Source organism: Lithobates pipiens, unplaced genomic scaffold, assembly GCF_037356315.1.
Source record: "Lithobates pipiens isolate NorthernLeopardFrog02 unplaced genomic scaffold, aLitPip1_a1.2 Scaffold_16, whole genome shotgun sequence".
Taxonomy (NCBI): Eukaryota; Metazoa; Chordata; class Amphibia; order Anura; family Ranidae; genus Lithobates; species Lithobates pipiens.
This window is the reverse complement of record NW_027507748.1, coordinates 20,113,649-20,257,827: the sequence shown is the minus strand read 5'-3', so window position 1 is coordinate 20,257,827 and position 144,179 is coordinate 20,113,649. Positions and strand designations below refer to the sequence as shown.

Genomic DNA, 144,179 nt, shown 5'->3' with positions numbered 1-144,179 from the left:
TATGACGGGAAGCATGGACATTACCTAAACCCAAATGTGAGAAAGGCCAAGATCAGGACTAAAGTTGTGAAAAGTCTGAAGAATTTTGGGGTACGGCGTTCGAAGAATTAACTAAGGAAACGAAGGTCAGGCCTCAAATTGAGGGAGCAGGATCAATACAGAAGACTCAAGAGAGTGCTGCAAAAAAGTAAGTAATTTGTCGTGCATTCCTATTATTACATTTGTGCTGCTCCATGTGCTTTTCTTTATTGTTGTACAGTTTAAAGTGGCAAGTTTCAGGTTTGTGGGCACAGTAATCATTCGTAGTAAACATCGTTCATTCGCTCACTAATACAATGTTTTTGGCAGATGCAGGTTAACTACATTTGGTCATGCCTATTTGTATTAAAAGGTTTAGTACATTGTTGTCTAGATGGGTTTTGTAACTAGAATGAAATGCAAACTTGATTCAGTGCAAGGAGAGGACACTCAGCAGCTGTTTACACATCTGGACGCAGGAGCATTAGTGTGGGACACCACGACACCCTTTTTAGGGTGTCCCACACAGGTTCTCCAGTGAATACTAGGGGTGTCTACATGTGTGATACGTTAACAAAAAAGGCAATTATTCCAGCTTTAGAAAGGGAAAAAATCATGTCTTCAGCTTTGAACTCAAAAACAGACAATTGTAAGACACTTCCAATCAATGTCTCATATTCCTATTTCTTTCCTCAAATATCTGTGTGCTAAGTATACCTTTATTTTATTCACATAGGAGAGAAAAGATTCGGGATGTCTGAGGTCACCAAGGACCCCCAACCTCCTAAAGAAGGGGATGTGGAGGAAGGTGAGGTTTATGAAGTGGGCGAAATAGTGACCACAACAGGTCAGTGTCTGAGACCACAGCTTCAGGTAATAGATGGATGCCTGCATATTTATAATACATGGTGTGTTTTTTTCATTTTAGGTGATGTGGATATTGTGGAAGAAGAAACACATTTTACACGTCCTCATCGGAGAGGTCATGGTGGGCAATCGGGATTTACAGAAGATCAAGGAAGACATCAATGATGTTGAAAAAAGACTCAAAAACATCATTAATGTTTTAGGTAGAATCGAAAACACACCAACATTTATCAAATTGTTTCTATTTTTCTAACTTTTCTCCAAAAATGTTTAAGCCAAATTTTGAAGATGCACACAATGTGTCAACATGTGCTATCTGCCATCACGGGATATCAATGTACGTGTTTTGTGGGTGCAACCCCTTCCTCGCCACTCAAGTAGATGAGAGGAAGGGGTTGCACCCCCGAAACACGTCCATTGATCCCCCATGAGGGGACATAGCACGTGTTGACATTAGGCATGGGATCAGGAGGGAAATCCCCATTTTGACTCTCAATTTCTGTGCATCTGTGCATGCCTTTCACAGGAGTGACATCATCCCATCTACAAGTTGAACTTTGTAAGTTCCTGAGTTGTGTATTGCATGGTTTAAAAAACATGCCTGTTTACCACATAAAAGGATATTTCTACTGTAAAAAAAAAATGTATTTTAAAAATATGTTGGTTTGTTCAAAAACCCTTTTCTAAACACACATGTGAATGTGCACAGAGTAAAGATTTTTGTACTCAACAATGTGTGACTTCAATGCTCAATAGCAGTTTTTTGCTTAAGTTGTTGTTTACAGTGACAATGGGGGTTATTTACTAAAGGGAAATCTACTTTGCACTACAAGTGCACTTTAAAGTGTACTTTTGCAGTGCACTTGTAGTGCAAAGTGGATTTTACTTTACTTTATCAATCGGGCCATTTTCGTAACTCCAAAAAATAAATTCATGGTGCGGAACATGATGAATATTTTAAGCATTAATGCATTACATACATTAACAACAAAAAACAAGGTGTGTGTGTAGTAGACTTACAACATAGTTAGCTGAAGAAGAGATTGCCACCTCATGTATCAAAGAAATTACGTTTGCACTATTGAAGGAAATGGGCAAAAAAAAAAACACATTGGATAACCTAGGAGACAGCTAAAAGAAACACAAGCAGTAAATCAAAGGAAATATAATTTAATTTTAAAATACAAATTTATTTAGGGTCACGGTTTGGCACCGGACCGTGATGGATGCATAGGAGGAAAGCTCCAGCATCTAAGGCTTCCGCACAAACGTTACATAAGCAGGGTGGCTTCTGATTGCGAGGGAGGAGATGACCGGGAGAAGCACTTCAACCACTCGCTCACAGGCAGACCCGAGCATACAACTTAGCCGGACTATTCCGGTGCTATTCAGGACCCAGCAGGCGGAGATGCAGGTTTCCACTCAGGCCTCAGAGGCGACCAGCCAGGGCAGTGCACTCAATCCCTCGGGGCAAGCGGGTGCTTCTATGCACTGCCCTCAGCCCTCACCACTTCTCAGTTTAGCAGATCTACAGCTGGGGCCCTGGACATTAAGACCGCACTCTCTGCAGCGATCTCAGATCTTAAGACAGGGATCAGAGCAGTGGCATCCAGACTGGAGCACATAGAAGCAGCTGCCATCTCACACGGAACAGCTATACAGCAAGCACAACAGATATCCAGCTCTCATGACCAGTTTATGGCAGATATGCAGTGTCATTTAGAGGGCTTAGATAACAGGGGGAGGGGGCACAATTTGAGATTTAGGGGGATCCTTGAGTCCGTGGAAGGCCCCCAGCTACAGAAAACAATATGGGCGATCTGTAACACTCTCTTGGGAAGACCCCCGGATGTACCAATAGAGATGGAGAAATGTCACAGGGCACTTAGACCCAAAGGCCATGACACTGAACCCCCAAGAGATGTAGTGTGCTGTCTGGTCAGTTTCAGTCAGAAGGAGGATATTTTGCGCCAAGCTCACAATCAAGGACAGATGCAACATGATGGTGCTCACATACAAATCTATCAAGATTTATCCGCTATCATACTTCAACACAGGCGAGAGGTCCACCCTCTTCTTAATGTCCTGAGGGAAAGGCATATCATATATCGCTGGAAGTTCCCCTTCTGCTTGACGGCGACTATTGGGAATCGAACAGCCTCACTACGCACATCGACGGAGCTACTGACTTTTTTGCGACATCCTGGGCATACCAAGAGTAACCGTGCCGGAGTGGTATAGTGAATTCATGCAACCATTATAACATTATAACTTTATGAACGTTGTCCACAAATATGACTGTGATGTTCTATATTTTACTGATATTGCTCCCTCTGCTAGCGGACATTCCAATGTATGCAAGTCTCAGAACTCACACATTAGCATGTGCCTCAATAGGCCTACAGAGGGGTGTGACACATTACTTTGTGCTTTCCAAGTGACTATATATGCTGGTAGCCTCTGTCTGAATAGGCCTGGGAGCAGCCGCCAGGTGGGGCAACAGAAAGCTTAAAACCTTATGAGTCAATATGAATGAACCTTGTAACCATGGTTATAAGTCTCGCAGGGAGGACAAAGATTTATTCCATGACTCTGGGCATCTGCATAGTTTACAGGAACTTAGCAGTAAATAGATCCAGAAAAGGAGCAAAGAGACTCCCTTACTGTCCAGGAGTGCATCTTGGTTGTTCGGGGGAACACCCGTGCATCGTGCACGGACTTTGTTCAGCTGTTTCTAATATGCCGAGGCCTAGGTGCTTCCTATGGTGGAGTGCCTTTGAGTGTGGAAGCCTTGAGTGACTGTAGCTGTAGGTGTAAACACTGGCTTCTCCCAACTGAGGGCACCTATATAGGTGGACCAAGCTAACAATGCCTCACAAGTTTTGAGCTAGTTATGTATGCAAAATGTAATTTACTAGCGTTGTGTGTATTTTAGTTAATATGGTCCCGGATTGCTGGAGACACACCTCTGCTGGGATATAGGTCTTTAGACTTCGAGTTCAGGATGCACTGGCATAAGCCTGTCTTGCTGAAGACTTCCTGGGGGGGGGGGGCAGGTCTCCCGGCAAATGAGACAGGTTGGTCCGATTTCAAGATTTCAAGCCTCCTCCCTCGCCTATGATACTGAGGGTTGGGGGGTTCATGACAGGAGCCTTTTCTTCCCCTCTTTCAAGGGAAGAGAGACGCTCTCAGCTCCCCTCTCATTCCAAAATTATAAGCCTTTCATAATATACATACTCTTGTGGCTGAATGGCTAGTTTGCTGACTTTGTTGGAAAGTTCTGTGTTAGATCTTTGTTCCTACCTCAGAGTGGCAGGTTCCCCTTTGAAATTATACGGCTCCCTTTCCCTTCCCCTCATCTCCCCTAACTCCCCTCAATTAGGTGGGCTAGCAGGCCTGTTCCCACTTCTGGTAGTTGATTTCCGAGTTCTCAGTACCATAGGAGAACCTCATGTTTTTTGGTGCTCACTCAGCTCTAAGCTAGGATAAGCTCTAGCCCCAGCCTCTCTTTTTCTCCCTCTCACCCATATTCGCCCCTCAAGTATCCCCCCAATTCAATTTTTTTATTTTATTTCCGTCTCCTCTTTTTTGCTCTCTCTCTCTCTCTCTCCCTCTCTCGGTTTCCCTTCCTCCCCCAGCAGCCCTCTTCATTCAAACACTCCACTGGATGTCTAACTCTAGGCAATCCCTCAGTACTAACCCTACAGAGTTGACCATGACAAACTCTTCAGTACATTCAGCTCCTCTCTCTCTTAAAGCATAAGAGCATAGAGCATAAGTCCTTTTTCTCCAGGAAACACACTTCAAGTCCAGGTCAGTCCCACGCTTGGCAAATGAGCAGTTCCCTGTGACTTATCATGCCACTTGTCCCGATTCAAACTCCAAGGGAGTTTCCATCTTGCTTTCCAAAGCCTTTTCCTTAAACATCGAAGACCAACTAATAGACCATGAGGGAAGATTTATTTTTCTGAAAGGTGTATGGAACAACAGGCCGCTGACTTTAGTGAATATATATTGCCCTAATACCAAACAGGTTGCTTTCATGAGAGAGGTCACGATGAAACTAACATTGTTCCAATCAGGTCTTCTAGTATTGGGGGGAGATTTAAATGTCCCCTTGGACCCCATGGTAGACACTTCCACAGGTACTTCCTCCCTTCCCTTTTCTGCCCTATGCCAAATCAAGATCCAATTGGCCTCTCTATCACTACATGACATGTGGAGGACCCTCTACCCCAAAGATTGCGGTTACTCTTTTCTTTTTCCTCTCCACATAACCGATATTTGAGATTGGATTATCTTTTTGTAACCCAACCAGACTTGACATATCTCCATAATACTACCATCGAGAGTATGGTATTGTCAGACAATCACAATGACGCTGGTATTCCCAGAAACAGCCACTACCACCAAGATGTGGAGATTGGATGCGTCCACTCTGGCAGATCCTGGCGATTTAGCTAACATAAAACAAGGGATCTGAGTCTTCTTTCTACACAATGATACTCCTAATGTCTCTCCCATGACAGAGTGGGAGGCACACAAATGTGTCATTAGAGGTCAGTTATTGGCCATTTCAGCAAGAAAGAAAAAGGAACACCAAGCTTTGGTACTGGTGCTATCCTCCAAGATATGCAAGTTAGAAACCCAACATAAATGTACTTTAGCAATCAAAGCATTGCAGGAATTGGTGGAAATGCACTCACTTTTATTGGATGAATTATTCAAGCGGGTAAGGCGTCGTAATATCCTGTCCCAAAAACTGTTTTATGAACAGGGCAACAAACCAGGTTACATAGTTACATAGTTATATAGTTACATAGTTAGTCGGGTTGAAAAAAGACACAAGTCCATCCAGTTCAACCACAAAAAAAAAAAATAATATCATACAATCCCATATACCCAATTCTATACCCACAGTTGATCCAGATGAAGGCAAAAAACCCCAATAGAGCATGATCCAATTTGCTAAAGCAGGGGAAAAATATTCCTTCCTGATTCCCCGAGAGGCATTCGGATTTTCCCTGGATCAACTTTACCTATAAATGTTAGTACCCAGTTATATTATGTACACATAGGAAATAATCCAGGCCTTTCTTAAAGCAATCTACTGAGCTGGCCAGAACCACCTCTGCAGGGAATCTATTCCACATTTTCACAGCTCTTACTGTGAAGAAACCTTTCCATATTTGGAGATGAAATCTCTTTTCCTCTAGACGTAAAGAGTGCCCCCTTGTCCTCTTTGTTGACTGTAAAGTGAATAACTCAACACCAAGTTCACTATATGGACTCCTTATATATTTGTACATGTTGATCATATCCCCGTTTAATCTCCTCTTATCAAGAGTGAATAAATTCAGTTTCTCTAATCTTTCCTCATAGCTGATCTTATCTTATCAGTTTGGTTGCCCTTCTCTGCATTTTCTTCAGTTCCCCAATATCCTTTTTGAGAACTGATACTCAAAACTGAACTTCATATTCCAGATGGGGTCTTACTATGGTAGACTATTTGACAGAGCCACTCAGCAAGGTAAGATAGCTTCCACAATACACCATATTGTAGACGCATCAGGCAGGATCCCTTATAAGAATGAAGACATTGCCAGGCAGTTCCAATGATTCTACAGTAAGTTATACAATCCCCATTCTGGAAACCTGGACTCTGCCTCATCCACCAAGTGAGCCACACTTATCCAAGACTTTTTACATAGCTTTAGTCCTGCTACCCTGTCAGAGGATGACTCTCAAGTCCTGGATGCCCCCTTGTCATCAGAGGAATTTGTGGAAGCATTAAAAACCACCAAACCAGGCAAGAGCCCAGGTCAAGACGGCTTTACGCCCCTTTATTATAAAACCTTTTCAGACATCCTAGCACCAGGTTTTCGCAAAGCTTTTAATTTGCTTTCCACCGCTTCCTGCGTATCAGAGAGGCTATTGGAAGCTTATGTTGCAGTAATCCCCAAAGAAGGGAAATATCTCACTAATGTAGCTAGCTATTGTCCGATCTCTCTTTTAAATGTAGACGTGAAGCTTTTTTTTTTTCCAAAATCTTGGCTTAGCTTTATCCTTAGCTTTATCCTACCATGTACCTGCCTGGGTTGGCCTAGACCAAGTGGGGTTTGTCCCTGGTAGAGAGGCCAGGGAAAACGCGATCAAAGTGATAAGCTTACATCACTGGCTTACATCCTCTCACCAGAAGGGCTTCTTCTTGGAAATGGACGCAGAGAAGGCATTCGACAGAGTGGCATGGGACGAAATCGACGTGGTATTGAGCTCAATAGGGCTTAAACCTCATATGCGGACCTTTATTATGTGCCTGTATGCCAACCCTAAAGAGAAGCTCAAAGTCAATGGCCACCTGTCGGACGCCTTTTCCATCCACAATGGAACTAGGCAGGGATGCCCCCTGTCTCCCTTACTATATATTCTCTCGCTTGAACCCCTCCTCCCCTGTATCTGGGGCAACCCAGACATTAAGGGCATACGGGTGCATGAACGGTAATTCAAGATTTTGGCTTTTGCAGATGATGTTCTCTTCTTTCTCACATCTCCACTAACTTCTCTACCCAATCTCTTGCAAATCCTTGACCAATTCCAAAAACTTTCAAACTTAAAAATTAACTATACCATATCTTTCGCACTGAATATCTCCTTATCCTTAGATTTGGTCAACCAATGCCAACTTAACTTTCCTGTTCAATGGAAGTTGGATGCAATTCAATACCTAGGTATCCAATTGCCTGCTGATCTATCACAACTGTATACTAGAAACTTTCTAACGGAATTACAGAAGATAAGGCATGATATCTAGAAGTGGGACACATCAAATATTTTGGTTTGGGCAATCATCCATCTTTAAAATGATAATTCTTCCACGTCTACTATATAAAATACAAACCATAGAGATTTGCCAATCTCCTTTTTTGGTACATACAAGTCCATATGTTGTTCCTTTCTGTGGTTGGGCTAAGTTACTACTGGCAAAAGTTGGTGGATGTATAGGCCTTCCTGATATACAGCGCTACTACTGGGCAGCACATCTAGCGCATATAGTTGACTGGAAACTACATAGCCAATGTAAAGTTTGGGTGTGCCTGGAGAATCTGGTCTTGGATTCCAAACTACGATACCTACTCTAGATTTCCAGGGAGCATATGTCTCCCTAAGCCTTGACATATCCACTTATCAGACCCACTCTCCACGCCTTTAGTAGGGCTTGTTTCAAGCACGCGGTCTCTGCAAAATTTTACCCCATTACCCCAGTCCAAAATAATCCAGATTTTCCCCGGGGTTTAGCAAGAGCATTTGTGAAGACAGAATTGCCAGAAATGCTAGTCAAACTTTTTTTCCATAGAGGTCGCTTCTTACATCAAACCGAACTGGCAAATCTTTCCAATATGGACTCGTTTCTGTTTTAACCCTATATCCAGCTAAAACTATTTTTAGATGATCCAGCACGTAGAGAAGGCTTTACCATGAACCCTACAGTATTGGAGTCTCTATGCTCAAGCTCATCCCCTCAGAAGCATGTTATTTTGGCACTTTATGCCTCATTATATGAGAAAACACCAACAATCTTACGCTTGGAACATGCTTATTGGGAATCGTGCTGGGAATAGCGATAGAGGAAGGTTGGGATCGGATCAATCTCTGTCTTCACAAAGGTTCCTTAAATGTTTCAGGACAGGAAAATGGCTATAAATTGAGAACACTCTGGTACAGAACCCCACACCTAATACATAAATTCTCACCTACTGTGCTGGAGCAATGCTGGTGATGTGGCAGGAAGATGGGCTCATTCTTCCCCATTTGGTGGAGCTGCTCGTCATTTCAACCTTTCTGGAATAAAGTACATGATGTGATAACAAAGGTGTCCTCTCTCCTGTTGGGGTATTCTCTGGCACAGTATCTTTTGCACCTATCTGAGATACCTAAAAAGCGATACTACAAATCGGTTGCGATTCACATGGTCAACGCAGCTAGGATGTGCGTACCAATTCATTGGTGGTCCGCATCTCCACCAATAACCAAATGGGTTCACCGGATTAACTGGATCACGGAGATGGAGGAGCTGATCTATATCTTGCTAGATAAAATCTCAAAATTTACTGCTACATGGGAAGCATGGACTTCCTTTAGAACTTCCCAGTTATACCAGGAACTCTCAAAAGATGCAACCTGAAGTTAAGCAGTGACCTCATAAAATCAAAACCTAAGGGTTAATCCAGTGTCACACTAGTGGCGAGACTCACATTACTGGTCCAATAAATAGGTGATGGAGAGGGCAGTTGGTGATAACCTCATCCCCTCTTCCTTGCACTCATATGCCTTTCCCCAGCTCTATTTAGTCCTGCCCCCCTCTCTCCCCTCTCCCCCCCTTTTTTTTTGTACTCTGAGAAGGTGGCTGGCGGTGGCTGGCCATTATCCCAAAAGCATTCTCCACCAATCTTCTGGCTCTGGCCAGCCGGTAGTTAAAAACGAACTGGTCCGGGGTGAGGGTACTCATGGGGAACAGCCACATCAGATGGCACTGAAAATCAGAAAGGCCTGAGAAGAGCGAGCTGAAAATCAGAAACGAGCTGACAAAAATGCACTGAAAATCAAATACGTACTATAAATAGCACGCACTGAAAACCAGATACAAACTGACTACACGCACTGAAAACCAGATATGAACCCACAAGCACAAACTGAAGATCAGTAACGATCTGAAAAGCACGAGGCTGAAAAGCGTGAATTGTCTCTCACCAAACTTCTACTAACACAAGATTAGCAGAAGGAGCCCAAAGGGTGGCGCACTGGCTATTGAACTTCCTCTTTATAGTACCATTGTACGTGTTGTACGTCAGCGCGTTCTTGACGATTGGAATTTCCGACAACATTTGTGCAACCATGTGTATGCAAGGCAAGCTTGAGTCAACATCCGTCGGAAATAAATCCCAGGATTTCATTGTAGGAATGTTCGATTGTGTGTATGCAGCATTATACAAGAATAAGAATACCAGGTTGTAACTCTGAACTTCTTAAATTGGGTAGAGGGACAGGACAGGGTTGTCCCCTCTCCCATCTCTTATTTGCACTAGCCATATAGCCCCTGGCCACAGCTATTCTAACGCACCCCAATATCAAAGGCTATGCTGCAGGTTATGGTACTTACAAATTAAGCATGCACGCAAATGACATGCTACTATTTCTCATAAAACCTAATATTGCATTACCTAATCTGCATCAAACCTTACGGTCTTTCACTCAAATTTTAAGATTAACAGTGCATATTTCTAAATCCACAGGTATGCCAATTAATATATCTTCTGAACAATTTAATTCACTTCGTAACTCTTTCCCTTGCATATGGTCAACTGAATCTCTCTCATATAGAGTTATTCACCCAACACCAGACATTAAGAACTTATTTGCCAAGAATGACCTCCTGTTAATACAAAAAACTAACAGGTTTGATCAAATTACAGAAGTCCTTTTACATTTCCTTTTTGGGTAGGATTACCACCATAAAAAAAGTCTATACTACCCAAATTATTGTATCTATACATAGCACCCCCCATTAGGATTAATAAATCAGTAATAACAAAATTTCAGTCGAAAATTAACAAATTTGTATGAGCAGACCCTCACCTTTGTTTCTCCAAATTGGTACTATATAAACAACAAAACAGAGGGGGCTTGGGATTACCAGTTCTATGGTTGTATTAATTGGCAGCCCGTTGGTCACAACTGGCTCAATGCCATGTACGAAAACCAAAAATTCCATGGATCAGGTTTGATAGTGGTTGAATCCTCCCCTTATCATTATCAGGTCTTCTCTGGAGTAAAAATATTCTGCTGCATACCATAGCAACAAGAAACCAGATGGTACAACAATCATACCAAATGTGGAAACTTTACAACAAAAAATTCAACATGTCCTCATCCACCCCCCCCCCCCCCCCCCCACAAGCCTCCTTTATGGGTGATCCTAAATTATCATTAGAGGAGCACAGATCCACATATTTATCATTGTAAACTATTAATAATTTAACCGATCTTTGTAAGTTTATAGAAAGTTCTAACTTTACTTCTTTCTCCCCTTTACTATGGAAGTACAAAATCCCCAAGAATGAACACTGTCAATTTCCACAGATTTGACAGTTTTTTAACTCACACTTCCAAACCTCAAATACAGACCCTCCTTCATTTTACGAAAAAATCTGTCCCTCTCTACAGAAGAATGGGAATCCTGTATTGAAAATCTTCACAAATGCACCAGATCCATTACAATTAAGGTGACCGCCACTAAAATATTTACTAGGTGGTATTATACACCTAACAAACTACACACAATTTTCCCTACGGTACCCCAAACATGCGTTAGATGTTGTAAATTACTCGGATCACTCTCCCACATATTCTGGGAATGTGATAAAGTCTCACAAATATGTAATCAATTAAGTAATTTTGCAACATCAGGTTCTCAGATAAATCTCACACTTCATAACTATCTATTATTCACTAAAATCGAAAGGACTGTCTATACCTCATATGAGACTGGTTCCTACCATATGTGTAGCCATTCATTGGAAATCTTCCTCAGTTCTGATAAATCAATTAAAAACAAGAATAAATTCCATTAACCAGATGGATGTAAATGTACTGTTCAGATAAGCACATAGTTGAATAGGAATGTTTGTTCTCATTCACATTTTTATATTTTTAGATTATTTTTTTTAGATTATTTATTTTTTCATCATATATATATATATATATATATATATATATATATATATATATATATATATTCTTTACACTATTGTACAGACACTTATTTGTACAAAACCCTTGATAGATTTTACATAATTACATCCAGTTCAACCATGAAAAAATAAATAAATTAAAATAAAAATCATACAATCCCCAATTCTATACCCACAATTGATCCAGAGGAAAGCAAAAAAAAAACAGCAGAGCATGGTTTTCAATAAATATATAACTGAATAACCTTTATATGTTATTTTTCTATAATTTAAACCTCTTGTTGTACCACAATTTAAGCTCAGTAAAAGTTGTAAACAACAACAAAAAAAAGAATATCGGATTTAATCCATATGCAAGCAAAATGGAAGTGTAACTCGCCCTTAATCTGGGCAATATGGTATTTTTCGGGACAAGGATAAAAGATGAAAATGCAAAGTTGAAAGGTTTAACGAAGAAAAGGTAAGATTTGCACATTACAGGAATTAAAGCACAAAAAAGAAACATCTGGGATAGATTAATGACGGTATTCCCAGTTGAGGCATTTTGTCACATCACTGCTACAACCAATAAGGTCCAAGGAAGATTTATTGCCTTTTGAGCATCTGTGTACATCACCGAATACAAGACATGGAATCTTCCAGATATATACGATACTTAGGGAAGGGACTGGATCAGAAATGCTGCCATACTTAGAAAAATGGGAAAATGAATTGCTAACATGGGTCAATGCATGAAGTGGGAAAAATAATGAAATCTCCATATTGTTGATGTAAAGTAGTGGGAACCATAGCCTATATATGATAGGAGTGCCCAAAAATAAAGAAATACTGGAGGGAGGTGCTGCAACAAATAAAAGATTACAAATATAGAAATACCTAAAGAACATTGGGTCTGTGTATTCCATCACATAAAAACCTCAATAAAACAATATTATAAAACATAGTGATTCCACATCCAATGAACACAGAAAAAGGCTTGATATGACAATATTGGCAAGAAATAGATCAAAGTGAGAGGAGAGGGATATGGGAGAGGGGAAGGGAAGAGGTATCAACTAATTATTAAAATGTTAATGATAATAGTTTTATATAATTCTTTGTATTTGGCATACTTGAAATCAATAAAGATATTGAAAAAACTGAAACCTGAAGTTGGCCCGTTATCTCAGTGGCCCATATAGTCTTAAATGCTGTTTCCAGGTTTCCAAAATTGAAATGATGAAAATAGATCTATTTCTTCACAAAGGTTGGTGCAGTCTCTTTTACGAGTGTTGCCACTGTTTCCACACCACTTCTATCAATTTCATGTCTTCTCTGCTCTTTAACAGATAGATTTAATCTTCTATCCTGTCCATATGTACATCCCCCTGCTATGTTTGACTGATAATTGACAACTGCTATGCTCATGGTAACTTTCTGATTCCATATACTTTTTAACTTGTCTATATAATTGGTGATTGATTCTTCCCTTCTCTTGCCTTTAGTGATTCAAAGAATCAATTACCTTTTATAACTTTCGCCTGTGTCTGGTCTGGTTTTCTGACCATTGTCTCCCCTCCCATTCAAGTGTCTCAAATCAGATCATAATTTGATTAATTGGCAAATGTTTGCCTTCTTCATCTACCTATTAGGGATGAGCTCGATGTTCAGGTCGAACATAAGTTTATGGCTTGGGGGACCAAGAGAGATAGCTTGATTTAGAGGCAAGTTATTCAGTTAGTGGCAGTGTATTTTAGTCAGTCTAGTATATATATATATATATATATATATATATATATATATAATACTCTGCATCCAGTGTAGCCTATATCTACAGTGCATTCCGTGATGTACTGCTGTTTCTACTACACTTCTGGTGGTGTACACAGTACACAATACAGCGCAGCCGCAAGGCAGTTGTTGCTACACTTTGCAGCCATAGTGCAGTTGCTGCTACTTTTCTGGTGGTGTACACAGTACACAAAACTGTGCAGCCGTAGTGCAGTTGCTGCTACACTTCTGGTGGTGTAAATGTTACACAATACATTGCAGCCATAGTGCAGTCGCTACTACTTTTTTGGTGGTGTACACAATACATTGCAGCTGTAGTACAGTTGCTACTACTTTTCTGGTAGTGTACACAGTGTAGTGTGGTGTTGCAAAACAAAATATACATCATGTCCGGAAGGCCACCAAAGAAAGGCAGATGCTCACAGGGCAATAAAAGAGGGCAAGCAGGCTCTGTGCCTACAGTCAACAGTGCTAGTCTTGGACATGGTGCATTCTCTGCAGGTGACTGTGGGGCACGCTTGTCCTTTTTTTTCTGCTGCTGGCCATGTTATTCAGCCAGAACATGCAGAAGAGTTGGTGGAGTGGATAACAAAGCCGTCCTCATCGTCCTCATCCTCTGTCACCCAGGCTCAGAGTAGTTTGCCTTCCTATGCAGCTGCCAAAGCGGCTTATTCCACCGGCTCCTTGTCCACACTAATTCCTTCCGTAGCCCCACTATAATGCATGGAGGAGTCCCCCGAACTATTCGACCACAGTGTTGGGTACATGCTGCTGGAGGATGTGCAGGAATTTAAAGGCTCAATGTTGATACACAGGTTGAGGAAGGGAGTAAGGTGAGCCCAGAGAGAGGGGGTGCCCAAGAAGGACAAGAAACTGGCAGTCATGTTCCCCCAGCTGTAGCATACTGCCAAGTTTGCTCCAGTGACGAGGAGGGAGGGGATGAAGAGGTCACTGACTCTACTTGGGTGACTGATAGAAGAGATGAGGAGGCACATCTCCAATGAGGCAGGATGCCTTCTATGAGGGAGCTTAAGGGCAGCCACCCCATTGCATCACACCACAGAGCTCAGCAGGTACAGGGCCCTGCTGACTCCCCACTGATTTTGAAAAGTTCCTTGGTGTGGGCTTTTTTTGACATATGTGCATCTGAAGCGGATCAAGCGTGGCCAAAACAGCAGCCACTTGGGCACCACATGCTTGACCAGACATATGATGACCTCCCAAGCAGTCCATTGGCAACAGCACTTGAAAGACCCACATCAAAGAAAAAGGTAGACTTCTCCTTGCTCCTCATCTGGTATCTCCAGTCCTCTCAAAAACCTGCAATGAGAGAAATTAAGATATGGCAATAGGTGTCCCAAGTACTTGCAGCCAATCTTCTAGCAGTACACCACCATCTGATTTTATCAGGCAAGTTTCCCTACCCCAGTTGCTAAACCGTAAAAAGAAATTTGGTCCCAGCCATCCACATGATCAGCGTCTGAATGCTAGCTTGGCCAAACTGCTTGACATAAATCAACAAGCTTCTTCAGACCTTGTGCCTTTTGTTTGTCATAATATTCCTTTGATGTTACTCTCCAAAGGTGGGGCAGTTGTCTGTAGAGATCAATAAACTGGGGAAGGAAATCAGGACAGGTGAATTTGTCCGCCATACCTATAAATTAAAAACAAAATTTGTTTATAACCTTGCAATGATATACATTTGGCAGGGAGATATATATAATTGAAATGCTCAGACAGCTGCCACTAATTTAAAGTCAGCTTTTGCTGCAATATTAAAGTACAGTAAAACCTTGGATTGCGAGCATAATTCATTCCAGAAACCTGCTTGTAATTCAAAGCACTTGTATATCAAAGCAAATTACTGCATAAGAAATAATGGAAACTCAAATGATTTGTTCCACAACCATTTATTCATAGGTCCTTCAGTTTATAGTCCATATAAAAAGATTATAGCAACCAGGTTGTGTATTCATAAGAATACAGCGTTTTGCACTATCTTTAACGTTTGGCCCCCTACACCATTTTTTCCGCCCAGATATTCATATATATCGGGGGTTGGAGACATAGTCAGTGGACCAATTTTATACATCGGTCGTTGATTCTGTTGACTCTTGGGCTCTTTTTGTGGTGAATTCAATTTTGACCCTGTCAAGTTGTTTGGCCGGGATGAGGAATACCTATGTCTTGCACAAGTGGGTTGATATAGAGTGGCTTCCCTGAGGAAGAAATTATATGCATTATTCGAAACGCGTTGGAAAGCCACTCTTTGTCGTTTTATACTTGCATAAACCGCATATTTTATTGTATAAACTGTTTGTATAATCATATAACTGTATATTTTTTAGTCTTTTTTGTATTAATAAATATATTTCTTATATATATATATATATATATATATATATATATATATATATATATATATAAAATCTTTATTGACATTGCCTTTAAAATCCCACCTGTTGAGGTATTGAATCATTATGAAAAGAGAAGAGAGGTGCCTTGGCATGTAAGAGAGCAGACGTGAGTGAGACAAGCTCCGTCTGACCCGCTCCACATAGCGCCATATGCAGCAGCATTCAGCCCTAGGACTCCAGCAAACCGCGATGCCAGAACGGAGGATGCAATCCCTGCAGGCCCGGAGGACCCCCGGCTCCAATCCAGCTCTCTGGAGGTTATTTCTCCGGCAGAGGCTGGCAGCGGGGGGGGCCGAATCCAAGATGGCACCGGGTGAGTGTATCCGGGCCACACACATGGCATCCCCGATCCCCTCACCGTGCCATCCACCTGCATATTCAACTCCTCACCGGACTCCCAGGGGAGCCCCTTCAGCAGCCCAGGCCGGCATGATGACAGGGGGAACCGAAGCAATGCCTCCAACAGGTCGCCTCATGGCTCCCATATAAACTCTGCCATTCTCCCCCCTCCAGCCTCCTGATCTCCACCTGCACACTCCCTGCCTGAGCACGGGGACTCACAGATAGCCCTAGGAGATGGGGACCTGTGGTCCCACGTCTTAGCCCTTCCCAATTGGGCTGAGCTAGAGGGCTTCATGGCCCGGATGGAGAAGGCCTTCAGGAAGGATATTGAATGAATGAATGAATAACTTGTATAGTGCCACATATGCAAACTAAATCGGGTTTTCAGAAGAGATGGGTTTTGAGCATCTTACTGAAGGCCAGATAGTTTTCCTCCGAGTGGATGTCTGCAGGTAGAGTGGTCTTTGGATTGCGAACCTTCATTTTCCTTTTAATTTGTAACGGGTCTTGGGGATGTGGAGGAGGTTCTGGTTAGTCGACCGGAGAGTGTGACGTGGGGTGTAGTGCTTTATTTTGTCACAGAGGTATTGCGGGGCTTTTCCTTGTGCGCATTTGTGAGCGAGACAGAGGGTCTTGAATGTAACTATATCCTTCACGGCTAGCCAAAGGAGGTTCCACGGGGATGAGGTGATTTATTCCCAGGGTTTTCTTCAGTTACCAGTCTGACTGCTGTATTCTGGATGGTTTGTAGACATGAATATTGAAGATCTGCAAGCAGACACAGCTCACATCGGGGGCAGAGTAGAGGCTTTAGAAGCAACAGTGGAAGACATCAACCCTACCTTACAGGCCCTACAGGCACGCTGCACAGTGCAGGATCAATGTATTGATTCTCTGCTTGACCAACTTGATGATGGAGAACAGGAGCTGAAGGGTCAATATTTGCATACAAGGTATACCAGAGGCCATTATCCCTACCCTTCAGGGGATATGCACACAGATCCTGGGTAAGGAGAGATATATTGAGCCCACGGGCTCTCAGACCCCCCTCCAATGATCCAGATAACAGATCTGGGACATTATTTGTAAGTTGCACAAGTATACCCTAAAGGAATGCATTATGTTCCATGTTTGGGGGGTCCGCCACGTGGACTTTGATGGAGCCAAGTTATCTCTATTCCCGGACTTGTCCAGATGTATGCTGATGCAACACAGGGCCCTTAAACCACTGCTAGAATCTCTGCAAGAAGCCCATCTGTTCTACCGCTGGGGATTTCCCTTCAGCCTCTCGGTCACTAAAGGGGGTCAACAAGTCACTCTACGGAACAAGTCGGACCTACCCCACTTCCTTTACCACCTCCACCTCCCTGTAGTGGACATACCTGATTGGCACACCTCCCCCGCTGTCCCAACACTGGCTTGTCTGGAGCCTTGGTGCCAGGCCCGTCGTAGACGCCGCAACAAACCTTGTGTTGATCCCATTGTCACCGCAGAGCAGGGACACTCCTCTTCCTCAGCTGCACATTGACTGTCTGTCCTAGTTTTAGATGACTCTGACTTTCTCATTTTCCCTTTTATTTTTGTTTTCAAAATTACTTTTTATAAAAGATTATTTTTTTATTTTTTTGGACTGTTTTTGCTGCTGGTGGTAATTTGAATGCACATCTGATTTACAGAACTCTCTTGCCTGATGTCTCCCCACTCACCCCTCATAGGGGAACTCCTGAGAGATATACTCCTCGACAGAGGGTGGCCACGGTGCGCGGATCACTTGAACCCTTTGGGGCTGGCAAGCCGAGAGGTGACCCCTGCACCGTTGGTGTTAGTGTTGATTGCTTGCCCACTGGGCACTATGTTCTTTGTTTGTTTTGCATTATTCATGTGTTGTCTCTCTTTTTCCCCTTTTTACTATATGGGTTATACTCACATGTTTTTTCTCGTCAGTACTTCAGGTTTATTGGGTCAATTTGCTGCAGGTCTCTCCTCATCATCCGTACGCCCATAGGGCGATGGTACCAGTGACCAATGATGGCTGATCTGAAAATCGTATCATACAATGTTCGTGGCTTAAACACTCTACCCAAATTCAGTAAGTTGTGGCTTGAGACAAAGAGACCAGGTGAACATATTTTACTCTTGCAAGAAACATTTCAGGACTGTCTCCATCCCCCTCCTCCCCCCACACATATGCATTAAATGGTATCTCAGCAATTCACCCCAAACTAAATCCGGTTGCGATACACAAAAATGTCCCTTTTATTGCCCTGGTCCGCTATGCGGATCCCAACGGCAGATTTGTCTTTTTGAAAGGCACTCTGATCGCAAGCTCAAACTCGTGGCGCTTTACGCTTTCAAATTCCAGACAACTAGAGTTTCTGGATAAGTTGTTACATACACTTTCCACTTTTCGTGAGGGGAGACTTGTGGTTGGGGGAGACATTAATGTCTGCCCTGATCCGCAGTTAGACACCTCTTTTGGTCGTTCCACACACTTGTTCGCCTTTCTCAAACGATTCCGTAAAACCCTGCAGGTTAATCATCTAGTCGATTGCTGGAGAGTGCTTCACGCCACCTTAAAAGACTTTAGCTATTTCTCCGCCATGCATAATGTATATACGCAGATAAATCTCCTTGATCTATCCGCGTTGATGCAAATTAGCGAGCAGCTTGACAGGCCTATAGCTGTAATGGAGATTGAAGCAGTCATTAAAGACATTCCGCAAGAAAAGAGTCCTGGCCTAGATGGGTTCACTCATGCATATTACCGCAAACTTTTGTCCCTCCTGTCTGATTGCATGTGCGTATACTTTAACAACCTGGCATCAGTCACTTCCCTTCTAAAGGAGGCATTGTTAGCACACATTGCTGTCCTCCCGAAGGAAGGGAAGGACCCATCCACCCCCAGCAGCTATAGGCCAATCTCGTTGTTGAACACTGACATCAAAATATTAGCAACGTTTTTGGCTAATCAATTTAAACCTGTTTTACCGATGGTAATTCACCCAGACCAAACTGGATTTATAATGGGGAGGGAGGCCAGGGATAACTCCAACCGAGCTATACAACTGATTCACTGGGCGAACCTGCAGCGGCCCGGCTCACCCTGTCTTCTGTTAACCACGGATGTTGAAAAAGCTTTTGACAGGGTGGACTGGGCCTATCTCCAGGTGGTGTTATGCAGATTGGGCATGGGGCATAACATGCTCAGATGGATAGGCTCCTTATATAGTTCCCCAGAAGCATAGGTTAAGGTAAATGGGGTGCTTTCTGACTCCTTCCCTATAGGAAATGGGACAAGACAGGGATGCCCCTTGTCTTCCCTAATATTTGCCCTCATCCTGGAATCCCTACTTAATATAGAACTGTCCAGTCCTAACATCAAGGGGCTCACGATAGGGATGACAGAACACAAACTTTCGGCATATGCTGATGACAATCTATTTTACGTCACAGACTCGCTGATCTCCCTTCCTAATATCATGGTGGAACTACGGAGATTCCATCTTTTGTCCAACTTTAAAATTCATTACAGTAAATCGGAGATCCCCCCTTGCTATCCCTCCAGCGATGTGATCCCAATTACAAGCATCTTTCTCCTTTATATGGCACTGTTCTTCCTTAAAATACTTAGGCATCTACCTTCCAACTATATATGCACAACTATATACGTGTAACTTTGCCCCCTTGTTTAACACGATTAAAGCTGATCTCTCGCAATAGGATCGTACATCTTTCTCATAGATGGGCCAAGTCAGCATCCTGAAAATTAATGTACTGCCGAGAATTCTTTTCTATCTTCAGATGGTCTTTCTTCTCAACCTTCCCGACTGGTTTCATTTGCTCAATTCTATCATGGTGGCAGAGGAGTGGATGGCGAAGTGCAAGGACGGCTATGATACATTTTATGCTATCTGGGCCACTTGGATACATTATACATCTAATATGATGCAGACACCATACACTGCCACCCCTGGACAGGAAGATTAGTGGCTGATGGTACTTCGTTTTTTAAAGGATGAGACCTACACACCTTGACCCCATAGGTTTCCAACAGTTGATGACCTGCACCTACTGCTGTCGTGCTGTTTGATCATTCTGTTCTTTGTTTCCAGGTAGGCCCGTTCCCCCTTTTCCCCCTTTTTCATACCATTTCACTTTGGGTTATGTCGAATGCAAAGCGTGAGGTGTTGTATCCTAAATATATGAGAACACAATCCTGATTTGATACAAGGATCAAAGTACTCACAAACCCCATTGTGGTTGGGGCATAATTTGATTAAGTCATATGAGGCTAGCTATCTGAATGTATCAGGGGTTCCTATGCGCAGGTAACCCATTGTCCTCCCTGATCCCCATATTTGCCCCTTGGGCATTTACTGTTTTTTTTTTGTTTGTTTCTTCCCTTTTTGATTTTTTTTCTCTGCTTTGTTGTATTCTGCTTTTCTCAAAGTGTGTTATTTTGAAAATATAAACTAAAGATTATATATAAAGTATATCTGTATTCTGAAGATTTTTTGGAGAGCTTGTCATGTTCACATACGTTTCCTCTAAACATTGTCCAAAAAACATGTTTTTGTTTTTTTTAAGATGTAGTTTAAAAAAACTTTGTTTTTACTCAATTTAAAATTGTGAACCATTTGCTTATGGTAAATTTCAGGTTCAATATACATTTTGACTTGTCTATATAATCAGTGGTTGATTCTTACTTCCTTTTGCCTTTAGTGACCAAAATAATCAATTACCTTTTATGAATTTAGCCTGTGCGTGTGGCTGGTCTGGTTTTCAGACCATCTCCCCTCCCATTCAGGTGTCTATCAGATCCTAATTTGATCAATTGGCAAGTTTCCCTGCTCCATCTCCCTATCAATTTAGAACAGCTGATGGGGAAACTGCAGACCGGGGACAATCACGGACACCTTGTCTCTTTCTGAGAGTCTCTTTTGTTAGTGTTGTTGCAGTGTAACACGGCATCTATCAATTTCTGATCATCTCTTCTCTGCTCTTTCACAGATAAATGTAGTCTGTTGCCTTATGCCCAATACACACAATGATAAAACCGTACAAAAAATAACCGATTTCGGATAGATCTTGCGATAATCTAATCAGTACACGGCTACACACACCTGGCTATGGCCAGTCATACAGAAATTATAAAAGGAACAAGACTGAAATCTTTTTTTTTGTTTCTGAACAGAATGAACGATAATCGTGTCAATAGTATGGTAATAGTACAAAGACATTAGATGGAATGGTAGTGTGCATGATAGGAAACAAATGAACAAACCGAAAAGAAAACATCAAAATGTAAACAAGGATCATGGCAAATAAAAAAAATCATCTTTTACATAGTAATTATAGTTGAGTGGACACCTGGATGTTCGGGTTTGACGGGTTCGGCCAAACTTCGGAAAAAAGTTTGAGTTCGGGACCCGAACTTGACCCCGAACCCGAAGGCCATTGAAGTCAATGGCGACCTGAACTTTTGAGGACTAAAATGGCTCTAAAAAAGTAATGGAAAGGGCTAGAGGGCTGCAAATGGCAAAAAAAAAACATTGTTAAGAGCATGGCAAGTGCTCTGCAAACAAATGTGGATAGGGAAATAACTTAAAATAACATAAAAGAAATAAATAAATAAAAATATATGCTGGAGGCCCCCTTCTCAGAAGAAGAGGTACAGGAAGGGATTAAGAACCTCAGAAACTCAACGGCACAATGCCACACATATGGTGGGAATACCCCAGAATACGCCCTTTCTGGAAAAAAAATTTCAATTTAATGGATAAGCTAGTGGGAAAATAAAATACTTTGAAATAAAAAAAAAAAAATGAGAATCTTGACCTAGGAGGACAAGGTCCATACGGAGTAGGAGGTTGAGGTGGCGGTGGATGTGGCAGTGTAGGTGGAAGCAGCGGTGGAGGAGGACGAGGTAGCCAACACTGGTTCAAAAATACAACAATGGCTGGCTAAGGCCGGTGGTGTGCCCGTGAGGGACCCTGTTACTATGTGCTACCATATGTCCACTTGAATGGTGGGGCTTGAACCTGCACTCAGTGCGCAGGCGCCGTTCATCTTCCGAAATTTTCGGAATCTCCTTGTCCTCGGGCCGGACACTATCTGATGGCCAGTTTTTGTCAGAACACCGGTATACATGTCTATTCTGCACATGGTATGGACAAGTCCTGTGGGATCCATGCCTGGTTCATTTTAATGAATGTGAGCTTGTCCATATTGGCTCTGGACAGGCGGCTGCGCTTGTCTGTGATAACGCCCCCTGCCGTGCTAAATACACGTTCAGATAATACACTGGCTGCAGGGCAGGCCAGCACCTCCAAGGCGTAAAGGGCAAGCTCAGGCCATGTGCCCAATTTGGAGACCCAGAAGTTGAAGGGGGCAGACCCGTCATTCAGTATGTGTAAGCGTGTGCACACATACTGCTCCACCATGTTGGTGAAATGCTGCCTCCTGCTAAGACGTTCCATTTCAGCTGGTGGTGCTGGTTCTTGTAGCATGCTGACAAAGCTTTTCCACATTTCAGCCATGCTAATCCTGCCTCCTGAGGTGCTGGCGGTGCCCCGGCTGCGTTGGCGACCTCTTCCTCCTTCTCTGCCTTCGCCTTGTGCTTCCACCTTACCCCCGCTGTCAGGTGGGAATGCCACCAGCAGCGCGTCTACCAGCGTGCACTTGTACTCACGCATCTTACGATCATGCTCCAGTGAGGAAATGAAGGATGGTACGTTGTCCTTGTAACAGGGATCCAACAGGGTGGCCACCCAGTAATCAGCACCAGTTAGAATGTGAGCAACTCGGCGGTCATTGAGGAGACACTGCAGCATGTAATCGCTCATGTGTGCCAGGCTGCCCAGAGGCAACAAAAAGCTGTCCTCTGTGGGAGGTGTATTGTCTGTGTCCTCTGTATCCCCCCAGTCACGCACCAGTGATGGCCATGAGCTGGTCTGGGTGCCACCCTGCTGTGAACATGGTTCCTCCTCCTCCATCTCCTCCTCCTCATCCTCCACCTCGTCATCCTCCAGAACTGTGCCCTTGCTGCCAGACAATTGTGTACCTGGTGTTTGTTGGTGCAGGAACCCACCCTCATAGCCACTTGTGAATGTCTGCCCTGAAAGCCTTGGAAATTATCCCTCTTCCTCCTCCTCCTCCTCCTCCTCCTGTGCCACATCCTCTTCCATCATCGCCCAAAGCGTTTTTTCAAGGAGGCATGAGAATGGCGTCATCAGCACTGGCCATGTTGGTGGAGTACTCGAAACATCGCAACAAGGCGCACAGGTCTCACATGGAGGCACAGTTATTGGTGGTGAAGTGGTGCTGTTCCGCAGAGTGACTCACGCGTGCATGCTGCAGCTGAATCTCCACTATCGCCTGCTGCTGCTCGCATAGTCTGGCCAGCATGTGCAAGGTGGAGTTCCACCTTGTGGGCACGTCACATATGAGGTGGTGAGCGGGAAGGCTGAAGTTACACTGCAGCGCTGATAGGTGAGCAGCAGCAGGGTAAGAACGCCGAAAGTGTGCACAGACGGCCCACACTTTCTGCAGCAGCTCTGGCATATCGAGGTAATTTTTAAGGAACCTCTGGACCACCAAGTTCAGCACATGCGCCAGGCAAGGGATGTGTGTCAAACTGGCTAGGCCCAGAGCTGCTATGAGATTTTGGCCATTATCGCACACCACCAGGCCAGGCTTGAGGCTTACTGCCACAACCACTTATCGGTATGTTGTTCCATGTCCCTCCACAACTCCTGCGCGGTGTGGGGTTTTTCCCCCAAACAGGAAAGTTTTAAAACTGCCTGCTGTCATTTACCCCTGGCCATGCTGAAGTTAGTGGTGGTGAAGGTGTTACGCTGACCGGATGAGGAGGCGGTAGAGGATGAGGAAGCAACAGCAACAGGAGTTAGCAACAGGAGGCAAACTGAAGTGCCCTGCAATCCTCAGTGGTGGAAGGACATGCGCCAAACTGCTATCCGCCTCAGGTCCAGCCGCCACTGCATTTACCCAGTGTGCTGTTAGGGAGATATAACATCCCCGACCGTGCTTACTGGTCCACGCATCTGTATTTAGGTGGACCTTGCCACAGATGGCGTTGCGCAGTGCACACCTGATTTTGTCCCCCACTTGGTTGTGCAGGGAAGGGATAGCTCACCTGGAAAAGTAGTGGCGGCTGGGCACGATGTACTGTGGGACAGCCAATGCCATCAGGCTTTTAAAACTCTGCGTCTCCACCAGACGGAATGACAGCATTTCAAAGGCGAGGAATTTTGAAATGCTGGCATTCAGGGCCAGGGATCGCAGGTGGGTAGGGGGGTACTTCCTCTTCCGCTCCAGTGTTTGGGAGATAGAGAGCTGAATGCTTCCACGGGACAATGTGGAGATAGTTGGTGACCCAGGTGGTAGTGTTGCTGGCAGATCCTCTGTTTGCAGGTTGGCAGGTGCCACTGTCACTACAGAGGTGGATGAAGAGGCCGAGACTGCAGCAGAAGAGGAAGCAGGAGGAGCCAGAGACCTTTCTTGGTTTTTGAGGTGTCTACTCCACTGCAGCTCGTGCTTTGCTCTTAGATGCCTGGTCATGCAGGTTGTGCTCAGGTTGAGAGCGTTTATGCCTCGCTTCAGACTCTGATTGCACAGCGTGCAAACCACTCGTGTCTTGTCATCAGCACATTGTCTGAAGAACTGCTACACTAGGGAACTACTTGGACCTGGCTTTGGTGTGCTCGGTCCCTTGCTGTGTTGGGCAGTAGCAGGCGTACTGTATAGGGGACGGACGCTCTGCTTTTGCACCCAGCTCCCTCTTCTGCTGTGTTGGTGGCTCTGTGTGACCACCGCCTCTTCCTCCGAACTACACTGGTAACCTGCATGACGTTGATTCCATGTGGGGTCCAGGACCTAATCGTCCTCCACATCATCTTCCACCCAGTCTTCACCCCTGCCCTCCTTGTCGGTCTGCACAATTGTGAAAGCAGCAGCAGTTGTCACCTGTGTTTCGTAATGTACTGCAATGGTTCTCCCATTTACTCATCATGAAACAAAAGTGGTTGGGCATTGGTGCACACAATCTCTTCCACTTCTGGGTCAGGGCTAGGTGGATGGCCCTGGGAAACCCTGCTAACAGAGTCATCAAAAAGTAGAAGAGACTGCTGCATGATTTGGGGCTCAGACTGTTTGGCTGATTTGCAAGGGGGTGATGTGAAATACTGATGGACATTGGCTGCAGGTGCCAACTCTGATCTTTCATCAGGAGACTGGGTGGGAGACAATGTCAAGGAACCGGAGGCACTGTCAGCAACCCAACCTACTATCGCCTGTACTTGTCCTGGCCTCATCATTCGTACAGCTGCATTAGGCCCGACCGAACACCGCTGCAGGCTCTGTTGCCTACTCGCACCTGAGGAAGGTGTTTCACTTTTGCATGTAGCTGGCACAGATCGACCACGTTCTCTCCCCGCAACAGGAGCTCCACCAGCAGCACCATGACTGGAGCCATGTCCCTTCTTTGACGTTCTCCTCATATTTTCCAAATTTAGAATCTTGCCCTAAATGGGTGTTTTTGTAATAGCAAATTACATCCAGAGTATGCAAACGGTGTATCTCAGAGCTACAGGAATGCCGAAAATGCTATTCAAAAAAATGTTTTTGCCCTAAATTATTATTTTTTGAATAGCACAATAGAAGAAAAATATATAAATTGTGTAACACACACCTCCACATATGCAGAAAATACTGCTGTTTTTTTTTGCACTAAATGGTTGTTTTTGCAATAGCAGAATGCACCCACAGTATGTACAGGGTGTATCTCACAGTAAAATATGCAGTGTTGGTTCACTGAGCTTGTAGATAAAAGTTATATTTTCTCTGGCACTGGGCTCATGGCAGTGTAAAAAGACTGTGCACTGCAACCCAACTAGGTAAATCTATGTAGATCGCTGAGTTATTAGAATAGATTTCTGAATCTGGACTCCTAGATAATTCTCTCTCCCTCAAAGCAGCAACAGGAACCTTGCCCTACACTGTCTATCTTTTCTCTCAGTGCAGTGTAAAACACAACTAAAGCAATGTAGATCACTGACTAATTAGAATAGATTTCAGAATCAGGACTCCTCTCCCTCACAGCAGCAGCATCAAGGAACCTTTCCCTACACTGTCTAAAGCAGAGTGACGTGCTGTGCTGTGCGCCTCTAGCTTAAATAGAGGCTAGGTCACATGCTGCACTGACCAATCACAGCCATGCCATTAGTAGGCATGGCTGTGATGGCTTCTAAGGGCGCACCAGTTAAACGAATGTTGATTAGCTGCTGCAGGGCTTTTTAAAATGCGCCATTACGTTGCGGAACACTGGACCCCAAACCCGAACATACAGTCAATTGTTCGGGTTCGAGGTCGGGACTCAGTTCGGGTTCGCTCAACCCTAATAGTAATGTGACCTTATATCAATTTTTCAAACAATTGCAATGGTAAACAAAGGAAAAAATAATCTTAGAATAATAATAATATGATATATAATATTATATTACTCATGTATTACTTAATATTTATCTTACTATTAGTACGTATATTAATATTATAGGAACTATTAATAATTTCTTCCTTGCAAATAGAGCTTTAATTTGGTAGTATGTAAGTAACACTGGTTTTGCTTTGTTGATAAACCCAATAAAAATTTATTTATAGTGTGTTCTAAAAGTAATTAAACAGAAAATATATATCCTTCACTGATGTGCGATGATATAGAAAATTTTTAAATAATGCATTTGGGTGGCAAATTTATGAATGCAGTCTATACACTGGGGGGCGAACCTCCTGGGGAATTCTAGGATGGAAAGTAGATGATAGGCTCAGCAATGCCAAGCTGCTGCTAACAAAGCAAACCGAATATTGGCATTAAAAAGGGAATCAACTCCAGAGATAAAAAGATAATTCTCCCGCTCTAAAAGACTCTGGTCTGGCCGCACCTGGAGTATTCTGTCCAGTTCTGGGCACCAGTCCTCAGGCAGGATGTACTGGAAATGGAGCGAGTACAAAGAAGGGCAACAACGCTAATAAAGGGTCTGGAGGATATTAGTTATGAGGAAAAGTTGCGAGCACTGAATCTATTCTCTCTGGAGAAGAGACGCTTGAGAGGGGATATGATTGAAATTTACAAATACCGTACTGGTGACCCCACAATAGGGATAAAACTTTTTTGTGGAAGGGAGTTTAACAAGACTCGTGTCCACTCATTAAAATTAGAAGAAAAGAGGTTTAACTTTAAACTACATAAAGGGTTCTTTAATGTAAAAGCAGCAAGGATGTGGAATTTCTCTTCCACAGGTGGTGGTCTCCGAGGGGAGCATCAATGGTTTCAAGAAACTATTAGATAAGCACCTGAACGACTGCAACATACAGGGGTATACAATGTAATACTGACATATAATCACACACATAGGTTGAACTTGATGGACTTGTGTCTTTTTTCAACCTCACCTACTATATGTGTCAGAGAACTCACATAGCTAACGCCCGTCTGTGCAGCAGTGACTAATTCCCATTCCGTTAATGCCAATGTGCATGCGCGGTGTCCCAGACAGAGACGAGTAAGTCCCAGAGTGAGCATGTGCACTGGCGCATCCATATGAGCGTGCCGTTAGTGCGCACTCGCTCACACACATGCGCATCCACCAATCCCGGGGCGCACAGTGCACTATATAAACAGAGACTTTGCCAGATGCCAGTGCTGGATCATCTTCAGCTTGTCCGTGTGTTCCTGATTGCTGTTCTTACCTGCTGACCTTGTTCCTGAAAACCCGGCTTCCTTGACTTCTCTCCTGGATCACCCCTGCCTGTTCATCTGCCTCTGCTCACGTTACAGACGTTTGCTTGGATTTACGGCTATGGCTCTGCTTCTTGATTGTGTACCTCACTGCCAGTCCATTGCCAACCTTTGCTTGTCCCTGACTATAATCCTGTCTCCTGATTGTGTACCTCGCTGCCAGCCAGTTGCCAACCTTTGCCTGTTCCTGACGCTGCAGTTGATCCTGAGTCTGTACTTACCTGCCTGGCTCTCGCTGAACAAACCTGGTGACCAGTTTCCACGCCTTCCTCAAAGAGGATCCTGTATCTCCAAACTTCAGCCTTCTGCCTGCAGGCACCTGCACCCTTTCGTTGCCCTAGCACTCCCTGTCTCCACTATCAGGGGTGTTCGGATCAGAATCATGCAAGAGGCCACTCTCAGCATTTCGGGCTCTGCTGTAAGGTAGGTGACAGTACAATCCAGCCACATGGAGCCCGGGGGGCCTCACCTTTGGAGGCTCTGTGCCAGCAGATTGCTGCCCTTACCCAGGCAGTCCAGGGCCTATAAGATGGCTATCACCACCTTGAGCAAAGAGTAGAGTCACTGTCCCCAAGCACCTCAACCCATCAGACAGCCTCAGCACCATTGCCTTCAGTTCCTGTGGCCTCAGCATCAGCACCCACAGTAGTGGTGCCACCCCCGGAGCCTCGAGTCCCCACTCCTGAGAGGTTTTCGGGGGATCATAGCAAGTTGCATGCCTTCAGAAATACCTGCCAGCTATACTTCCTGCTACAACCATGAACCTTCTGTTTGGAGACTATGCATACATGTGCCCAAACAAGATCCGTAAGTTTGACTCTTCTCCTCACAAACCTTGTGCTTTGCCTGTAACAAAATCTCCTCACATTGCTGTTCCTGTCTCACTACAGCTTCCAGAAGGGGCACTCCGGGTCCAGGCTATAATTGACTCTGGCACCTGCAGCTGCTTCATTGATCATGCCTTTGTCCTGTAACACAACATTCTATTAAAACCCAAGCAACAACGACTCTCCATACGGCTAGCTGATGTGTCAAACATCAAATCTGGGCCTATCACCCATGAAACCCAACCGCTGTCCACTAACATACCACCTGACCACCAAGAACTGTTATGCCTGGATGTCATCTCCTCAACATTGTTTTCGATCATTCCGGGGATGCCATGGCTGCAAGCCCATAACCCCCAAGTTAATTGGGTTACCGGCAACTTCCAGCCTACCTATTGTCTCCAGAATTGTCTCAAGACCTCCCACCATGTTGTCCCATGCTTAAAATCTGTATCTGAATCCCAAAACCTTGTCCCATCTGTAGACCTTGACTTCCTGGACGTGTTTGACAAACAGTAGGCAGATACTTTTCCCCTTATTGGGTTTATGACTGCCCAATCTAACTATTACAAGGGACACAAATTCCTTTTGGAAGGATCTTTCTTTTGTCGGAACCTGAACTCTTGGTCCTCAAAGAATATATTGATGAGAACCGCAAAAAGGGGTTTATTCGACACTCCTCTTCGCCAACTGGTGTGGGAATATTCTTCGTCGACAGGAAAGATCATTCCCTTTGCTCATATGTGGACTACAGGGATTTCAATAAAAAAAAGTCAAAAATCGTTACCCTCTCCCACTGATCCCAGAACTGTTCCAGAGACTCCGTTCAACATAAAATATTTACAAAGCTGGATTTACGGGGTGCCTACAATCAGTATCCGTGAGGGGGGATAAATGGAAGACAGCCTTCAGGACACGTTTTGGCCACTCTGAATACCTCATTATGCTATTCGGACTTTTTAATGCACCAGCCACTTTTCAACATTTCATAAACAATATCTTCAGAGACTTCCTAGACTTGTTCGTGATCGTCTACTTGGATGATTTTCAGCCTCTCTAGAATCACATCGTGATCCTGTGAAGCCAATTCTCCACAGACTGATGCCCTGTGCACATGATCGGACATTCCATCTGTTTTTTTTTTCATCCATCATCCTGGATGTTCACGGAAGCCGAAGTTTTATCTCCACCAGATACTATCCTGCAAGCTGGGAATTTTTTCTTAACTCAATCTGATTTTGTGTTGCAGATCCGCCAGGCATCCTCGAGAGCTTCCCTACCCCCAGATATGGACCTTCAAGAGAAAGATGGGCTTTTCTGGCAAGGGAATACAATTTTTGTACCCCAAGACCTGCGCACCACCATCCTACAGGTCTGCCACGACTATCCTTTGGCAGGTCATATTGGGGGTTACAAGATTATAGACTTGGTTCAAAGACACTTCTGGTCGTCCAATCTAGCAAAGGATTGTAGGAATTACATTAGTTCTTGCCTAACCTGCCTCAAGAATAAGAACAGTAAAAACAAAGCTTGGGGACTATTAAGACCATTGCCCATCCCTGAAAGACCATGGGATAAGATCGCAATGGACCTCATTGTCGAGCTTCCTCCCTCTGAAGGGTTTTTCGTCCATCTTTGTGGTGGTTAATCTCTAAAATGGCACATTTTATCCCCATGAAAGGGACTCTTTCAGCAACTGAGACTGCTAGGGTGTTCATTAAAGAAATCGTTAGGCTCCATGGAATTCACGGTGACATTGTTTCTGATCATGGAGTACAGTTCACATCTAAATTCTGGAAAGCACTATGTGAAGCACAGGGCATCAAACTTAGTTTTCCCTCAGCCTATCACCCCCAGACCAATGAGCAGACTGAACTAATAACCAAACGTTGGAGCAATATCTGCGTTGTTTTTCCTCTTTTACTCAGGAAGAATGGGCTTCATTACTGTGCCTGGCAGAGTTTGCATTCAATAACTCTACTCACTCTACCACGGATCAGTTACCATTCTTTTCCAATTACGGGTTACATCCCTCCTTTTTGCCAACGCTTGTACCAGACTCTCCTTTGCCAGCTGTCCAGTATAGACTAAATTTCTTTGTCACCATCAATCAGGTGCTTAGAGAAACCATCTCTAAGGCACAGGAAGATAATAAAATATTCTTCGATAAGAGAAGAAGGGGGAATTGGACTTAAAGGTTGGTGACCATGTATGGCTTTCGACAGTAAACTTGAAACTGGCATGCCCTTCAGAGAAACTGGAACCCAGTTACTTGGGATCCTTCCCAGTCAGGAGGAATATTAATCCGGTGGCCTATGAACTCGAACTTCCTGACTCATTTAGGATCCACCCTGTGTTTCATGCCTCCCTACTGAAGCCTGACGTGGCAAATCCCTTTCTGGATCGAGTAGTGGGACCCCCAGAAGCTATAATGGTGGATGGGGAGGAAGAATTCAAGATTGAAGCCATCCTGGATTGTAGGAAACGACAAGGGCAGAAACAGTACCTAATTAAATGGAGAGGTTTTGGGCCAGAGGAAAATTCCTGGCAACCTGAGACAAATCTCCATGCCCAGAGTCTGATACGGGCCTTTCATTGTTCCCATCCAGATAAAATCCAGATCCAGATAAAATGGCTCAAATGCACATGCGCGGTGTCCCAGACAGAAATGAGCGAGTCAAAGAGTGAGCATGTGCACTGGTGCATCCATACGTGCACGCGCAACCACCAATCCTATATAAACAGAGACTCTGCTTGATGCCAGTGCTGGATCATCTTCAGCTTGTCCGTGTGTTCCTGATTGCAGTTCTTACCTGCTGACCTTGTTCCTGAAAACCCGGCTTTCTTGACGTCTCTCCTGGATCACCCCTGCCTGTTCATCTGCCTCTGCTCATGTTACAGACCTTTGCTTGGATTTATGACTACGGCTCCGCTTTTTGATTGTGTACCTCGCTGCCAATCAGTCGCCAACCTCTGCCTGTCCCTGACTATAATCCTGTCTCCTGATTGTGTACCTCACTACCAGCCAGTTGCCAACCTTTGCCTGTTCCTGACGCTGCAGTTGATCCTAAGTCTGTACTTACCTGAATGGCTCCCACTGAACAAACCTGGTGACCAGTTTCCACGCCTTCTTCAGAGAGGTTCCTGTATCTCCAAGTTTCAGCCTTCTGCCTGCAGGCATCTGCACCCTTTCGTTGCCTTAGTACTCCCTGTCTCCACTACCAAGGGTGTTCGAATCGGAACCGTGCAAGAGGCCACCCTCAGTATTTCGGGCTCCGCTGTAAGGTAAGTGACAATAAGTAACTAACTATGAGGCTACACTAAGTAGCACTTGTAAATTGGCATTGATGGGCAGCACTGATGGATGGGTGGCTATGATCGGCAGCACTGATGAGGATGTCTTGACACTATTGTAGTAATTAGAGGTTTATCACACTGGTGTTCACTGTACATTTCAGTATAAACAAGAAGCCAAACCTATGTTAAACGTAAAAAAAAAAAAAAAAATCACACTGCCAGCAGAAATGCATGTGATGTGGTTGAGAACTATGTATATGGCTCGTAAAATTATATTACAAAAATGGATATCAAAATACCCGCCAAAGATAGATCAATGGGTTAGGGCAGGGGTGTCCAAACTTTTTTCAAAGAGGGCCAGATTTGATGAAGTGAACATACGTGAGGGCCGACCATTTTGCCTGACATTCTTTGAACCATTAAAATTTGGTCTAAGTGTGTTCGTTCGAACACTATACATGGCCCAACAAGAATTATTTTGCCTTTGTGACTGTGTGTGTTGAAGAGATGAGCTCGGGCGTGTTATTTGGATATACCATATTTATTGGCGAATAGCACGCACCTTCACTTTAAGAGGGAAGTTTCAGGAAAAAAAACTTAAAATTTTAAATAAAAAACTGTGAAGCAAAATAAGGGTCAGTGCCCATCTGCGTGCCCACCATTGCTGGGAATGCAGCCCCCACCATTGCCAGGATTTCACTCACCATTGCCAGGAATGCAGCCACCATTAGCCAGGATTTCACTCACTATTAGCCAGGAATGCAGCCACCATTGCCAGGATTTGATTCACTATTGCCAGGAATGCACCCACCATTGCCAGGAATGCAGCCACCATTAGCCAGGAATGCACCCACCATTAGCCAGGATTTCACTCACTATTAGCCAGGAATGCAGTCACCATTAGCCAGGATTTCACTCACTATTAGCCAGAAATGCAGTCACCATTGCCAGGATTTCACTCACTATTGCCAGGAAGGCACCCACCATTGCCAGGAATGCACCCACCATTAGCTAGGAATGCACCCACCATTAGCCAGGATTTAAATCACTATTAGCCAGGAATGCAGCCACCATTAGCCAGGATTTCACTCACTATTAGCCAGGAATGTACTCACCATTGCCATCAGTGCAACCTTGGAGGGGACATGGAGGTGGCAGGACGAGCGCCAAAGAACAGGAGAATCTCCTGTTTAGACAGCAGCCTCATTAAGAGAAAGTCCCGCCTCCTTTGATGGACAGAACAGTCGTCCAATGGCGGAGACGGGACTTCCTATTACAGAGGCTGCCGTGTAAACAGGAAATACTCCTGTGTGCACGGCGCTCGTACCTCCTCCCATCTCAGCCAGACTGAGACTATATATCTTTTGTGGCCCCGGCACTAGGAGATCGTCGGGGGCCACAAAAGATATATATGTTTAGATAACCAGGCGGGCCGTTCAAAACCGGGCCGCGATTGGCCTGCGGGCCGGACTTTGGACATGCCTGGGTTAGGGCAATTGATCAAAATCTAAGACATGAGAAATTGACATATAAACATAGGAGGAATTATTAAAAAAAATGTATTTGCCACTGGTGGCTAGCCTCCAATATAGTTGAACAAATCTCTCTGTCAAAAGAGGGAGACAAGTATATATATATATCCCATTAAGGAGTATTACTGAGACGAAAGGCCCTGAGTAAAGATTGAATCATAGTCTGATAGGTGCAAACACGGAAGTGTGTGGTTTCTTGTTTTGTTTTGTAGATGTGATAGGGTGGGGTTATTTGTGGGAAATGTTTTTATGTTTTGTATTATTGTTGTATTGTGAAAAAAAAAGCATTAAAAATTATATGAGTGAAAAAAAGTAGAATTTTTATTAGATCATAGTAAATCAATTATGCTAGAATGTATTAGTAGAAATAATTCCCAAAAATACAATTACAAGCAAAAATTCTCTCTGTGCAGCGTAAGATTTACATTGCCTTTCGGGTAACTTGATCACTCAATCCTGGAATCCAAGCTACAGATCGACCTCCCAGTAAAAGTGCAACCTCCAGGAAAACTACTGGTATTGCCCAGGTTATGGTTGAAGAACAGGAGCGACAGTATGGCAGCAGCACTGTACAAGGGAAAGTTAACATTGACAGCTGGCTCAATGGCTCTACCAAGTGGAAGGGCTGCAGCGGTGTCATATTCATTAAAATGTTAATTATCATATATTGGTTTTTATTTGTTTTCCATGTAATTGCCAAAAAGGCAGGCGCTCAAATGTAAAAAATGCTCAATGGAATAATTGTAACAGAAAGGTGAAACAACAATCATCTAGAGTTGAATGTAGTTATAGTCATGTGACCTTTGTGAATGTAACAAATGCTAAATGGATTGATATAAAACAGAGTTGCACTTAACTGAAATATACAGCTTCAAACATCTAATAATGAACAGTTCTTCTTATTAGAGAAGAGTGATATAAGAAGCAGAGTGATAGGTAGACAGTAGTTCCAAAAATCTTAAAGTTGAGATTTGTAGTACATATGCAGACTTCAAGACACAGTATAGTCCCCTTCAATCCCTTGTGCAATGAAAACCTCCACCCATGATAAAAAAATAGAAAAAAGAAAGAACTGCGCTAACCACAAATACCCAAATGTGAGTAGGGTATGTATATGTGCCAGACCCACGATATGGGTCTTAGTGTCTTAATATCTCCAAGACCACCTCCAAAGTATAATGAAAACCATATACAAATAGGTGCAATTTAAATGCAAAAACAAAACATAAATACGTGTCAAGAGTGTGAGTTCCCCAAACACAGTATGAGTAAATCAAACTCAGTGCATATACCTCTACAAATAAAAATTAAAAAATAGAATAGAATATGAAAAAAAAATTTTTGCAATTTTTTTACATAAATGAAATATCAAAAAAAAAATGTATATTTAAAGACACCCTATATAATGTCCATATAGTTATATGTCAAAAAAGATAATAATAAAATGTTCATATAGTAAACAAACACCAGTGAAGTAAAGCTTCAAGTGGAGTGCAACAGTGAAGGACAAACTTCAAACAGCTGAGTTATAGGTACACAAAATGAAATCTTCTCCAAAGATGTATTGTGCTTTTCCCAACACCGAATGAGTGAATTGGCTTCTTACCAGATCCAAGCGACCCCCCGTTACAGAGGGTCACCACAGGCGACAATAGTCAAAGAGTATCCGGATAGCGATTCCTCCTCAAGCGATCCTGGATCTTTCACGCGGTAGGGTTATGGCTGTTATTCCACATATCACTCCCAACTCAACGTGGTATCACATAGGGAAAAAACATAGGCTCCAGATAGTGTAAAACCAAAAGACTTTAATTTGCAAAAACGAACGTGTACACTTACATAAAAGACTTTAAAAGCAGGTTCAAAACAGAAGCGTGCACCGGCCGGATGCACGCCAACGCAAAGACCGACCCGTCCTTCCTGGTCCAAAAAGCACGAACACGACTGGGGCGACGTCGACACGTTCGCACGATGTCACCCCAGTCGTGTTCGTGCTTTTTGGACCAGGAAGGACGGGTCGGTCTTTGCGTTGGCGTGCATCCGGCCGGTGCACGCTTCTGTTTTGAACCTGCTTTTAAAGTCTTTTATGTAAGTGTACACGTTCGTTTTTGCAAATTAAAGTCTTTTGGTTTTACACTATCTGGAGCCTATGTTTTTTCCCTATGTGATACCACGTTGAGTTGGGAGTGATATGTGGAATAACAGCCATAACCCTACCGCGGGAAAGATCCAGGATCGCTTGAGGAGGAATCGCTATCCGGATACTCTTTGACTATTGTTGCCTGTGGTGACCCTCTGTAACGGGGGGTCGCTTGGATCTGGTAAGAAGCCAATTCACTCATTCGGTGTTGGGAAAAGCACAATACATCTTTGGAGAAGATTTCATTTTGTGTACCTATAACTCAGCTGTTTGAAGTTTGTCCTTCACTGCTGTACTCCACTTGAAGCTTTACTTCACTGGTGTTTGTTTACTATATGGACATTTTATTATTATCTTTTTTGACATATAACTATATGGACATTATATAGGGTGTCTTTAAATATAAATTTTTTTTTTTGATATTTCATTTATGTAAAAAAATTGCAAAAAATTTTTTTTCATATTCTATTCTATTTTTTAATTTTTATTTGTAGAGGTATATGCACTGAGTTTGATTTACTCATACTGTGTTTGGGGAACTCACACTCTTGACACGTATTTATGTTTTGTTTTTGCATTTAAATTGCACCTATTTGTATATGGTTTTCATTATACTTTGGAGGTGGTCTTGGAGATATTAAGACACTAAGACCCATATCGTGGGTCTGGCACATATACATACCCTACTCACATTTGGGTATTTGTGGTTAGCGCAGTTCTTTCTTTTTTCTATTTCTGTTTGGTGTATTCTTGGTGTACATTTTGAATTGCAGCTTCCGTTCAATACCATTTGTATTCCGTAGCGCAGTTTTTTCCCCTTTTTTTTCGCTTCTCATGATAAAAAAATGCCTGCTTACCAGATGCACTGGACCTTAGAAAAGGCCAATAAAGCTTGTGGCTCATTACCCCATCAGGGCCTTTAGGTTGCAATCCGACCAAAAATCTGTGGTCCTGCAGGCGATCTCTCTCACTCCTGATGTTAGGATGTTCCACTCTCAGTCCAGTTCCACTTGGTCTAAGTTCCAGCAGTTGCTGCAATATTAAAGTATAACTAAATGCTTAAAGTAGTTGTAAACTCTGTTACACCACTTGTACCTACATGTAAGACTATAATAAGGCTTATTTTCAGTGAAGGAAACGAACAAACAAAAACTGGATGAAACTGACAAAGACAAAAGGAGCTCCGCCTACTTCTGCAATCCGCTCCCAGCAAGCACCGTGCCACTGTCCGTGACAAGAGTGCCAGAGAGTGTGAGAGCGGCTGCGGCACTGTGTGACTGACTATGCAATACTCCTGATACTGTGCCAGGCGCCCAGAGCAGACTGTGTGAGTGTAGAGTGTTCACTCTATGATTGACTGCTGTACAGTAATTATGGTACATTACAGCAGGCCTGAGGCCTCCCCTCCCGTCACCATCCATCCTGTGCAACAGTGCACAGGCAGTACAGACCTCCTCTCACCACTGGAAGTGGCATCCAGAGTGCTGTGGGTTGCAGACCATCCCTCAGACCACCATACAGCACTGTGCAGCTTACAGGCCTATTCAGACCACCGTCCAGAGCACTGTGCATAGTGTATACAGGCTTCCTTCTCATCGTCCATGTCCAAACTATACTTGAAATGTCGGCTTCTGTGACGGTCCCTGGTAGAAAGAGAAGAGAAGATCCGTGGATGTATTTTACATTTGATCTTAAGGACAAGACCCTTTGCAAACCATGTGGAGCGACACTCGCTGGTAAAAATACAACAAAATTGAAGCGTCATTTGCGGGCAACTCATCCTGAAATTCATACAAAGGTAAGCACAGCAGCACTTAAAGTGGTTGTATACCCAAATTTTTAACTTTTACCTACAGGAAAGCCTATAATAAGAATACGGTACGGTTTAGGAGATATTCCCCTCGGTATGCGCCGCTGACTGCAGCGGCGCATGCGCACAAGGGGATTCTCGGCCTGAAAATCCGGCAGTGGGCGGCCGGCCGGAATGAAATCTCCCGCGCGCATGCGCGGGAGTGACGATATCGCGGCTCTGGCCACTCACAGCGCCGGAGCCGCAATACCCGGAAGAAACGCCGAGGGAGCATGTCAGCTCCCTTGGCGTGGATCGGGCCAGATGTCGGGGCCTCGTTCTAAGGTAAGTATTTCATAATGAGCTAGTATGCGGTGCATACTAGCTCATTATGCATTTTGCTTTGCAGGTTTAAAAAAATAAAATAAAAATTTGCGGGTTTACTACCGCTTTAACTCCACTTATGTTGGGAAAAGTCACATTGTGCATTGCAGGGATTTTTTTTGAACAAACTTTCTTGCAGTCAGATTTCATACCTTTTGTTATTCTGAAGTAAAAGCTGTTTGTTTGTCTGTCTATGTTGTGCACTTTAGTCACTGAATTTTAATGGGAGCGAGTGATTTGATTTCATAATATCTGGCGGCTGCTGCTGCCTGCTGCTTTCCCCAAATTGAAGTATCTCACCAAAATATATATAGAAAGATGTGGTCAGTGGTCACTGGGAGGGGCTAGGGCACTATCAATTTTGGCACAGCACGGGCACCTAAAGCCCTAAGGCCGGCACTGTAAAGGGCTAAATAAATGTTTATTAAATGTATCACATAACACAAAAAAGAGGAGTATAGGAACATAGAAATTGAAATTACAATTGTTAAAATCAGAATAACTTACATTTTTCCCCCTAATTCGACCCCACAGATACAGAAAACCCCAAATGGTGGACAAAGTCAAGCCAGTGACAGTGCACAACCACAGCATTCTATTCGCACTGCTCTTTTAGGTGCGTCAAAATATAAAATTGACTCTAATGCCGCGTACACACAATCAAATTGTCCGGCGTACGTAGTCCGTCGAAACGTTCTCAGCGTAAAGTCCGGCGGACTTATAAAGTATTTTTGCAGTCCAATATTTCCACCGGACTTGGGTTTCAGCGGACAATACGTTCGTCAGTATGCTAGTCCGGTGGACTAAGAATGACACATGCTCAGAAGCAAGTACGAAAAAGGAAGCTATTGGCTACTGGCTATTGAACTTCCTTTTTCTAGTCCCGTCGTACGTGCTGTGCGTCATCGCGCTAGCAAACGTCGGACTTTCTGTGTGTCCGTGTGTGGCCAAGTCCGTTTGGTAGAAAGTCTGCCGGACTATCCGCCGGATTGTTTGCCGGACTAAGTACGCCGGACAATTCGATCGTGTGTACGCGGCATTAGAAACAACATGCCAGGGAGGAGGCCATAGCAAGATGGATTGGGCGTACCAGATTACCAGTCAGAACGATTGAAGATGAGGACTTTGCTAGCATGATGGAGACAGTAGATAGGATGCTGACTGTTCCAAAGAAATCTAAAATAAGCAATCTGATTGACAAACAGTAAAAAACAAAAATTCAAAAAGAGACTGGCTGCTGCTTGGAGCGTATCTATTTGCACTGATTTGTGGACCAAAAAAGGACTTCAATTCTTGCTATAAGTGCATGCTACTTTTGTATTGAACAACATAAACCTGAACACATATTTTTGGCCCTAGAACAAGTAGTCCACCCACACACAGTCAATCAAATCATGTGTGGATATATATATATATATATATATATATATATATATATATATATATATATATAGCTCCACACACACACTATTATATAAACTACTAAATAACAAAAATGTATAAAATAAGGAGGTAAGTCACCTTGATATAGTTTCTCTGTAGCGCATCAATGAGAGCCTTTCAAGTTTCCGTTATAATTCTCCCCAGTGCTTGTGGTGAAATTCTTGTTGAGAATTTTAGATCCTGCAAACTTCTCCCAGTCGCCATATATCGAAGTGTTGCTATTAACCTCCGTTCCGGATTTATCTCCTGCTGCATATTTGTCATTTGTTTTTGAATGACTGGTGTCACAAGCTGCAGTAATGCTTGGAAGCATTCATTATTCATTCAGAGGTAGTTCCTGAAATCTTCAGGTTTATTCTCCTGTAACTCACGTAGCAGTGACATATGTGAATAGTTCTCTCGATTTTGCAGCTTTTGCTTTGACTATATGTTCTCAGTTTCTTCTGTTTTTTTTTTTTCTGGAAGTGCTTGGTCTTCCACGTACCAGTCCATTTTGAAAAAAAAAATAAAAAAAGTCATGTACAATGAAACTATCTATCATGAAAGAACCGACATATCTTTCACAACGAAAACTCCCGACACTTAGAACCCAAAGGCGTGGTAAGCATAGGGTCAAGTTATGACATCACTTCCAACTTGACACTGCGCAACGTGCCTATGCAAACAGGATGTTTGCTTTGGCAATTTTTGTATATATACGCTGGTGATTCAGTTTCAGACTCGCATACAACTTTGGATCATTGAACAGATCACTCGTGTAGTGGATCACTCAGATTGTCCAAGTGAATGCTCGTTCGGGTCTGCCGCGTGTGTTCGTTGGATTACGTATTGAGCATGCGTCAGTTGCTCCACCTCACTCTGATGACTCACACAGCAGTGTGTATGTGTGTAGGGCTTGTTGCCGACACATGAGGAAGATGGTACACGAAATAGCGGATGAGGAGAACGAAGGGGAGCCCATACCAAAGGCCAGAGGGACATGTGGGAGAAAGGTGAAGGCAACAGAAAATAAATGGACGATATGTATGCCTGATGGAGAAGCATGATTATGATGGCAAGCTCCAAAATTATGAGAGACCCAACAGCAGAAAAGACATAATCTTGGACAAGGTATTGAAATGCTTAAGAAAGAAGCATGGAGTAGAAAGATCAAAAGACCAACTCAGGAAAAGATGGTCAGATTCAAAACACCATGAGCAGGAACAAATGGAACAAATCCTTTGCACTCTTAGCCCTTGTACACACGGTCGGATTTTGTCCGACGGATTTTGTCCGATACTTGTGTTGCATACACACGGTCGGAAAAAGTTGTCTGAAAATCCGATCGTACGTAACGTGACAACGTTATTTCGTTACGATGGGACTATGTTCAGGCTAGTAGCCAATAGCTTTGGTGTAGGAATTTGATCTGAGCATGCGTGGCACTTTGTCCGATCTCAATTCTCTACACACAATCGGACAAAGTCCGATCGGATCATGTTGTTGGAAAGTTTTATAGCCCAGCTCTAAAACTTTGTCCATCGGATATTCCGTCGGAAACAGTCCGATGGAGCCCACACACGGTCGGATTATCCGACAACATGGTCCGATCAGACATTTTCCATCGGAATGTCTGACCGTGTGTACAAGGGCTTAAAACAGTAAGTATTTATTTTAGGGATATGCAATGTAAAAACAAAGGTTTGAAGCAATGTTATAGTGTCTTTGGATGTATGACATCTAAATTGTTGTGGAATTAAAAATGTCTCTTTTATTTCATTTTATTACAGGACAAAAATTAAAGGGGTTGTAAACCCTGCTGTTTTTTTCACCTTAATGCATCCTATGCATTGAAGTGAAAAAACATCTGCCAATTACCGGCCCCCCTAACCTGCAAAGTACCTCCTTGAAAAAATAAGAAAATGATGAGGACACAGAAGACAATAACTAAATCGAGTAGGTACCCTAGCATGTACAAACACAGTTGTATTTCACATCCCAAAATATATCAACACCCTTCTTTTTTTTTCTTTTTTTTAAAGGGAAGCACAAAAAGATAAGGACTACATTTTGGTGATGGTAAATCAAGCCTACAAAAACAAATAGGTGAACACACTGATGAGGACAACAGCTATACAAGGGTCTGGTGTTAAAGGTTTGTTTTTCATATCTGTGTCTATTAGACCATTGATATATGTCTGTTATTATAGTATTGCATTATACCATATAGGGATTGGGTGTAGGTTCCAGCAAATCAGGTTATTCTATTAAATCAGCATTCTAGGAAGTATTACCAGATTGGTAGGTGAGTATTCAGGGACTACAACTTCACATCGATGAAGCACTGCAGAGGCTTGAATTCAAACATTTGCGTAAGTTGGTAGCTGTAGAACATTGGTTTGTTCTAACCTGTCAATTTAGTGTAGTGTTCCTGCAGTTATGATGTCATTGATGAAAATAAACTTTGAAGAGCAGATTCTAGGAACTTTCACAGGACATTTTGTTTACTTATGCATTCAATCTGACTGTAAATAATGGTATATTTTGAAATGCAGATGCTTGAACAAAAGAACATGTGGAGATTCACGAAATGACCAGTTATGCCGCGTACACACGAGCGAATTGTCCGGCGTACTTAGTCCGCCGAAACGCATTTCACCGGACAATTCGATCGTATGTGGGCTTCAGCTGAGTTTTCCAGCGTAAGAAAGTATTTTTGCACTCCAATCTTTCCGCCGGACTTGGGTTTCAGCGGACAATACGTTCGTGAGTATGCTAGTCCGGCGGACTAAGAATGACGCATGCTCAGAAGCAAGTACGAAAAAGGAAGCTATTGGCTACTGGCTATTGAACTTCCTTTTTCTAGTCCCGTCGTACGTGCTATACGTCATCGCGCTAGCAAGCGCCGGACTTTCTGTGTGTCCGTGTGTGGCCAAGTCAGTTCGGTAGAAAGTCCGCCGGACTATCCGCCGGATTGTTTGCCAGACTAAGTACGCCAGACAATTCGCTCGTGTGTACGTGGCATTATAATAGCAGATCGGATATCTTGGAAGGGGATGCGTTGGAGGATTTGGATGCAGATAGTGTAGTGTAATAATACTTTCTTGTAAACAAATAAACACTGCGCAAAAAGGTATACAGAAAGGGAAGCTGCCAACACGCTAAAAGTGGAATTTCTTAGCTATAAAAACGTCAAAAATGTGAAGTGTAGGCGCTAAGCATATAGTACTGTGATAATCAAGGGAATTGGACCCAAAAACAAACAGAAAAACAAAACACATAAAATAATGAGTAATATGTGCAAAAAAACTGAAGTAAAACTCAAAAATATGAATGTAAATATGTGCTATTTAAAAAACTGACCCCAAATGTGAGGATAACTTCTTACAAAAAAAAACACAAGGAAGGAAAATTTACATACAATAAAGTCCATGCGTTAGTGAACGTGGATGTACGGAAAGAAGAAAAAATTGTGCAAACAAGTCCATGTAATACTGAACGTGTATGTGCAGATATGGATCCAAACTGATTGTAGTGAAGGCAACAAATCCTGATGTGGTATAACCATAGGCAATTTCACCGTCATGCAATTCCCACCACCTTATAAAGCAAAGGCTTACCAGAACAAAATGACCCAGATAGACATATGTCTAGGGGGTCAGAAATAGCTTAAAATTCCAACTACCGAGGTATTGGATACAGCAATCAATATTCCATGGATCTCAGGATAGATGATCTTTGCGATGAAATAGGCTATGTATGGTCACCGTTTTTCAGGGAGACAACTCCGGCATCAACTCGGACATAGGGGATGGAAGGATAAAGCCGAAATAGTGCAATAACGTTTTTTTTAAAAACTATTTTTTTTTTTATAAAAATGAAATATTACACTCACATTTCCATAATTCTAAATAGACATATCGCAAGAAGTAGGCAGTGGTAGAGTCTTCCCGGACGTATTTCGATTATCACAGTACTATATGCTTAGCGCCTACACTTCACATTTTTGACATAATAATACTTTCTTGTCAAAGAAATTTGGTATTGGTTTGATCCAGATTTGGATTGCCTTAATAAGCATTATCTGACTTTTACTTCCCAAATGTACACGTTATGAAAATGACACTAGTGCAGTTTTAAGATCACAGTTTTTTTGCACATGCATGGGAGTGACATGCATGGGAGTGACATTGACGAGGCTCACGAACCTGGAAGAAATGCTGGGGGAACATGTCGGGCCCATCACTGGTGACCGAGCGCCAATGTGGGGGCTTATTTCTGAGGTATTTCATAATGTGCTAGTATGGGATGCATACTAGCACATTATACATTTGTCTTACAGTTTGTTTTTTGTTTTTTTGGGGGGCGGGGGGTTCAGCGGTTTACAGCTTTAACCTTCTGTGGCAGAGTGTTGCAGAGTGTTGCCCTGCCAGGGTTTAGAAGCAGAATTAGAAGGAGGCTTAGAAGGAGGTTTTGACCCAGAATTCTCAACCAGATGGGTTGAGGGGCTCCAGGGAGCATGTAACATGAAGAGGAAACTGGCCTTTTAGTTTCCTCCTTTCTTAGAAAAGTCCACTTTGGGACCTGGAGCTCAGGGATTTCTGAGAGATCCGGGTGGGATGGAATCCCTAGTCCTGGGTCCTGATTTTGAGAACAGCCAGCATACTGATTGGTCAGGAGTGTGCTGGGCTTTTAGTAGTAACCTGACTATGGTTCTGGGCTCCACCCTAGCAGACAGCAAGTCTGAGTACCAGGAGTCAGGAGGGCTCCATGGGGGAGCCAGTGCAGCAAGAGGCTGCTAGCTGTGTGCACCAAGGTGGTCGGTGAAAAAGTCTGTATGAGACAGACAAGGGCCTGGAGGGTAAGGCCAGAGCTGCAGTGCTGCAAGTGAGAGCCAACTAGGCTGAATGAAGTTTTGTTGACAGAAAAAGGAATGCTGAAACCCCTGCGAGGGAAACCTATGTTTGTTTGCTGAACTTGTTTTTAATAAAAATGGGCAAACAAAGCCCTTAAAAAGAAGAACCAGCAAGTAGCGGTGTCCTTCACTTGATGCTAGATCTTTACACTTCCTATCCTAATATTTAGCAGACCTGACAAACCATTTAAAGGAGTTGTAAAGTTTAAATCTTTTTTACCTTAATGCATTCCTTGATATTTAGGTAAAAAAATGTTTAGGTGTCAGTATCGCTCCCTCATCCCCCTTTTACTTATCTGAGACCCCTTTTGATCCAGTGCCATGCATGTCAGCAGATCCTTTCTCCACCCTCACTTCTGGGTCTCACTGTCTCACTGGGGGACTGAGAGTCATTGGCTACCAGTGCTGTCTATCAAAGCCAGTGACGACAGATTGGGTGGCAGTGCCGAGTACCTCTGTCTGTGTCAATAGAGGCAGTAGAAGGACTCAGGTGTGAGCATGCATGTGTGCTCCCATGGGAAGCAGCTTCCCATGGGGGCATTAGACAGAGAGGAAGGGCCAGGAGTTATGGCAGGGTCCCCAAAAGAGGAGGTTCCTGGAAAAGCTCTGTGTAATTGCATTGCAAAGAGAAGGTAAGTATAGACAGGTTTGTTATTAAGAAAATAAAATTACCTTGAACAAAGCAGTAAAACATTTTTTATTTCAGCAGTTTTGAATAATGCATGTACACAAGCATATACAGTAAAACCTCGGATTGTGAGCATAATGTGTTCCAGAAACAAGTGTGTAATCCAAAGCACTTGTATATCAAAGCAAATTTCTCTATAAGAAATAATGGAAACTCAAATGATTTGTTCCACAATTATTTATTCATAAGTCCTTCAGTTTATAGACCATATAAAAAGATTATAGCAATGTGATAGGTTGTGTAACCATAAAATGTCCATCCACAAATGGAAACCTCCACAAGGGGATTAGAAACAAAATTCAGCAGGAGCTACAGAGTAAGAGAGGGCGCCTCTAAGTGTAGCAATATGTTGCTGAATGTTGTATCTTCATTAAATGTAACCATATTGCTACACTAAGCCCTTGTACACACGGTCTGAGGTTCCTTTTCATTAGATGTATATGCAAACATATATTACAGCCAAAAAGTGTACTAATTTTTGACAGCAGCAAATTACGATTCCAGTAAAATAATGAATGTACTCCAGCCTGCTTTGCCGAGCACTTTGTGTTGGTAGTCTCTAAAGTCCTTGGTCAAGAGATGCGAGTCCAGCAAGGCGCTCCTGCCCTTCCTCCCGGATATTTCTGCCAAGTCTCTCAGATTCCTGATCTGGTGCTGCAGCAACATACCAGTGTGCATGTTGATGTAGGCTGTTGTGTAGGACACAGCATGATAGAACTATAGTGTCTATCTTGTACATGGCCAGGTTAGTTGCAGTTTGGAAAATACAAAATCTGTTGGCCAGGATTTCGAATGCATTCTCCACCTCCCTACATGCACTGGACAACCTATACTTAAAGATCCTCTGATTCACTGATAGCCTCACGCATTCCTGTATCCATTGAGTGACTGCTAATGCCTTGTACACACAGTCGGATTTTCCGACCGAAAAGGACGGATCGGACCATGTTGTCGGAAAATCCAACCGCGTGTGGGCTTCATCTGACTTTTTCATTCGGAATTTCCAACCAACAAAGTTTGAGAGCAGGACCTCAAATTTTCCAACAACATGATCCAATCACGTCAATTCCGATCGTCTGTAGCCTAGTCCGACGAACAAAGTACCACGCATGCTCAGAATAAATTATGAGATGGAAGCGCTTGGTCAGGTAAAACTACCGCTCGTAATCGATATAGCACATTTGTCACGCTGCAATGTTAAAAATTGTTTAATGTAGCGCATTCTCTTTTTCTTTATAATGCTACAAGAATGAAGTTGCTCATATTCACACACACTTCTCCAAAACGTATTTCTTTATTCTTTTTCCTCATTTCATGAATAGAATATTTTTATTTGTCAGATCTCCCGAATCATTTTGGATTTTTATGTTTTAATTTTTTTTTTTTAATTTTGTGGTTGTTTTTTTTATTTAAAATCTCCTTTTTTTTTAATGTTGATCATCTTGGTCATCTTCGTAATTATTTTGGTGTGTTTTGTGTGGCAATTTACCACAACACCATTATTATCTTTTTATTTTATTGTTTTATTTTTTAATCTCGAGGAGGTTGTTTGGTGTTGGCGCCCCTTGTTAATTTTACTTTGTATTTTTGAAATGGACCTGCCTACTAAATAAACCGTCCTTTTTGAAGTAAAACACATAGGCAAGTATTTCTTTAACCAAAAAAACAAAAAAAAAACCTTTATTAGGTGTCATAATCAAATAAACAGGAAGGCAACGCTGGAGAAACTGATCAATTTGGCGAAGCCTTTGGCCCCCAGGGCAGACATCAATTATTTAAATGCAAAATTTGTGGCCTGAGGAGTCCATATCTAAAAGGGAGAACGGTCTGGTTCAAAAGTCCAAGAGATCAGGAAGAGCAGATGACAGCTATGTCCCCAGGCTCTGGTCATAAAAGAGCCTGCATCTTCTGTCAGACCACACTGAACCCAGGCCATCACTCTCTGGTCTTCCTTAGGCACTTCCCTCCAGGCTTCCTTCCAGGCTGTGGCTCTGCTCTTGTAGTTGTGTCAGGAGGTGGAGGTGGAGGGTGATGGTCGACCTCCCGGCTGCCACTTGCCACAGCCCCCTCCTGGCTGCCACTTGCCACAGCCCCCTCCTGGCTGAAGTCTTCCTGTGTATAAACACGGGACCTAGTTTTAGTTTTTTGGTCATCAATCACAACATTTTCAGCTCATGACTGTTGCAAATTGAATGTTAATAAATAGAACAGACTATCATTCTGAGCCCAGCATGTTTCATTCTTGTCCCAATCATTTTTGGTCACTACTGTCTATTGATATGTAAACCACTTTGTTAAATCAGAACTTACTGATCAATAATAACATCTAGTTAACATCATTAAATGTACGACAATAAATATGTTGAACAATGCTATACCTGTCTCAAACTGGGCCCCTCCACATGTTGCTGCCTGGAAGTCCCAGGTTGGACATTGGAAGCCTCAGCTGGAGGGGAGGAAGTCTTGAAGGAATATGGTAGAGTGGTGACCTGGGATCCCTTGGGTCTGCCAGAAAATCCAGCCTGTCATAGTACAACATCCTGGGGACATAAATGTCATCTGGATCTCCTAATCTCATGGACTCCCGGACCTTCTTGCTCACCCTCAGATATGTACTCCTCAGGGCACCAATTTTGGCCTTCACATAGGTCATGTCTGCCATGGGGACCATCGTCTTCACCAAAGCAAGCACTTTCTCCAGTGCTGCCTTCCTCTTTCTTAGGTCCTTATAAAAGGGGTTGTTCATCTGCCACAGAGCATATCAATGAATAGCCACAGAAAATGTGGTTCCTTGAAGGGATCCATGTCCTCTGCAAGACACAACACAAGACAAACCCTAATGTCAGGCTAAACTCTTCTAATCTTGTCCCAATATAACCCTGAATCTAGAACCTGAAACAATCAGTGCTTCAGTTACTCCTTTCTCCACTCACAGATCGTATGTACGACACACGCAAGTTACGTTTTATATACAGTGCGCATGCATGAAACTCCTCCCGCCCGCCCTTGACGTTCTTTCTAGTCTATTCCCCGCCCCTTCTCTTTCAGCGCAGTGGGGAGAGCACATGGCAGAGACACATCAGGTGTGCACTAATTATTCCAGTAACGAGGAGGAGGATGAGGAACGCCTGGAGCCAGAAACATCATGATCCCGGAGAAGATTTAAGGCCTCAAATATGTCTTTTGGAGAGCTGATGGAGATGGTAGACATATTGAAGAGGAACGACTATGATGGGAAGTATGGACCTGGCCCAAACCCAAATGTCAGAAAGGCCAAGATCATTACTAAAGTTGTGAAGAGTCTTCAGAAGAATTTTGGGGTACAATGATCCAAGGATCAACTGAGAAAACACTGGTCAGACCTGAAACTGAGGGAGCACGATCAGCACAGAAGGATCAAGCGAGTTCTTAAAAAAATAAGTAGTTTGTGTTCATATTGCTTGTGTTCTTCCCTGAAGAAGTCATGTGATCTTGACGAACACGCTTTGGAGAACGAGACACCGGAAGTGACGTTTTATGAGCCCGCCGCTCGTCTGTGTTTCTGCTTACTTTTACTATTTGAATGTGAGTACCCTGTTAATTATTTTAATAAAAGCCTAAAAAAACGTTATCACACTATCAAGCATCCCTCTTTGCCCTGTTCATGAGGTTCACCCACTTTATTGATGAGAAAGGTGAGGCCACATAGTTCGGAGAGTACTTTTTCAAAAAAATTGTGCAGAATGCAGCAGCAATATGATTGAATTTATATTCCGCCATGTGGATTGGAGTCAAAAATAGGTGGAACCGACTGGTCATTATCTCAAAAGTGTTCTCCACTAATCTTCTGGCTCTGGCCAGCCGGAAATTAAAACCCCTCTGGTCTGGGGTGAGGGTCCTCATCGGGAAAGGCCGCATCAGATGGTTTCCCAGAGCAAACGCTTCATCCGCGATGAAGACGAAGGGGAGTCTTTCCACATTCTCCTCTGGAGGTGGGAAGCCCAGACTGCCACTCTGGAGACGCCAATAGAACTCAGTCTGCGCGATCACTCCACCATCCGACATCCGCCCATTTTTCCCCACATCCACATACAGGAAGTCATATGTCGCTGACACCACCACCAACATCACAATGCCATTATACCCCTTGTAATTATAATAGCAGGACCCGAGTTGGGGGGTGGGACGATGTGGACATGTTTCCCATCGATTGCACCTCCACAATTGGGAAAGTCCAAATGAGTGGCAAAGTGGGAGGCCACAATCTGCCATTCCTGTGGTGTTGAAGGAAATTGTGGTGTCAAACAAGAAAAAAAAAAAAATAGTCATTTTGCCCACCAACATTGCAAGCAGATTACAAACAAACATTTTTGACCAAGATCAATATAACATTTTCGGAAATTAGTATTTAAAGCCAAAAGTATAAGGCCCCTTTATCAGATACCTTACCCCATCTGATGGCCCATTGCAAAAAATTAAGGGGTGGGGGGGTGCCTTGGACAGGTAACCCTCTCCACTTCATTGAGAGCTGAATGCATAAATAATGTGTGATACTTTGGCCAGCCCCTCCTTACTTACACTATTGGCAGCCCACTGAACAGGTAAGAAGTGTCATAAATAATACAAAAAAAAAAAAACACTGAACAAATGGAAGCACATTTTTACATTCTGCTATTTTATTTATTATTATTTTTTTTTAAGAAAATTTTTATTGAAGTTTATTGCAATTTTACATTCTGCTATTACCTATCAAGATAATAATAGGAGAAAAAAAACTTAAAACAGTAGCATTTGAAAGTATTGAGGCAGGCCCTTGCACTACATGCTTTGGTGAATTCATCCATAAATCTGAACAGAAAAAAGGTAGGTATAGTGTGTATTTAGTTTGGCAAAGTCAGCAGATAGAGGATTGCTATCAGCTGACCTAACAGTTGGGGAAGGGGATTTCCTAATCAGTTTGGCCCACCAAAAAAAAAAAAAACCCTCTGGCACTCTGCAAGAATTTAAGCACACACATAACATTTGTACACATTTTAGGGGGTGTTTAGGGGAAAACACTACTATGGAGCTGACAAAATACATTGCTAAATGACTAGGCTATAGGTGTATGGGCCCAGAAGAGCATGCTGGGGAGGATAGTGAAGGCAAATATGCATGAAGGACAAAAAAGGAACTTTAAAAGCTTCCAGCATGCATGAGGACAAAGGGGCACAGCATATCAATTAGAGCATATTGCAATCATGGTAATTAGGGAATGATGAAAGAAATACAATACATTAGCAAACATTAAATACATAGAATGCGATGTTAAAGGAGAAAACTTACCTTAATATAGTCCTTCTGCAGGACCTGTATGATGGCAGAACAGGTCTCTGGAATAATGATCCCCAGAGCCTGGGGGGAGATGCCTGTCGAGAACTTCAGGTCCTGAAGACTTCTCCCTGTCGCAAAGTAGCGCAACGTGGCGATGAGCCTCTACTCCGGAGTGATGGCTTGCCGCATGCAGGTATCCTGCCTGCTGATATAAGGGGACAGCAAAGCTAGCAGACGGTGAAAAATGGGGTCCGTCATACGGAGATAATTCCTGAAATCATCAGGATTATTCTCCCAGATCTCACGAAGCAAAGGCATGTGAGAGAACTGGTCACGCTGGCGCAACCAATTCTTGGTCCACAAACTCCTCCTCGCCCTGTTCATGGACCGGGCTTGTGTCATGGCTCAAAACGGTTGGCTGGTCAGAACGGACAACAGAAAGCACTGATAAACAGCAAGGCCTGAAACTAACTGAAAACCAGATACGAGCAGACAATAAGCACTGAAAATCAAAGCGTACTATATAAATATAGGCTGCAATGACAAACAAATGCGAACTGACTACACGCACTGATAAGCAGATATGCACCGACAAGCATAAACTGTAGAGCAGTAACGATCTGAAGCAGAAGTCTGAAAAGCGTGAATCGTCTCTCACCAAACTTCTACTAATACGCAAGAAACATGAGATCAGCAGAAGGAGCCCAAAGGGTGCTGCACGTGGTGGTGAACTTTCCTTTTATAGTCCTGTTGTACGCGCTTTACGCCACCATATTCTTGACTATCGTAAATTCCGACAACTTTGTCCGACCGCGTGTAGGCAACACCAGTTTCGGACAAAATCCATCAGAAAAAATCAGACGGATTTTGTGATCGGAATGTCCGACCGTGTGTACAAAGGCTTACACTCATTGTTCATGTGCAAAAAATTGCGAAAATCATCTGGGTTGTTTTTCTGAATTTCACGGATGAGTTGCATATGGGAGTACTTGGCATGGTTGAGAAGCCAATCCTTACTCCACGCTCTTGGCCTTGACACTTTCTTTGGGTTAAAGTGGTTGTATACCCCAGATTGTCACTTTTACCCATAAGTAAGCCTAGAATAAGGGTTACCTATAGGTATTGGAAATACCTCCTAAACGTGTGCCATTTAGGAGATATTTACCTTGAAGTGCGCCAATGTCATTGGCGCAAACGCTGTGAAGAAACTACGTAAAGACTGACGGCTCTGGCGCACTTGCGCAGGAGTGACGTCACATGACTCCTCACAGTCACAGAGTCGGAGTCCATGGCCCCGGAAGGAAGAGGGGCAAAGAGGGGTGAAGAGGAATGCTTCCTGCAGCAGGGATAGCACAGGCTTCATTTTCAGGTAAATGCCACATAATGGGCTAGCATGCGACGCATATTAGCCCATTATTCTTTTACTTTGCAGGGTTTGCAGGAAACAAAAGAGGGTTTACTTCCTCTTTAAGGACATTCTGGATAGCCATAACGTCAATCATAGCTACTGGATTGCTGGAATCTTCCATATTTACAGTTAAATGCCGGAAAGTTGCGCAGAACGGTTGAATAAACGAATAACCATGACCGGACACAAATATTCCAAATAGCTATGAACACTATGACTATGAGTGCTAAAGACGTGGCTAGAGGGATCACGCGCACATTACATAATTTCCCCTCACATGCTACAACGTGGTTACGCATACAGGAAGCTATTGTAGTATCATACGGGAAAATTTATATTGTTAGTACAATCTCCCAGTTGTGATATATTTTAAATTGGGCTACCAATCAAGAAAAAATGGACGGTAAGTCGTACTATTTTTGGATCGTGTGAAAGAGGCTTTATTCTTATTTGCTTCCCCGCTGATATGTTTGACTGATAACTGACACTAAATATTGGACAAAGGTACTAGTGCGCACAAACCTAACTAGCTATCTAATAATCACTCAAATACAGGAAGCCGCCGACATAGACAAAGTGATCTCTACACCTTTAAGATAAATAGTAAAAAAAGAGGGGGTAATGTGGCACTACCTAAAAGAATGTGAACTAAATACTCAATATAACAAAAAAATATAAAACAATCAAAATCAACCATTAATAAGTGCAACAAATTGATGAAAATACAATAAATCTCCACAGAATCAATGTGCAAATAAGCAATAGTGCAAATGAAAAAGTGCAAGAATAAGGTCAAATAAATTCCATAACCATAGGATGACCTTAATAATAGCTAATATTGCAATAAATTGCAAAGTGCAAACAATATATCCATCTAAAGAATAATATAAATGATGTGCAATTGAGTCCCAAAGTTCAAATTATATCCATGCAGTGCAAACGGAATGAAATCAAGTGACACTCCACCGATGATCACACTTCAGTGCTCAAAGTGCACCCCTTGTTTCCCCCAGCTTCTCACCTCTATGATAGATCACAAAGGACCAAATGACGCTATGTATACAATAGGCTGCAGTCTCACATCTCCTTCAGTCCATATATTTCAGGCCGCCAGAATTGTATGCATCATCACATAAGATAGCCCATATAGGAGAGGAAAGAAGAGGGGGGCTCCAATGTGTAGTAATCAATTAAAAACCATTTTATTAAAAATATCCACACTTACATGTAAATTCCAAAAATCGCGGGTACATCAACCAATACTTCCGGTCTCCGCTGCGACCAGAAGTGACGACAGACACCTGGCTTCTCCCTGACACGTTGTGTCACATAACACGTGACTTTTTCAAAGGGTCAAAGAGTCAGGTGTCCACTGGTGCTTATGACTGACACTGCAATGCTTATGGTAAACTTCTGATTTCATATAGTTTTTAATGTATCCATATAATGATTGATTCTTAACTCCTTTTGCGTTTAGGCCGTTTAGGTACACTGGTACAACATGACACTCGTACAACTGTAGATCCGACTTTGCCCTGTGACTTGAAGTCGGATATACGTCCAAATTCAATGAACGGGGATCCAACTTTGATCCCAACAATGCAGGCACTTTGTGTCTGGTATGAATCTTTAGGGGGAGCTCTACACCAAATAAAAATGTTTAAAACGTGGCAGGATTCCCCCTCCAAGACCATACCAGGCCCTTCAGTCTGGTATGGATTTAAATGGGGCACACTCCTGCCGCAAAAACGGCCTGGGGTCCCCCCCATAGATCCATACCATATCTGAGCACACAGCCTGGAAGGTCAGGAAATAGGAGGGGACGAGTGAGCACCCCCCTCCTGCCCACATGGACCATACTAGGCCATATGCCAACATGGGGGAGTGGGTGCTTTGGGGCAGGGGCCCTGCGCCCCCCACCCCAAAGCACCTTGTCCCCATGTTGATGAGAACTAGGGCCTCTTCCCAACAACCCTGGCTGTTGGTTGTCGGGGTCTACAGGCGGGGGGTTATATCGGAATCTAGAAGTCCCCTTTAACAAGGGGCCCCCAGATCCCCTACCCATTCACCTAAAAAAATTAGTGTCAAAAATAAACAGCGCACAGGTCTTTAAAGTATTTTATTAAGGCAGCTTCAGCGTCTCTTCAGATTTCTTCTTCTGCTGGTTCTCCTCCTTCTCCGGTTTTCTCCCTTTGTCTGCTGTTTTCTCCCTCTTCTGCTGGGTCTCCTGTCTCTGCTGTCTTCTCCCTCTTTTGCCGGGTCTTCTCGCTCTGTTCTTCTTCCAATGTTGACTTGACGCAATCTCAAGTTGTAATGCTGGGTCCGCCATGTGCAATTACTTATATTGGTATGAACATGGGGACAAAGTGCTTTGAAGTGGGGGGCACAGTGTCCCCCCATCCCAAAGCACCCACCCACCCCCCATGTTGAGGGCATGCAGCCTGGTATTGTTGTTCTTGTGCTGCATGCTCAGGTAAGGGTCTGCTATGGATTTTGGGGGGACCCCACACCGTTTTTTTCGGGGTTCCCCTAAAATCCATGCCAGACTGAAGGGGGTTCCTCTTCAAGATCATCAGAGCACAAGCCGCATGCTAAAGTCAGATCAGTTAAGACGGCAATATAATTGGTGATTGATTCTTACTTCCTTTTGCCTTTAGCGATCAAAAGAATAAATTACCTTCTATGACTTTGTCCTGTGTCTGTGGCTGGTTAGGTTTTCTGACCATCTTCCCTACCATTCAAGTGTGTCAAATCAGTTCCTAAGTTGATCAATTGGCAAAATGTTCCCTGCTCCATCTTCCTTTAAATTTAGAACATGGGGAAATCGCAGAAAGGGGACAGTCGCAGACACCATGTCTCTTTCCTGGGTTTCCCTTTTATGGGTTTTGTTGCAGTTTCAACACCACATCTATCAATTTCTGATGATGTCTTCTCTGCTCTTTCTGTTTAATACATTTTTATTGTTGAAAAAAGTGGCACTACAACTATAGCAAATCTATTTGTAATTATTTACTCTGCAAAGGGCTAACTACCCATACTAAAAAAATCACCATGTCATCATATCATGCACCAGATATTGACATAAAATGAATCCATTTTACAGTAATTCAGGGTTTTCTGTCAAGGCCATCTTTTCTGACATATTAGAGATATGTCAGAGATCTAGATAAAAGAAAAAAAGGAAAGCACGAGAGAGGAAAAAAATGGGAGGGAGGTATCCAATAGAGGAGAAAAGTCAGGCTTCCAAGTTGTCCGGACACCTGTCTGGTAGCTCAAGGTGTCTGACTCAAAGGATCGAACAACTATGGCTGTTCAGGAATGGGTGCTAATGTCCATTTAACTCATAGAGGAGGGAAATATAGATTTAAGAAATTGCACCCACAGGGTCCAAACCTCCCCAAAATTAGAATCATTTTCATGGCTGAAGCTACCCACTCTTCCATACCCATGGTCTAGTTCACTTCCGCTGCCAATTAACTTATTGTTGGTATTGCTGCAGATTTCCAATATCTAGGGGTCAGAGGTCTACCTGCCATCAGCAAAAATTGAAATATTTCCTTTTTGATAGATGTAATTTATCCCGGAATCAGGGAGAAAAGAGGAACTTCCGGTGTCTCTGGCCAGATCTTATTCATAATCAGATGACTTAAATTAAATGTAGCTGACCAGTATGGTTTTATTACTCGGTAGGATCACCACATGTGTAGATGTGTACCACTAGGCTTACCACATCTCCAACATTGGTCTGGTATGGCCAGGTTAATTTTGTTTATTAGAGCTGGGCAGTGATACCATCTGGTTAAGATTTTATAATTTCGCTCCTGCAAGTGGAAAGCTAAGGTTTATTTAAATGTGAGAAAAAATACTTTATCCCATTTCTCAGGAGCTAATTCGTTGCCTAGTTCTCGCTCCCAGCCTCGGGTATAAAAAGGGAAGTGCATGGGATAAGATAATTCCATATATTTTAGAAAGAGAATGTGTACATTTTTGATCAGAAAGACACTGCTCCTTAAACCTAGTCAGATCCACATAAAGGTACTCCTTGCCATCATAGAAATGACATAATTGAAGATATTTAAGCCAATCTCCTTGACAGCATAAGAGAAGGAGAGAGGGATTTCAGGCCCTTCGGAGTGAGCACATGTCAGATAAAAGATGGACATGGTGTCTACCAACAAAGAAAACCCTTATCTGACATCCCAGGGAAGAACCCCGGATAGGCCAGAATTGGGGTAAGAGGTCCCTGGGTGGGACGATATAATGTATATGTAGTAATGACCTTGTCCCAAACATATAGAAGTGAGAAAAATGGGAGCATTAACTGTGTAAGAGGGGGGGGGGGGTCTGTTGGAATCAACCATGAAAAAAACATCAATAGAACTTGCGCTAAGTCAGACTCGAGTGACCCACTGTTCGAGAGAACCAGGATAGAACCAGTCCAATATTCTACTAAGTATTGCTGCAGTATAATCTAGTTCCAAATGAGGCAAACCTGCTCCACTAGCATCCCGCCTCCTCATACCCAAGTCTAGCTGAAGATCTAGGCCAAATTAAAGTGAAGTTCCAACCACATGTTATATGTCAATATTTTAAAAAAATATATATAACAGAACATTGATATATAACACTTTCTTCCCCCAATGTCTGGTTTAATATAAAAAACAAACTTATATAATTTCTTCCTGGCCATTACCATATTGCTTGTGGGCGTGTGAAGTCCACAAGCATAATGTTCCGGGATACGGTGCAGCTGAGTGACCAGCATGCACCGCCCGTTCTCGCACATGCGCAGCATGACCGTATGGAAGCGCTGTAAACGTCCCACTTTGCCATCACAACAGGCAACTGAAGTGCCCGCCCCATTGTGATGGCAACAAAGCCCTTGGTGCTGCCCACTGACTCCTGGGAAATGATGACACACATGTCCCAGGAGCACTTGTGTTGAGGGAAATGACGTCAGGTGCCAAGGAGAGGAAGAGGCAGATTACAAGGCACCTCTTAGCAACAGCCAGTTAAGAGTAAGTAAAAAAAAAAAAATTGCTGATGAATACTGCAAAGTAAATTTTATGGGTAGAACTCCGCTTTAAGTAATATAGAGCATGCCGATCGAAAGAATAGGCGTCAAATCAGGATTGTTTGGAAGATGTAAAGTAATCTAGGTAGAATATCCATCTCGAAGAGGGACATCCGGGGCACTGCTGTATGGTAGACAGGAGGGTACAGTAATTTAACTCATACAATTTATGAAGTTGCAAGGATAGTTATACTCCTAGGTATTTGATAGAATGCTGCGCCCACTGGAATGGAACTTTATCTGTAATGGAATCTTGGGTGCCTACAGGAAGTGATATATCTAAGCAACATGATTTTGCTGCATTCATTTTGAAATGTCATAACTTGGTTCAGACTACTTTCAATTCCTTTAATAGAGACAAAAATGCTATTAGTGAGTTCATAATGTGAAGCAAGAGGTCATCTGCAAATAAACTAATGTTATATTTCATGCAGGCAATGTCCATGCCTTGTATTGAGTTTTTGGAATGCAGGGCTATTGCCAAGTGTTCCATTGATAGTATGTACAGAAGCGGTGAAAGGACATCCTGTTGGGTCCCGTTATATATATGGACAGGATCCAAAACTAGACCATTTCCCCTAATACGAGCTGTGGGGCAGGAGTAAAGAGCCATTATTTTTTGGCTGAAATCCGAGGGTAGGCCAATTTGTTCCAATGTTGCTTTCAAGAATGCCCAGTCTGCGTCAAATGAGAGAAGACAAGGAGGGATCTTTTGTGACTGGCAATGAGAGATTGTTCATTCACAGCTAAATTTAATTTGCTGCCTTGTCCATATGTACATCCCTCTGCTATATTTGTCTGATAATTGACACTGCTATGCTTATGGTAAATTTCTGAATTCTCACCTTTTTTTTACCTATATATGCAATTAATGATTGATTCCTACCTCCTTTTGCATTTAGTGATCAAAACAACCAATAACCTTTTTATGACTTTGGACTGTGTCTGTAGCTTATCTGGTTTAACCACTTGCCTACTGGGCATTGATACCCCCTTCTAAATCAGGCCAATTTTCAGCTTTCAGCGCTCTTACATTTTGAATAACAATTATTCAGTCATACAACATTGTACCCATATGAATTTTTTTTCCTATTTTCACACAAATAGAGCTTTCTTTTGATGGTAGTCAATCACCACTGGGCTTTTTTACTTTTGTACTATAAATAAAAAAAACAATAATAAAAAAAAAAAAAGCATTTTCTTTGTTTCTGTTATAAAATGTTGCAAATTAGTAATTTTTCTTAATAAAGTTTGACCACAACTTAGACTTCTATATTCCTTTGGTAAAAATAACCAAAATGAGTGTATATTATTTGGTCTTTGTGAAAGTTATAGAGTCTACAAGTTATGGTGCAAATCATTGAAAATTGATCACATCTGATGTACTGACAGTCTATATAATTTCTTGTCACACTAACAAGCCAAGAAAGAACAGATACACCCCCCCCCCCCCCCCCAATTACAAATTTTTTGGAAAGTGGACAATGCAAGACATTTAGTAAGTGGCATGGTGTGTTTTTGAAGTTGTAATTTTTTCCCACAATTCTTTGCAAGATGAATATTTTCATATTTACAGGTGATTTCTCTCACGTGGTATATGCAAACTTGCAACTATACCCCAAAATACATTCTGCTACTCCTTCTGAGTATGGCAATACCACATGAGTGAGACTTTTTCACAACCTGGCCACAAACAGAGGCCCAACATGCAGGGAGCACCTTCAGGCGTTCTAGGAGCATAATTTCCACATATCATTTCTTGACTACCTCTTACACTACTGAAGGCACTGGAGCACCAGGACAATGGAAATACCCACAAAATAACCCTATTTTGGAAAGCAAACACCCCAATGTATAGTCTATAAGGCATTAAGAGTCTTTTGAACATGTCATTTTTCCCCACAAGTTTTTGGTAAATGTGGAATTAAAATAAAACCATATTTTTTGTCCATTTAAAAAAAAAAAAAATTCTAACACACAGAATGTACATGCCAAAAATTACACCCCAAAGTACATTCTGCTACTTGCCCTGAGTATGGTGATACCACATGTGTGAGACCTTTCACAGCCTGGCCACATAGAGGTTCCCAATATGCAGGGAGCGCCATCACGTGTTCTAGGGACATAAATTACACATCTAATTTCTTGACTACCTATTACAATTTTGAAGGCCCCAGAGCACCAGGACAGTGAAAAAACGTCCACAAAATTACCCAATTTTTGGAAAGAAAACACCCCAATGTATATTTCTTCAGGCATAATGAGTCTTTTGAACATGTAATTTTTTTCCCCACAAGTTTTTGGAAAATGTTGAAAGAAAATCCAAAGGCATTTTTTTAATGCACTGATGTGCACTGATGAGCACTCACTGATGGGCACTGATATGCACTATTGGGTACTGATGAGCACTAATAGGGCACTGTATTGGCACTGAAGAACACTGAATAGCAGTGTAATGGCACTGGAATAGCATTGTAGTGGCACTGTAGGGCACTGATGAGCACTAAGGTGGTACTGATGAGCACTGTAGTGGCACTGATGGCACTGTAGTTTACATGTGTCCTAAACTGTTGCTCCCGGCCTCCTAGGTTATAGATGTAAGGAGAGATGATCTGGTCTCATTTCACCTCTATGGCTGACCGGGGGGAATCAACCTGACAGCTGCAACCATAGCCCCAGTAAACCACTTTAAACCCATAATGTGAATGTATGTTCTGGGGGTATAAGGTGGTTAAAATGGCACTCAACACTCCCGTTAGGATCTGTGTTCAACATTTACAAACTGGAGCTGAATGGTACTTGAAAAGCTTCAACATTGAGACTAGCAGACTCACCAGGGATTTCACATAAAGGAAGCAATACAAAGAGAACATGAGACTTACTCTTACCTGTACATGGTACAGTAACCGCATATCAGGAATATTAAGTGTTGGCTTAAATTTCCCTAGAAATCCACCAAGAAATTGAAATGTTAATTCTTCCACAAGCTCATCCCTCACAGCTTTTTGGAGCAGGTCCCCCGCCCTATTAGATTGTAAGCTCTTATGAGCAGGACCCTCTTATATTTGATTTTTATGCAACTGTTCTTTATATTGTAAACTACTGTGAAAACTATTGGTGCTATATAATAATAATGATAACAAAAATGCTAATAATAAAAATAATAGTCCCAATACTGAAGTATATAAACATTTCTAAATGAGTAAGCTTAATTTATACATTCAGTTTTCTGTGACGGTTTTCCTTGTGAAACTGACCACTGCATTCATCTACGAGTCTGTTGGGAGCTTCCATTTGAAGAGGATGGAATAAGCCTCACCACATTCCAGCTGCGCAGGACCAAGGAAGTAGTTTGTCTTCTTTAAGACTGATTATAACTCGATCATAATCTGAGACATTAAACCTGAGAGCGATTTCTTTCTGTTTTATTTTTTGTCACCTGTAAAAAAAAGTGATAAAAATATGCAATCTCTGAATCTTCATTAAAACAGAATATCCAATTTTACTTATTTAGAAGCATTGGTGTAGCCTCAGGAGACACAGAAGCAACATTGTACTGGGCGTATGTCTTGGGTTGCTCTAGTTTTAGCTCTTATTCTATAACACTTGACCTCATACTACTCATTGGCATAACTAACAGGTGTCAGGAAGAACCAGAGGAAGAAGACAATGGAGGGAGAAGAACCAGAGGAAGAAGACAAGGGAGGGAGAAGAACCAGAGGGAGAAGACATTATCTGAGAAAGAAGACACATTGGAGCTGCTTTAATAAAGGACTGTGTCAAAAAGCTGTGTACTGTTTTAATTTTTTTTTTACACTTTTTTGGGTGAATGAGTAGGGGTACAATGTACCCCATACTCATTCACATGGAGGGGGCAGATTTTTGGGCCCCCTTGTTAAAGGGGGCTTCCAGATTTTGATAAACCCCCTTCCCTCAGACCCTCACAACCACTGACCACGGTTGTCTGGAAGAGGCCCTTGTCCCCATCAAGAGCACGCCCTGCCCCAAAGCACCCACCGCCCATTATACACCTCATGCGAAATGTGCTCCCGAAGTCCAGGTGTATGTCGTACCTGTGTGAACTGGACCTATATGAGTAAACATCCCTGGGTGTACATTGGCAGGAGACTGATGGACAGCATAGAACACAGACAGACCACCTGTGTCTCCCAGGTATGTAATAACAGCCCTCTTCTTAGAAATGCTGATCAGTATGCCCATGTGAATGAGGCCTAGCTGTTTATGATACACAGTACTTAAACAAACCAAATGTCATTTAGTTAACTTTTATAACCACTTGCCCTCCTTAAGATTTACCCCCCTTTATGACTAGCCCATTTTTTTATTTTCATCACTGCTTTACTTTAACTGACATTTGCACGGTCGTGCAATGCTGTACATATATGAAATGTAAACCCTTTCCCCCCCACAGAGCTTTCATTTGGAAGTATTTGATCACCACTGTATTTTTTTTCTTTAGCACTATAAACAAACAAAAAAAAGACTGACAATTTTGAAAAGAGAACATATCAAATAAAAAAAAAGTTAAAAATCGAATTCCTTCATTAATTGCTTGCCGACTAGCCAGCCACCATCATTATACTGCGGCAGGTTGGCACGGCTGCGCAAATTGCTATAGGTGTACGGCGGCCGCTTTGAGAGCTATAGGGGGCACGCATGACACATGGAGCCAATGCACGTGGCTGACGGCCACGATGTCAGCCGGTGACCCACAATCACTCCTCCAGAGAGCCAGAATGGCGATCTGTCAATGTAAACAGACAGATCCCAGTTCTGACAGGGAAGTACAGCGTGATCGTCTGTTCCTGTTGATTCGGAACAGCGATCTCTCTCTACTCCGAGTCAGTCCCCTCCCCCCACAGTTAGAAACACCTCCCTTTTGCATACTTAACCACTTGAGCGCCCCCTAGTGTTAACCCTTTCCCTGCCAGTGACATTTATATAGTAATCAGTGGCTATTTTTAGCTCAATGGTCCCAAAAAAGTGTCAAAAGTGTCCGATCTGTCCGCCACAATGTTACAGACCCGCTAAAAATTGCAGATCACCACCATTACTAGTAAAAAAAAAAAAAAAAATTAAAATGACATAAATATATCCCCTATTTTGTAAACGCTAGAACTTTTGCATAAACCAATCTATATACAATTGTTGCAATTTAACAAAAATATGTAGAAGAATACATATTGGCCTAAACTGATTTTTTTTTTTTTGGGGGGGGGGTATTTATTAGAGCAAAAGGTAAAAACATTTTTTTTTTTTAATTGTCAATCTTTTTTTGTTTATAGTGCAAAAAATAAAAACCACAGAAGTGATCAAATACCACCAAAAGAAAGCTCTGTTTGTGGTAAAAAAAAATACATACATTTTGTTTGGGTACAACGTTGCACGACCACACAATTGATGGTTAAAGCGTCGCAATCCCAAATTGCAAAAAACGCCCTTTTTAGGAAGTAGGTAAATCCTTCCGGGGCTGAAGTGGTTAATTTAGGTCAATATGTATTTTGCTACATGTTTTTGGTAAAAAATAAAGTATTCACAGCGCTTCACTTTTTCCACATTTTGTTATGTTACAGCCTTATTTTGAATTAAATTAATTATTTTCCTCAAAATTCTACAGACAATACCCTATAATAATAATGTGAAAAGTTTGTTTGATAAGTAAAAAATGAAAACATCCCATGTATGTAAGTAGCACAGCCTTTGCCATGACACACAAAATTGAGCTCAGGTACATCCTTTTTCCACTGATCATCCTTCAGATGTTTCTAAAACTTGATTGGAGTCCACCTGTGGTAAATTCAGTTGACTGAACATGATTTGGAAAGGCACACACCTGTCTATATAAAGGTCCCACATTTAACAGTGCATGTCAGAGCACAAACCAAGCCATGAAGTCCAAGGAATGGAGAAATGAACAGTATGGTAGAGTGGCCATACGGAAGCCCCTCCTCAGTAAAAGGTACATGACAGCCCACCTAGAGTTTTCCAAAAGGCACCTGAAGGACTATCAGACCATGATAAACAAAATTCTCTGGTCTGATGAAACAAAGATTGAACTCTTTGGCCTGAATGGCAAGCGTCATGTCTGGAGGAAACCAGGCACCGCTCATCACCTGGACAATACCATCCCTATAGTGAAGCATGGTGGTGGCAGCATCATGCTGTGGGGATGTTTTTCAGCATCAGAGACTTGTCAGCAATGTACAGAGACATCCTTGTTGAAAACCTGCTCAAGAGCTCTCTGGACCTCAGCCTGGGGTGAAGGTTCATCTTCCAAAAGGATAACGACCCTAAGCACACAGCCAAGATACCAAAAGTGTGGCTATGGGACAACTCTGTGAATGTCCTTGAGTAGCCCAGCCAAAGCCCACACTTGATTGAACATCTCTGGAGAACATCTAAAGGAGCTTGAGAGGTCCTGCAAAGAAGAATGGGAGAAACTGCCCAAAGATAGGAGTGCCAAGCTTGTAGCATCATACTCAAAAAGACTTGGGGCTCTAATTGGTGGCAAAGGTGCTTTACCAAGGTATTGAGCAAACGCTGTGAATATTTATTTATGTGAATATAGATAGCTTAGGGTTATATGGATTGGGAGACTAGCTGCCACATACCAAAATACAGAAGTGAAACAAAGGGACTTTATAGGCAGTTGCAACCAGGTAATAAGAGTACATTGAAGTATAATCAATAAGTTTTAACCAAACATAATAAAATAGTAATTATAATCAACAAGAACAAAAAGGTAACCATACACACATAAAAACCAATATCTTATAGCTCATGATTTGGAACACACGGTTGGTCTCCTATGGTAGGAGGCCAAACCAGAGGAGAGTTCACAGGAAGATTCCCAACATGTTTCGGAATTGTCATAAACAGGTGTGACCAGAACCGTGTGAACTGCGACAAGGGACACCAAACATATATAAAGTAAATAATTAAGTTTATTAAAGATAAGTGATATAAATACACAAACACCTCCAATACTGAACAGTGAACAACAAACCAGACAGTGACCCACAAATAACAAATAACTATATACAATAGATGGGGAGTACCAGAATCATAAACATAGCCAGGCAAGGGGATCAGCAGAAGGGGGTAAGGAACAGGACAGGGAGAATGTGGACGGGATCAGGCTGCAGGACAGGGATACAGGGTAAGAGGAGGGATTGGATCAGGATCGGATTCACAGGTATACATGGTAACAGGATCAGGTTCACAGGTTAGCAGGTACAGGTCAGGGCGCAAGGAAGATACCAAGGCAAGTACACACACCTGCAATCAGCCTCAGGTGACGCCTGATCGCAGGGGATGATGTTGGCTACATACTGCCAGGAGACACCCGCTGGTGTACACTGGTACCGTAGCCCAAATGTCTAACAGTGCCACCAGCAGGTGAAACCTTTGACAATTCCAGCCTGTCAGGAGAAAACCGCTGGTGGACACCAGTACTACGACTCACAGAACCAACAGCACCACCAACAGGTGAAACCTTTCCTGACAGCCCCCCCCCCCCCCAAAGGAGCAACCTCCGGGTGCTCCAACTAGTTATAACAGTAAATAGTCCAAGGCAATAGGCTGGGCAGCAGGCAGAGGCAAATCAAGCTGGGCATGTAATAAGTCCATGGTATCAAACCGGACAATGGGCAGAGGTACATCAAGCTGGGCAGGGGGCACATCAAGATGGGCAGCAGGCACATCGAGCTGGGAAGGGAAGCAGGCACATCAAACTGGACAGGGGGCACATCAAACTGGGCAGCAGGCACATCAAACTGGGCCTTGAGCATCAGATCATCAAACCGGACAGTAGGCACTGAAACATCAGGCCGGGCAGTAGACTGGATGACAGGCTCTGGGTCGTCTGGCTGGGCAGCAGGCTATGGGTCATCTGGCTGGGCGGCAGGCTCCTGGGTCATCTGGCTGGGTGGCAGGCTCTGGGTTGTCTGGCTGGGAAGCAGGTTTGGGTCATCCAGCCAGACAGCAGACACTGAAACATCAGGCCGAGCAGCGAGCACCGTAACAGCAGGCTGGGTAATGGGCACCAGATCAACAAGCTGGGTAACAGGCCCCGGCCCAGTGGACTGGGTAATGGGCACCTGCGCAGCAAGCTGGATGCCAGGCACCGGCCAGCAAGCTGGATGACGGCACTGGCTCAACAGGCCAGGTGATGGGCACTGAAACTTCAGGCTGGGTAACGGGCACGAAACTTCAGGCTGGGTAACGGGCACAAAAATTCAGGCTGGGTAACGGGCAGGAAACTTCAGGCGGGGTAACGAGGAAACAAAACTTCAGGCTGGGTAACGGGCAGGAAACTTCAGGCTGGGTAACGGGCACAAAAATTCAGGCTGGGTAACGGGCACGAAACTTCAGGCTGGGCAACGAGGAAACAAAACTTCAGGCTGGGTAACGGCCATGAAACTTCAGGCTGAGCAGCAAATACTGGAGCATCAGGCTGGACAGCAGGCAGAAGGTTGGCAGGATTAGGTGAGTCATCAAGTTCAGGATCAGCTGACATGAAGGCAGACTAGAGTCAACCAGATGGCAAGGAGGCAAACTGGAGCAGATTGGCTGGCATGGAAGCAAGCTGGAGTGTCACAGCTGGTGCAGCAACAGGCTGAAGCAAGTAGGCTGGAGTGGAGGCAGATTGGGATAGTGGCAGGATCGAATGGGTTGGGAAAACGTCCGTTTATTTTTTGGTTTGGCCACTGAAGTTTTTTAGGTGACTGCAGGGCTGTAAGAAAGGGATGTAGCCAGAGAATGGCCAGACGGATATACTCCAAAAGCTGATCCCTGGCCCACTCTTTCAATACCAAACAACAATAATGGTTATCCTCCAATACCAGTGTGGTAAGGAGAACGACTGTTTTTGATTCTATCTTGGCGAAAGTAACAGAACCACAATGGCTCCTCTGTGAAGCCACTTCTGGTCAGAGATGGCCTTGGTATACTGTCATAAACAGGTGTGACCAGAACCATGTGAACTGCGACAGAGGACACCAAACGTATATAAAAGTGAATAATTAAGTTTATTAAAGATAAGTGATATAAATACACAAACACCTCCAATACTAAATAGTGAACAACAAACCAGACAGTGACCCACAAATAACTATATTCAATAGATGGGGAGTACCGGAATCATAAACATAGCCAGGCCGGGGTCATACACAGGAGATCAGCATAAGGGGGCAAGGAAAAGGACAGGACAGGGATCAGGCTGCAGGGCAGGGATGCAGGGTAACAGGAGGGATGGGATCAGGATCGGATTCACAGGTACACAGGGTAACAGGATCAGGTTCACAGGTTAGCAGGTAGAGATCAGGGCGCAAGGAAGATACCCAGGCAAGTGCATGAATGCTTGCCGAGTATTAAAGTGGTTGTAAACCCTGTACAACCACTTTTACCTACAGGTAAGCCTAGATTAAGGCTTACCTGTAGGTGCTCGAAATATGTGAAGGTTTAGGAGATGTTTACAATAATGGCGGGTGCCAATGTCTACGTCACCTGCGCTGTAGACAATGGCGCAGGCGCACTTTAGAAACGGTGATCATGCCATTTCTAAAGTAGGCTGTGCCGTGACTTCTGGCTCCCGCGTGCATGCGTGGGAGTGCCGTCATTGCGGCTCCGGCCAATCACAGCGCCAGTGCGATACCCAGAAGTAACACCCAGGAGAGATGTTGGCCGCCCGAGCGGTGTACGAGGATGGCTGTGGGGGCTTCGATCTGAGGTGAGTATTACATAATGAGCTAGTATGCTATGCATACTAGCTCATTATGCCTTTGTCTTGCAGGTGGTGTTTTTATTTTATTTTTGAAAAGTGGGTTTATAACCACTTTAATACACACACCTGCAATCAGCCTCAGGTGACGCCTGATCACAGGGGATGATGTTGGCTCCACACTGCCAGGAGACACCCGCTGGTGGACATTGGTACTGCGGCCCAAAGGTCTATCAGTGCCACCAGCAGGTGAAACCTTTGACAGTTACAGACTGTCAGGAGACACCCGCTGGTGGACACCATTACTATGACCCACAGCGCCACCAACAGGTGAAACCTTTCCTGACAGGAATATAACATAATTCCTTCTTTAGGGAAAGGTCAGAGCAAGATAAAATTTTGATGTATGGCTGTATCAAAGAGGATATGCATTAAAGGTCTTCTCTTGGGTGTGCCCCACCACATTAGACCCATAGACAAGGTAGTGGATGAAGGGATAAAAGATATATCACACAGTAAAAGAAAGGGCAAATGGAAACCAGATGTAGGATAAACCAGCACTAACGTCAGTTGCTACTCACAAGGATTGCATGACGGGAGACAATTATATGTGAGTGACCCTGCTGTGTGGCATGTTCTAGGTGAGTAGGGGAAAGATACACTATGAAAAGGTTTCTTCACAGTAAGAGCTGTGAAATTGTGAAATAGGCTCCCTCCAAAAGGGGTTCTGGCCAGCTCAGTAGATTGCTTTAACCACTTTCAGACCGGACCATTTTGCTGGCTTAAGACCAGACCACTTTTTGCGATTCAGCACTGCATTGCTTTAACTGACAATTGCGCGGTCGTGCGACGTGGCTCCCAAACAAAATTGATGTCCTTTTTTTCCCATAAATAGAGCTTTCTTTTGGTGGTATTTTATCACCCCTGCGGTTTTTATTTTTTGCGCTATAAACAAAAATAGAGTGACTTTTTTGAAAAAAAATGCATTATTTTTTACTTTTTGTTATAATAAATATACCCCAAAAATATATAAAAAAATATTTTACCTCAGTTTAGGCCGATACGTATTCTTCTACATATTTTTGGTAAAAAAAAATCGCAATAAGCAATTATTGATTGGTTTGCGCAAAAGTTATTATTAATATTTTTTTTTTTTTACTGGTAATGGCGGTAATCAGCGATTTTTATTGTGACTGCGACATTATGGCAGACACATCGGACATTTTTTACACATTTTTGGGACCATTGTCATTTATACAGCAATCAATGCTATACAAATGCATTGATTCCTGTGTAAATGACACTGGCAGTGAAGAGGTTAACCAGGGGGTGGCAGTGTAGGGGTTAAGTGTTCCTAGAGGCGTGTTACTAACTGTGGGGGGGCTGGGCTTTGTGTTAGTGAACACTGATCTCTGCTCCAATCACATGGAGCAGAGATCAGCGTCACTTGTTGCTAGGCAGAATGGGGAGATGCTGTTTACAGCGGCATCTCTCCGTTCAGCCTCCCCTTGAGACGATCGCGAGTATCCCCGCATTGATCGTGTCCGCAGGACCCGCGACCGGACTAACGGGGGTCCCGGCCAGCACGCGAGCATGCCACCGGTGTCGCGCACGCGATGGCAGGGCGGTATATTAAAATGGACGTACCTGTATGCCAATATGCCTGCCCGTGCCATTCTGCTGACGTACATCGGCGTGCGCCGGTCGGGAAGTGATTAAGAAAGATCTGGATTCTTTCCTAAATGTGCATAATATAACTGGGTACTAACATGTATACGTAAAGTTGATCTGGGGAATATCCGATTGCCTGTTGGGGGATCAGGAAGGAGTCTTTTCCCCGCTGGAGCAAATTGGAGCATGCTCTGCTGGGGTTGTTTGCCTTCCTCTGGGTCAACTGTGGGTGAAGGAATATTTATATGGGATTGTATGATTTTTATTTTTTTATTGGTTGAACTTGATGGACTTGTGTCTTTTTTTAACCTAACTATGTAACCGTGTGTTCCAGATCATGAGCTATAGGATATTGGTATTTTTGTCTGTACAGTTACTTTTTGTTCTTAAAATTTGTACTTGGTAATTGTAATCACTATTTTATTATTTTTGAATAAAACTTATTTTACTTCAATGTACTCTCATTACTTGGTTGACAACTGCCTATAAAGTCCCGACGGGGCTCTTTCCTTTGTTTCAATACTTTTGTACATGGGATTTTTTTGTTTTTTATTTTTAATAAATTTGCAAAGATTTCAAAGAAACTTCTTTAACGTTGTCATTATGGGGTATTGTTTGTACAATTTTGAGGAAAATAATGAATTTAATCCATTTTGGAATAAGGCTGTAACATAACAAAATGTGAAAAACGGAAATGCTGTGAATAGCGACTTATAGTGGGACAGCAATATTGCAGTGAACAATCTGACACTAACCGACACTTTTGACACTTTGCAGGAACCAGTGACACTAATACAGTGATCAGTGTTAAAAATATGCACTGTCACTGTACTAATGACACTGGCTGGGAAGGGGTTAAACATATCGGTCGATCAAAGGGATAAATGTGTGCCTAACCAATGTTTTTTGTGTTTACTGTGTGTTGTTTTTACTAAGGGAAGTGGTTGATTTCATTCCCTGAAACAAAATCCACCACATTCCTGTTGACAGAACAGAGCTCTGCCTTGTTTACATATTGTAGACAGAGCTCTGTTCTGTATCTCTCCTTGCCGATCCTTGGGTGCTGGCGGACATCCATTGGCTGGCACCCACTCATCATCTAGTGTTGTGTCTAATCACAGCAGAGCCAGTGCGCCTCCTACCAGGAAGTGATGGATCACACCTGCCCGTTCCACATTCTTAAAGCGGTTCTTCACCCTAAAGGGGAAGTTCCGCTAGTATTATCCCTCCCCCCCTCCGGTGCCACAATCGGCACCTTTCGGGGGGGGAGGGGGTGCAGTTACCTGGATAATCCAGGTATCTGCACCCACTTCCAGCCAGACCGCCGCATGGCACCGCCCACCCCTGCATGGCTCCCCCCCGTTGTGTTCTGGGAAACACACAGTTCCCAGAGACACAGCGGGGGACCATAAGAGAAGCGCAGCGCAACTCGCGCATGCGCAGTAGGGAACCGGGCAGTGAAGCCCTCATGCTTCACTTCCCGATTCCCTGACAGAGGATGGCGGCGGTGGCTGCAGCGAGACGAGCGATCGCTCGTTATCTGCCGCCGACATCGCTGGAACCTGGGACAGGTAAGTGTGATATTATTAAAAGTCAGCAGCTGCAATATTAGTAGCTGCTGGCTTTTAATATTTTTTTTTAGGTGCAGCTCCTCTTTAACCTAAATGGCCTTTCTTCTAATCTCATATTGCGGCCATGTAGCCTCTTCAGGGAGCATAGAGTAGAAGAGTTATTACAGTTATTGGAGTCACTGTGTATGTTCATTGTGATTTTATCCTATGTTAAGTGCCTATCCTCCAGAGTAAAGAACTGTAATCTATATAATCGAGACACAAAGCTGAGGTTCTCCACCCCTTAATAATTTTGTTGCCCTTTTCTGATTCTCCTAATTCAACAATGTCTATTCTGAGGATTGGTGACCAAAACTGAACTGCACATTCAAGATGAGGATGAACCAATGTTTATAAAGGAGTAGAATGATCCGTGTAATACAGAGAGAGGGGAAATATCACTCACCAGATATATGATCACAATCAGCGCTACCAATATTACTGGGACACTGAGACAAACCATGGGACGGTGCCTTACATATGAATAGGAATCTGTGAAAGAGAAAAAGTAACATACACACAATGTATAAATTTCATACACATATATTAAATATACAATGTATCAGTCTGTATGGTTGGTGGTCATGTGACATCTCACCTGTATGATCCTCCATCAGAAGAGCAGAGAAGAGACAACATGACACAATGTTACTATTCTGTGTCATCCTCCCACTATGACCCCCCAGAGCCCGGAGCACTTCAAGTTTGGGAGCCCCTCAACATAGAAATGTAATTTTATGACAAATAAAAAAAAAATCAACTAAAATGAGTGATAAACCGCATTTGTTCTAAAATGGTTGAAAAAAGGCATTGGTTAGAGTCAACTTCACTACTGAACTCGGTGAAAGACAAATAAGGAAGAAAGGTCCTCTACCTTCGGCCAATTTCATCTGATGTTCTGCTATGTCATTCTGGCCAAATTCCAATCCAGGGCAATGCCTGTCCAGAATTTGACCAATCTTGTAAATTTTGGGCTAAACTTTGAAACAAAGTTTTATGCTATTCAAAATCATGGAGCGTTGGATTCACCCCCTGAACCAATCAGGGTCAAGCTCTCTGTCTCTCTCTGTTTCTTACTGTGATAGGTCAATAATTTCACTCCTACAAGATGGGATCGGGGTGTTGTCTGGCACTTTCCAACATTTTTCGAACTTTTACCTAGTTACACCCACTGATCTCTCATAAACAAGGCAATACATTCCACAACACAGTCATATTAAAAAAACAACTAAAATTGTAAAATAATATAAGACATTGAAATGTAAAACATCTGAGAGAAGCCCTCATCCATTTCTTTGTCTGAAGTCCAGCTTAACTGCTCCGTATCCAGACACCCACAAATATTGTTTATTTTTTTGTTATTCTTTTTTAATAATAAAAATAATTTTAGAATTGTTACTTTTTTTTCTAAAAGAAATTGCCCATTTTGTCCCCTGATAAACCCTACACTGGAAAGGATGACCCCAAACTATAACACCCTAATACATGGAATACAACATGATCCCCCATAGTCACATTACCTTCTGTTTTCTGCAGTTTCCTGAATATGGGATCTAAGATGAGCTGGTATTCCCGGATCTCCTCACTGACCGGGTTTGTGATCCTGACCCGGAATCTCCTCTCGGCGTCGTCTCTCTGCACACTGGGGATAATCAGCGTCCTATTGTCATCTATCAGCCGGTATCTTTCAGGGATCGGCTCCCCGTCCACCTCCCAGGTCACAGCGCTCTCTTCTCCAGAGAACTGGACGCTCACAGCGACCTCCTCACCTAGCCGGCTACAGTTACTGGTGATGTTGGAGATGAGAACCGGATCTGGAATTTTCAGAAGAAGGACAGTCACTATCAGAAATCAATAGTAGGTCACCAATAAGGATGAGCTCAGACGTGTTCACACAGGCCATGTACAGAGCCCGCCAGAAGTCGGCACGGCATTGCGCTAATCACAGGCAGTGAGACATTTTTTTAACTTTAAGATGTTAAAAAAATCTTAGTCATATTATAATCTATTTAAAAATAAATCATTCTATGACTATGAACTTTTGGGGCGGTGCTGAACTTTGGATGGCCCACCCCTGGCCAGGATAGAGATGTGCAATACTCAGAAAAGAGGATTCTTATATAGTGTAAGACATTTATTTTAAGAGACAACAACAGGAAAACTCACATGCAGAGGCGGCTCTCTAATTAGGCAAATTAGGTGGCCGCCTTAGGCCTCGCGTTCACATGGGCCCTGCGGCAGCCTAATTTTCCTGATGTGTGTGTGGGAGTGGGAAGGAATGTCCCCTGGTCACTGTTCCCAAAGCTGGCAGGGTAAGTAGGCTGGGCTGACCGTAAAGTGTCCTTAATATGCAGCGCTGCAATATCAACAATGCCGCTGCTCTGACCTGTAGTCTCTCTCGTCCCTCTGCTTCCCAAGGCACTCCAGCGTCCCCTCTGTGTCCTCCTCCAGTGCTGTATGCAGACAAATAATGGAGGTGGAGGTGGAGGTGGAGCTGCCGGCCACTGCTGAATCTGCCAGGTGGAATGCATGCACATGCAGGAGTTCATTCTGACAGGTGTGTGGAGGGAGGTAAGTTGGCAGCTTTTTGGAAGAATGTATGTGAGACTTGTTTGCAGGAACTGAAAGAAAGAGGCTTGAGATGGGGGAGAGGGTGGTGAGGGCAGTGTCTGCAGCAGGCTGGGAGGCCAGTTCTGGTGCTGTGCAACTTTATTTACTCTATGCATGTCACTGCAAAGTGGCCTCTGCAGTGATGGAGCAATAAATTAGTGCTCATTCACACCATATACCACTTTATTACTATCTACACCCCTCTTATGTCATACTGCCCACCACCGTACACTCCATACCCCTCTCATATACATACTACCCAACGCTGTACACTCCGCACCCCTCTCATATACATAATACCCACCTCTGTACACTCCGCACCCCTCTCATATACATACTACCCCCCGCCGTACACTCCACATCCCTCTCATCTACATACTACCCACAGCCATACACTCCGCACCCCTCTCAAATACACACTACCTACCACCATACACGCTGCACCCCTCTCATATACATGTAGCGTCAGTATCCTTGCCTATTAAATTATATTAACATTTATAATGAAAGCCTATGGACGTTTCTATGGCTTAGTGTTTGGCGCCATCTAGCAGCCAAACACTGAAAGTGGACTTAAATGATTTTTGCTTTCACAAGCATTGAACTATTTACAAGAAGTGAATGTTATTTACATTGGAGAGTTGACCTTTTTACCTAGGATGCCGAGTGACCTATCCATGGACACCCTCTCTTGCACTGCATGCTGGGTAGGACATAAAAGGACCCCAAGCAGCCATCTTAGGTCTCTTGGGAACGTATGGCCTGCCTGTGAGGACTGGTGAGGAGGCCTCCTGGAGGAAGCGGCCTATTGTCCTGACAGTGCGCAACCCTGCTCGGTTGTGTGAGTGACCTGAAGTGCCAGAGACACAGTGATCGGATTGAGAAGATCCAGAGACACTCATTTGAACATCAGAAGACCAGGTCCACCTATCAGAATGGACTGACGGAGCCGGCTAACATAGAAGCAAGCTGCAAACACTGGACCACAGTTACCATACTGAGCTTCCGATCGAGTTGGTGAGTGGGTTGCGGCCCATAGTTTATTAACTTTTGCACTTAGTCAGACATATATACAGGCCTCGCTGGGATCCATAGTCTTATGGAGGAGGAATATAGCAACTGACACTAGGCAGGCATAGTTACTATCGCATCTCAAGTACTGTATTATAGTTACGGAAGCATCACTAGGATCATCCCTAACTCAACTTTGACCACTTTAACCATTGGAGCTCCTTTGTAATTATATTGTTTATAATTGTTATATCAAAAGTCATTATTCTGTCATTCTATAATGAGACCTCGACAACCAACGGCTAGGGTTGTGGGGAAGAGGCCCTTGTCCTCATCAACATGGGGATAAGGTGCTTCCCCAAAGCACCCTCTCATGTTGAGGGCACACGGCTTGGTACGGTTCAGGAAGGGGGGGGGGCGCTCACTTGTCCCCACCCCCTTTCCTGAGTGGCCGGGCTGCGTGTTCGGTTCAGGGTCTGCTATGGACTTTAGGGGGACCCCCACGTAGTTTTTTTTGGCGTAGGGGTTCCCCTTAAAATCCATACCAGACGACAGGGCTCGCGAGGTTCAATCTCGCCGAAGGAGGCGGCAACATTCACTTCCTTTGCTAGTCTACCTGGTCCCAGGTGGTAGATGTAATTGTGGTAACGCCACCCAAGTAATGGGAACGGCAAGTAACTGGGTTAAGTAACTCAGTTTATTTTAACACTCCGCACCCCTCTCTATACATACTACCTCCACCTTACACTCCGCACTCCTCTCTATACATACTACCCACCGCCATACACTCTGCACCCCTCTTTATACATACTACCCACCACCATACACTCCGCACCCCTCTCTATACATACTACCCATCGTCGTACACTCCGCACCCCTCTCTATACATACTCCCCACCGCCATACACTCCGTACCCCTCTCTATACATACTACCCACCATCGTACACTCCGCACCCCTCTCTATACATACTACCCACCATTGTACACTCCGCACTCCTCTCTATACATACTACCCACCGCCATACACTCTGCACCCCTCTTTATACATACTACCCACCACCATACACTCCGCACCCCTCTCTATACATACTACCCATCGTCGTACACTCCGCACCCCTCTCTATACATACTACCCACCGCCATACACTCCGTACCCCTTTCTATACATACTACCCACCATCGTACACTCCGCACCCCTCTCTATACATACTACCCACCGCTGTCCACTCCACCGTCCACACCCCTCTCATGTACATACTACCCACCACTGTACACTCCACACCCCTTTCATGTACATACTACCCACCTCCATAGATTACGCACCCCTCTCTTGCACATACTATGTGTCATCATACCCTCCACTTTTCTATCCTACACATGTTTACCACCATCATACAGTGCCACCATAATAACATCATGGGAAAGTAATGCCCTGGGGCCCCTACTAGGGAGACAGTGACATACACAGTGCACCACAGAAAACTGTGAGTGTGGCTAAATTAAGCACATATTGAGCATGGTTTTTACAATTGTTTTATCATTTTTTTTACATTTTTTTTTTAAATAGGTTTTTTGTTTCTATTATGAGATATTAGGGGTCTAAACAGACCCCTGAAGTCTTATTTTTGAGATAGAGAAAGGGACTGAGGAAACACATTCCCCAGTCCCTTTCACTGTAGCCTCAGCTGCATGCAGTTTATTATGCTTCATTTATGAATGAACACAGTGGGAGTTATTTACGAAAAAGGCAAATCCACTTTGCACTGCAAATGCACTTGTAAGTGCAGTCACTGTAAATCTAAGGGGTAGATCTGAAATGAGGGGAAGCTCTGCTGATTTTATCATCCAATCATGTGCAAGCTAAAATGCTGTTTTTTTTATTTTCCTTGCATACCCCCTCGGATCTAAAGCAACTTTACTTCCAGTACACTTGCAGTGCAAAGTGGATTTTCCTTTAGTAAATAACCCACAGTGAGTGATCAGTAACGATCACTTACTGTGTTTATTTAGAAAAGGAAGGGGCTGGTAAATTACATATTTATCAGCCCCTTTTCCCACCCTCCATCCTGAAGACTGAAGATCCCCCACAGCAGTCAGTGGGAGAGAAGAGGAGGGAAGCCGGAAGCACTGGGGGATGGGGGTGTTTGGTGTCCCGGGGTCCCACACCGTTATTTTTTATCGCTGGATGTATTTTTCATATTTCTGGGTGTGAATGGGGCCTCATGTCTATGTTTTGCCTTAGGCCTCACAAAGCCTAGAGCTGCCTCTGCTCACATAATATAGGGGAATACAGCATTATCGGACAATGAATAGTGCATAAAGAGCTTCAGTAAGAGAATAATAAAATTGGTGAATTTATTGACTATTCAGGATTGCACATACAGATACTGACTGGGGTTGATTTACTAAAGGCAAATAGGCTGTGCACTTTGCAAAGTTGCAGTTGCTCCAGAGCTTGGTAAATGAGCTTCATTTGGCAAAGAATACCCAATCACGTGCAAGAAAAATAAAAAATAAATGCATTTTCAAGGTATGTATGTACAAAAACTGTTACAGAGTAGCTTAACGTTATTATATACTGTATGTTTATAAGATAAAATAGATTAGCCCTTTCATGACTAAGCCTATTTCTGACATTTGTCGCTTGCAAGTTACAAAGTCTGTATTTTTTGCTAGAAAATTACTTAGAACCCCCAAACATTATATGTATATATATATATATATATATATATATATATATTTTTTTTTTTAGCAGAGAATCTGGAGAATAAAATGGCGATCATTGAAATACTTTATGTCACGTGGTATTTGCACAGTGGTCTTTCAAATGCAATTTTTTAGCAAAAAATACACTTTCATGAACAAAAAAAAAAAACTAAACAGTAAATTTAGCCCAATTTTTTTGTATAATGTGAAAGATGATGTTACCCCGAGTAAATAGATACCTAACATTTCATGCTTTGAAATTGCGCACACTCGTGGAATGGCGTCAAAATACGGTGCCTAAAAATAGGCGTACCTATCTCCATAAGTGCCTACCCCCAATTTTTTTACGGTTACCAGGTTACAGAGGAGGTCTAGTACTAAAATTATAGCTCTCGCTCTGCCAATCACGGCGATAACTCACATGTGTGATTTGAACACCGTTTACATATGCGGGCGCGACATACGTGTGCGTTTTCTTTGCTGCGCAAGCTTATGGGGACAGGAGAACTTCAAAAATTCAAATTTATTTTATTTATTTATTTATTTTTTACTTTAAAAATAAAATAAAAATGGGATTAATTTTATTGCTGTCACAAGGAATGTAAACATCTCTTGTGACAGTGATAGGTGGTGACGGGTACTCTTCATGGAGGGTTCACCGGTCTAAAAGACCAAATCCTTCCTTTAACCTTAAAACGGCGATTCTGAATACTGTCACTTTTTAAAAAACTAGAGCCATTGGTAGCCGAGTAAACCGGAAGTGATGTCGCTTCCATGTTTACAGAGAGAAGACTGGAACAAAGCCCTTTCCGGCTTTGTGCCAGCCTGTCTCTAGCCAGCAGAAGTGCTGGATCATGGACCGGTGGGACAGGATACTCAGTAAGAGATATGGAAGGCGGCGTGGGGGGGGGGGGGCAACCTGTTTGTAAACAAGGCATTTCCCTTTTCTGCCTAGTGACATGTCAGGGATCTGCTGTTCCCTGTGATCGGGAGCAGTGATCACTGACGTTTCACTGGTAGCTCCTCCTCCCCCTCCCAGTTATAATTACTCCCTAGGACACACTTAACCCCTTCAGCGCCCCCAGTGGTTAACCCCTTCACTGCCAGTGTAATTTTTACAGTAATCAGTGCATTTTTATAGCACTGACCGCTATATAAATGACAATGGTCCCAAAAATGTGTCAAAATTGTCCGACGTGTCTGCCATAATGTCACAGTCATGATAAAAAATCACAGATCACCGCTATTACTAGTAAAAAAAAATGCCATAAAACTATTCCCTATTTTGTAGACGCTGTAACAATCAATATACACTTCTTGTGATTTTTTTAACAAAAATATGTAGAAGAATACATATCGGCCTAAAATGATGAAAAAATGTGTGTTTTTTTTTTTTTTAATTGGGATATTTATTATAGCAAAAATAAAAAAATATTGTGTTTTTTTTTTTTTTTCAAAATTGTCAGTCTTTTTTTGTTTATAGCGCAAAAAATAAAAATCGCAGCGATGATGAAATACCACCAAAAGAAAGCTCTATTTGTGGGGGAAAAAAGGGCGTCGATTTTGTTTGGGTACAACATGACACGACCGCGCAATTGTCAGTTAAAGGGACGCAGTGCCAAATTGCAAAAAAGTGGCCTGGTCATTTGGCAGCCAAATGGTCGGGGCTAAAGCGGTTAAAATGATTATATATTACTACATACTATTCTTTCTTTCTCTTTCTTTTTTTCTTTCTTTCTGTAGTAAACTTTTTTTCTTTTTTTTTTTTTACACATGAAGTATATTAAAAACAACTAAAAACCTTTGCAGGGCCCAACACTCAATATATAAAGCTATACCTCATATTATTTTATTTATTACATGCATTTATATAGTGTATAGTATATAGACACTTTATAAATTGCCAGACATACTGTAAATTCACATCATTCCCTGTCACCGAGGAGCTAACAATCTACAAAAGCCAATTTAGATATCAGCCAATTAACCTTCCAGCACCTATTAGGAGCATGGGAGGAAACCCATCCAGAAGATGCAAACTCCATGCAGATAGTGTTCTGGACGAGATTTAATCCAAGGATCCCAGTGCTGCACAGTAGAAGTGCTAACCACTAAGCCATTGTGTTATTCCATTTGAAATAGATTTCAAACACAAAGTCTTCTCCCACAAAGAGAAGTGTGATGCAGTATATGAACTCTTACCCAGAACACGGATCTCTGTAGAGGACATTACATATCCCGGAGCACAGTAACACCAGATCTTATATACCCCGGAATCCTCCCTCCTGGCATGTGTCAGCTTCCAGCAGCCGCTCCCTGTGTGCAGTCGGAGTCTGGAGTCATGGGTTTTAGTGGTATTGTAATAACAGTGATTTTCCAGAAGTGTCCTATCCACCCCTCTGCATACTCTGAACAGCTCCAGGGTAACTTCTTCATTATCTTCAGGACACTTCATATTACAGTCAGTGATGTCTGATCCGCTCTGTACATACACCGTTCCTGATGACACCGGTATGATCATCATATACAGGAGACCTGGGAGGAGAAGACAGATAAAGAAATGTCAGCAGAACTTTCATAGTGTCCATAAACTCCAATTTCTGGTGTAATGAATATGAACAGAAGAACAATATAACAGATATAACAAAAATGAAGATCACATCAGAAAAATGATAAATGAAAAATAATAAAATGCACACATAGAATTAGAGGCGATATATGACAAGGACACAGTTATTGGTATCAATGCCACTTGAATGGTCATCTGATCTGCTGGTCACTGATGGGAGACTGGTGGACTCATAGGACCGGAGCAAATAAAAATGTGCACAGATGCATTATGGGAGATCGATGGACCTTTCAGTACAGGAAGACCTGATCCCAGGACCACAGCAGGTGTAATAAATGGACATTTCTATACAGACAAGGACGGTACGGCTTTACTAAGAAAGAATGGATCTACATGTCACATTCCAGACTAAATCCCCCAAATCAGGGGTAGTGGTGGAATGTAGATGATGCGCCATTATCTTCTTCCCAATCCAAGGGAAGCAAGAACAGAAACCAGAAGTGACAAAATCCTCATTCCTTTCCAATTCTTACTAGTTAGGGGAGGTCGGTGAATGCAGATCCTGGGTGGGGAGGTGGGATAGTGTGGTGGGTGTTGTATGTGTATAAAATACCCCTCCCCTCCCACCGCTACCACTGACAAATTATATACACTGATTGCAGTAAAAGTATTTAACCACTTCAGCCCCAGAAGATTTGGCTGCTCAAAGACCAGAGAACTTTTTACAATTTGGCACTGCGCTGCTTTAATTGGTAATTGCGCGGTCATGTAATGTTGTACCCAAACAAAATTTGTGTCCTTTTATTCCCCACAAATAGAGCTTTCTTTTAATGGCATTTGATTGCCTCTGCGATTGAATTTGTTTGCGATATAAACGGAAAAAAGACAAAAAAAAAAGATATTTTCTACTTTGTGTTATTAAAAAAAATCCAATAAACTCAATTTTAGTCATACATTTAGGCCAAAATGTATTCAGACACATGTCTTTGGTAAAAAAAAGTCAATAAGCGTATATTTATTGGTTTGCGCAAAAGTTATAGCGTCTACAAACTAGGGTACATTTTCTGGAATTTACGCAGCTTTTCGTTTATGACTGCCTATCTCATTTCTTGAGGTGCTAAAATGGCAGGGCAGTACAAACCCCCCCCCCCCCCCCCAAATGACCCCATTTTGGAAAATAGACACCCCAAGGAAATTTCTGAGAGGCATGTTGAGCAATTGAATATTTTTATTTTTTTGTCACAAGTGATTCCACATATAACTATGGCATGTGTGAGCAATATATCATTTAGTGACAACTTTGTGCAACAAAAAAAAAGTTTGTAATTTTCCCAAAACTTGTGGCAAAATATAAAATATTCCATGGACTTAACATGACTCTACAAGACCCTACAGATTAAAATGGTGAGTCTTGCAATTTTTTTTTGTTCACACAGTATTTGCGCAGCAATTTTTCAAATGCACCACTTTTTTTAACTCGACATGCTTTAAAGTTGCGCACAAACCTTTACAGAAGGGTAGGGATGAGCCGAACACTCCCCAGTTTGGTTCGCATCCAGAACATGCGAACAGGCAAAAACTTTGTTTGAACACGCGAACATCGTTAAAGTCTATGGGACACGAACATGAATAATCAAAAGTGTTCCTTTTAAAGGCTAATATGCATGGTATTGTCATAAAAAGTGTTTGGGGACCCGGGTCCTGTCCCAGGGGACATGTATCAATGCAAAAAAAGTTTTAAAATTGGCCGTTTTTTCGGGAGCAGTGATTTTAATAATGATTAATGTGAAACAATAAAAGTGTAATATTTGGGCGTGGCTTGGAGCCGGTCGAAGATGGACGCCTAATCCTAAATTCCCATTCCCTGAGGTCCAGCTCTCTTTCTACAGACACCCTCAACAATGCTCATTATGGGGAGCACAAAGCAGAACACCCCCGCGACCCACTCCCCGGAGCCAAAAGACCCAGCTGAGCCAACATATCCCAGACATATTCAGGGCATGACTGAGAGGATTCACGCTGGAGACGCAGGCCGCAGCACACGAGCCCCGCTCCTCGAATAGGTACACTCCCCACTCCAGAAGCCGCAGCCTGCAAGCTCCTCCTGACACGCAGGCATCACCCGCACTGAGTCTAGCTGACCTTCGTGCGGTGGCAGCAGACATCAAAAGTACACTGTCGGCGGCCATATCGGATCTCCGCTCAGACTTCCAAGCCATAATACTGCAGGTGGAGGAGGTTGAAGAGACACAAGCCCGCTATGACGATTCCCACTGTCAAGTGCAACACATCTTGGAATCCCACTCCATTCACCTCAGGGAAATCAACAGGCACATGGAGGACCTTGACAACTGCGGGAGACGTCGCAACTTGCGGGTAAGAGGCCTCCCTGAGACTATAGAACCTTCCCAGATTACCCACTCTGTCACAGCGCTTTTCAATGAGCTGCTGGAAAGACCCCCTGATTCACAGATTTGTTGTGCTTAGAGCCAGAGCGATAGTGTACAGATGGAAATTTCCTTTCTCCTTATCAGCTTCTGCTAATGGCCACACGGCAAACCTGAGAGTGCCTGGGGACTTGGAACACTTTTGCACCACTCTCCATATCTTGTGGATGTTGCGGACTGGTACAGTGACTTTCGCTTGCCCCCACTACACAGAGCCCTCTCTATGAAAGGTATCACTGAAGCGGGGAATTTCAGCATGGGACACCGCGATAGAGCTCACCCCTTGCCCTCGTCCCCACAAGCAGCAGGAAATCTGAGAAATGGCAGCCCCACAGCCTCTCCAGACCATCGCAAACCACGGCGCTCATGAGGAGATCAACTACCCCCTCATCATAAGCCGCCTAACATGACAGAGTTCCTCTCACCCTGCTTCACTATTCCCCTCTACCTAGCCGGAAAGTTATTTCCACCACACTTGGAACTGCAAGATGATGATACTGAGGATATCATCATCCTTCAGGACTGTTAGACTTAGCTCTAAGCTGATCTGTTGAATCATCCCACCAGAAAGCAGTGAAAAGTGAGTATGTTCCTCGTCGGGACGATTTGTAAACAAAGCTAGAATCATTATCCCGCGCCTTTTCTACTATCATCTAACCTCATAGAAATGTTCCCCATATCATCTCTAGCATGTTGATAAAGGGAATCAGAGACTGCGGTCTAGGCTGTCCTTTTAAACTCAGACCAGGTCAAGAGACAAGAGTGCTTACCTCTATGCTTGAACGTTACCGCAGCAGGAGCCATGCCCTTCAAGAAGAGTAATAAGAGACCTGATATAAACCTGATATAGTACAGATGGGGATAAAATATCAAACCCCCACATAGGTGTCTTATAGAGTAGTAGAGTGAAACTAAATCGATGATTTATGACTGTTCACTGCTATACCTAATACTATGCAATGTTATCATATCATAGTGATTTCTTCTGATAATTCTTAGGCCTCTTGATTACATGTGAAAGCTCTTCATGCTATAATTTCAATCATAAGGTGGTTGTCTACACTTTGAAGAGGGCGCCCTTAACGCACACCTTTATAATGATTCTGGTACCATCGGATATAAGATGACTTCCTAAATCAACAGTGGAGAAGTGAGAAGGATACCGCCACAGTTGAGGTATTCCTATGATAATGCCGCGTACACACGATCAGACTATCTGGTGGACTTGGTCCAGCGGACCAGAGTCCGCCGGACAATCCACCCGTGTGTGGGCTTCGGCTGACTTTTGTTTCCAAAAAGTCCGGCGGACTTAGAAAGTAGTTTTGACTCAAATTGTCTGGCAGACAATCCGGCCGTCTGTGTGCTAGTCCGCCAGACTTTTGAAATGAACGGACTTTCCCGCACATGGAGAAAAGTCCGTTCATTTTGAGCGCAGCTCCAGGTAGACGGGACTAGTGAAGGAAGTCAATGTCGCCGCCTTGGACGGCGAGATTGACACGTCGCTGGCCCCGTCACCTGTTATGGACTTAAAGGGGAAGCCTTACGCTGAAAAAACGTCCATATAAGACCCTTATCCAAGCACGCAACCCGGCCGGTCAGAAAAGAGGTTTGGACGAGCGAGCTCCCCCCCTCCTGAGCCGTACCAGGCTGCATGCCCTCAACATGGGGGGTGCTTTGGGGAAGGGGGGGCCCTGTGCCCCTCCACCCAAAAGCACCTTTTCCCCATGTTGATGTGGACAAGGCCCTCTTCGCGACAACCCTGGCCATTGGTTGTCGGGGGCTTTTGGGCAGGGGGCTTATCGGAATCCGGGAGCCCCCTTTAATAAGGGGGCCCCCAGATACCAGCCCCCTACCCTATGTGAATGAGTATGGGGTACAATGTACCCCTACCCATTCACCTGGTGAAAAAATTTTAAATAAAACACAACACAAGGTTTTAATATAATTTACTGCACAGCTTCAGGGGTCTTCTTCCGTCTTGGGGGGTCTTCTCGCCGGACTCCTCCGCTATCTTCTGCTCTTTTGCTAGCTCTTTTACTAGCGGAGGAGCCAGGCTTTCTTCTTCGTTGCCATCCGGGGGTCTTCTTCAGACTTCCGGGGTCTAGTCCCCCTCTTCGATTCTTCTTGCCGGGCCTCTGCTTTCTTCCTATAGCTCTTTTACTAGCGGTGGCCCGGTCTTCTGTCGCCGCCGCCTCTTCTTCCGACTTCGGGGGTCTTGTCTCCCTCTTTGGTTCTTCTTGATGGGCCTCCGCTCCTTCTTCCAGCTCTTTTACTAGCGGTGGCCCGGTCTTCTGTCATCGTCGCCGCCGCCACCTCCACCGCCTTCTCTTTTCTTCTTCTCTTCTTCTTCCTCTTCTTCCTTGAGATGTTGACTCAACGCTGTCTCTGGCCACAATGACAGGGACGCGTTGTGCGGCCACTTATATTAGGGACAATGGGTGAGGTCACCGGTTGATGTCCCTGCCCCTTGTGATGTCACAGTCCCAGCATTGTACCCCATACTCATTTACACAGGGTGGGGGGCCAGTATATGAGGGCCCCCGATGATCCCCCCGCCTGCAGACCCCCAACAACCAACAGCCAGGTTTGTCAGGAAGAGGGCCTTTATCCTCATCAACATGGGGACAAGGCGCTTTGGGGTGGGGGGGCCTGGTACGGCTCAGGAGGGGGGCGCTCGCTCGTCCTCACCCCCTTTCCTGACCGGCCAGGTTGCGTGCTCAGATAACGGTCTTATATGGACCTTGGGGGGGACCCCCATGCTGTTTTTTCAGCGTAGGGCTTCCGGTTTAAGTCCTTACCAGGTGACGGGGCCAGCGATGTGTCAATCTCGCCGCCAAAGGTGGCGACATTGACTTCCTTCGCTAGTCCCGGCTACCTGGAGCCGCGTTCAAAACGAACAGACTTTCCTCCATGTGTGGGCAAGTCCGTTCATTTCAAAAGTATGGCGGACCCCCGCCATAGTCCAGCGGACCTAGTCCGCCGGAAAAGTCCGGTTGTGTGTGGGCAGGTCCACTCGTTCGGAAAGTCCGGCGGACTAAGTCTGCCGGATAGTCTGATCGTGTGTAAGCGGCATTAGGGTGTGCTTGTTACTGCACATGTCATCATCCACCTGATGTCACGCTATCACATAATAGCCCTCTTCGGAACTGAACAGACGTTCACCTTTTAGCATATATGGTCAACAAGAGTTCATGGTGATGTTTATGTTAATGTTCTGGTTTCACCTAAGAATAATAATTTGGGTTTATACATGTTAAGTTTAGTTCTTTACGACCACGATACTAAATGTTGGTTATGGTGTATAGTTACTTGATCACCCTTTCGTAGGGATTAAACTAGGGCTGCAACTAACGATTATTTTCATAATCGATTAGTTGGCCGATTATTGTTTCGATGAATCGGTTAATAACCGTAAAAAAGAAAATTTGGAAATAGAATTCTTTCATTCAGCGAATGTACAAAGATTTTTCATCTGAATATTCTCACCTGAAAATTTATCCATGTGGCCAGCATAAGGCTCGGTACACACCTATGCAGTTTTTGCTTTTGATCTGTTTCTGCAGTACTTTTTGCGGTGCGTTTTGATTTTTGCACACGGAATTTTACTGCAATTTGCGTTCTTTGCATTTTTTTTGGGCAGATTAAAACACACAAATTGCTGCAAAAACACATTACATGCTTTTCTGCAGCTTCTCCATTGAAGTATATTGAACCAAAAAAAGCACAGTTTTGCGTTAAAAGTCCCTGACCCTTTCCAAATACACAGCGGCTGAAGCACAGATATGAACGTGTCCCATAGGAAACCATGTAAATGAACTGTAGTGCGTTTCTACAAAAAGCACCAACAAACATATAGACGTGAACCAGGCCTGAGACGTTTAGCAACATCATTGGGTTAAAAAGAGTAAAATTAGCCCTTTATAGTGCAAAAAAGCAGATAATCACTACTGGAAGGGGTTCATTTTTTTACTGTAGAACAGTGAAAGTAATATTTACAGTAGTGATTATATTTTTGTACTATAAAGGGCTCATTCTAGTTTTTTTTTAACCCCATTATGTTACTGGCCGATTAATCGATTATGAAAATAGTAATCGATTAATTTCATAATCGATTAATCGATTAGTTGTTTCAGCCCTAGATTAAACCAACCTATAACACAGCTCTTTGTATTGACCACCCCTAGAATCTAGACCCTTAGGGCAATAGAATCACTCCCGTAATTACAAATCCCTTTTAGCAATATCTCTAAACCAATTTGGGGGTCCCACTTCACTGCCCTACTTACTATGTTAATCCCAGACACAACCTCTAAGTGCAAACTCTGCCTTCTCTCGTCCCTATCATACTAGAGTTGCTCACCTAAAGGAAAAGACAAACCGGAAGTAAAAACGCACTTCTCCCTTTACTATCCAATACTCCCCATACTTTAAGCATTTCCTATACAAGCTATACTGACCTCCTGGGAACATGGGACCGCATTCCTCTTCAAACTGTAACCAATCACCCCCAACTGACCCCTGCTGGACCCTATTTTGTCGAGTAGGATCTGAAGTCTATACCCGACTCCAGTCACTATACACACTCCCCTTCACTCCCCCCTTTCCACACCCCCCAATTCTACATACCTCTAGGGGCCCTATCTCTCCCAGCAGCCTCCTTTTCTGTCCTCTCCTTCTGCTTCACCCCCTCCTCCCTCCACCCTCACCTCAGATCCCACTGTTGGCCTTCCCCCGCTGCCTCTCCCCGCTGCCTCCCCCCAGGCGATCTCCTCCTCAAGAAATGCCACCTAGCCTTCGCCATGTCCCCACTAGTGACCAAAACCACAAATCCTACCCTCAAGATTGTATCCTTAAATGTCAAAGGACTGAACATCCCAGAGAAGCACTCACGCCTACTATCCAGTATGAAAAGTATGAGAGCTGATGTGATCTTCCTACAGGAGAACCACTTCAGCTCCCTAGCGATACCAAAGTTATCCAACTATAACTACCCACACAGTTACCACGCAATGGCACCAAACTCCAAAACCAAAAGGGTCTCGATCCTCTTCTCCAAACATACGCCCTTCCAAGTAACCTATACACAAGTTGATGAACAAGAAAGATATATCTTCCTCAAAGGCACCTGGTACAATAAAACCATCACATTAGCCAACATATACAGCCCCAACACATCTCAAGTACCATTCTTCCGTGAAGTCACAACGCAACTAGCCACATTCCACATTTTAAAGTCCCCTTGGACCCACTTCTCGATACGTCTGCGGGAACCTCTCACCTACCATATAGGGCTTTTCGCCAAATAAAATTGACCCTACAAAACTCCTCCTTCATGACACCTGGCGTACACTCCATCCCAAAGAAAAAGATTTCACTTTCTTTTCAATCCCCCATGACAGATACTCGAGACTCGACTATCTATCCCTGACCCAACCAGACCTTTTCCAACTAACGAAGGTGACAATTGAGCTAATGACCCTATCAGATCATCACCCAGTCACGATCACACTGACTCTCCCCAAAAAAAATGGAACGCACTCAGATATGGAGATTGGATCCCACTATCCTGACCGACATAACACACACGACGGACATTCGTAAATGCCTTAACAATTACTTAAATGAAAACAACACACCCGATAAATCAAGCATGACTCAATGGGCTGACAATAAATGTGTGATAAAAGAAAAACAAGCGCAACTTAAAGCATTATTTGACAAACTCCAGACATTAGAGATCCTACACAAAAACACTTTAGCCGCCCATGTTCTTCACGAACTTATGGAAGTACGCACCCTAATACATGAGGAAATAGGCAAAAACATCAGGAAACGATTTATGCTTTCACAGAGATACTTCTATGAATTCGGAAACAAGAGCGGCCATCTACGTGCCCAGGCCCTACAATCCAAAAAGACCAAACGGGAGAAATATATTCGAAGAATAAAGACATTGAACAGGAGTTTGAATGCTTCTATACTAGGCTCTATAATATAGATGAATCAAACCCTTCCGCAAAACCCAAAGCGACCAGAACCCAGAAGATCAAAACATTCTTAGACAGATTTTGCCCCAAAATCCAATCTCTGGACATCTCCAAAGAACTTGACATCCTATCACTCAACTAGAATGGGACACGGCGCTTAAACAGACAAAAACCCGCAAAAGTCCAGGACCTGAAGGCCTGTCCTCAGTGTACTACAAGACTTTTGCAAAAACCTTAAGCACCCCCTTTAGGACAGCATTCAACTGCTTGTCTCACTCTAACACCCCTCTTAAACCCGAGATGCTGGAATCTCATATAGTAGTTATACCCAAAGATGACAAAGACCCAACACAAGCCGCAAACTATAGACCCATATCTCTACTTAACGTGGATATCAAAATTTTCTCCAAGATCTTGGCTAACAGGCTCCTACCACTATTCTTTTTATCCTTACCCTCTAAGTCTTTTTGTGCTGTATAAGACAGAATCCCGATATTTAAGGCATTAAAACTGCAAAGAAAGAATACAAACTTGCTGCATTCGCAGATGGCATTTTAATGTTCCTTACAAACCCACATACCACATTACCAGTATTGAGTAATGCTAAAAGAATTAAACCACTTTAATCTGATATCCAACCTTAAAATAAACTTTTCTAAATCATACGCCTTAAACGTTTCTCTCCCCCCAGACACAGTAGAACAATGTACAGCAAATTTCCCATTTCAATGGAAAGCAGATGCGATAACCTACTTGGGAATACAGCTCACTGCCAAACTGAAAGATCTATACTCTAAAAACTACCCAACCATTCTGAATAAATTGACTACAGACCTAAATAACTGGAACAAACCATTGTTCTCTTGGTTTAGCAGAGCTGCAATCCTGAAAATTAATGCCCCCCAAGAATTCTCTACATTTTTCAAACAGTACCAATACAACTCCCTCCAGCTTTCTTTAGATCATACAGAAGCCTGTGCACTAAATTTCTTTGGGGTACACAACGACCTAGAATTAGCTACACCCAGGTTTCCTTACCCAAGCAACTAGGGGGTATAGGTCTTCCAGACCTCCATAATTTCTCTAAAGCGACCCACTTGACCAGGATTTTAGATTGGAATATACATGCACCCAATAAAGGTTGGATGAGTCTAGAAGCATCCTTCACGAGCATACCTCTCAAATCTCTACCATGGATACAGAGCTCTCACTCTCATCAGGACGTTAGAACACACTCTCTTGCATCCACACTACAGTGCTTCTGTAAAATCTGTACGCAATCTTCCCTATCGTCCAGTCGATAAGATTGAACCCAGACTTTCCCCGAGGAATGCACGATAATTTTCTTCGGCAATTCTGGTCACAAGAACAAGTCCTTATGCATCACTTCTACAAAGTAAACTCCAAACAGCTACCCAACTGACCAAGACAACAAAAAAACCTCCTATTCCGGCCTGGAAATACCTATTGATATCGCAATATATCAAATCAATAGGGAAAAAGCATGACTGCGCACGACAATTAACATCCTTTAAGCAACTCTGTGAAGCAACAACACACAAACCCACCTCATATCTACCACTCACTCTCTCTTATTCCAAAATCACAAGCCCAACTCATTAAAAGCTTGTAAAGCCTGGGAAAAGGACCTAGATACAACCTTAACCCCAGAAGAATGGGGAACGATCTTTCTTAATATACACAAGGGCACCACTAATGTTTCAGCCCAAGAGAATGGGTATAAAATACAGTCCCGCTGGTAGTGCACACCAGCCTTACTCCATAAATTCTAATCCACGATAGGAGGAAGGACACTTGCTGGAGATGCCAAGAGGATAAAGGTACACTGATTCACATCTGGTGGTCGTGCCCCCGTATCCAAACCTTTTGGAAAGAAGTGCATCGGTTAACCTCGCACATCATGACACAAGAGTTAGCCTTTACCCCAGCCCAGCTCCTCGTGCACCACGCACCCACTCTATGAAGCTCATACCATAAATCCCTAATGATACATTTAATTAATGCAGCAAAACAATGTATCCCAATCCATTGGAAATCCAACATTACCCCCTCTATTAAGGAATGGTTTCATAGGATTAACAGAATAGCTGACATGGAAGAGCTGATCCACATCGCTAGAGATACACCGCAAAAATTTGGAATTAAATGGGCATGCTGGAAACACTTTCAGACCACCACAGAGAGTGATCAACTGAATGCGTAGCTCAGTTAAACCCAACACACAACAGAACATGCCGATCTGGGGCCTGAACGAGAGATGTAACCAGTCATTCCCTTGAGAGTCATCTGCCCGCTCAATGAACCTACAATTCATCTGCCTGATGATGATAACCTTCCCTAGACTAATATAGCCATTCACCCAGAGATCGCCTGCGGAGGGGGGAGGCGGACGGATACACCCAACATCCCCCCACACCCCTCCAGCTCTCTCCCCTTCTGTTTTTCCCTACCCCTTCACCACCCACTCTCACAGGGATACCCTATAAGTGGAGATATTACCTCTTTCCCCCCTCTATCCCCCCTTTTTTTTGTAGTCATTCTGTACCTATCTCAGGAGAAAACCAATGTCACATCTAGCATATTTGAGTGGAAAAACACCATCTAGGAACGGTGTTAGCACATCACCTAATATACACTCAGAAGGCAACCGTAACTGCCCTTCAGTGCTGAGTTCAATACCCCAAAGCGGGACCAAACGCAAACAACTCAGATCATCTGTGAGCAGTCTGAACATTTGGATACCTACATTGTTCCCGCAGGCCAAAACAACTATAACTTAAGCAACCACGTAGAAGTAAGGTCACCATGCATATGAGTATTGGACCATCTTAATTCTGGACATATGATCAGCGATGCCCAAGTACTGTCGGAAACATAGCATTAATCAGTGTTCAATTGCACACATCTTCTGTGCGATATGGATAGACCATAACCCATGTATACTGTCACTTTGTTAACGGTCATGCAATTATTATCTGAATGCTACATTTCCGTACAGTGTTCCATGCCAATTCACTGGTACTCCTTTATAATAAGTTTGAAACAAAGGTAGAGTAACATTAGCATATTCATTTGCAAGTACCAGAAATCAAGGTACAATAAACTTAACGCACTAGATCTGCCACATATCCTTTTGGGGCATACTTTGCCACAGTTAGAGCCCATATGGGGTGGCAAAGTGGGAGCAAACATCATCAGCCGACTTAGGTTTATAAAGCAGATTAGAACTACTTTGACAAAGTCTAATATGCTCAGACTGTCTGTGCCACTTGTACCTCTACCCCACTCCCCCTTTCCCCTCCTTGTCTTTCCCCCCTTATGACTTTCTACGAATGTTGTTGCCTTAACGGTATCTCTTGATATCCAGTTTGTACAAGTTATGTAACCAAGCACACCTCTCTTTGTTGAATATTTCTGTATATTTTTCTGATAATTTCAATAAAATGTTTTGACAAAACTGTGTTTAAGTGAAAAGTTTCATATTCCTTTAAATTTCGTGCCTGGGGGGTGTCTATAGTATGCCTGTAAAGGAGCGCATTTTTCCCGTGTTTAGAACAGTCTGACAGCAAAATGACATTTCTAAAGGAAAAAAAGTCATTTAAAACTACTCACAGCTATAATGAATTGTCGGTCCGACAATACACATAAAAGTTCATTGATAAAAATGCCATCGGATTTCCCCACAGGGGAACCCCAAACCAAAATGTTTTAAAAAAAATTGCGTGGGGTCCCCCTAAATTTCATACCGGGCCCTTCAGGTCTGGTATGGATATTAAGGGGAACCCCACACCAAAATTGTAAAAAAAGGCATGGGATCAACCAAAAATCCATACCAGACCCTTATCCGAGCACGCAACCTGGCAGGCCACAGGAAAAGAGGGGGGGACGAGAGAGTTCCCCCCTCCTGAAACTATACCAAGCCACATGCCCTCAACATTGGGAGGGTGCTTTGGGGTAGCCCCCCAAAGCACCTTGTCCCCATGTTGATGGGGAGAAGGGCCTCATCCCCACAACCCTTGCCCAGTAGTTGTGGGGGTCTGCGGGCGGGGGGCTTATCGGAATCTGGAAGCCCCCTTTAACAAGGGACCCCCAGATCCCAGCCCCCCCTGTATGAATTGGTAATGGGGTACAAATGTACCCCTACCATTTCACCAAAAAAGTGTCAAAAAGGTTAAAAAACACAAGAGACGATTTTTGACAAGTCCTTTATTAATTTCTTCTTCTCTGCTTTACGCTTCTTCTTCCATCTTCTTTTTTCTGGTCGTCCTTCTGTGTTCTTCTTCTTCCTCCATCTTCTTCTTCTCCATCTTCTTCCGCTCTTCTCATCCCGCATCTTCCTCCGGTTTCTCCTCCGCTTCATCCTCCGCATGATTCACCTCAGTGGGAGTCTTCCTCTGTGTGATGCTTCGGTTCTTCTGACACTTCTTATATAACAGAGGGCGGGGCTATCTGGTGACCCCACCCCCCCTCTGACCCAAGGGGACTTCACTATGGCTTTCCCCGTGTTATCAGAGGGGGGCAGGGTCACCCGTTTACGTAACACTACATTTACTGACATCACGGGGAAAGCCATAGGGAAGTCCATAGGCGTCAGAGGGGGACGTGGTCACCGCATGGCCCCGCCCTCCATTATATAAGATGTGTCAGAAGAACCGAAGTGTCACACAGTGAAAGACTTCCACTGAGGATGCAGCAGAGAATGAGGGAGATGTGGGACGAGAAGAGCGGAGGAAGAAGAAGATGGAGAAGAAGAAGATGGACGAAGAAGAAGCACACCTAAGGAAGACCAGAAGAAAGAAGATGGAAGAAGAATCGGAAAAGAAGAAGACTTGTCCAAAACTGTCTCTTGTGTTTTTTAACCTTTTTGACAATTTTTTGTGAAATGGTAGGGGTGCATTTGTACCCCATTACCAATTCACACGGGGGGCTGGGATATCGGGTCCCCTTGTTAAAGGGGGCTTCCAGATTCAGATAAGCCCCCCGCCCACAGACCCCACAACCACCGGGCAAGGGTTGTGAGAATGAGGCTCTTCTGGTGCTTTGGGGGGGCCGCTACCTCAAAGCACCCTCCCAATGTTGAGAGCATGTGGTCTGGTACGGTTCAGCAGGGAGGGGCGCTCTCTTGCCCCCCTCTTTTGCTGCAGCCTGGCAGGTTGCATGCTCGGATGAAAGGTCTGGTATGGATTTTGAGGGGGACAGTGTGGGAGTGTGGAAGTCCCCCTCAAAATCCATACCAGATCCTGAAGGGTCTGGTATGGATTTTGAGGGGGACCCCTTACACCATTTTTTTTTTTTTTTTGGCTCGGGGTTCCCCTTAATATCCATACCAGATCCATACCAGATCTGAAGGGCCTGGTATGGGATTTAGGGGGACCCCCACACATTTTTTTTTAACATTTTGGTTCGGGGTTCCCCTGTGGGGAAATCCCATGCCGTTTTTATCAATGAACTTTTATGTGTATTGTCGGACTGACAATTCATTATAGCCGCAAGTAGTTTTAAATTACTTTTTTTCTTTTAGAAATTTAATTTTGCTGTCAGACTAAACACAGGGAACATGCGCTTTACAGGCATATTATAGACAGCGGAGTCGCGGAGTGTCACAGCAGCATGTCTATCTTCACCACGAGTAGTTTTAAATTACTTTTTTTCCTTTAGAAATCTCATTTTGTGCAGGGACTGTTCTAAACACAGGGAAAATGTGCCAATTTACAGGCATACTATAGACAACCCCAGGTATGAAATTTAAAGGAATATTTCACCTTTATTGTTCCACTTTAAGCATTATTAAAATGACTGCTCCCGAAAAAATTGAAGTTTTTAAAACTTTTTTTGCATTGATATATGTCCCCTCGAGCAGGACCCGCATCCGCAAACACTTTTTATGACAATAACTTATTAACATATTAACCTTTAAAATTAGCACTTTTGATTTCTCTCATAGACTTTTAAAGGGTGTTCTGCGGCTTTCAAATTTGCCGGAAACACCCCAAATTGTTCGCTATTCGGCGAATGAGTGAACAGCCAATGTTTGAGTCTAACTCATGTTCAACCCAAACATAAAGCCCATCCCTACAGAGGAGGTCTAATGCTAAAATGACAGCCCTCGATCTGACCTTTATTGTGATACCTCACATGCATCATGCAATTGCTGTTTACATATGACACCAGACCAACGCTTGCGTTCGCCTTCGCGCATAAGCACAAGGGGGACAGGGGCGCTTTTTTTATTTCATTTTGTTTTTATATTTTATTTCCTTTCATTTTTTTATCATTTTTATTGTTATCTCAGGGAATGTAAATATCCCCTCTTTTTTGAAAAAATTGCAGACTAATAGACCCTCTCCTCTGCCCTCAAGACATCTGACCACACCAAGATCAGTGTGTTAAAATGCTTTCCCAATTTTCCAATGGAACTTGCTATATCAAGCGAAACAAAATGCTCATAGCTTCTGGTTTCTGACAATAGAGTTGATTGGAGCTATTCTGGTCTCTGGTGAGCTCTATGGTCAGAGGAGGGACATTCCCTCCCAGTGCTTGTAAAAGCAGTCTAGATGCTAATTAGCCCCTAGGATTGCTTTTACATGAAAGCCGACCTCTGGCTAAAACAAATGATACCAAGAAGATGCCTAAACCTGCAGGCATCATTCTGGTATAACCACTCAAAGTCCAGCAACAGATCATATGACATATATAACATATGCTGGTCCTTGTTGGGCATATCCGCCCCTAATGTTAGGAGGAAATCGTTCTTCCACCCCTGCCCCCATGCTTCGGCATATATGCTCTTTTTTTAACTGTGGTGTTGAAATCACCTCCTACAGCGCTGGAGTCACGGTTTTACATATCGTGAGAGCAAATGCTGTTGCTATCAGAATAAATAAACCTGCGCTGCAGCTGAATGGCATACCTGCTAAGCAAATGATGGTTAGCAATAAAGTAATATTACAGTATAACAGTAATGCCGCGTACACATGACCAAACTTTTTGACAGCAAAGGTCTGATGGAATGAGTCCGTCGGACAATTCGATCATGTGTGGGCTCCATCGGACCTTTGCTTGGCAAAAAAATAGAAATATAGAAATTATATTATATTATTATATATAGAATTTAGAAATAGAACATATTTTAAATTTTTCCACCGGAAATCCGCCGGTCCGAGAATTCCGTTTGTGTGTATGCTAGTCCGACGGACAAAAACCGACGCTAGGGCAGCTATTGGCTACTGGCTATGAACTTCCTTATTCTAGTCCGGTCGTACGTCATCGCGCTTGAATCCGTCGGACTTTGGTGTGATTGTGTGTGGCCAAGTCCGTTCATTCGGAAAGGCCGTTGGAACTCCGCTGAAGGTCCATCAGAAAGACCGTCGGACCTAGTCCCTCGAAAAGTCTGGTCGTGGGTACGTGGCATAAGACTACTTTCACGCTGGGCGCGCTGGCGGTAAAGCGGCGCTATATTTAGAGGCGCTTTACCATCGTTTTAGCTGCGCTTTTCGGCCGCTAGTGGGGCAGTTTTAACCCCCGCTAGTGGCCGAAAAAGGGTTAAAAATGCCCGCAAAGCGCTGCTGCAGCGGCGCTTTGCAGGTGGGTTTGGAGCGCTGCCCCATTGTTTTCAATGGGAAGGGGTGCTTTTAGAGCGGTAAATACACCGCTCCTACAGCACTCCAAAGACACGGCTTGCAGGACATTTTTCAGCATCCTGCAAGCGCACCGCTCCAGCGTGAAAGCCCTTGGGAGATTGGGATACATTTTTATGCCTGAAATCCCTAGTGTCGGGTCTGACACTTGAAAAATGTGAGTGTAAATTTAAAATGTTTTAAATAAAAGTGTTTTAAAAGCGGTATCACATTATTGGATCATTTCTCTTCCTTGCAGTGTATATATATATATATGGATATCACAGTATGATTCAATGGAGATGACCTGGTGTACTTGCTAAACGAATACCTCTGATTCGAGTACTGATTGCAAAAGGGTGCAGCTGCTGGTTTATAATTTGGATCTGGTGAATCAGTTTGGTACGGCTGGTGGTGGATCATGCACTGTTTTGGGTGAAACTGTCACAGTTTAATATGAATAGATAAGCCTTCACTGCACCTTTTCAGATTGATGTTTGAAGAACTGTTTTTATAGATGCTTTTTATTTTTATGATCAGTTTCACATTTTTTGATTATGCTTATGCATCTTATATTTTTTGGAATATATTTTTATGGACTTTATTTTTCACAAGACAATTGTGTTTGAATTTATATAAAATATGCCAAAGATAAAAACAAAGCAGTCATCTCAGCATTAACAGCAATTAGTAGAATAATAAAATACAATATTCAGTGCAATCAAGAAAACCATTAAAGACCTTGGAGAAATCAATCAACATACAAAAAATTATAAAAATCAACATAAAATCAATGTAATAGAAATGTAGTAGAGGTGTGCTCCGTAACCCTTAGCAACCAGGACTAGTTTTCTCATCTCGATACCATCACCAACACCTCATGCATGAATAATCCCCATTGGTAATGAACTCACCAGACACAGATGTAAAACGGACCTTGTTTTCCTAACCATTTTTCTATGGACGTTTAAGATTAGTTAACATGCTGCCATCTAGTGACCTTTTGTGGTAATTCATTTGTGTTCTCAAGTTATTTCCCCTTGTGTTAAGACATACTTCCTTTGTATGTAATGCTCCACACTTTTTCCAGTGTTTTGCACTTCCTGTGTTTTGTACTTCCTGTGTCATCAATGGAGTAACAAGCCTCATGTAGCAGGGCACATGTATTCTACATTGTAATCTACAGACAATATCATCTTTTGTCCACACAATACCGCAACCTGTTCATCTGTTTGTATCCTGTCATCTGCTATAATCTAATGATCAGAATAAAGCATCTGTGGATGAAAATAGGTATTGGTGAGTTCAAGCTATCTGATGAGGATTGTCATCAGTGATTTTAGGGCAGTACTAAACTGCATATTTTGATGATGGGGTGATTGGATTATTGGCTGCAATACTGAGAACTCTCACTAGATGTCAGTGTACTTTATACACATATATATGGTAATGACTCTGTTGTTTCTCAAAATAAGTTAGTCTTTCCTAAAGTGCTTGATACAATGTTGCAAGAGGCAGTTGCTGATATATATGCAGCTGTAAAACAGGATCATAGTAAATTATACAGAAGTAATGTAAAAATTCCATTTCACCTGTTTTTGAGGGAAATATGGGTAGAATAATTATTTCTCATGGAGTTTATGGGAGGAACATCATGTTAACTCCTGACAATGAACATATTTAACCCATTACTGATAATAGGCATATAATTATTTTTCTACATGGGGATTGTGAGTGGAATATTGTTTATAAATATACATAACAACATATTAAACCTATTTCCGATAAGAATATGCATATAATTATTTTTCTACATGGGGATTATGGAATATTGTAGTTAAACATACAGAGAAACATATTAAACCCATTTCTGAAAAGAACAGGCATATCATTATTTTTCTGCATGGGGATTATGGGTGGAAAATTGTTTATAAATATACATAGGAACCTATATAAAACAATTTTTGATAAGAATATACATATAATTATTTTTCTACATGGGGATTATGGGTGAACTATTGTTTACAAATATACATCAGAACTTATTTAACCCATTTCTGATAAGAATATGCATATAATTATTTTTCTACATGGGGATTATGGATGGGATATTGTTTATAAATATACATAGGAACCTATTTAACCCATTTCTGATAAGCATATGCATACAATTATTTTTCTACATGGGTATTATGGGTGAAATATTCTTTACAATTATGTATAGGAACCTATCTAACCCTTTTCTGATAAGAATATGCATATAATTATTTTCTACATAGGGATTATGGGTGGAATATTGTTTACAAATATACATAGGAACCTATTTAACCCATTTATGATAAGGCTATGCATATAATTATTTTTCTGCATCGGGTTTATAGGTGGAATATTGTTTACAAATATACATAGGAACCTATTTAACCCATTTATGATAAGAATATGCATATAATTATTTTTCTACAAAGGGATTGTGAGTGTAATATTGTATATAAATATACATAGGTAACTATTTAACTAATTTCTGATAAGAATAGGCATATCATTATTTTTCTACATGGGGATTATGGGTGGAATATTGTATATAAATATACATAGGAACCTATTTAACCCATTTGTGATAAGAATATGCATATAATTATTTTTCTACATGGGGATTATGCATGGAAAATTGTTTATAAATATACATAGCAACATATTAAACCTATTTCTGATAAGAATAGGCATATAATTATTTTTATACATGGTGATTATGGATGGAATATTGTTTATAAATATACATAACCCATAATCCCCATGTAGAAAAATAATTATATGCATATTCTTATCAGAAATGGGTTTAATAGGTTCCTATGTATATTTATAATCAATATTCCACCCATAATCCCCAAGTAGAAAAATAATTACATACATATTCATATCAGAAATAGGTTTAATATATTCCTATTTATGTTTAACTACAATATACAGTGGTGTGAAAAAGTGTTTGCCCCCTTCCTCATTTCCTGTTCCTTTGCATGTTTGTCACACTTAAGTGTTTCGGAACATCAAACCAATTTAAACAATAGTCAAGGACAACACAAGTAAACACAAAATGCAATTTGTAAATGAAGGTGTTTATTATTAAAGGTGAAAAAAAATCCAAACCATCATGGCCCTGTGTGAAAAATTGATTGCCCCCTAAACCTAATAACTGGTTGGGCCACCCTGAGCAGCAACAACTGCAACCAAGCGTTTGCGATAACGTGCAATGAGGCTTTTACAGCGTCCTGGAGGAATTTTGGCCCATTCATCTTTGCAGAATTGTCCTAATTCAGTTACATTAGAGGGTTTTCGAGCATGAACGGCCTTTTTAAGGTCATACCACAACATCTCAATAGGATTCAGGTCAGGACTTTGGCTAGGCCACTCCAAAGTCTTCATTTTGTTTTTCTTCAGCCTTTCGGTGGTGGACTTGCTGGTGTGTTTAGGATCATTGTCCTGCTGCAGAACCCAAGTTCGTTCCAGCTTGAGTACACGAACAGATGGTCGGACATTCTCCTTCAGGATCTCTTGGTAGACAGCAGAATTCATAGTTCCTTTTATCGCGGCAAGTCTTCCAGGTCCTGAAGCAGCAAAACAGCCCCAGACCATCACACTACCACCACCATATTTTACTGTTGGTATAATGTTCTTTTTATGAAATGCAGTGTTCCTTCTACGCCAGATATACTTGGACACACACCTTCCAAAGAGTTCCACTTTTGTCTCATCGGTCCACAGAATGTTGTCCCAAAAGTCTTGGGGATCATCAAGATGTGTTGTGGAGAAATTGAGAAGAGCTTTGATGTTCTTTTTGCTCAGCAGTGGTTTTCTCCTTGGAACTCTGCCATGCAGGCCATTTTTGCCCAGTCTTTTCCTGATGGTGGAGGCATGAACGCTGACCTTAACTGAGGCAAGTGAGGCCTGCAGTTCCTTGGACGTTGTTGTGGGGTCTTTTGTGACCTCTTGGATGAGTCGTCGCTGCGCTCTTGGGGTAATTTTGGGCGGCCGGCCACTCCTGGGAAGGTTCACCACTGTTCCATGTCTTCGCCATTTGTGGATAATGGCTCTCACTGTGGTTCGCTGGATTCCCAAAGCTTTGGAAATGGCTTTATAACCCTTTCCAGACTGATAGATCTCAATTACTTTCTTTCTCAATTGTTCCTGAATTTCTTTGGGTCTCGGCATGATGTGTAGCTTTTAAGGATCTTCTGGTGGACCTTACTGTGTCAAGCAGCTCCTATTTAAGTGATGCCTTGATTGTGAACAGGTGTGGCAATAATCAGGCCTGGGTGTGGCTAGAGAAATTGAACTCAGGTGTGGACAACCACAGTTATAGTATGTTTTAACAAGGGGGGCAATCACTTTTTCACACAGGGCCATGATGGTTTGGATTTTTTTTCACCTTTAATAATAAACACCTTCATTTACAAATTGCATTTTGTGTTTACTTGTGTTGTCCTTGACTATTGTTTAAATTGGTTTGATGTTCCGAAACACTTAAGTGTGACAAACATGCAAAGGAACAGGAAATGAGGAAGGGGGCAAACACTTTTTCACACCACTGTACCACCCATAATCCCCATGTAGAAAAATAATGATATGCATATTATTATCAGTAATGGGTTAAATATGTTCATTGTCAGGAGATAACATGATATCCCTCCCATAAACCCCATGAGAAATAATTATTCTACCCATATTCCCATCAAAAACAGGTGAAATTTAATCGTTACATTACTTCTGTATAATTTACTATGATCCTTTTGTATAGCTGCATATATATCAGCAAGTGAACAGTTAAACATTAGCAACTGCTTCTTGCAACATTGTATCAAGCACTGTAGGAAAGAATAACGTATATTGAGAAACAACTCATTACCATATATGAGTCATTACCATATATATGTGTATAAAGTACACAGAGAGTATTGCAGCCAATAATCCAATCATCCCATCATCCCAATATGTAGTTTAGTACATCCCGTGATTATATCTGCTTATACAGTCCAGGTATAGAGGTCTCACAAGGGATACAGTAGGTGACGCCGATATTGTGTTTCCAGCGTGATCCTGTCACGCTGGTTCCTGGCGACAGGCTTCTCTAACCAGCACGATCCTGTCGCGCTGGTTCTCATGGCGGCTGCAATAAGAAAATGTAATTTTCCTATAGTAGCGAGCGAGAGAGATCGACGATTATGTTGCCTCACTAATTAAACCTGCATGCCTTCAGGGGGCATACCAGGCCCGGTAGGTATTTTAAGGGGAATCCCCTATGCCGAAAAAAAGGTGTGGGGGTCCCTCAAAATCCATACCAGACCCCTATCTGAGCACGCAGCCCGGCTGGTCAGGAAAGGGGGTGGGGACGAGCAAGCGCCCCCCCTCCTGAGCCGTACCAGGCCGCGTGCCCTCAACATGGGCATCCCATCATCCCAATATGTAGTTTAGTACATCCCGTGATTATATCTGCTTATACAGTCCAGGTATAGAGGTCTCACAAGGGATACAGTAGGTGACGCCGATATTGTGTTTCCAGCGTGATCCTGTCACGCTGGTTCCTGGCGACAGGCTTCTCTAACCAGCACGATCCTGTCGCGCTGGTTCTCATGGCGGCTGCAATAAGAAAATGTAATTTTCCTATAGTAGCGAGCGAGAGAGATCGACGATTATGTTGCCTCACTAATTAAACCTGCATGCCTTCAGGGGGCATACCAGGCCCGGTAGGTATTTTAAGGGGAATCCCCTATGCCGAAAAAAAGGTGTGGGGGTCCCTCAAAATCCATACCAGACCCCTATCTGAGCACGCAGCCCGGCTGGTCAGGAAAGGGGGTGGGGACGAGCAAGCGCCCCCCCTCCTGAGCCGTACCAGGCCGCGTGCCCTCAACATGGGGGGGTGGGTGCTTTGGGGGAAGGGGGGCGCCCTGTGGCCCCCCACCCCAAAGCACCTTGTCCCCATGTTGAGGGCACCCATGCCGTTTTTTTTTTAAATTTGGCGTGGAGTTCCCCCTTAAGATTCATACCAAATACAGTGCCTGGTATTGGCGGGAATCCAATTTGGATCCCCGCCCCAGTGTGAACCCGGCCTCAATGTCAGCGATGCTTGTCGCTTATCGGGAAAGGAAATTAAATATTTTTCCTTTCCCGTTGCGAGCCGGCTCGGTGCTGGCTCCCGCAACGGGGCTCGCAGGGTGTCAATCTTGCTGATAAAAGCAGCTAGATTGACACAATATCACGGTCACCTACTGTAGATCACTTCACAACAATCAGAGTCAGAATAGCCAAAAGATGTATAGAATTCCCACAGCCTGCTGTGTATATGTGTGCGCCTGATCTGCAATCAAGCTCAGTGCCATTCGCCATCTTGTGAAGCACATGGTCTCACAAGTTTACTGCACCTCATGTTAATGTTAAAAACTGTTTCTCTACATTGAACTGTGTTACCCCATCTGTCTAAGCTGCTGTTCATCTTCTTAAAGAGTCAGTACCATTTCTTGCAAAAACTTGAAAAATGTCTAGACAAGACTCTGAGCACCCTTTTGTGGCTGAACCAACGCAGATTCATCATGCCTCTGAACCCACAGATGTATAGGGAGCAGATTCTGCAGATATTGCCAAACAGAGTGTACGACCCAAACATACAATAAAACCTACACAGAAACTCAGCAAGAACTATGAAACCACTAGAGATGAGTTCCCCAGCAATCTTTCAGACTTATGGGACAAAACTTCACACTGCATGTCAGTTTTGTCGCACTTGAATGATCAACCAGCTGAACTAAGAGACTCTATAGATCGCTTATCTGCCGCGTACGAACGCTACCAGCGGCTATTTGCAAAATACACAGTTTTCTTTTAGGACTGTAATATGGAGGACTCCTCAGCAGAACTGACCAGGGCTGATGCACTAAACCAACAAAGGGATCTCTTAGTGCAAAAGGCCCAGCGTAAGGCAGAACTCTGCATTGCTCAACTACAGGAGACCAGATCTCACAGATCCACATCAACCAAGCACACGGCACGTTCTTCTAGATCCTCTCACTCCAGAAGTTCAATGTTAAGCTAATAGAGGCCCGTGCAAGTCTTGAAAAAAATTAAGTGTGAAGCTCCTTTACCAGAAAGCAAGCATAAGTAGAGGCAAATATGAAAGCTCAACAAGCAGAGGCCAAGATCAAATCTCAACAAGCAGAGGCAGATTCCCAATTAAAGATCCTGCAAATGCCTTAGCAAGGCTGAGAGCCTGAGAGGCTGAGACCCAGACTGGTCCATCCCAGCGGAACTGCAAGACCCAGTCAAACGCACCAGTAAATATGTACTAAAGCATAATGTTTGCAATGATACAGAGTTGTCTCCTGTACGTCTTACTAACAACACTGTTCTGACTCTCAATACAGAGACCTCTCAGCTCCAAACGCCTGAGCCGCTTCAAGTCTACAACATAAGTGCATCTATGCAGCAAACTACATCACCCCTTGCTGACAACAAGGTGACTTCCAGTGACAAGCCGCAGCTCAAGCCACAGCCAGCACAAGCCTTAGGGACTACACCACAGTTAAACGCTCTTACAACATCATTTCATCCTGGCAAACCTCACCCTACTTCACCAGAGAACTTTCACACCCAAGGGGTTCCACGAGTTTCTTTGGCACCAAAGAGTGAGAAACCAGACTTGAATGATTTTGCCAGATATATGGTATGCCGTGAGCTCATCAACACTACCCTCTCAAGGTTTGATGACTGTCCAGAGAGCTACAGGGCCTGGAGATCAACCTTCAAGGCTGCCATTGCTGATCTCAACCTTAATATCAAGGAGGAACTTGATTTGCTTATAAAGTGGGTAGGGACAGAATCTGCAGATTGTGTTAAAAGACTGAGAACAGTGCATGTCGACCACCCAGATGCAGGTCTTGTTGCTGCATGGGCAAGACTTGAGCAAGCCTATGGTAGCTCTGAAGCAATAAAGAGCTCTCTATTCAAGAGACTGCAAAACTTCCCAAAAATAGGGAACAAAAACTATCGCTAGCTCCAAGATCTGAGTTACCTTCTCATGGAATTGAAATTGTCAAAGACAGACACGTCTACCTGGACTAAGCTTCCTGGACACTGCTCATGGTGTCAATCCAGTGGTGTCTAAACTGCCATATGGCCTGCAAGAGAAATGGGCACAACAGGGGTCAAGATACAAAAAAGACTATAACGTATCTTTTACTCCTTTTGCATATTTTTGCAGGCGCATCAGTGATCAAGCCTGGACAAGAAACAATCCCAGCTTCAGCTTCATTGAAACCAATTTGCCTGCTTCATCTTCATCAAGGTATAACAACATAGTAGATAAACATAGACACTTTAATAGAGCATTATCTGTTAAAAGGACAGACATCTCACCACCCATATCCTCTCCCGCTCACCAGAGCGATTTGGGTGACAGAGATAAAGACCCTAATCGTCAGTGCCCTATTCACAATAAGCCTCACCCCCTAAAGAAATTTTGTGGGCTAGGGCAAAAACATTACAAGAGTGCAGGGAAATTCTTCAGAAACAAGTGCACAGAATGCAGTAGCGACAGACATGTTACAGCTATGCATCCAGGCCCACTCTCAGACAATTCACAGCAGCCTCCTACCTCTAGCTCTGTCTCAAGGCATGGCAGGGAGCAACAAGGTCATACTCCAGCCACAGCTAACATTTCTTCTTCATGCACAGAAGTCTGTGGGGAAGGCTTAGATCACAAATGCTGCGCTAAGATATGCCTAGTCAAGATATACCCAAAGGGTCGACCCAAGGAAGTTATTAAGATGTATGCCATAATAGATGAACAGAACAACAGATCCCTGGTTAAGCCTAAATTCTTTGAGATCTTTGGTATAGAGGGACACGCATGCTGTATATTCTCAGAACCTGTTCTAGTCATGAAGAGACCTTCGGTAGAAGGGCCAATGGGTTAATGGTCTCTCACATCAATAAGGGAGAGGGCATACCCCTACCAACATTAGTCGAGTGTGTCCAGATACCAGACGAAAGGGAAGAAATTCCTACTCCAGAGGCTGCATATCACCATCCTCACTTGAGGCACCTTGTTAATGAAATTCCTGCAATGGACTTGAATGCTGAAATCTTGATCTTGCTAGGAAGAGACTGTATCAGAATACACAAAGTATGCAAGCAGTGCAATGGACCTGATAATGCTCCTTATGCACAAAAACTTGATCTAGGCTGGGTAATCGTGGGCAACGTATGCTCGGATAGAATGCACACATCATCCGAGATCCACCACTTCAAAACGTATATGTTAGGAAACGGACGTGCATCCCACTTCAAACAGTGCCCTCGCCATTACGAAGTAAAAGAGAAGCCTCTCAACATCATCCAAGTACCTGATGTCTCTCCTATCCTTTGTGATAACAAACTAGGTACCACAGCGTTTTGTACTACAAACGATGACAACAAAATATCTTTGTCAGTCGAAGACAGAGAGTTCATCAAAATAATGGACAAAGAATTCTTCCAGGATGAGTCTAACAGCTGGATTGCATCATTACCTCTTCGTGCTGCAAGGGTTAAACTCCCAAACAATCATGAACAGGCTCTATCCAGATTCAACTGGCTTCAAGGAAGACTAAAGAACAGGCCCGAGATGAAGGACCAGTTCATCGCTTTTATGAAAAGGATATTTGACAATGGTCATGTCGAACCAGCTCCACCACTTCAAAGACACAATACCTGCCTTTCTTCGGAGTGTATCATCCATGTAAGCCAAAGCAAATCAGGGTAGTATTTGACTCCAGTGCTAAGCATCAAGGTGTATCCCTGAACTATGTTATTCTCACTGGTCCAAACCTAACCAACAACCTTGTAGGTGTACTTATGAGATTCAGAAGAGAGCCAGTTGCCATAACTGCTGACATTAAACAAATATTTTATTGCTTCATTTTACATGAAGACCATCGGAACTTCCTAAGGTTTCTGTGGCACCATGACAATAACATGGACAATGAGATGATTGAGTACCGCATGAAGGTACATGTTTTCGGAAATAATCCCTCACCCACTGTTGCAGCATACGGTTTACAAAGGACTGCCCTTGATGGAGAAAAGGAATACAGCATGGATGCTTGACACTTTGTTGAGAGAGACTTCTATGTGGATGACCGACTTAAATCTTTACCTATAGGCGAAGAAGCCATAGACCTGCTCCAAAGGACACAAGGTATGCTTTCTGAGGCTAACCTCAGACTACACAAGATTGCTTCAAATAGTGATGCTGTTATGAAAGCCTTTCAACCTGGCGATCATGCCAAAGGGTTTAAAGACTTGAATATGGGAATGGACATACCACCTGTACAGAGAAGTCTGGGCCTACGGTGGGACTTATTAAAAGACACCTTTGGCTTTCAAGTCAGCTTTGCAGACAAGCCATTTACCAAACGTGGTGTTCTGTCAGTAGTGAACAGCCTATACGATCCATTGGGATTCGTAGCTCCCATCACCATACAAGGTAAATCCTTACTTAGACAGTTCTCAAAGACTATTAAAGATTGGGATGCTCCACTACTAATAAACCAGCTTTCATAGTGGGAGTCCTGGAAACAATCTCTACATGCCTTAGATGGAATCCATATACCACGCTGCTACACTTTTGCCTCCCTTGCCACAAGTCAGAGGAAAGAGCTTCACATCTTCTCAGATGCATCTACTGAGGCCATAGCAGCTGGCGCTTACCTCAAGGTAAAAGATTCTTCTAATTAAGCCCATATAAGGTTTCTGTTTGGGAAAACTAAGTTAGTACTTAAGCCTGAACACATGATTCCCAGGCTTGAACTTTGTGGGACTGTGCTAGCTGTAGAAATAGCAGATTTCATACTGCATGAGCTAGACATTCATATAGATGACGGGAATAACATTAACCCCACATGTGACAAACCAAACCGCCACCAGCAGCCACACTGCAGCCATAACACCAACCCAGACATACAGGAATGAGATTGCTGCTCCTCCATGAAGGGTGAATCTTATCTATTCCCCAAAACTTCAAACCCGATGGATCCTTCCCATGCCTTAATCTAAAATGTAATGAGACACTGGGATCCTTATAACCAATCAGGATATTATAGATGTGCTCAGACACCCTTTTCCCCAGTGTTCTTTTGATCCTACCAATATACATTAGCCCGCACGGCCACTAGAGGAGAGGGCATAGACTACATGGGTGGACACACATGAAATAAATTCTTTAATCTCAAATTCCATACTGTTAGCTGTAGACCTAAACCTACTGAGGCCCCTAACATGAGTATTCACCTGTTGGCATGCCTTGCATTTCCTACATGCGTAAAAACCAGCCCAATCCCAGAACATCTGAGGTTGGGTGGGGAGGATCCAAGATCCTTTTTTACCACTTTATCACCAAAAGATGCCGTCCTATAAATAAAAGGAGGGAAATTTGGAAGCACCTTGAACAGTATTTTATCCATTCTCAGAATGCTCCAATGCCTTCTGAAAATGGATTCTACATCCCTAAATTGTTCAAGATAGTTGCTAATAAAGCCCCATTCATGCTTCGTATTATCAATTTTTTCTTTAGGTGTAAGGCAGGAGTTCTGTGTTGTCATTCCAACTTCATGTATCACCTTATCCAGAGATTGTGAGTTATATCCCTTTTCAACATACCGAGTCTTAATCTGTTGGGATTGTATGGCATAGTCAACATCTGAGGAGCAGTTCCTACAGATACCCGAGAACTGACCTTTAGGGATGTTACAAAGCCATAATGGCTGGTGTCCACTGTTAATAGGAATATAACTATTAGGGTCAGTTGGCTTAAAAAAGCCTTAGTACACAATCCATTTTAGTTTCTCATAATTGTTACATTTAAATAATTTATTAATTTGCTACTCCAATTAAATTTCAACTTGATGTTATTAGTATTGATATTTAACCAAACCGAGAACTCAATTAATGAGGCCTCCGATCCTTGCCATATAAAAAACACATTGTCTATGTAGTGTTGGTAAAAGACTAGTTCTTCCCTCTTCCATAAATCCATTAGTCTTCCCACTCGCTCATAAATAAATTAGCGAGGCTTGGCGCAATTCAACACTCATCGCTACACCTGGACTCTGGCTATAGAATTTGCCAGCCTACCAAAAATAGTTATGCGAAAGGCAAAACTCTTAAAGCAGTCCTTTAATTAATTGTAAAAAATGAGTAGTATCTTTCAAGTAGGCTTTGGTGTGGGAAACACTCATCTGTAGGAAATGTTCCAAGTATTGTTCAATTCTTGATGTCACTGAGTCAATCCCATTTACTATGGGTCTAGCTGGTGGTTTCACTGGATCCATGTGAATCTTCAGTAGGGTTTAAATCATAGGAATATGATTAAAGCTGGGTAATAGGTATAATAATAATAATAATAATAATGAGAGTGTTATCTAAAAAAGAAAAAAGAATACCTATTACCCAGCTTAATTGTATTCCTACTTTTCCTACTGGGGAAAAAGGTGTCTGAGCACATCTATAATATCCTGATTGATTATAAGGATCCCAGTGTCTCATTACATTTTAGATTAACGCATGGGAGGAATCCATTGGGTTCGAAGTTTTCGGGAATAGATAAGATTCACCCTTCATGGAGGAGCAGCAATATGGTCCGTGAGCTGTCAAAACGTGAAACTCAGTGGATATATTTGACCAACACTCTAGTCCTAATGGAATGAATATTGACCTTGACCTCAATTGCTTCATTAGTGACTATTAATTTATGGTTTGTAGTTTTATTAGATCACTGTTTGTGTTTGGGGCCTTTTTGCAACCTCTGATAGCCCTTGCGGTTATATGCGATCTTAGGTGTTTTTGAGGTTTATGCCATTTTTAGATTATTTGGTTTTATATATATATATTATGTAATGCATTGATATTATTGGTTGACCAATGGTATTAACTGTGCAGACCATTTTGATGTGGGTCCATATATGAGTTAATGATTGATTATCTTTTATAATTTTATCATCTTAATATTTTTATGGGTGTTTATGTATATTTGCCAAACTATGGGTTAAATCTTAATACCATTTTTTTGTATTTGAGTCCTCTTTGCAACCTCGGATAGCCCTTGTGGTTATATGTGATTGTATGCGATTTTGAGGTTTATACCATTTTTAGACTATACAGGTTTATATATACCTTATGTATTTATTGATATTATTAGTTGGCCAATAGTATTAACTGTGCAAGCTATTGTGTTGCTGGTCCATATATGAGTTAAAGTGGAGTTCCACCCAAAAAAAACTAAAAGTCATTAATGTGCATGAAATAAATAAAAAAAAACATTTGGAGAAAAAAATTTTTTACTCACTTCTTAATGCCTGTTGCTAGGGGGTCCCTCGTAATCGGCCTCCTTACTCACCCCGGCTCCTTACGTCACTTCCCTTGGCACCGGAACAGAGATCAGCTCTGCCCTCTCCCTCTAAGCAATCATTTGGGACACTTCACAGGTCCAAGATGATTGAGTGGCCAGTCACCGCGCGTGGCGTGGCTCGCGCATGTGCAGTGGGGCAGAGCTGTGAAGCTACAGCTGGGCGCCCACAGTTACAATGCCAGCGGCGCCGAGCGGAGGGGGAGATGAGTGGTGCTTCAATCCCCTACATTGCTGGACCCTGGGACAGGTAAGTGTCCAATTATTAAAAGTCAGCAGCTGCAGTATTTGTAGCTGTTGACTTTAAAAAAATTTTTTAGCGGAACTCCGCTTTAATGATTGATTAATTTTATTGTTTTAATATTTTCTTGGTAGGTGTTTATGTATATGTCAAACTATGGGTTAAGTTTTAATCCCATTTTTCTTTTTCTGTAAATGTCATTTTAAACTTGCCATGTAGCCACGCCCTCTGATGAAGATGTGATGACGAAACGTGTTAGAACGTGACTACACGGCACCCTCGTCTGTCAGTCATACTGCCAGTCATCCCAGGTTCCATCGCAGCCATTAACAACACAGAGGTGGTGAGAAGTGACTTGCTCTGTACTGCAGATGTCTATACTATATGCTGTTTTATCTTGAATTTGTGTAAGCAGTTAATACCGTGTGTGTGGGTGTTTTATTACAATAAACAGTATTACGCTATGCCAGCTCCCCCTTCTCTCTTTGCATTTTTTTAACTACTCTATGAAAGAAGTGATCTAATCCAGTGATAGGAGCCAGGTCCAAGTCTGAGGTGGTTACAGGCTTCAGTGTCTGTTATACTTGCATCATTTGTGAAAAAATATACTAAAGCACTGATATGAATATTCAAGTTACTAGGATGAGTGTGATTGGTAGAAAATAACTAAATGATTCAAGTTGCGACCAATCTAATGGTGTTCTGACAAGTGAATAATTGGTGAAATAACAAAATATATAGTGCACTATAATCAACCCGTCTACCATTCCATAAATGAATCTATATAATCTATCCTATATTATCACCAAGGTAATACTGATTATAAATCATGATTTTTAAGTGATCAGGGCTAATTTACCCCTCTAAGTGCTCAGTGCAAAATTGCAATAATCCAAAATAAATCTTAAAGTAGTGTAAGACATTTTAAGTATAAAACCAAAATATCTTGTTTTAAAAACACTGATTGTTGGGATTAAGCAACCCCAAAAAGCACATTAATTAACCAGTTACAAGAGAATAAAATAAAATAGTAAGACCAAATAAACAACAATAGTTCCCCGCTGGTTTGCACAAGGGGTCAGTCCTGCCAGACTGTCTGTTCATTAATAGTATTCAGTTGATTTTACTTGCTGTTCCTCAGTTTCCCCGTTTTATGTGTTTTTTTTTCACATGAAACAAAAGAAACGCATCATTGTGCAATGATACAAACTTAAAACAAAGGGTCTGAATTATAAACCGAATCCACTCACATTTGTGAAGTTAACCAGCGCTTATTACAAAAACGGTCAGACGTTTTTTTAGAGATTTTGTTCCTCACACCGTATCTACTGTGCTCACAGGCATGCACATTAGATGTCGTCACTGGCTCCTCCCGACGCGTTGTGTTACATGTCATATGACTTTTTCAAGGGTAGCTATGTGACAGACTGGGCTCCATAGTTAGGCTTATGCCAGCGTGCCGGTTGCTAAAGTGACGTTGGTCATCATCGGATCATCATACCATTTAGCGCATTTAAGCGATACTTACACTTAATTAGTAAGTTACATGACATTACAACATTATATCTTTTAATAATGACAAATCAATAATATTAAAAACTAAGGTTAAGTATATACCCGCGATCGTGTCATGGAGCTCAAGAATGGGGAGATGCCGATGTAAACAGCATCTCCCGTTCTGCCTAATGACAGCACACTGATCGTCTGCTCCCTGTCATCAGGAGCAGCGATCAGTGTCATGTCACACACAGCCCATCCCCCAGACAGTTAGAAACACTCCCCTAGGATACACTTAACCCCTCCCCGCCCCCTAGTGGTTAACCCCTTCACGGCCAGTGACATTTTTACAGTGAACAATGCAATTTTATAGCATTGATCGCTGTATTAATGCCAATGGTCCCAAAAATGTGTCAAAATTGTCCAATGTGTCTGCCATAATGTCGCAGTCACAATAAGAATCGCTGATCGCCAACATTACAAGTAAAAAAAAAAATATTAATAAAAATGCCATAAATCTATCTCCTATTTTGTAGACACTATAACTTTTGCGCAAACCAATCAAAAAACGCTTATTGCAATTTTGTTTAACAAAAATATGTAGAAGAATACGTATCGGCCTAAACTGAGGAAAAAATAAGGTTAAGAACATGTTGAAAAATAGAAAGTCTATAGCTTGTTAAAAATCTCCCTCCTGTGGCCATCTTTGGAGTTACCCAGATAATTACAATTAGATCACATCAGACATATATGCAGACTCCCTCCAGTGGTGATTAGTGGGAATGTCTCCCATTGGGGAATAATTGAAACATAATAATTGAAACATTGGGGAATAAATAAAAAAGCATATTAAAGCGGTTGTATAGTTAATAAGGCTTACCTGTAGGTAAAATAATAAGGCTTACCTGTAGGGATGAGCTTGGTGTTTGACTCAAATGCATGCTCGACTCAAACATCAGCCGTTCGTCTGTTCGGCGAATTCAAAACTTTGTGGACCGTTCGCACCAAATTCATGTGGTACGAATGGCCCACAATGCACTACGCCATCGCAGTGCATTGCTGGCTCATGATTGGCCAAGCATGCACTGTGACCCCACATGCTTGGCCAATCACAGCGCCGGCAGCAACGATAGCCATAATTGGCCACAGGCAGGATGCCTATGGCCAATTATAGCTCAGAGGGTTTAGTACACGTCCCACACTATATAAGGCCACCAGCGCGGCGGCCTTGTGTATAGTGTTCCGGCGTGCAGGGAAAGAGCTAGATAGGCAGGGACAGTGTTCTTTTCTCAGGCATCTGCAGGATTTAGTGGGTGTTGTGTGCCTCCAGCACAGTATACACCTGTGTCCACCCTTTATTGCTGGTGTTTTCTAATACAGCCATCTGCAGGAGTTAGTGGGTGTTGTGTCCCTCCAGCACAGCACAGTATACACCTGTATCTACCCTTTATTGCTGGTGTTTTCTAATACAGGCATCTGCAGGAGTTAGTGGGTGTTGTGTGCCTCCAGCACAGTATACACCTGAAGATACCCTTTATTTCTGGTGTTGTCTGTTGCATATCTTGCATATTAGCCTTTAAAATTAGCACTTTTGATTTCGTACATTTGAGTCCCATAGACTTTAATAGGGTTCTAAAGTTCGTATGAATTTTTGGTCTGTTTGAAGGTTCTGGTGCGAACCGAACCGGGGGGGGGGGGTGTTCGGCTCACCCCTACTTACCTGTAGGTAAAAAGAATATCTATTAAACCTGTACGGTTTAGGAGATATTCCCCCTCGCAATGAGCACACAGGGGATTCTCGGCTGAAAGCCCGGCAGAAGTCGCATGCATGGCAACATCGCGGCTCCAGCGATGTGAGATACCCAGAAGACACGCCGAGGCAACATGTCAGCTACCTTGGCGTGGACCATGTGAGTTACCGACACCTCGTTCTAAGGTAAGTATTTCATAATGAGCTAGTATGCGGTGCATACTAGCTCATTGTGCCTTTTAGCCTTACAGGTGTAGAATTATTATTTTTTTGAGGGGGTATACAACCGCTTTAAGATCAAGGAAATGAGATGCTAACAACATAACCCAATTGATGATTAAAAATTAATTAAATAGAATTAGGTTGTTAAAATACTAATAGTCAGAAATAAAACAATTTAAATCAAAATCAAAATGTTCAAGCCCCTAGGGGAGAGAGTACACATTTCAAAAATCCATCTGAATTCACTTTTGCTTAGTTGTATTACTTCCCCTCCAGTGGGGCTTGTACTTATCAATAGCCCAAAATTTTAGACATGTAGGATCTTTATTATGTGACGCAAAGTGACGTGAAACGCTGTGTTTGGGTAAGCCATTCCTGACGTTCTGTATATGCTCCTGTATTCGCTTCCACATAGGGCGTTTATTTCTTCCTATACACTGCAGTGAGCATGAACACTTCATTATATATACAACCCCCTCTGTTCTACATGAGATAAAATCTTTGATTGTATATTCTTTTTCATACTTTCAAACACAAACTTTGTGAATTTTTGACCATTAAGGTTTGTATTCCTGCATGCGTAGCATCTTCTGCAGGAAAAAAAAAACTATTTTCGCTGAAAGAAGGTAAGTTCATTCAATTTCTTTGGCGGGTCCAGGACATTTTTTGCAAGTCCCTCAAAGTCCCTCAAAGTATGTGCCCACTTATAGATAAAGCGCGGTTTCTCAGGTAAAATCATTTGTAATTGTCTCTATCAGCTTTGAGGAGTGACCAATGCTTTTTAATAATGTGTCCAACTTGTTTGTGTTGAGTGTTATAATTCATTATTAAAGGGATTTCTTGATATTGTGTGGATTTCTTTTCTTTATCCTGAATTAGTTGATCCTGTGGTATTTGATATACTTCCTGGATTTTATCCTCTATGAAATCTACATTATAACCCTTATATATGAATTTTTCTCCCCTATAACTTTTGCCTGTTCCAAATATATACTTTGGCTAGAGCAATTTCTTCTGAGACGTATCATTTGACCCTTGGGGATATTGATAAGCCAAGGGTCATAATGGCAACTGTCCACCAGTATATAAATATTTCTTTCCACAGGTTTAAAGAAAGTTTTTGTAGTTATTACACCATCCTCTTGTCGTATTTCCAAATCAAGGAAGTGAACACTTTTATCACTAATCTCATAGGTAAGTCTGATATTTTTCTGGTTCTTATTCAATTTTCTAAAGAATTGAACCAAACAGTCATCTATGAACCTCCTATACAAGATCAGGTCTTCAGGAATATTGGAATATATGGCTTGCTCCTCCCACTTCACCATAAAGATTTTAGCAACACTCTGTGCATACTTTGCACCCATTCTGATACAATTTAGTTGCTTGTAGTAATCTGTATTATGCCAGAAATAATTATGTTGCAATCCAAAAGCTAGACATCTCAAAGTGAATCTTTTTTGTTTTGAAATAAGGTTACTAAACTTTTCTAGAGCCCATTTTTTGGATTGGGTAGCTCCCTCACGATCTAATATTGCATACAGCGACAAAACGTCTGCTGTAGCTATTAAATATTTTTGCTGTGGCAATACTTCAGTTGTGTTTAGTATCTGGATTAACCACTTTCTTACTGGGCACTTAAACCCCCCTCCTGCCCAGACCAATTTTCAGCTTTCAGGGCTGATGCACTTTGAATGACAATTGCGCGGTCATACAACACTGTACCCAAATGAAATTTTTATAATTTTTTCCCCACAAATAGAGCTTTCTTTTGGTGGTATTTAATTACAGCTGGGAGCTTTGCTAAACAAACAAAAAAAAAATAATCATGTTTCATAGTTTGTTATAAAATTTTGCAAACAGGTCATTTTTCTCCTTCATTGAAATGTGCTGATGAGGCGGCACTGGTGGGCACTGATAGGCTGCACTGGTGGGCACTGATAGGCACAGTTAAGGCGGCACTAATAGGCACAGATAAGGTGGCACCGATAGGCACAGATAAGGCAATACTGATGGGCACAGATAAGGTGGCACTGATGGGCAAAGATGGGCACAGATAAGATGGCACTGATGGGTGGCACGGATGGGTGGCACTAAGGGGCACTGATAGGTACCACTGATAGAGGGGACTGATGGGCACTGATAGGTGGCACTGATAGGTGGCTCTGATAGGTGGCACTGCTGGGCACTGATGGGCGGTTCTGCTGGGCACTGGTAGATGACACTGATGGGCACGGATATGTGGCACTGGGGTGCAGCACTGTTATTGAGACAGATTGTGGGCACTGATAGGTGGCACTGTGGGCACTGATGGGTGGCACTATGGGCACTGATGGGTGGCACTGATGGGGGGCACATTTTTATTATCTAGGTGGCACTGGCAGGGGGCAGGTGGGCACTGATAAGCTGGCCGTGATCGGGACTGTCCCGATCACGGCCGCCGGTGATCGGCTTTTTTTTTCTCCTCACGCTGTCAGTGCGAGGAGGAAAAATAGCTGATTACCGGCTCTGTTGTGTCACATGATCAGCTATCATTGGCTGACAGCTGATCACGTGGTAAGGGGGCGGGATCGACCCCTTGCTTTCGATCCGTGATCAGGCGAGTCTCATAGAATCGCTGATAACGGCGTAGTCGTAGTCCCGGCAAAGCAGGTCCGCGCTGTAGCCGTAATTTGGCTATAGCGTGGATCCCTAGTGGTTAAATGTTTAGTGTCCCACCTGCAAAAAAAATATTAAAAGTCAGCAGCACTTGAGGGTGGAACTCTGCTTTAAATAGGAACGTGTTTGTGGTACTAAGGACTGTATAAATTTGTCCACATATTATCCCAATTGTGCATTTATGGACTGAATTGGGTCCTTATGGATCTTTGGTACCTTATAAATAATAGGTACCCTGCACACATCAGGTACCAGATATTCTTCTTCCTTCTTTGTCAGGATATTTTTCACACTTCCTCTTAATATTAGTTCTCATAATTCATCTTTGCATTCTCTTTTTGTATTTCTCCTTAATTTTATATATGTATTAGTATCACTCAATTGATCTAATAATTCCTTATTGTAATATTCTTTGGACAATATGACAATTGCCCCCCCACCCAACACAATCATTTGTATCTCTCAGATATTTTCTTTTTTTCCTTTGTTTTATTTTGCCATCTTTCTGTTCTAATACTTTATTTAACTGTTTTGTTAATATTCTAAAAGATGCCAAATCCTTAAAGGCTTCCAATGCTACTTTGCAAACTGCGATTTGCTGGTTGATTGTTGCCAGTTTTCTTTGTTTCCTTTTAATTTACAAACTGCAACACATCCGATCCCTTCTCGTTAAAAAAGTTATACCATTCTTCCACTGAGTCCTGGTCTAATAATCCATAATTTATGGGAACATCCCACCTAAGTCTTCTTGGGACTATACTCTCTTTAATGTAATGTTCATGGGTGGCTATATCCCACCACAGACTAAACTTCTTTTCCATTAAATGTCCAAATTTTCTGAAGTTTGTGTCTAGATCTCCCGTATCAACAGTCCAATTGGCAGAGAAGACATCTTTTAAATCAACTGTGCGATTTTGATTAAATTAAATATTTCCATAAGTCTAATAACAGAAGAATACTAGTGTTTGTGAAAAAAAGTGCTGTTATGACCATTCAAGTTACTAGGATGACTGTGATTGGTAGTTACATAGTACAAAGTTACATAGTTAGTAAGGTTGAATAAAGACACCCATCACAAAAACTTTCTTTAAACCTGTGGAAAGAAATATTTATATACTGGTGGACAGTTGCCATTATGACCCTTGGCTTATCAATATCCCCAAGGGTCAAATGATACGTCTCAGAAGAAATTGCTCTAGCCAAAGTGTATATTTGGAACAGGCAAAAGTTATAGGGGAAAATTTCATATATAAGAGTTATAATGAAGATTTCATAGAAGATAAAATCCAGGAAATATATTAAATACCACGGAATCAACGATTTCCGGATAAAAATCCACACAATATCAAGAAATCCCTTTAATAATGAATTATAACACTCAACACAAACAAGTTGGACAAATTATTAAAAAGCATTGGTCACTCCTCAAAGCTGATAGACAATTACAAATGATTTTACCTGAGAAACCGCGCTTTATCTATAGGCGGGCACATACTTTGAGGGACTTGGTTGCAAAAAATGTCCTGGACCCGCCAAAGAAATCGAATGAACTTACCTTCTTTCAGGGAAAAGGTTTTTTCCCTGCAGAAGATGCTACGTATGCAAGAATACAAACCTTAGTGGTTAAAAATGCACAAAGTTTGTGTCTACAAGTACAAAAAAAATATACAATCAAAGATTTTATCTCGTGTAGAACAAAAGGGGTTGTATATATAATGAAGTGTTCATGCTCATTGCAGTGTATAGGAAGAAATAAACGCCCTATGTGGAAGCGAATACAGGAGCATATACAGAACGTCAGGAATGGCTTCTTCAAACACAGCACTTCACGTCATTTTGCGTCACATCATAATAAAGATCCTACATGTCTAAAATTTTGGGCTATTGATAAGTACAATCCTCATTGGAGGGGAAGTAATAGAGTGAAGAGAACTAATAAAAAGTGAATCCAGATGAATTTTTGAAATGTGTACTCTCTCCCTTAGGGGCTTGAACACTGATTTTGATGTAAATTGTATTATTTCTGACTATTAGTATTTTAACAACTTAATTCTATTTAATACATTTCTAATCATCAATTAGGTTATGTTGTTAGCATCTTATTTCATTGATCTTAATATGTTTTCTTTAATTATTCCCCAATGGGAGACATTCCCACTAATCACCACTGGAGGGAGTCTGCATATATGTCTGATGTGATCTAATTGTAATTATCTGGGTAACTCCAAAGATGGTCACAGGAGAGAGATTTTTTACAAGCTATAGGCTTTCTATTTTTTTAACATGTTCTTAACCTTAGTTTTTCCTCAGTTTAGGCCGATACGTATTCTTCTACATATTTTTGTTAAAAAAATTGCAATAAGCGTTTATTGATTGGTTTGCGCAAAAGATATAGTGTCTACAAAATATGAGATAGATTTATGGCATTTTTATTAATATTTTTTTTTTACTAGTAATGGTGGCGATCAGCAATTTTTATCATGACTGCGACATTATGGTGGACGCACTGGACAATTTTGACACATTTTTGGGACCATTGACATTAATACAGCAATCAATGCTATACAATTGCATTGATCACTGTAAAAATGTCACTGACAGTGAAGGGGTTAACCATGGGGGGGGTTAAGTGTGTCCTAGGGGAGTGTTTCTAACTGTCTGGGGGATGGGCTGTGTGTGACACGACACTGATCCCTGCTCCCGATGACAGGGAGCAGATGATCAGTGTGCTGTCATTAGGCAGAATGGGGAGATGCTATTTACATCGGCATCTCCCCGTTCTTGAGCTCCGTGACATGAGCGTGGGTATCCCCTGCAGCGATCGAGTCCGCAGGTCCCGCGGGCACGGTCACAGAGCCTGCGGCAGGCGCACGCGTGCACGGACTGGAAATTCAAAGTAACGTATGGGTACGTTACTTTGCCCAGCCGTGCCATTCTGCCGACGTATATTTGCCGACAGTAGTCGGCAAGTGGTTAATATTATCTATAATTAATCTCTTAAAAAATGTCTGACCATTTTTGCAATAAGTGCTGGTTAACTTCACAAATGTGAGTGGATTCGGTTTATAATTCAGACCCTTTGTTTTATGTTTGTATCATTGCGCAATAATGCGTTTCTTTTGTTTAATGTGGAAAATCATACAAATGGTGAAACTGAGAGGAACAGCAAATAAAATCAGCTGAATACTATTAATGAACAGACAGTCTGGCAGGACTGATCCCTTGTGCAAACCAGCGGGGGACTATTGTTGTTTCTTTGATCTTATTATTTAATTTTATTCTCTTGTAACTCATTAATTAATGTGGTTTTGTGGCTAACCTTGTGCTTTTTGGGGTTGCTTAATCCCAACAATCAGTGTTTTTAAGACAAGATATTTTGTTATTCTATGGTTTTATACTTTAGAATTTCTTACACTAATTTAATATTTATTTTGGATTATACTTGCGTCATGTTGGGAGGATCGGATTTTATCTCACAGTGTATGGAGATATAAGGCCCGTTTTATACCTGTGTCTGGTGAGTTCATTACCAACGGGGATTATTCGTGCACGAGGTGTTGGCGATGGTATCCAGATGAAAAACTTAGTCCTGGTTGCTAAGGGTTCTACATTTCTATTACATTGATTTTATGTGGACTTTTTAATATTTAAATTTTTTGTGTGTTGATTGATTCCTCAAAGGACTTTCATCTCTTTTATTTTCTTGATTGCACTGAATATTGTACTTTATTATTCTACTAGCGCTTAATGCTGAGATGACTGCTTCGTTTTTATCTTTGGCATATTTTATTGATCGTTTTGTATTTATAATAGCCGCTGCTGTGCATTGGACCTATTTGTCCATTTGAGCACTTTGATCAGTGTTACTGATATATTTATATATTGCTTGAATTTATATTTTGTTGATTTATAAGCACTGCACTCTTTAATGTTTTGTATATATATATCAAATGTGTGTGCATTATTAATTTGGTATAGAATAGATGTTTTATGAGATTTTTTTAACTATTAGATATACACAGATACTCCATCAATTGGATCAGCACTGTTTTTTAATACTATTGTTTTTAGTCCTGCCATTAATTTGAGCAGTTGTAATATATAAGTTATCAGTCATTACAGCTTTCTATTTAGGAATCTTTGGCGCTATATTGCATTGTGTTTTCTCATCTTTCACAAACATTCAAACCAATTAATCACATATTGAATGGAAAATATACAGCAAATAATGAGTAAAATATATGCAAATTAACAACCAGAAAATGAAACCATTTGAATCAAAATCGACATTTAAGCCAACAGGGATGCCCACCTTGGTCTCATATATCCAATAGGATTCCCTTCGGCTCAACTGTCTAACAAAATTGCCACCCCTCTAATGCCCTTTAACCCTCTCTATACCCCAGAACTTCAAACCCCTGGGATCATGGTTATGGTGAAGTCTGTGGTGTGTAGAGATGTTATGGGTCTTAAGTCCTTTTTTAATATTAACAACGTGCTCCCTCGACCTAGCCCGGAGCTCTTTAGAGGTAAGCATGTGATCAAATCATTAATCTTATATTGTTTCTTAGTAACTGAAGATACAAATTCTTTCTGCTTTTTGTCATTAACCCTAGAATGTTTACAGGCTGAGCAATGGCCACAGTCATAAAACCCCTTAAGAAAGGAAAAAAGCCTACTTTCAGTCTGTAATGGTGGATCAATAACTTCTGGTGCAACAAAGTCACACAAAGAGGGGCTTTTTTATATATATTGTGTATATTTTATATATAATTGTGGAACAGCCTGCAACACTGGACCCAAAATCTTATCCTGTTTCAAAATTGACCAGTTTATATGAACTATCCTTTCAAACTTCTTATAATGTACGTTGTAATCCAAAATAAATTTAAAATTATCCTTTTCTGAGGTATTAGCCCTAAATTTATCACAGACCAACGTACTTCTATCCATAAGTCAAATTTCCTCTATTTCCTAGTAAAGGGAATTCATTTCATATAATTTTTATTGGAACCTAGATGGCAGTTCTTGCGACTGCTTAAGAAAATCAGTCTCAGACGTGCAATTATGCCTCAATCTTATGAACTGGCCCCTAGGAATATTAAATAACCAAAGTTTATTGTGGCAATTTCCAAATGGAATGTATGAATTCCGTTTATGGGAAATATGAGGAATTCTGGCGTGCCAATATTTGGTAGATGGCTTCTTTGGAGCTTCTTTGGAGCAGAGGGAGGCTCCCTGTCACAGTGACACCAATAGCAGTTTTTTTTTTTTTTTTACTGATTACTGCATTGGTGTCATTTGTGACTGTTATAAGTGGTAGGGCAGTTAGTGTTAGGCCCCTTAAGGTCTACAGTACCCTCCTAACACCCCCTAATAAAAGTTTAACCCCTTGTTCACCCCCCATCACCAGTGTCATTAAGCAATCTTTTTTCTGATCGCTGTATTAGTGTCACTGGTGACGCTAGTTAGGCAGGTAAGTATTTAGGTTCCCTGTCAGCTTTTTATAGCATCAGGTACCCCCATATACTACCTAGTAAAGGTTTTAACCCCCTGATTGCCCCCTAGTTAACCCTTTCACCAGTGATCACTGTATAAATGTTACAGGTGACGCTGGTTATTTAGTTTTTTTTTACAGTGTTAGGGCACCCGCCATTTATTACCTAATAAAGGTTTAACCCCCTGAACGCCCGGTGGGTGATATAAGTTAGGTTTTAGGCTCAGATAGGGTCTGCGTCATCCCAGGCTGCGTCAGGTTAGTGCCAGTACTGCTAATACCCACACACACAGCATACACCTCCCTTAGTGGTATAGTATCTGAACGGACCGATATCTGATCAGATCTATACTAGTGTCCCCAGCAGTTTAGGGTTCCCAAAAACACAGTGTTAGTGAGATCAGCCCAGATACCTGCTAGCACCTGCGTTTTGCCCCTCCGCTCAGCTCAGCCCAACCCACGCAAGTGCAGTATCGATCGATCGATCACTGTCACTCACAAAACACTAAACATACATAACTGCAGCGTTTGCAGAGTCAGGCCTGATCCCTGTGATCGCTAACAGTTTTTTTGGTAGCATTTTGATACAGTCACTAACAGTCAGGAGCTTTTTTACCTGTGAGTCTCACTAGTATACGACTAAATTTAGAGCCCAAAATGGCAAATTGAAGGTACACTAGAGAAGAGGCCTACACGTTTCTGAGCATGACAGATAGTGAAGAGGAAGTCACTCATCTGTCAGATTCAGGCTCAGAAGATGATCCTGTAGACGACAGTGGCTCCATGACAGATAGCTCTGACGATGTAGTTGTGGTCCCTACCAAGGTCAGGCGTACCAGACCCCGATCTTCTTTTAATTTTGTTTAGGTGCAAGAACCGCAGGTCCCTCGTATGGAGCAGAGAAGTACTAGTGCTGCTCAACCTTCAGGTGAACTGGCAAGCACTAGCGGCCTAGTACACCCTGGTCGTAGTCAAACCAACACTGCAGTATCACGTGGTGACGTGGTGAGTCCCATAAGTGCAGTTCAAGCTGGCGAGGTGTTAAGCACAAGTAGTATCCCTCTGCCACCAAGAAGAAGACAAACAACACAGGCCCATAGTGCCCATAGTGCCCTTCCTGCTGCATTCGCCAATCCTAATTGGGAACCCATCAGTTCTGCAGCCCCGTACTTCCCCCAATCACTGGCCAACCTAGAATTCAGGTGGAAACAGTTGATTTCACGTCACTTGATTTTTATTTGCTGTTTCTCACCGAAGTTCTCTACAGATCTATTGTGGACCAAAGCAATTTGTATGCTGGTCAACACATCGCCACTATTCCCCAGTCCTCCCTTGCCAGAGATTGTAAACCAATTACGGTTTCCGAATTTAAGCTCTTTCTGGGCATAACTAAAAAGAGTGAGTTGCGATCATATTGGTCCACTGACCCAATTCACCATATGCCTGTGTTCTCTGCCTCCATGACCAGGGCATGATACGAGCAGATTTTGCGGTTCATGCATTTAAACAACAATGAACTCTGTCGTGCTCATGGAGACCCTGGATACGATCAGCTCTACAATATTCGGCCCCTCGTAAACCACTTCAACCAACGTTTTGCAGATTTTTTTACTCCCCATCAAGTTGTCTGCATTGACGAGTCCCTGATTAAGTTTTCTGGCCGCTTGTCATTCAAACAGTACCTTCCCAGCAAGCATTCCAGATACGGGGTCAAGATGTATAAGCTCTGTGACAGGGCCACAGGCTATACACGTAGTTTTATGGTTTACGAGGGCAAAGATAGTCATGTAGAGCCGACAAACTGCCCTGACTACATAGGAAGCGCTGGCAAGGTTGTGTGGGACTTGGTGTCATCCTTATTCGGAAAGGGGTACCATTTGTATGTGGACATTTATTACAGGAGAGTGCCACTTTCTAGTCACTTGTTTGAGCATCAGATTGGAGCATGGGGCACCGTGCAATCTAATTGCCGGGGCTTTCCCCAGTGGCTTGTAGATTTCCATCTTAGGCTGGGGGAGAGAGACTGCTTGATTTGTAATAATTTGCTCGCTATGAAGTGGAGGGATAAGAATGTTTTCGTTCTTACCTCCGTTCATGCAGACATGATGGTCCAAATTACTACGGCGACTGGTGTTGTGGAGAAACCCCTCTGTGTCCAGGAATATAACCAAAATATGGGAGGGGTGGACCTTAACGACCAGTTGTTGGCACCTTATTTCAATTGGCTTTTCTGAACACTCATGTGCTATACAGAGCTTCAGAACGGACTGGATCCTTCCTTAAATTCCAGGAAGAGATCATCAGAGCCCTTCTGTTTCCAGATGGTGCTCCACATCACCATCCCCAACCAAATACAGTAAACCAGCTGTATGAGTGGCATTTTCCTAATGTCCTCCCGAGTACCCCTACCCAACAAGCCTCCCCCAAAGAAGATGTCGTGTCTGCAGCAAGCGTGGATATAGGCGTGACACCCGCTATTATTGTGCCTCCTGTCCTGATAATCCTGGTCTTTGCATTGGTGAATGTTTTGAACGCTACCACACACTATTTGACTATTAGCGTAGGGTACAGCGCTGCACAGACTAGGCACACTCTCACAGGGTCTCCCAAGATGCCATCACATTTTGACAGACCCAAACCTGGAACCGTTACAACAGTTACAGTTACAAAAAGAAGTGTAAATAAAAAACACAAACAAATATAAAATAAAAAAATAAAAAAATAGTTGTTGTTTTATTGTTCTCTCTCTCTCTATTGTTCTGCTCTTTTTTACTGTATTCTATTCTGCAATGTTTTATTGTTATTATGTTTTATCATTTTTACTTGTCAGGTATGCAATTTTTTTTATACTTTACTGTGTTTTATTGTTAACCATTTTTTTGTTTTCAGGTACACCATTCAGCTGCAGTACAGATTTATTTATCTTGACAGCAACAGCGTTTGCTCCCATGATACATAAAGCCGTGACTGCAGACTGCGGGCTGTAGGAGGTGATTTCACCACCACGGTTTAAAATAAGAGCATATATGCCGAAGCATGGGGGCAGCAAGGGTGGAAGAGCGATTTGCTCCTAACTTTTGGGGCGGATGACCCCATGCTTCGGCATATATAAATGGTGCATGTATGTCCATTATTAGAAGTGGGTGGATGAAGGGAGGTATTCTAATGGTGGGCATACCCACTGATCAATCTCTTTTTTTCATTCCGCCCACAGGCTGCATGAAAAAAAAATTACAATATATGCCCAACAAGGACCAGCAACGTACTGGTATGTTGCTGAACTTTGAGTGGTTATACCAGAATGATGCCTGCAGGTTTAGGCATCATCTTGGTATCATTCTTTTCAGCCAGCGGTCAGCTTTCATGTAAAATAAATCCTAGTGGCTAATTAGCCTCTAGACTGCTCTTACAAGCAGTGGGAGGGAATGTCCCCCCATTCCCACTGTCTTCCATGTTTTTCTCTGGCTCTCCTGTCCCAACAGGGAACCTGAAAATGCAGCCGGTGATTCGGCCAGCTGACCATAGAGCTGATCAGAGACCAGAATGGCTCCAATCATCTCTATGGCCTAAGACAGGGGTAGGGAACCTCGGCTCTCCAGCTGTTTTGAAACTACAAGGCCCTAACAATCACAGGCATGACTCCTAGAGGCAGAGGCATGATGGGATTTGTAGTTTCAAAACAGCTGGAGAGCTGAGGGTCCCTACCCTTGGCCTACAAAATCGGAAGCTATGAGCATTTCATGACTTAGATTTTGCCGGATGTAAACAGTGCCATTGGGAAATTGGGAAAGCATTTTATCACACCGATCTTGGTGTGGTCAGATGCTTTGAGGACAGAGAAGAGATCTAGGGTCTAATAGACCCCAATTTTTTCAAAAAAGTGTACCTGTCACTACCTATTGCTATCATAGAGGATATTTACATTCCCTGAGATAACAATACAAATTATAAAAAAAGAAACAGTTTAAAAATAAGATGAAAAAGCAAAAAGAATAATAGAGAAAAAAAAAGCACCCGTCCCCCCCGCTCTCATGCAAAGGCGATCGCAAGTGTTGGTCTGGCTTCAAATGTAAACAGCAATTGCACCATGTATGTAAGGTATCAACCGCAAAGTTCAGATCAAGGGCAGTCATTTTAACAGTAGACCTCCTGTGTAAATCTAAAGTAGTAACCTGTAAAGGCTTTTAAAGGCTTTTACAAATGTATGTACAGTAGTTTGTAGCCACTGCACGTTTGTGCTCAATTTTAAAGTATGTCATGTTTGGTATCCATGTACTCGGCCTAAGATCATCTTTCATTTAATCAAACATTTGGGCAATATAGTGTGTTTTAGTGTATTAAAATGAAAAAAGTGTGTTTTTTCGCAAACAAAATCCATTTGAAAAATCGCTGCTATGTACCAAATAAAAATCGTTTGTAAACAAAAAAAAAAAAAAAAAAAAAAGAAAAATCGCTGCGCTTCTACTATGTGAAAAAAAAATCCCACCATTTTAATCTATAGGGCCTTTACTTTAAAAAAAAAAAAAATGTTTGGGGGTTTAAAGTAATTTTCTTGCAAAAAAAATATATTTTTTCATGTAAACAAAAAGTGTCGGAAAGGGCTTTGTCGTCAAGTGGTTAGAAGAGTGGGTGATGTGTGACATAAGCTTCTAAATGTGCATAAAATGCCAGGACAGTTCAAACCTCCCTCCCAAATGGCCCCATTTTGGAAAGGAGACACCCCAAGATATTTGCTGAGAGGCATGTGGAGTTCATGGAATATTTTATATTGTGACACAAGTTGCAGGAAAAAGACAAATGTATTTATTTATTTATTTTTTGCACAAAGTTGTACATGTTAAACATACAAACAAATCCATTAAAAAATATTTTTAAAAATTATTCCACATAAACAAATCCACACATATTTTATGGGAACAAGTAATATTAAAATAAATTTTACTAAAATGTTTTAATTAAAATAAAATATATGAAAAAATATTAAATAAAAATAAACCTAAAATAAAAATAATAAAACGTTCCCTATTACGTGTTCTCTGCATGGAAGGGGACAGCTAATTCTACAAGCATATAGGAGGGATAAAAAAAAAAAAAATTCATATATCTTTATATCTACATAAAATATATATATATATATATATATATATATATATATATATATATATATATATATATAGACGAGCAAAAAATCATATATCTTTATGAAAAAGGTGTATATTTTTATATTAAAATTATTTTAAAATTCTTAATGAGAAGTGAAAAATTATTTTTACTACGGGGGATAAGATGATGTAAACTCCCTGGGCAAACCTTATACAGAACATATATGTAACTAAAAATTTGATAAAAAAATATAAAGGTCAATGTCCACATTTAGCCCTCTAGGCATTAAACTCCATCATCAGTATATCCCTTTTGTCTCATTCTGGGACCCCCTTATCTTTTTGTTATCACCTCTCCGGTGATCATTAATCATGTCAATACCATAGAAAATTATTCCCGTGGGGTCTCTATTGTGAAACTCATCAAAATGTCTAGAGAGGTTTTGTTTAGGGAAACCTTTCCTGAACGAAGAGGCCTGGTGGTTCTTCCCACTTATTGTAACCGACATAGACATTCGATGACGTATATGTCACGTGGGTGCTATTACAGGTAATAAGTTCCCTAATTTGATATTCCTTGCCAGTTCTAGATTTGAAAGTCACTTCTTTCCTTGGTTGTTTTTTACTCACATGACAGGGTAGGCATCTTTGACACTTAAAAAAGCTTTTCATTTGAGAGAACAATTTTATCGTCTTGGGTGGATCAATAACATTATGTACCAACTGGTTCCTTAAATTGGGGGCCTTCCCAGTGGAGAAACTACCAGGGTCGCAACAGTCACACTTGCGACTGGGCCCTGGTGTTCTGCCACTGTGGGGGGGGGGGGGCCCAGACAAGCATGAAAGACTTCCGGTCCAGCGCCTGATGTAACGGCCGCAAGGATGGTGAGCTCTAACACCGCTGGTATTGACTTCTGGTACTTGGCTCCAGTGACTGGTTCCCAGCTTGTGTGAGACGTTTCAGGTCCCCCAATGCTACGATTACTCTGTATGGCAGCTGCATCTCTCCCTCGTCCTGCCTCACACACAGACTAAAACCCCCTTCCCCCTCCTCCTCAGCTTGGATGTCACAGACAGGAGGAGGAGGGGGGAGGAGAATGGACACAGCACTCAATGGGACGAGACATGCTGATTTAAGGTTCGTACTGACTCTGAATGCTCGGCACTTGCAAGGAAAGAGACACAGGGAAGGGGGGACAGGGAAGGGAGCTAGTTGTCAAAGAAGCATACTTGCTGGGTGCATTGTGGTTTGCACTAGATGGGTACAGTGCAATGTGCAGTATGCAACGGATGGGTACTGCTGTGCAACAAGCAGCATGCACTGGTTTGTGCAGTGTGACAGGCAGTGCACATTGGATTAGTTCAGTGTGCACTAGAGTGGTATATTGCAATATGTAGTGAGCACTGAAAAAGTGCTGTGCAATGTGCACTGTGCACTCAATGGGTGCCATGTAATGTGCAGTGGATATGCCATGTGCACTGAATGGGTGCAATGCGCACTAGTGGGGCAATGTGCAGTGTGCTTGGAGTTGTGAGAGAAGGGTACTTGCAGTGATTTGAGGGGATAAGAGGATGCTGTATGTGCAAGGGGGCACTTTGGGAGTGGAGAGAACTTGTGCTAGAAGGGGGTTAAATAAAAAATATGACCCCCCCCAGCACAAGTTCTCTCTGCTCATAAAATTCCCCTTGCACATACGGCATTCTTTTATCCCCCCAAATCACTGCAAGTATCCTTTTCTGACAACTTTCCCCCCTCCCCCTTCAAAGAGAGGCTGGCTGCTATTGAGGGGACGATCATGGTTTCTGGGATCCCGGGCACCTCGCTAGATATTTTGGATAATCACTCCAGGATTCAAGGCCAGTTCACACCACGAATCACAAAGGAATGCACTGTGCATTTTTAAGTGATACACATGCCTTCCAGGTGCTGTGCGATTTCAGCCCTTACATTTGAATAGGCTAAATTTGTGTTGGTCTGCACCAAGAGCTGTGCATGTGCTACTTTACAAAATGCACTGCAACTGGATTGCATGGTACTGCTGATCATACAATCTGGTGCAGGCAAACACTGCATTTGCAACCTGCATTTGGGGAGTCATTAAGTTGACAACCGCTGCAGATTGCTTTGGCAGTGCATTTTGAATGTAGTGTGGGAAACACACATAAAATGCAGGATTCCCTCAAGGCATTCTGGTGTGAACAGACCCTTAGTCCAGATACACAAGATTTCATTTGTATCTCAGGAAGGTCCCACCAAAACCGGGACAGTTTAGAAGTATGGATTTGTATTAGAAGGGGAGAGGATTTGTGTTTGGAGAATACTTATGCTAGCATGAGGGGAAGAATTCATGCTGGGGGGGAGGATCTGTGCTAGAAATTGCAAGAGGATTTTTGCAGAGAGGGGGAATGGGTGGGGGTGGATTTGTAGAGATGTCCTACAGGTTGCACCACATCACAAATACATCATGTGAAAGAGGTTCCAATGTGAAGTGATCAAATCAAAATGCACCTTCACCTGTGTAGCCAAAAATTCTTGCACTGGTCCAGCTGGTACTGATAGCCTCTGCCCAACTTGCCCCCCCGCCACTCCCCACCGCTGCTAGCCCAATGCTGCCAGTCTGACCTTCCATCCTCCATCAGTGTCCCCAGTGTGAGCCACTTGCTGTCAGAGCTCTCCTCCTGCACCACTGTGGGTCATATTCCTGGGGTCAGCAATGGATATGTTGGTTCTCCTGTCATGGGTGATCTGCTCAGGGTCCGCTCATTGAGCCTGTCAGTAACATCCATTTTAAAAGCCTTTCAGATACTGGCAGTGCAGGTCTTACATACCAGTAAAATCAATAACATTTTATGGCAGTACCTAAATACAGGTGGTACACAATGGCAAATCTACCAGGGTCATAAAGGTTGCACTTGTGACTGGACCCTGGTATTCTGCCATGGTGGGGTGGGCCCAAGATGGCAGGAAGGGGGCCACTGTGGGACTGTAATAAAGGGCCCCGGGACCAGAGTTCGGGGGCCCTTTATGGTTTCTTGCATCAGGGCCCTGAAGGTTGTAGTTACGCCTCTGGGCCTTCTTATAAATGAATCTCAGTTTTTTTTCCCTGCCAGTGTCCTATCTGATTTCAGAATTGGCCGGTATTTCTTAATGATATGCTCAACGGCTTGATATTGGTTATTAAAACCGGTAATAAAGGCTATTTCCATTTGGGGAGAATTTATATTATTCTTCTTATTTGCCAATAGGAGAGTATGATCCATCTTCCTTATCTCCATTTTATGTTTCACCAGAGATTCCTTCTGGTATCCTTTATGGACAATTTTTTTTAATAAAGGTATCTGCTTGTATTCAGTAGTCTTCTTGCCCCTTTGGTATGTTATCCTTCTAAAAAGTTTTAGTATGCAATTCATTACCAGCCTTAAAAATCTGCACATCCAAATAATCTATTTGTTGTTGGTCACATTTACCACTGAACGAGATACTGTATTTATTCTGATTATTTTCTTCTAAATTTTTTTGAAAGGAATTCATAGTGCCGTCCCCCACAATGATCACATCATCAATATATCTATGGTAAAATGTTATCTCTGAGCGTAGTCTCCTATATATGTGCTCCTCCTTCCACATATTCATAAATAAATTTGCCACGCTTGGGGCATATCTAGCCCCATAGCGACGCCCTTTGTTTGGAAATATTACTCTTTTTGGTACCAAAAATAATTACTCTCCATTGCTAATTTAAGGGCCTCAAGGATAAAACCAATCTGTTCTTGTCTAAGATTTGTGTCCTCGTGTAGTGCCTTCTCAACCTCCTTCAATCCATCCTTCTGTACAATACTAGTGTAAAAAGAGTTTACATCAATTGTTGCAAGGAGGCAGTCGTTGACCCCTGTCACAAGTTGTAATTCATTAATTAATTGCATGTTGTCCCATAGGTATGATCTTCCTTTCAACATTAGCGGTTTTAAAACCTGATCAATATATTCGCACAATCTTGAAAATAATGAATTTATTCCACTTATGATCGGGCTACCTGGAGGTTTAATCATTCTTTTATGTATCTTTGGTAAATAATACATCACCGGGGGCTTGGTTTATTCAGGAATTAAATACTTTGCTTCTTTCTTATTCAAAATCCCCATCTTTCTGCCTTTATTCACTAGAATTTTTACTTTTCTTCCATATAATTGTTTGGGATTACCTTTCAATTTCTTATAGGTATTTTCTACTCTGAGCAGATTCTCCATTTCTTCCTTGTAGTCTTCTTTTCTCAATATCACAAAACAACCCCCCTTGTCGGCAGGGCGTATGACCACCTCTTTTCTTTTTCCAACCTCTTTAATTAATTTCCAAGTATTCCCATTCCTAGAAAGTATTCCCTGTAACTTCTTTCCATGCTTCTTGGTATTTGTTCTGTTTCTCTGTCTTGATTCCTGTTCCATCCATTCCGTATCTGTGTCCTCTGATTCTGTACATGTGAATACCCTTGAATCCCAGTGTCCCTCTGGTCTCTGTTTGGAGACTACCTGGGAATATTACTTGTTTCTATAATATATACGTGGATTAGTTTATGTGGAATCATTTTTAAAAAGATTTTTAATTGTTTGTATGTTTATCATGTAATATCTGGTGTGCACCTGGGTGGTTCTGTCATTACTGCTATATACATATATATTTTTTCACCACTGGGGGGCCCTTAGTGATTTGAGAGAATTTGACCATTAACCATTGGTATGTTTCACTTCTCCACCAGGTGGCGCTTGGTGAGTCTAATTGTAGCCTGTGGAGTGTGTTAATTAAGCACAGATATGACCTCTGTTCGGCGATTATACAATAGTTAATATAGCCGACAACTGACACAATGATTGGCCGCAGTGACACTACACTCAGGTTATAAGGCGTGTGGTGTATCAAGATGGTAGCTCCTCAGATGACATCCGTATGATGAAACGCGTAAGGTGGGACTAACTTGATACATAACACGTCACATTCGGTACTTCTGGTTTTTGCAACACGATCTGTGGAACGGACACTCATTACTAGGAGAGCGTTGATTTTCCGCGATTCATTTAGAGAGTGTCAGAGCAGTGGAGCTCCCTGTCCTTTTTTAAAAAAAAAACATTTACTTTTTAAATACTAAATAAAGAAGCATTATAGAGTTACACTATGGAGATTCTCTTTGCTTTTTTATGCTAAATTATACATGTGGATGCCTGGCTGGAGATCACGCAATAGGAGTTTTACCCCCCTTTTTCCTACAACGTTGGATGGGACCTTTTCGGATATATACTGAAGGGAGGATTCCAGCAGAGGAACACCAGGATCTGGATCACACTTAAATTATACGCTTGTACCCCCGCAGGGGTGAAGTGTTCCGGTGAGTGCGAGCACAAGAGGGGAGCACAATCATCACCATCAGCACTTTTTATCGTATGAACTGTCACTACTTGGATGAAGCACTTGTCACTTTTTTGGGAATTTTAAATGGACATTTGGGCATAATTCATATTTTTATTTATAAATTTGAATTGAAGTATTGGGAATATTTATATTGTGTGTTACTATATGGGTTTATTATCATCAGATTTAGAGTGGATTGTATTAATTTTAATCACAGCACTATTTTTTGTTTTCATTTTGGTAACACTAGGTATAACATATTCATTTTCTGTTGGGTAATTCCATTATTGTTGACAGCTATTTTTACTTTTATTTTTTAATTTTATTTTTGTTATATTGGAAGTTTTGGTAGCACATGTCACTTTAACTTGAACTTTGTAGTAAAACATGTTACTTTATACAAAATAACCAGGGTTTCCTATCTCCTGTTGGATACCACATTGTTTTTAATATAGAACAGCGCCACCCCGCTCTCCTTTTTATTTCGTTTGGATTTTACTTAGGTGAAATATTTTTTGGCAGACATCAGTTCAGTTTATCCTAAGCGCGGATCTTTTATATATTTGTAATTCCACATATGCCCATGGCATGTTTGAGTAATATATTATTTAGTGACAACTTTGTACAAAAAAAAAAAGTTTGTAATTTTCCCGCAACTTGTGGCAAAATATTCCTCGTATGGACTCAACATGTCACTCAGCAAATAGCTTGGTGTGTCTACTTTCCAAAATGGGGTCATTTGGTGGGGTTTTGTGCTATTTTGGCATTTTATGGCCTTCGAAACTGTGATAGGTAGTGAGGAGTGAAATCAAAAATTTGCACCCTTAGAAATCCTGAAGGCGGTGATTGGTTTTCGGGGTGCCGTACGCGGCTAGGCTCCCAAAAAGTCCCACACATGTGGTATCCCCATACTCGGGAGAAGTAGCGAAATGTATTTTGAGGTGCAATTCCACATATAACTATGGCATGTGTGAGCAATATATCATTTGGTGACAACTTTTTGTAATTTTTTTTGTCATTATTCAATCACTTGGGACAAAAAAAAAAAATTCAATAGGCTCCTCATGCCTCTCAGCAATTTCCTTGGGGTGTCTACTTTCCAAAATGGGGTCATTGGGGGTTGGGGGGGGTTGTACTGCCCTTCCATTTTAGCACCTCAAGAAATGAGATAGGCAGTCATAAATTAAAAGCTGTGTAAATTCCAGAAAATGTACCCTAGATTGTAGACGCTATAACTTTTGCGCAAACCAATATATATACGCTTATTGACATTTTTTCACCAAAGGCATGTCGCTGAATACATTTTGGCCTAAATGTAAGACTAAAATTGAGTTTGCTGGATTTTTTTATAACAAAAAGTATAAAATATCGTATTTTTTAAAAATTTTTGGTCTTTTTTCCATTTATATCGCAAAAAATAAAAATTGCAGAGGCAATCAAATACCGTCAAAAAAAAAAAGCTCTATTTGTGGTTAAAAAAGTATGCAAATTTTGTTTGCGTACAACATTGCATGACTGTGCAATTAGCAGTTAAAGTGATGCAGTGCCAAATTGTAAAAAGTGCTCTGGTCAGGAAAGGAGTAAATCCTTCCGGGTCTGAATGGGTTAAACTTCATGCCAGACCTAAAGGGCGTTGTAATAGAATAAGTGGGGCCTCCAGGCTGTTAAGGACCTGGTTCCAGCTTCTTAGCAATCAACGCAAATCACAGGCAAAAACACAACAAAATTATATACTGTATACTGTACATGCATTTTTGGTGCTGCTCCATTGAAATCTATGGGGTCAAAATTGTGTTGGAGCCACATCAAAGTAGTGCAGGGACATTTTCAAAATCAAATAATGTTATTTCAATTGTCATCTGATTCTCTACAACTGAAGTAGCATCCAAAATCCCACTGGTGTGAACGGAGCGTCTGTTCACATCTAGGTGTCCCGGATTGCGGAACTTTGCCTGCGATCCCAAATCACAGCAAATCTCAGTACGCCCTTGCGATCCCCGTTACTTCCAATTGCACTCTTACCGTGACTTAATTTTGCTGCAACTGTCGCCCAATAAATTGTGGTAAAATTGCGTAAACAGAATGGTGGCGCACATGTTCTTTTGGGTGACAGGCATACCGCAATTCTGTTTGCGAAATTTCACCGGCAATTGCCTCAAATTCCCGCTGTGATCGGGGGGCTTTGGAAGTGACAGGGATCACAAAGGTCATCCAACTATTTGCCATGATTTGGGATTGCGGGCAGAAACGTAGTGATTCCGCCCACAATGTGGAATGCCTAGATGTGAACGGAGCCTTATGGTCCTAGGTATGTAGTGGACAGGAAGATCACACACCACACAGAATGTACATTACCTGCAACACACCACAGGCTCTTTCCTGACATCTTATTTTATTTCTTCTGTTATCTCTGCGGCACACCGTCCTGACACACCGTTCTGACACACCGTCCTGGAACACCGTCCTAACACACCGTCCTGACACACCGTCCTGACACACCGTCCTGGAACACCGTCCTAACACACCGTCCTGACACACCGTCCTGGAACACTGTCCTAACACACCGTCCTGACACACCGTCCTGGAACACCGTCCTGACACACCGTCCTGACACACCGTCCTGGAAGAACTTTGTATGAATAATCACATAAACAAAGTGAGGAATTATATGAGAGACAGATGGGAGGGTGTAAGGGATGTAATTATTAGCAAAGAAGGAGGATCTGATTCCTTATCATTAAAAGATATAGTTGAGCAAAATGGAGGAGATCAAAGATCATCGGGGTGCAGCACCCTTATCTTCATAGGAGATAATGTTGAAGACAACTTTGAAAAATATAATAAAAACATCATTGTAGAAGTATACATTTATCTTGGGAATTTCAGTGAGGAACCTGACTTTCACTTTTCAGTCACAGATTGTTTTTCTGTTTCCATTGTTTTCATTAGTTTTACAATGAAAATCTACAGTGTGGCAATCAGTGCTGGGACAAGGTCATCTGGTGCCAAGGGCAAAAATGGCAAACTGCGCCCCCCCCAGTTGTAAAGAAGGAGCGACTTATAGTGGGACTCAGTGACACTAAAGCTCAGTTCACACCTAGCAGTTCCGGATTGCAGGCGGAATTACTGTGATTCTGCCCGCAATTCCCAAATTGACACATAGACACGCTTATGATCCCATGGTGCGATTTTGTGGCAATTGTCCCCCAACAAATGGTGACAAAATTGCGGAGCGCCTGTTGCCCAAAAGAAGCTCTGGGATGTCTAGGTTCTGAATTTAGCTTTATACACTGATCAGTGCTGATAATATGCACCGACATTGTACTAATGACAATGACTGAGGGGTTAATATCTAGGGGCATCCAAGGGGTTAATTGTGTGCACCCAAAACCCTAAGCCTAGGTTCACACTGTAGCAATGTGAGAACCAGTGCGATTCCAGCACCGGCTCTTGCATCACATCTCCCCTGCAGGCAGTTCATGCTGCCCTCTGCGAACCGCTGTGGGTGTCCTTACAATGTTAATAACACCCCTAGATCGGTTTGCAGATTGCAGTGCGAACTGTGGATTCGGACAGGAATTGGAGGATTGCATGGGTGAGAACACGCGAACATAGAATCAGATTCTAGTGCGGGAAAAAAAGGTCCCTGCATCTTTTTTGTGCAAATCCAATGCGAGTTCAGCCATACAACTGTATGGCTAAACTCGCATTGCACAGATATTGCATGTGATCAGCAGTGTGGGTGCAAATCACATGTGATGTCTGTGTTCGCTACAGTGTGGCCCTAGGCTGAAACAGGCATTAATGGATATGTTATGGTGCTTGTAGCTGCCACCCCATCGCAGTATATGTACTGCGACTGATTGGCAAGTGGTTAATTACCAATGGTATTTGTGATATGCAGCATGAAGGAGTTAATGTGTATTGTCAGTGCTGCATTAGTTACAAGTGGCAGTTAATTAACCCCTTTGTGTTGCATTAGTGACATCAGTGTTAATTAACTGTTGCAGCATGCAGGGCTTAATTAACACTGACACTTGTGCCACTAATGTAACCCAAAGGGGTTAAATAACTGCCACTTGTCACTAATGCAGCAGTGATAATGCACATTAACTACCTTCATGCATATTGAAAAAAAATACCATTGGTAATTTATAAACCGCCCCCCAAAAAAGGAGTTAAATTCATCTGCAGATGGCTTACTATTGCTTGGTTCCTCCTCCTGTAGATCACACTAACCGGCAGAACTCTATGCTCCTTTACACTCCCACCTCCCAGCCAGCCTCTCAGTGATGTCACGCTGGGACAGGATTAGGAGATGGCAGTCGGACGGAGATTGCTCCGCCTAACAGGGAAGTGAAGGGCTCGGCCTTGCTTGTGCCAGGTGCAGAAGCGCATGGCACATCATAGCAGCTCTGACTGGCTGTGCGGTATTCTAGCGCAGCCTGTGTGTACAGTCCAGCCACTTCACCTGCGCCCCCTTCCTCTAGTAAATTGTCCTGCCCAGGGCATCCGCCCCTTCCACCCCTGCCTTGTACCGACCCTGGTGGCAATACAGAGTAATAATAATTTTTACATTACTGAACATACATGCTATTATGTCAATAGCAACAACCGTTTTGAGTGGGTACTGAAATACGGGTCCCAAAGCATACGCCAAAGAACAACCTTCGTTGATTGAACAAGTACAACTAATAAACCCACAGATTTGGTTTCATGCCATCGTTCTTGTATCCACAAAATACTCTGAATTAATGTTCTTCTCTCACAGAGAGAAGAAAGAAAAAGAAGGATGGAGAGTGAGAGAAAATCGGTGCATCTCTTTACAATAAAAGCCCCCACTATACCTATAACACTTTACTATATCTGAGTCCTCCCCTTCACATTAGCTGTCTCCTTTACATTACTGCCCCTCCTTTCACATCAGAAACCCCCTTTCACATTTTAACCCCTTAGCGCCGACCACACGCACTTATGCGGCCTTGGTTTAAAGAGGTTATACAGGGGTGATGCCTGCAGCTGCAGACATCACCTGGTACCATTTTGTAGAATTGGAGTCAGCTCTTTAGAGATAACAACTGATGCGGCTAAAAGCCGAATGGCTGTTATCCCGAAGGAGCAGGATGGAACGTCGGATTTTGCAGTTGTGGCTGCAATTTTTCTTGGTCTACCTGACCTTGGCTTGGATCAAAAGAACCCCAAATTTTCCACTTCTTAATAAGCGATTAAACAGTACTGACTGGCATATTCATGGTTTTGGGTATCTTTTTATATCCTTTCCCATCTTTGCAAAGTTTCATTATCTTGTTACACAGGTCTTTTGACAGTTTTTTTTTCTACCTCCTCATGGCTCAGTGTCTAGCCTGCTTAGTGCATCCATGTGATAGCTAACAAACTCATTGACTATTTATACAAAGACACTAATTGTGATTAGGGATGAGCTTGATGTTTGGGTTCAACTCGAAAATCAGGTGTTCACCCGTTCGCCGAAGATCGAAAATTATGGGGCGTTTGCAGAAAATTCAAGTGCCGTAGAACGCCCTATAATGCACTGCAAGGCAGTGCATTGCTGTATAATGATTTACAAAAGCATGTACCTGACCTGCATGCTTTGGCCAATCATAGCGTGCTCTGCTGAGAGAGTCATAATTGGCTAAAAGCAGGGTGCCACTCACTATAAAAGGCTGCTTACATGGCGCCCGTGTGTAGTGTTGTTGGCATGGACAGAGAGATAGCTTAATTTAGATTAAGCAGGCAGGTTATTCAGCTAATGGCAGTGTATTTGAGATATATATATATATATATATATATATATATATATATATATATATATATATATACAGTCAGTCTAGTACTGTATATACAGTGTATACTCCAAAAATATTGTGCAAAAGTTCATTTATTTCACTAATGTAACTTAAAAGGTAAAACTAATATATGAGAAAGACTCATTACATGCAAAGCAAGATAGTTCTAGCCGTGATTTGTCATAATTATGATGATTATGGCTTACAGCTCATGAAAACCCCAAATCCACAATCTCAGAAAATTAGAATAGTACATGCAATCAATAAAACAAGCATTGTACATAGAACAATATTGGACCTCTGAAAAGTATAAGCATGGATATGTACTCAGTACTTGGTTTAGGCCCCTTTTGCAGCAATTACTGCCTCAATGCGGCATGGCATGGAAGCTATCAGCCTACGGCACTGCTTCAATAGCAGCCTTCAGCTCTTCTGCATTGTTCGGTCTCATGTCTCTCATCTTTCTCTTGGCAATGACCCATAGATCCTTTATGGGGTTCAGGTCAGGCGAGTTTGCTGGCCTGTCAAGCACAATAATCCCACTGTCATTGAACCAGGTTTTGGTGCTTTTGGAAGTGTGGGCAGGAAAATGTTAGCATCCCGAAAGAGCTTGTCTGCAGAAGGAAGCATGAAGTGCTCCAAAATCTCCTGGTAGATGGCTGTGTTGACCCTGGACTTAATGAAGCACAGTGGACCAACACCAGCAGATGACATGTCTCCCCAAATCAGCACAGACTGTGGAAACTTCACACTGGACTTCAAGCTGTCCTGCATCCAGCGTGCTTTCTGAATGCACATTCAGTGCTGCTGGAGGGTTTGTAACTGATCAAAGAGTGCGCTTGTCTACAGACTCCATTGATAGGCTCACATTCATAAAAATGAATCAGTCTTGGACCAGCAGCTATCAGTGCCCGTTCGGATGGAGGAGGACAGCGACTGATCAGAGGGAGAACTGTCCAGGTCGGAGAGGGACAATGACCGGGTACATTCAGCATGTGGTACAGGACAGCCAATTGAGACATTTCAGCACATGGACATACCCCCTACCTTATAAATAGACCTGATCTGGCTGCCATTTCACATTCTGTCTTTCGTCAATGTAGGGAGAGGTTGCTGTGTGGAGCAGGGACATACTGTAGTGACACAAATCGCTAGCTATTAGGTCCACAAAAGTCCTTTTAGGGATTGGTATAGGTGTACTATTGTTTGGTGTGCAGTATATAGGGGTGTAATACACTTATAATATACTTTCAAATATAGAAAGCATATTATAGTGCATTTGTATTTTGCAGCATTGTGACTGCTGAGCAGTTCTGCAGCGATACTACAATTACAAAGAGAGTCCCGGAGCAGAAGGAGAGAAAAGGATAAGCGTAGGGATGGCATGACAGATGTGGACAGCACAGTCATGCTTGTAGGGAAAAATAATTTGTCTCCTTTAAGAAAAGGGGAGTGGCCAGAGCAGGGGAGGCGCTCTCGTTAGAAAACTAGTAGGCAGGAGGGGGAATGACGTCAGTAGTGAGCGGCGGAGCAAAAGATTCCACACACCCTCACCGCTGTTCCTCCCCGATCTATGGATGGCTGTGATGGTGGCGGAAGAGGCATTCCTGCACAGCTACAAGCGGCTGCAGCTGTGGCACAGGGGTATGTAACGGCTGCAAGCACGAGCAGGTGGCCTGTATGCGGAGTATGGGAGCAGCGCGGAATGGTGGAAGGGGGGGGACCAGTGACTCCACGTGCTCGGCGGGCTCTACAGCCGGAGCACCTTAGCCTGACACCTCAACAGGGCTCAGTGGCCAGCAGTGACTCCACGTGCTCGGCGGTCGATACAGCCGGAGCACTTCAGCCTGACACCTCACCAGGGCTCAATTGCCAGTGAGTGCAGCTAGGAGAGAAAGAGAGAGAGAGAGCATCACCCCTCTCCCCCCCTCCACAGCGAACAGCAGCCCTGAGGTTCCAGGGAGGGTGACCGAAGAGAGACACATGCAGTTACAAGAGCGCAGGGAGGGGGAGCCCAACACAACACATGGCTCCATTCCCTCCCCCCATTACTCATCACAGAGGCCAGGAACAGGTGGCCAGTTTTGACGGAGCAGTGACACAGGATGCGGGTCAGGCGGCAGGGTAGGCCCGTTGTCCCACGCGACCTGAGGGAGGACAGGAGGAGCGCGGCGTTGGTGGGGAGTATGGTCAGAGGTCGAACAGCAGTTGCTGAGACCAGGAGCCCAGCTATGTGGGCACCAAGCAGGTCGGGTGCGATAGGACGGTGAGTAGGATGGGAACAGCAACCCCAAACCCCGGCAACCAGAGCAGGACCCTCTGGGGGTTCAGCCAGTGGCCGTTCGGATGGAGGAGTACAGCGACTGATCAGAGGGAGAACTGTCCAGGTCGGAGAGGGACAAGGACCGGGGACATTCGGCAGCGGTGGATTCCAAAGTGGCGGCTGGTGGGCCCAGTCCTGGACAGCCCGGTGAGTACAATTCTTCCTTATTGGTTTTTATCTTTATTATAACTAGTGGTAGATCGGGGTGGACAGCAGGGCCCCACGGTGGAGGGTAGTTCGTTAGGGGGCAGGCGGTGATAGGCCCCACGCAGAACAGCCCAGGCACCACATAAGTAAGGAGTGTGCCACGGCGGCTACACAGCTGGCTTCAGGGGATACCAGAGGGGATGACCATTTAAACACGGAGGTAACAGGAAATGTGGAAAGGGAAATGGGTGGAGATCTTTACATTATTGCCGATAGGGAGATTCAACCTGGGTGAAAGAATCGCGGAGATCTGCTGATTCCTCCTATCCACCCCCTTCTTCACACTGGGTTGCAGGCATTCGCCATTTTGGCAAGTGGGGGGGCGGGAAGGAGGCCCCCTAACACTGCTCGGCGTTCTTATACCTAGCAGCCTGTAGCGAGGCACATCAGACGTATGGCGGTAGGGCAGGGCTGTGGGACAATGAATAATTTCGACAACGAATGGCTGTCCGTCAGTCACTGCGATGGAATCACTCAGATAGTTGCCAGTGTATGACTGAGGTCAACCGACCACGAGCTGTTGCTTTAGGCACACGCGTTCTGGCCGCGGGGGATTCCCGGGCACTGGAAGGTGGTTCGGAAGAGGACGGTGACTGGTTTGGATGCTTCCTTTTTTCTCAGCTATACCCCGACCGGAAATCGCCTCAGGTGTTGGAATCAGGTTTCTCGAGCGGTCACAATACCATGCCCCCCCTCCCTTCTTTAAGACAGTTCCAGTTCCTGACGGGTTGGTTTATCTATTGGGTGCGGTTCCAGGAAAAGAGCCCAACATGTTTGGAGGGATTCACCACCTTTCCCTTCCGGAGTGTGGGTTGATTAAGGCTTTGATGGCTCAGGAGGAGAATGCGGTTTTCATATACTTGTTGGGGTGCAGCGGTATCACGGGTCGGCGATGGGTAGGGCTCACTGTGGTTGGAAGCTGATAGTGAATCAGCTTTCCGGCTTTTGCCAGTTCATCCAGAAATTTTCCGTCTGCCAGACTGTACGTGGAAGGTGGCATGCTTTGTAGATCATTGTCTTCCATGAGATGCTCCTTTGCGTTTTCTTCAAAACGTTCAGCTCCGTTTTTGGGAATGGGTGGTACGGGATATCTCTGCGATCAACTCGATCATTCACTATCTGGTGGACTTCAGATGGATTTGCCAACCGGGTTACCATTTGCGCCGTCCCGTTGGGGACCGTACGACATTACGGGGTCCCGCTAACAATGGGTAAGACTGAGGGCCCCACGTCTGCCACTGTTTTTGGGGCATGGAAGTGGAAGTGGATGGGGAAGGGAATGCGATTATCGAGGGACAAGCAGGAAAAGCTCAAGGCTGAAGTTGTGGGACCATTGCTAGGCATGAGTTATTGTTCATCAGTTACAAACGTTGTGGGTTAGAAACATAAATAAATAAATATATACATGAGAATTTGCTTGCTTGAATTCCCATGGGTAAGGTTTTGCCGCCAGCTGGTGGCAGAATCGGATTTAGTCAAGGTCCCTAAGAATTTCAGAAGTCTCAACAGTGAGCACAGGGGGGACTTGTGGGGGTGGCAGGACATCCTGGAGTCATTTAATGAGAACTGGGCCCATCAGTAATTTCTAGGTGGATTGTCACGTAGGCTGTGGGCCCCCGTGGGCTATGGGGACCTATTTTTATGGAAAAGGCAGCGCTGCCCTTTGTCCCCCAGCGAGGGGGGAGGCTCGGTTCTTGAGGAACTTGGTTCGTCTGGAACGGTTTCCGACTGTGGTAGTAAGGTAAATGTGGTGGTAATCCTTTCCGTATCTAAAGGTGTGTCTCTGTTGTGACAACCTGGGGGGGGGGGGGTCTGGGTGGCATCCGCTTGTCGGCAAAGTCTATGCCGGGGCCCGGTGGATGAGACATTGGGTGTTGGGCTGTTTCCAAGGGAACGCTTTCGTTATGCAGTATATGTACCAGGGATGGGTATCACCTTGGTGGATGCTTGGTCTCGTTTTCAACGGGTCAGTTGCCGGGAGTTAACACCAGATGCGGAACACCTCGGGCCACCGGTCCTGACTTAGGCGGGACATTGCCTTGTGGATCACAGCATGGGGGGGATTCAATGATCCGTGAATAGGACAATTTGTGGGGGGCTACTTCAAGGTAAGGTAGGAATATGCAGCATTTCGGTACAGGTTTGGTACCGCCTCCAAGGGTCAAGAGGTAACCCACGCGGGTCGCTATTTTATTATCATGGGATTGGAGAGAGGTATTTAGGCAGCCGTCATCGATCGCTAATTGGTGAACTTGGAGTTTCTTTCAAACTATGAGGCACCCGATTTTCCATTTACATGCTACACAGCCCATTTTAGTAGCTGAGCGACATTTGTAACTCAGAGCATGAACGTGCCCTGTTCCGCATGGCCTTCTTGCCGGCTCTCATGGGGGGCGTTACGGATACGCGAGATAGACAGCCCTTCTAAATGGTCACAAAGTAGGGAGGATGGTGGGGGTTGTAGGTTATTTTCAGGATTCGGTCAGAAGGTGAGTAAGACGGTCCAACCGATCAGACCGCTAAGGACATGCGACTGGAGGGGTTCCGGATTAAGGAGTCACGCATATGTGGCCGGTAAGAGGAGCACAATGTTTACGGAACATTTCATAGCTGGGTTTCGAAACTGGTTGACAGCGGTGGCTATGAGCCACAAAGTTATGCATCCCAGTCTTTCTGAATTGGGGTGGCCACAGAGGCTGCCAGGCCCAGCCCCAAGTTATGTTACAGATAAGTGCATGGGTAGGTGGGACGGATTTGAGTTTTATATTCGCCCATATTCGTTGTAGATTTGGGTCTAAGGATGTGGCTTTTGGGCCTTTATCTTAGCATTAAGTAAGGGGGAACTTACTGTTTTGGGTTGTCATTTTCTTGTTTGCATTGGGGAAGTTGGTCAGTGTTGATCCTGGGTCACTCATAGGTTTACTGGGGTGGGCCAGAGGAGCAAATGTTCGGCTAAAAGGTGTGCAGTGGGGCAGCTCAGCCAGAATGGTCATGGTTTGGTCAGATATGGTGGGCAGTCATCTTGGCCTGCGGAAAAGGTTTATAGGACTCTAGGGAGGTAAAACATGGAAGTGAGTAGGCTTGTGAGCAGGAACTGGGGTATGGCAGTATGTCATAGTGAGCTGGAGGTGGATACTTGGAGGTATCTTTGGACCAATGGGGGTGCGCTTCAACAAAGTGGGAACCGGTATTTGGGCTCTAGGTTTGCAGGAAGGCATACAGCGAGCAAGGAGTGTGTGGAGGTGCACACAAGGGTAAGGTTTTACCCCTTTCGTGCTGTGGCAGTGGTTGGATCTTTGAAGGAGGAGAATATAGATGTTATATGCATATATAACATGGTTGGTACCCATCCGTGCTATGGGGTTTAACATGGTTGGTACCTATCTGTGGTATGGGGTTAGCATGGTTGGTACCCATCTGTGGTATGGGGTTAACATGGTTGGTACCCATCTGTGGTATGGGGTTAACATGGTTGGTACCCATCTGTGGTATGGGGTTTAACATGGTTGGTACCCATCTGGGGTATGGGGTTTAACATGGTTGGTACCCATCTGTGGTATGGGGTTTTTACATGGTTGGTACCCATCTGTGGTATGGGGTTTAACATGGTTGGTACCCATCTGTGGTATGGGGTTTAACATGGTTGGTACCCATCTGTGGTATGGGGTTTAACATGGTTGGTACCCATCTGTGGTATGGGGTTTAACATGGTTGGTACCCATCTGTGGTATGGGGTTAACATGGTTGGTACCCATCTGTGGTATGGGGTTAACATGGTTGGTACCCATCTGTGGTATGGGGTTAACATGGTTGGTACCCATCTGTGGATGGGGTTATCAGGTACATTCTGGTTAACAGGGTGTTAACCTGGAAGGGGTAAAAGGTGGGTCACTGCGAAAGTTGAGTACCGTCTCCGGGTCCGGGGGCTTGCGACTGGAGGCCTAAAGTAAACATTTTCTCTCAGTGACCAGTGGGGTGGGTTCCCCTCAAAGACCTCAAAAGTACATAAAAGTTGGTTAAGAGTTATTTAAAATGTTGTTTATTTAATCTCAAAGTCATTTAGTCTCAAGGTCATTTAATTCAAAATCTTGTCATGTCATTTGTGAGGGGATTTGGAGGGGTTAGATATTATGGTTAACGGGTGGCTGAAGTGACTGTGGATTAGGTCCTTCACATGTCAAGAGATATATAAGAGATGAACCATAAAGGAAAGCATCAAACTTTCCAATATCATTGCTGCCAACATCCCAAAACGTGTAAATAGAAAGATCCCCCAACAAGGAGATCACAGTACCCCCCGGCACAGCGAGACTTTTAAGGCAGACCAAAAAAATAAAAAATATATTACAAATTTATTCACAAAAATGATACACAAAAACATTTTACAGAACAGTATAAAAATCCATACATATATCAATGCATGGAATCATACATACCGTATATACTCGAGTATAAGCCGAGATTTTCAGCCTCTTTTTTGAGGCTGAAAGTGCCCCCTCGGCTTATACTCGAGTCACCGCTGTCTGACTGCTCGATCAGCGTATCGAGCAGACAGACGGCGGACATTAAAATTCAAAAGCCGCGCCTCCTTCTCCGCCTCCGCCTGTGATAGGCGGAACACTGAATTTCCCAGCAGTCAGTGTTCCGCCTATCACGGACATCCGCTCATCCTCGTACTACGGACGAGGATGAGACGATGTCCGTGATAGGCGGAACACAGGCTGCTGGGAAATTGAGTGTTCCGCCTATCACAGGCGGAGGCGGAGGCGCGGCTTTTGAATTGTAGAATGGCCGCCGAGAAGAGCGGCGATCCTGGAGTGGCGATCCATCGGCACGACACGGGACGGAGGAGGCACGGGACGGAGGAGGCACGGGACGGAGGAGGCACGGGACGGAGGAGGCTCGGGACGGAGGAGGCTCGGGACGACGGCGGCTCGGGACGGAGGCTCGGGACACAGGTAGGCTGGACACACACACAAGGCTGCACGGACACACACACAGGGATGGATGGATGGACGGACACACACACACACACACACACACACACACACACACACACAGGGATGGATGGATGGATGGATGGACACACACACACACACACACACACACACACAGGGATGGATGGATGGATGGATGGATACACACACACACACACACACACACACAGGGATGGATGGATGGATGGATACACACACAGGGATGGATGGACGGACACACACACAGGGATGGATGGATGGATGGACACACACACAGGGATGGATGGACGGGGACACACACAGGGATGGACGGACACACAGGGATGGACAGCCATG

The 144,179-nt window shown here is 42.9% G+C and overlaps 1 protein-coding gene across 1 annotated transcript; it reads right to left on the bottom strand.

Annotated features, from left to right (window-relative positions):
- Nucleotides 1-65,083: 65,083 nt before the first annotated feature.
- On the bottom strand, nt 65,084-132,982 carry LOC143981516 (uncharacterized). Its single transcript, XM_077479384.1, has 5 exons — nt 132,886-132,982; nt 78,299-78,631; nt 71,289-71,582; nt 70,175-70,260; nt 65,084-65,293 (listed from the first exon to the last, which is right to left on the bottom strand). Exons 1-5 carry the CDS (start codon nt 132,914-132,916, stop codon nt 65,084-65,086), a joined length of 954 nt encoding a protein of 317 aa, XP_077335510.1. The 5' UTR covers nt 132,917-132,982.
- Nucleotides 132,983-144,179: the final 11,197 nt, after the last annotated feature.

What these genes read in the sequence shown, in the direction of transcription:
- LOC143981516 (XM_077479384.1), bottom strand. Translation starts at nt 132,916, where the DNA reads ATGTCAGGAAAGAGCCTGTGGTGTGTTGCAG. An exon ending in TACAGAGATCCGTGTTCTGG is followed by an intron (nt 71,583 to 78,298) that starts GTAAGAGTTCAT and finishes TGAAAATTCCAG; the next exon opens with ATCCGGTTCTCATCTCCAAC. An exon ending in GAAACTGCAGAAAACAGAAG is followed by an intron (nt 70,261 to 71,288) that starts GTAATGTGACTA and finishes TCTCTTTCACAG; the next exon opens with ATTCCTATTCATATGTAAGG.